The sequence below is a fragment of the Mytilus trossulus genome, chromosome 11 (genome assembly GCF_036588685.1).
Source record: "Mytilus trossulus isolate FHL-02 chromosome 11, PNRI_Mtr1.1.1.hap1, whole genome shotgun sequence".
NCBI lineage: Eukaryota > Metazoa > Mollusca > Bivalvia > Mytilida > Mytilidae > Mytilus > Mytilus trossulus.
This window is the reverse complement of record NC_086383.1, coordinates 64,043,352-64,187,530: the sequence shown is the minus strand read 5'-3', so window position 1 is coordinate 64,187,530 and position 144,179 is coordinate 64,043,352. Positions and strand designations below refer to the sequence as shown.

At 34.0% G+C, this 144,179-nt stretch overlaps 2 protein-coding genes and 1 long non-coding RNA gene across 4 annotated transcripts; all 3 read right to left on the bottom strand.

Moving 5' to 3' along the window:
- Positions 1-30,756: 30,756 nt before the first annotated feature.
- LOC134690237 (uncharacterized) lies at positions 30,757-37,305 on the bottom strand. Its single transcript, XM_063550214.1, has 6 exons — positions 37,231-37,305; positions 36,649-36,738; positions 34,620-35,594; positions 33,766-33,987; positions 32,932-33,080; positions 30,757-32,074 (listed from the first exon to the last, which is right to left on the bottom strand). The coding sequence occupies exons 1-6, from the start codon at positions 37,303-37,305 to the stop codon at positions 30,757-30,759; spliced, it is 2,829 nt and encodes a 942-aa protein (XP_063406284.1).
- Positions 37,306-52,337: 15,032 nt separating this feature from the next.
- On the bottom strand, positions 52,338-61,213 carry LOC134691408 (uncharacterized). 2 transcript variants are annotated; one of them, XR_010102124.1, is made up of 6 exons: positions 60,958-61,213; positions 58,508-58,596; positions 56,552-56,731; positions 55,893-55,951; positions 54,951-55,058; positions 52,338-52,548 (listed from the first exon to the last, which is right to left on the bottom strand). It is a non-coding gene; the product is annotated as an uncharacterized LOC134691408 (long non-coding RNA). The 2 variants fall into 2 exon arrangements; XR_010102123.1 differs by lacking the exon at positions 55,893-55,951.
- Positions 61,214-69,610: 8,397 nt separating this feature from the next.
- On the bottom strand, positions 69,611-105,008 carry LOC134691410 (uncharacterized). Its single transcript, XM_063551939.1, has 8 exons — positions 104,530-105,008; positions 101,839-101,945; positions 83,726-84,179; positions 82,760-83,535; positions 80,084-80,114; positions 71,624-71,889; positions 70,766-70,793; positions 69,611-70,394 (listed from the first exon to the last, which is right to left on the bottom strand). The coding sequence occupies exons 1-8, from the start codon at positions 104,978-104,980 to the stop codon at positions 69,862-69,864; spliced, it is 2,646 nt and encodes an 881-aa protein (XP_063408009.1). The 5' UTR covers positions 104,981-105,008; the 3' UTR covers positions 69,611-69,861.
- Positions 105,009-144,179: the final 39,171 nt, after the last annotated feature.

The window sequence follows — 144,179 nt, the reverse complement described above, 5'->3', positions numbered from 1 at the left end:
TAAGATTATATGATCTTTCGTTTGTATAAATTATGCTCACAAAAGTACATACATAGACCATATTAAAATCGATTTTTTTGCAGCACTCGCACCGCATATAAAAATGCAACGTAGCTATATACCTCTCCACATCACACTGTCGCAAAGCTTGTAAACATATGAGATGAATTATAATTAACTTTGTTTTTCTGACAACCGTTTCATTTCTTAATCTAATTCTACCGTTATTAAAGAAAGTAAAGTGAATTTTATAAGCAAGACCCGTTTAATTTGTAATTCCCGACAAACTTTTTATATTAAAGCAAAATATATATCTTTCTCCATTTTAGATTTAAATGGGGGAAACATTGCATTTATTACGTTTTATGTCAATTGGTCTCTGGTAGAGAGTTGTCTCATTGGCACTCAGCATACCGTATATATCTTCAACTATAGACCTATGCATTGCCCAAATACACTATATTTTGTTGTTTGTTACTTTCAGCGGGAAATATTCCATGCACAACCAAACATTAAGAAGTATCCATATTGATGTACAAAACAAAAATTGCCAGCGAAATAAAAAAAAATATTCCAAATTATCAATTATCGCCCTAAAACGTAAAAATTTGACGTTACCATTTGAGACACAATATCGTGCTGAACGTAAATATGATGTGGGTTTTTCTCATTGTTGAAGGCCGTATAGTGACCTATAGTTGTTTTAATTCTACGTCATTTTGTCTCTTATGGAGAGATGTATCATAGGCAATCATACCCCTCAGCATGCCACATCGCTTCATTTTTATATTTAGGTCAGGTTAACCCTGCCAGACTGACATATACATTGGAATCATTTCATACACCATTTTTATTGTTCATTGCTAAATGTGAAGTTTTGTAATTAGATCTTTTTCTCCGATACTGTAAGCTATTTATATACTTGTATGGCGTACGGTATGATTGAAAAACTGTCTATCTGGTGGGGTCAAGCAAATCTTGACCTCATTCGCATCGATCACTGATAATGTTAAGTTCATGTGATACGTGTGCTTGCAGTAAAACTTTCATGTTACAGACTTTTAACATAAATTCAATCACGATCAGAAAAAAACAATTCGGTGTGAGTACTCATGTTTAAGCAGTCGCTGAACCACGAAAAAGAGGCCAAGGACAATGGAAATATGACATACAGTTTGATACCAATTTTTAACTTTTAATTTTTCCTGTTAAACTGTAAGAGATGTTTTTATTTGTTTTTAAATAATACTGTCAGGACATTCGTATGACTATATTTCAGATATCAGGACATTCGTATGACTAAAGTTCAAATGCCCTCTTAAAAATTACTTTTTTCTTTTCTTTTTATATTTCCGAAAGAATTTCCGAAATATGTTTGGTGTTTAGTTCTGTTACCTCAGACATAAAAATCTACCAGTAAGAGTATGTATATGGTCGGCTATCCTACTCTGAATTAATTACTTATACCTATTAGGTCGAATTTTACTTTAAAAATTACTTATACCTATTAGGTCGAATTTTACTTAAGAAATAAACTACACTTATTAGGTCGAATTTTACTTAAGAAATTACCACCAGATTTTTACTTTTGTAATGTTTTGTTTACCTAAGATAGAAAACGGAGGATCTGCTCGAAATGAAGCAAATAAATCTTTTGTAGAATAGTTTTAACCATTAGTTCCGTAAATGATAAGTTTAAGAATATTTTGTTTGGTACAATTAAAAAGTGAGAAAACTTTCTGATAATTTATCTGTAGTCTAAAATTTACAAATGATACACAATACAAAAATAAAAACGATAATTATTGCTGTCACTGATCAATATTAACTATATGTGTTAATTTCATTCAGTATTGCAAGGTTATGTACGAATAAAGGTAGATGTGGTATTAACGTCAATGAGACAACAATCCAACAACACAAATAACCAATAGACATCTAGTGGACAAAACACAACGTACGAGTAAAAGGAGATGTGGGATATACGTCAATGAGACAACGATCCAACAACACAAATAACCAATAGACATCTAGTGGACAAAACACATCATACGAGTAAAAGGAGATGTGTGATATACGTCAATGAGACAACGATCCAACAACACAAGTAACCAAGGGACGTCTAGTGGACAACACACAACGTACGAGTAAAGGGAGATGTAGGATATACGTCAATGAGACAACAATCCAACAACACAAATAACCAATAGACATCTAGTGGACAACACACAACGTACGAGTAAAAGGAGGTGTGGTATAAACGTCAATGAGACAACAACCGAACAACACAAGTAACCAAGGGACGTCTAGTGGATAACACACAACATACGAGTAAAAGGAGGTGTGAGATATACGGCAATGAGACAACAACCTAACAACACAAATAACAAAGGGATGTCTAGTGGGCAACACACAACGTACGAGTAAAATGAGGTGTGGTATAAACGTCAATGAGACAACAACCGAACAACACAAATAACAAAGGGATGTCTAGTGGGCAACACACAACGTACGAGTAAAATGAGGTGTGGGATATACGGCAATGAGACAACAACCGAACAACACAAATAACAAAGGGATGTCTAGTGGGCAACACACAACGTACGAGTAAAATGAGGTGTGGGATATACGGCAATGAGACAACAACCGAACAACACAAATAACAAAGGGATGTCCAGTGGGCAACACACAACGTACGAGTAAAAGGAGGTGTGAGATATATGTCAATGAGACAACAATCCAACAACACAAATAACCAAAAGTGGTAAAAATACAGTGTTTAGCAATCCATCCTCTTGTTATTGAGCAACGTACAGTGTTAAGCAATCCTCCTGTTAGTTGGTAACATACGATGTCTAGCAATCCTCCTGTTAGTGGGCATAGTACAGTGTTTAGCAATACTCCTGTTAGTGGGCATAGTACAGTGTTTATCATTCATCCTTTTAGTGAGCAACGTGCAGTGTTTAGCAATCCTCCTGTTAGTGGGCATAGTACAGTGTTAAGCAATCCTCCTGTTAGTGGGCATAGTACAGTGTTAAGCAATCCTCCTGTTAGTGGGCATAGTACAGTGTTTAGCAATCCTCCTGTTAGTGGGCATAGTACAGTGTTAAGCAATCCTCCTGTTAGTGGGCATAGTACAGTGTTTAGCAATCCTCCTGTTAGTTGGCATAGTACAGTGTTAAGCAATCCTCCTGTTAGTGGGCATAGTACAGTGTTTAGCAATCCTCCTGTTAGTGGGCATAGTACAGTGTTTAGCAATCCTCCTGTTAGTGGGCATAGTACAGTGTTTAGCAATCCTCCTGTTAGTGGGCATAGTACAGTGTTAAGCAATCCTCCTGTTAGTGGGCATAGTACAGTGTTTAGCAATCCTCATGTAAGTGGACATGGTACAGTGTTTAGCGATTCTCCTGTTAGTGGGCATAGTACAGTGTTTGGCAATCCTCCTGTAAGTGGGCAACCTACAGTGTTTAGCAATCCTCCTGTTAGAGGGCATAGTACAGTGTCTAACATTTATCTTGTTAGCGAGCAACGTACAGTATTCAGCAATCATCCCTGGCCACAGACCGTGTTTAGCCTTCATCCCTGGCCACAGACCGTGTTTAGCCTTCATCCCTGGTCACATACACAGTGTTCTCGTCCTAAATCTGCATGAAATGTTTGTCACTGGACGTTATAAGAAATCAATCAATCAACCAATCCACAGAAGACGGGAAACTTAAACAATATTTCAAGCTCAATGCGGTTCAGTCTCAAAATCGGATTAAATTAAATTATTTTAAAACTAACAGCTCTTTAGACGATATTTGTTAGTATCACGGTAATTGTAAAATTATGTCAAGAGCTTATAAAAAGAAGATGTGGTATGATTGCCAATGAGACAGCTCTTCACAAGAGACCAACTGACACAGATATTAACAGCTTTAAGTCACCGTACGGCCTTCAACAATGAGCAAAGCTCATACCGCATAGCCAGCAAAAAAAGGCCCCGAAATAAAAAATGTAAAACAATTCAAACGAAACAACTAACGGCCTAATTAATGTACAAAAAATTAACGAAAAACAAATATGTAAGACAGCAACAAACGATGAACACTGAATTACAGGCTCCTGACTTGGGACAGGCACAAACATACAGAATGTGGCGGGGTTAATCATGTAAGCAGGATCCCAACACTCCTCCTAACCTGGGACAGTGGCCATATTGTAACAGTTCAACATAAGAACGAACTATAAAAATCAGTTGAAAAACTCATCAGATGCTTAGCCTTTTTTTAAATGTGCTTCGTTGGAAAAATAACTATAGTTTTATAAGCGAAGATAATACGCCAACGAGAAGCACCCAAACAACGTTCAATGAAAAGGCATTTAATCTGTGCAAGAAAGATATTTTCTCAAACAAAAACATAAGTCAACTTAAAATATCTGTCAAAAAATGACTTCTGTCCAAAAAGGACTTCTGCTTAGTAAAGATATATGTTCAACAAAGATAGCTGTCCAATAAAGACATGTACAACAAAAACACGTACAACAAAATAATATAGTCAGTCCATGCAACAAAGATATGTCCAACAAAGACATTCACAACAAAATAATATAGTCTGTCCAACAAAGATATGTCCAACAAAGACACGTACAACAAAATAATATAGTCAGTCCATGCAACAAAGATGTGTCCAACAAAGACATTCACAACAAAATAATATAGTCTGTCCAACAAAGATGTGTCCAACAAAGACATTCACAACAAAATAATATAGTCAGTCCAACAAAGATGTGTCCAACAAAGACACGTACAACAAAATAATATAGTCAGTCCATGCAACAAAGATGTGTCCAACAAAGACACGTACAACAAAATAATATAGTCAGTCCATGCAACAAAAATGTGTCCAACAAAGACATTCACAACAAAATAATATAGTCTGTCCAACAAAGATATGTCCAACAAAGACACGTACAACAAAATAATATAGTCAGTCCATGCAACAAAGATGTGTCCAACAAAGACATTCACAACAAAATAATATAGTCAGTCCAACAAAGATGTGTCCAACAAAGACACGTACAACAAAATAATATAGTCAGTCCATGCAACAAAGATGTGTCCAACAAAGACATTCACAACAAAATAATATAGTCAGTCCAACAAAGATGTGTCCAACAAAGACACGTACAACAAAATAATATAGTCAGTCCATGCAACAAAGATGTGTCCAACAAAGACATTCACAACAAAATAATATAGTCTGTCCAACAAAGATATGTCCAACAAAGACATTCACAACAAAATAATATAGTCTGTCCAACAAAGATATGTCCAACAAAGACACGTACAACAAAATAATATAGTCAGTCCATGCAACAAAGATGTGTCCAACAAAGACATTCACAACAAAATAATATAGTCTGTCCAACAAAGATATGTCCAACAAAGACATTCACAACAAAATAATATAGTCTGTCCAACAAAGATATGTCCAACAAAGACATTCACAACAAAATAATATAGTCTCTCCAACAAAGATATGTCCAACAAAGACACGTACAACAAAATAATATAGTCAGTCAATGCAACAAAGATGTGTCCAACAAAGACATTCACAACAAAATAATATAGTCAGTCCATGCAACAAAGATGTGTCCAACAAAGACACGTACAACAAAATAATATAGTCAGTCCATGCAACAAAGATGTGTCCAACAAAGACATTCACAACAAAATAATATAGTCTGTCCAACAAAGTTGTGTCCAACAAAGACATTCACATCAAAATAATATAGTCTGTCCAACAAAGATGTGTCCAACAAAGACATTCACAACAAAATAATATAGTCAGTCCAACAAAGATGTGTCCAATAAAGACACGTACAACAAAATAATATAGTCAGTCCATGCAACAAAGATGTGTCCAACAAAGACACGTACAAGAAAATAATATAGTCAGTCCATGCAACAAAAATGTGTCCAACAAAGACATTCACAACAAAATAATATAGTCTGTCCAACAAAGATATGTCCAACAAAGACACGTACAACAAAATAATATAGTCAGTCCAACAAAGATGTGTCCAACAAAGACATTCACAACAAAATAATATAGTCAGTCCAACAAAGATGTGTCCAACAAAGACACGTACAACAAAATAATATAGTCAGTCCATGCAACAAAGATGTGTCCAACAAAGACATTCACAACAAAATAATATAGTCAGTCCAACAAAGATGTGTCCAACAAAGACACGTACAACAAAATAATATAGTCAGTCCATGCAACAAAGATGTGTTCAACAAAGACATTCACAACAAAATAATATAGTCTGTCCAACAAAGATATGTCCAACAAAGACATTCACAACAAAATAATATAGTCTGTCCAACAAAGATATGTCCAACAAAGACACGTACAACAAAATAATATAGTCAGTCCATGCAACAAAGATGTGTCCAACAAAGACATTCACAACAAAATAATATAGTCTGTCCAACAAAGATATGTCCAACAAAGACATTCACAACAAAATAATACAGTCTGTCCAGCAAAGATATGTCCAACAAAGACATTCACAACAAAATAATATAGTCTCTCCAACAAAGATATGTCCAACAAAGACACGTACAACAAAATAATATAGTCAGTCCATGCAACAAAGATGTGTCCAACAAAGATATTCACAACAAAATAATATAGTCAGTCCATGCAACAAAGATGTGTCCAACAAAGACACGTACAACAAAATAATATAGTCAGTCCATGCAACAAAGATGTGTCCAACAAAGACATTCACAACAAAATAATATAGTCTGTCCAACAAAGATATGTCCAACAAAGACATTCACAACAAAATAATATAGTCAGTCCATGCAACAAAGATGTGTCCAACAAAGACACGTACAACAAAATAATATAGTCAGTCCATGCAACAAAGATGTGTCCAACAAAGACATTCACAACAAAATAATATAGTCAGTCCAACAAAGATGTGTCCAACAAATACACGTACAACAAAATAATATAGTCAGTCCATGCAACAAAGATGTGTCCAACAAAGACATTCACAACAAAATAATATAGTCTGTCCAACAAAGATATGTCCAACAAAGACATTTACAACAAAATAATATAGTCTGTCCAACAAAGATATGTCCAACAAAGACATTCACAACAAAATAATATAGTCTGTCCAACAAAGATATGTCCAACAAAGACACGTACAACAAAATAATATAGTCAGTCCATGCAACAAAGATGTGTCCAACAAAGACATTCACAACAAAATAATATAGTCTGTCCAACAAAGATGTGTCCAACAAAGACATTCACAACAAAATAATATAGTCAGTCCAACAAAGATGTGTCCAACAAAGACACGTACAACAAAATAATATAGTCAGTCCATGCAACAAAGATGTGTCCAACAAAGACACGTACAACAAAATAATATAGTCAGTCCATGCAACAAAAATGTGTCCAACAAAGACATTCACAACAAAATAATATAGTCTGTCCAACAAAGATATGTCCAACAAAGACACGTACAACAAAATAATATAGTCAGTCCATGCAACAAAGATGTGTCCAACAAAGACATTCACAACAAAATAATATAGTCAGTCCAACAAAGATGTGTCCAACAAAGACACGTACAACAAAATAATATAGTCAGTCCATGCAACAAAGATATGTCCAACAAAGACATTCACAAAAAAATAATATAGTCTGTCCAACAAAGATATGTCCAACAAAGACACGTACAACAAAATAATATAGTCAGTCCATGCAACAAAGATGTGTCCAACAAAGACATTCACAACAAAATAATATAGTCTGTCCAACAAAGATGTGTCCAACAAAGACATTCACAACAAAATAATATAGTCAGTCCAACAAAGATGTGTCCAACAAAGACACGTACAACAAAATAATATAGTCAGTCCATGCAACAAAGATGTGTCCAACAAAGACACGTACAACAAAATAATATAGTCAGTCCATGCAACAAAAATGTGTCCAACAAAGACATTCACAACAAAATAATATAGTCTGTTCAACAAAGATATGTCCAACAAAGACACGTACAACAAAATAATATAGTCAGTCCATGCAACAAAGATGTGTCCAACAAAGACATTCACAACAAAATAATATAGTCTGTCCAACAAAGATATGTCCAACAAAGACATTCACAACAAAATAATATAGTCTGTCCAACAAAGATATGTCCAACAAAGACATTCACAACAAAATAATATAGTCTCTCCAACAAAGATATGTCCAACAAAGACATTCACAACAAAATAATATAGTCAGTCCATGCAACAAAGATGTGTCCAACAAAGACACGTACAACAAAATAATATAGTCAGTCCATGCAACAAAGATGTGTCCAACAAAGACATTCACAACAAAATAATATAGTCAGTCCATGCAACAAAGATGTGTCCAACAAAGACACGTACAACAAAATAATATAGTCAGTCCATGCAACAAAGATGTGTCCAACAAAGACATTCACAACAAAATAATATAGTCTGTCCAACAAAGATATGTCCAACAAAGACATTCACAACAAAATAATATAGTCAGTCCATGCAACAAAGATGTGTCCAACAAAGACACGTACAACAAAATAATATAGTCAGTCCAAGCAACAAAGATGTGTCCAACAAAGACATTCACAACAAAATAATATAGTCAGTCCAACAAAGATGTGTCCAACAAATACACGTACAACAAAATAATATAGTCAGTCCATGCAACAAAGATGTGTCCAACAAAGACATTCACAACAAAATAATATAGTCTGTCCAACAAAGTTATGTCCAACAAAGACATTTACAGCAAAATAATATAGTCTGTCCAACAAAGATATGTCCAACAACGACATTCACAACAAAATAATATAGTCTGTCCAACAAAGATATGTCCAACAAAGACACGTACAACAAAATAATATAGTCAGTCCATGCAACAAAGATGTGTCCAACAAAGACATTCACAACAAAATAATATAGTCTGTCCAACAAAGATGTGTCCAACAAAGACATTCACAACAAAATAATATAGTCAGTCCAACAAAGATGTGTCCAACAAAGACACGTACAACAAAATAATATAGTCAGTCCATGCAACAAAAATGTGTCCAACAAAGACATTCACAACAAAATAATATAGTCTGTCCAACAAAGATATGTCCAACAAAGACACGTACAACAAAATAATATAGTCAGTCCATGCAACAAAGATGTGTCCAACAAAGACATTCACAACAAAATAATATAGTCAGTCCAACAAAGATGTGTCCAACAAAGACACGTACAACAAAATAATATAGTCAGTCCATGCAACAAAGATGTGTCCAACAAAGACATTCACAACAAAATAATATAGTCAGTCCAACAAAGATGTGTCCAACAAAGACACGTACAACAAAATAATATAGTCAGTCCATGCAACAAAGATGTGTCCAACAAAGACATTCACAACAAAATAATATAGTCTGTCCAACAAAGATATGTCCAACAAAGACATTCACAACAAAATAATATAGTCTGTCCAACAAAGATATGTCCAACAAAGACACGTACAACAAAATAATATAGTCAGTCCATGCAACAAAGATGTGTCCAACAAAGACATTCACAACAAAATAATATAGTCTGTCCAACAAAGATATGTCCAACAAAGACATTCACAACAAAATAATATAGTCTGTCCAACAAAGATATGTCCAACAAAGACATTCACAACAAAATAATATAGTCTCTCCAACAAAGATATGTCCAACAAAGACACGTACAACAAAATAATATAGTCAGTCCATGCAACAAAGATGTGTCCAACAAAGACATTCACAACAAAATAATATAGTCAGTCCATGCAACAAAGATGTGTCCAACAAAGACACGTACAACAAAATAATATAGTCAGTCCATGCAACAAAGATGTGTCCAACAAAGGCATTCACAACAAAATAATATAGTCTGTCCAACAAAGATGTGTCCAACAAAGACATTCACAACAAAATAATATAGTCTGTCCAACAAAGATGTGTCCAACAAAGATATTCACAACAAAATAATATAGTCAGTCCAACAAAGATGTGTCCAACAAAGACACGTACAACAAAATAATATAGTCAGTCCATGCAACAAAGATGTGTCCAACAAAGACACGTACAACAAAATAATATAGTCAGTCCATGCAACAAAAATGTGTACAACAAAGACATTCACAACAAAATAATATAGTCTGTCCAACAAAGATATGTCCAACAAAGACACGTACAACAAAATAATATAGTCAGTCCATGCAACAAAGATGTGTCCAACAAAGACATTCACAACAAAATAATATAGTCAGTCCAACAAAGATGTGTCCAACAAAGACACGTACAACAAAATAATATAGTCAGTCCATGCAACAAAGATGTGTCCAACAAAGACATTCACAACAAAATAATATAGTCAGTCCAACAAAGATGTGTCCAACAAAGACACGTACAACAAAATAATATAGTCAGTCCATGCAACAAAGATGTGTCCAACAAAGACATTCACAACAAAATAATATAGTCTGTCCAACAAAGATATGTCCAACAAAGACATTCACAACAAAATAATATAGTCTGTCCAACAAAGATATGTCCAACAAAGACACGTACAACAAAATAATATAGTCAGTCCATGCAACAAAGATGTGTCCAACAAAGACATTCACAACAAAATAATATAGTCTGTCCAACAAAGATATGTCCAACAAAGACATTCACAACAAAATAATATAGTCTGTCCAACAAAGATATGTCCAACAAAGAAATTCACAACAAAATAATATAGTCTCTCCAACAAAGATATGTCCAACAAAGACACGTACAACAAAATAATATAGTCAGTCCATGCAACAAAGATGTGTCCAACAAAGACATTCACAACAAAATAATATAGTCAGTCCATGCAACAAAGATGTGTCCAACAAAGACACGTACAACAAAATAATATAGTCAGTCCATGCAACAAAGATGTGTCCAACAAAGACATTCACAACAAAATAATATAGTCTGTCCAACAAAGATATGTCCAACAAAGACATTCACAACAAAATAATATAGTCAGTCCAACAAAGATATGTCCAACAAAGACATTCACAACAAAATAATATAGTCTGTCCAACAAAGATGTGTCCAACAAAGACACGTACAACAAAATAATATAGTCAGTCCATGCAACAAAGATGTGTCCAACAAAGACATTCACAACAAAATAATATAGTCAGTCCAACAAAGATGTGTCCAACAAAGACATTCACAACAAAATAATATAGTCTCTCCAACAACGATATGTCCAACAAAGACACGTACAACAAAATAATATAGTCAGTCCATGCAACAAAGATGTGTCCAACAAAGACATTCACAACAAAATAATATAGTCAGTCCATGCAACAAAGATGTGTCCAACAAAGACATTCACAACAAAATAATATAGTCAGTCCAACAAAGATGTGTCCAACAAAGACATTCACAACAAAATAATATAGTCTGTCCAACAAAGATGTGTCCAACAAAGACACGTACAACAAAATAATATAGTCAGTCCATGCAACAAAGATGTGTCCAACAAAGACATTCACAACAAAATAATATAGTCAGTCCATGCAACAAAGATGTGTCCAACAAAGACATTCACAACAAAATAATATAGTCAGTCCAACAAAGATGTGTCCAACAAAGACATTCACAACAAAATAATATAGTCTCTCCAACAAAGATGTGTCCAACAAAGACACGTACAACAAAATAATATAGTCAGTCCATGCAACAAAGATGTGTCCAACAAAGACATTCACAACAAAATAATATAGTCAGTCCAACAAAGATGTGTCCAACAAAGACATTCACAACAAAATAATATAGTCTCTCCAACAAAGATATGTCCAACAAAGACACGTACAACAAAATAATATAGTCAGTCCATGCAACAAAGATGTGTCCAACAAAGACATTCACAACAAAATAATATAGTCAGTCCATGCAACAAAGATGTGTCCAACAAAGACATTCACAACAAAATAATATAGTCAGTCCAACAAAGATGTGTCCAACAAAGACATTCACAACAAAATAATATAGTCTGTCCAACAAAGATGTGTCCAACAAAGACACGTACAACAAAATAATATAGTCAGTCCATGCAACAAAGATGTGTCCAACAAAGACATTCACAACAAAATAATATAGTCAGTCCAACAAAGATGTGTCCAACAAAGACATTCACAACAAAATAATATAGTCTGTCCAACAAAGATGTGTCCAACAAAGACACGTACAACAAAATAATATAGTCAGTCCATGCAACAAAGATGTGTCCAACAAAGACATTCACAACAAAATAATATAGTCAGTCCAACAAAGATGTGTCCAACAAAGACATTCACAACAAAATAATATAGTCTGTCCAACAAAGATATGTCCAACAAAGATATGTACAACAAAATAATATAGTCAGTCCATGCAACAAAGATGTGTCCAACAAAGACATTCACAACAAAATAATATAGTCTGTCCAACAAAGATATGTCCAACAAAGACATTCACAACAAAATAATATAGTCTGTCCAACAAAGATATGTCCAACAAAGACATTCACAACAAAATAATATAGTCTCTCCAACAAAGATATGTCCAACAAAGACACGTACAACAAAATAATATAGTCAGTCCATGCAACAAAGATGTGTCCAACAAAGACATTCACAACAAAATAATATAGTCAGTCCATGCAACAAAGATGTGTCCAACAAAGACACGTACAACAAAATAATATAGTCAGTCCATGCAACAAAGATGTGTCCCAAAATGACATTCACAACAAAATAATATAGTCTGTCCAACAAAGATATGTCCAACAAAGACATTCACAACAAAATAATATAGTCAGTCCAACAAAGATATGTCCAACAAAGACATTCACAACAAAATAATATAGTCAGTCCAACAAAGATGTGTCCAACAAAGACACGTACAACAAAATAATATAGTCAGTCCATGCAACAAAGATGTGTCCAACAAAGACATTTACAACAAAATAATATAGTCTGTCCAACAAAGATATGTCCAACAAAGACATTCACAACAAAATAATATAGTCAGTCCATGCAACAAAGATGTGTCCAACAAAGACATTTACAACAAAATAATATAGTCTGTCCAACAAAGATATGTCCAACAAAGACATTCACAACAAAATAATATAGTCTGTCCATGCAACAAAGATGTGTCCAACAAAGACACGTACAACAAAATAATATAGTCTGTCCAACAAAGATGTGTCCAACAAAGACATTCACAACAAAATAATATAGGCAGTCCAACAAAGATATGTCCAACAAAGACATTCACAACAAAATAATATAGTCTGTCCAACAAAGATGTGTCCAACAAAGACACGTACAACAAAATAATATAGTCAGTCCATGCAACAAAGATGTGTCCAACAAAGACATTTACAACAAAATAATATAGTCAGTCCAACAAAGATGTGTCCAACAAAGACATTCACAACAAAATAATATAGTCTGTCCAACAAAGATATGTCCAACAAAGATACGTACAACAAAATAATATAGTCAGTCCATGCAACAAAGATGTGTCCAACAAAGACATTCACAACAAAATAATATAGTCTGTCCAACAAAGATATGTCCAACAAAGACATTCACAACAAAATAATATAGTCTGTCCAACAAAGATATGTCCAACAAAGACATTCACAACAAAATAATATAGTCTCTCCAACAAAGATATGTCCAACAAAGACACGTACAACAAAATAATATAGTCAGTCCATGCAACAAAGATGTGTCCAACAAAGACATTCACAACAAAATAATATAGTCAGTCCATGCAACAAAGATGTGTCCAACAAAGACACGTACAACAAAATAATATAGTCAGTCCATGCAACAAAGATGTGTCCCAAAATGACATTCACAACAAAATAATATAGTCTGTCCAACAAAGATATGTCCAACAAAGACATTCACAACAAAATAATATAGTCAGTCCAACAAAGATATGTCCAACAAAGACATTCACAACAAAATAATATAGTCAGTCCAACAAAGATGTGTCCAACAAAGACACGTACAACAAAATAATATAGTCAGTCCATGCAACAAAGATGTGTCCAACAAAGACATTTACAACAAAATAATATAGTCTGTCCAACAAAGATATGTCCAACAAAGACATTCACAACAAAATAATATAGTCAGTCCATGCAACAAAGATGTGTCCAACAAAGACATTTACAACAAAATAATATAGTCTGTCCAACAAAGATATGTCCAACAAAGACATTCACAACAAAATAATATAGTCTGTCCATGCAACAAAGATGTGTCCAACAAAGACACGTACAACAAAATAATATAGTCTGTCCAACAAAGATGTGTCCAACAAAGACATTCACAACAAAATAATATAGTCAGTCCAACAAAGATATGTCCAACAAAGACATTCACAACAAAATAATATAGTCTGTCCAACAAAGATGTGTCCAACAAAGACACGTACAACAAAATAATATAGTCAGTCCATGCAACAAAGATGTGTCCAACAAAGACATTTACAACAAAATAATATAGTCTGTCCAACAAAGATATGTCCAACAAAGACATTTACAACAAAATAATATAGTCAGTCCAACAAAGATATGTCCAACAAAGACAAGTACAACAAAATAATATAGTCAGTCCATGCAACAAAGATGTGTCCAACAAAGACATTCACAACAAAATAATATAGTCTGTCCAACAAAGATGTGTCCAACAAAGACATTTACAACAAAATAATATAGTCTGTCCAACAAAGATATGTCCAACAAAGACACGTACAACAAAATAATATAGTCAGTCCATGCAACAAAGATGTGTCCAACAAAGACATTCACAACAAAATAATATAGTCTGTCCAACAAAGATATGTCCAACAAAGACATTTACAACAAAATAATATAGTCTGTCCAACAAAGATATGTCCAACAAAGACACGTACAACAAAATAATATAGTCAGTCCATGCAACAAAGATGTGTCCAACAAAGACATTCACAACAAAATAATATAGTCTGTCCAACAAAGATATGTCCAACAAAGACATTTACAACAAAATAATATAGTCTGTCCAACAAAGATATGTCCAACAAAGACACGTACAACAAAATAATATAGTCAGTCCATGCAACAAAGATGTGTCCAACAAAGACATTCACAGCAAAATAATATAGTCTGTCCAACAAAGATATGCCCAACAAAGACATCTGACCAACAAAGAGTAGACATCTGTCCAACAAAGATATCTTTTCACCAGTGACATCTGACCAACAAACATGACAAATACATCTGTCCAACAACATGAACAAATACATCTGACTAACAAAAACTGAGACATCTGTCCACCAAAGACATGTCCACCAAAGACATGTCCACCAAAAAATTCTTACAAAAACAGACAAATATTTAATATGACCAACAAAGACATAGGTCCAACAAAGACGACATCTGTTCAACAAAATTCTTTTTCTACCAAATACGTCTGTCAGGAGCAAAAATATCTAGTCTGTCCAACAATGACATCTCTTCAACGAAGATATCTGACCAACAAAGATCTGTCTTACAAAGGCAGCTTACCAACAAAAACTTGTAAATCGTAGGAGGAGTTAGCCGGACAAACCATATACTCTATGTGGGACGTACGTACTGGGTTATTGAAAAGATAGTTATTTATATATCAAAAAGATGTTCGTTGTTAAAATAAAGTACAAAGAACTTCTGAAGGATTTGCCTTTGACTGCAATTATATTGTCTGCTGACAGCCATACCCACTGCAGGTTTGTGCACCTGTCCTGATTGATTCAGGGGCCTGCCTTTCATCAGTTATCATTTGTTGATGTGGGTTATTGGTATTTTCCCGTTTGGAAATATAAATTAGATTGTTGGTTTTCCTGTTCGAATTGTGTACACTAATAATTCTGGGGTCCCTTATAGCTTGCTGTTTGGTCTGGATCAAAAGCCCTGTGCAAAAAGGCCGTACTTTGACCTACGTTTGTTATAATTATCAGGTTGGTAACAACCCTCCCTCAGACAAGGGGTCATTTTACTGTTGTAGAAATAAAAATGGAAATACTTAAAGAGTTTGTATAGTGCTACTATACAAAACCTTTGAAAACTTAAGATTTTTTTACTTTAAAAAAGGGAGAAATGCATTATATTACATTATATTTTAAACAACTATTCTAAAAGAGGGGTCCACTTATTTTGAATAATATTAAAATCCAGGTATATTACAAAATTCTTGGACATGTTTTGACCATTTACTACCATATAGATATTATAGTTCTTTTGGGAAAAATATGAGCCCTTTTGTACTAATAAGTGTTTTACAAAAAACATCTATTATAACTTATATTGACCCCTCACAAAAGGGATAATTATAACATTAAGGGGTTGTTCTGAACCAGATTATGACTTACTATTTTATGTTTAGAAAAAATATATAATCGCTCGCCTTTACTTTTTTAGCTTCGCCTCAAAAATTTGCAAATTAAATATTTGTTTATTATTAAAATTTTCAAATCGCTCGCTCGCCCCAATTTTGGAGTCCAAATATCCGTAGAACAAGAAATTAAATTGGTGTGGCCTTACAAGTAAATATTCTAGTTCAATGCATAAAAGATTGGAAACGAAAGTCAATACCCAGCCGATATACGTCATATATAACATAGAAAATGTGATATTTTAAGAAATTACTAAATTATGAAATATGTATTATGTACCCAAGCGCCTTTGGTGGAGATGTGTATTCCACATGTAAATATTGATGGGTGCTTTCGTCGAGGTCCGCGTTGTTAGCTTCCGTGTTGTGTATTCACAATGTACACAAGTTGCTTTCTTTAAAAAAAAAAAAGAAATGAAATCGTGAATATTAATGCCTGTTTTTTTTTATGAGATCCATGATTTCACCTGATTTTGTTTATATAAGATGTATAAAAACTGACGGATTCTTAATGAAACTGATGTCCATTGTTGGGCATAATTGTCTTGTTAAAGAATTCATTTCTGACTCTTCCGATAAATAACATTACTGCGCATGCATGCTAAATAGGAGGCAACCACGTACTGAAAACAGTCTTTGTTTTGAAGAAGATAACAAGCATTAGCCTTTCAAAAAGGGCTAAGTCGACTCTTAGCTGATGAAAATGGAAAGTGCTCTCGCTTTGTAGATTAATTCATTTACTAGAATAGCCACGTGCATCAATCAACAAATTTAACCACACACTTGAGGTCACACGTTATGAAATATTGTATATCGTTTAACGTTGTTGTTTACGAAACTCCAGAAGATTCGACTATTTATAGATATAAGTTACCTATGTAATGCATGATTAATGACCAGGCAAAATATAATTGCTAAAATAGAGAGGACTAATCCGATACTCTACGGGATTGAAGGACATTTACTAGGTTTGGATTGTCCTAACCAATCAATAAACTTTGATTATTCACGTCTCGTAATATCTTCCAATCAGGTAGCAAGAAAAATTCACGCACTGACTGTCCATCGTTTAATTCTTAATATCGACTTCTAGGAGTCGATAAATGAATCATGATTATTTGTTTTTGTAGCCAGTTTATAAATAGTTCAAAATCCTAAGCTTTATTCTATTTTGTTTATATAATCCTGAACTAAAACCGTTTTGGAAAACCAATTATACACTGGTTTACATGGTTTGGTCATTGACTACCATATCCAATATATATATATATGTTTGATCTCAATTTATTTATACCTAAGCTTACAAACTCCAATCAGGCTTTAACATGTTTAAGAGTAGAAACAGTTTGAAACCTACACTTAAATAAATTCGTTTTAACAAATCCCATTTTTTCATTCCATAACTTATTCTTTTGTTAATTAGCCAAAATATAATGACGTGTTGATTTGTTGATTTCTACGATTGTGTGACAGGGTGAGCAAGAATGACAGTGACAATTCAGTACAGCTCAGCTCATGTCCTTTTTTTTGCAATCGCATGTCCGTTGAATACGGATGTTTCCTGTTTGAATTGTTTTACACTAGTCATTGTGGGGCCCTTTATAGCTTGCTGCTCGGTGTGAACCAATGCTCCGTGTTGCAGGCTGTATACTTTGACCTATAATTGTTTCACTTTTTATACATTGTGACTTGGATGAAGAGTTGTCTCATTGGCACTCATACCACATCTTCTTATTTATGTTGATTTTAAGAAAAATAATGTGCTACTAAGTTGTGCTATTATTTGTTTTTTAATACAAACGTTTTTGTGTCGCCTAATTTGTAACGATATAGTCCTTTTTTGTCACCAAAACGCTATAGGTCTCTGTCAACGGGTGCATTGCATTTGCGCCAATTTTTGAAAAGTGCAATATATTTTTATCTGCATAATTGGCACGCATGAAATGTATCATTGTGGTGCAAATTAAATAATGGTTTATGGCACAAATAAAAGATTTTTTTGGTGCAAATGAAATGCCAATTGGCCCAAAAGCAAAGCACCGAGCAGGCTGTCAACTAGACCTTCTGAATTCGCTAATGAATTTCTCGAAAACAAAGTGACGTAATGTCCATAAACTAGCACTGATTCGTCTTTAGGGGGGACATGAAGTTGTGAACCTGCTACTTCAACTTTTAGTCTGATTGTGTGTGTGTGTGCGCGTTTGGGGAAAGAGGGAATGGGGTACACATACCGCTAAGAATAGCACTCAGTGTGTCTGTTTATCATTTCATATCTTTATAAAATTGAGAATGGAAATGGGGAATGTGTCAAAGAGACAACAACACGACCAAATAAAAAAAAACAACAGCAGAAGGTCACCAACAGGTCTTCAATGTAGCGAGAAATTCCCGCACCCGGAGGCGTCCTTCAGCTGGCCCCTAAACAAATATATACTAGTTCAGTGAAAATGAACGCCATACTAATTTCCAAATTGTACACAAGAAACTAAAATTAAATTAATACAAGACTAACAAAGGCCAGAGGCTCCTGACTTGGGAGAGGCGCAAAAATGCGGCGGGGTTAAACATGTTTGTGAGATCTCAACCCTCCCCCTATACCTCTAACCAATGTAGAAAAGTAAACGCATAACAATACGCACATTAAAATTCAGTTCAAGAGAAGTCCGAGTCTGATGTCAGAAGATGTAACCAAAGAAAATAAACAAAATGACAATAATACATAGATAACAACAGACTACTAGCAGTTAACTGACATGTCAGCTCCAGACTTCAATTAAACTGACTGAAAGATTATGATTTCATCATAAGAACATCAGGCACAATCCTTCCCGTTAGGGGTTTAGTATCATACCATCATGACATATATGAGAAGAACATAACCCGTGTCATGCCAACAACTGTTTTTAGAATAAATGTGTTTAGTTCCGACGCAAAGACCTTATTATATATTTTTTAATGTAAACTTTTTTGTACGTACGTACATGATTTTAGAACGCATCTACGCATGTGAGATTTCCGCGGGGTTTTGGTGAATGTAAACAGAAAGATACGAGGACCGAGGATACTGAACACAAACAGAGAAAACGTTATTTAAATGGTACATCACTTTTTTAAATATAATTGGAATATTCACAAAACAATTTGTAACTACGTCGGATATCTTTTTTAAAGATAGTTCTTGTTTCAATTATGGCCTTACAATCCCTACTTTTGTTTCCTTGATTTTATAACATATCGATAATAATTTGATAGCAGAACACGTGTGAAGATTTTGATAATATGAAGGATTTTCTAATATGGTTTACAGTCAAATCTGTGTATTCAAGTCAATAAGAAATAATCATTTTTTCTTTTAAATTTGAATTTTCATATATATGACTATAGTATCATAACGTTTTGTTTGTTCCAACGCGGGGACCTGTTGTTGTTGTGAAAGTGACGTGATAAACGTCAACGTCAAACTATTGTTTACAGTAAACATAATAAAACCGTTGAATTATTTAAATTTAACTGTCGTAGTTATCAAACCAACTTATTTTCAACATTTTTAAAAGACACAAAGCCATATTTGTTCTGAAAATATGAAAAATATTTTTACCAATTAAGGGCCAAAATATTGGCCATGTGGCATTTTTCAGATATAGCTTAGGCCAATTTATTGGCCCTATGGCACAGAACTCGTGATTAATGTAACGTTTTTTTCTGTCTATGAAGAAATAACATAAACAATTTGGTGTACACTGCATAACGAGCGTAGCGGGTTATTTAACAGTGTGCACCACATTTTTTATGTTATTTCGAATAGACAGAAAAAATATTACAGTCATTTCTTATAATTTAATTCTAAATTCCATTTTAAACCGTAGAAAACCATGAAAAAACGTTGATGACGTCACGGTCACGTGACTAAATTATGTCTACGGGCTGATAACAAAATAACGTCAGCAATTCAGCAGACATGTAACATCCAAAACTAAATTATACGTTAATCAAAATCAGTTAGGACTGAGAGCTGTAAGGCCATTTTAATGTAAGAACTGACCAGAGCTGATTTTTATGCACTTTTGTGTCGTATTCATATTTACTGGGATCTTCTGTAATATATCTTATAATTTATTAGTTTTAACTTTCAATCACATGCGCAGTTAGGTAATGCAATTATATATTTGTCGTCATCAATCACAATAATATTGGTTTGTAGTTTAACCCTATGGCTTAAAATAACCAAACTTTTCTTGTGCATCACTTTGATTGATCGTTGTTGGTTAACTGATGCAGTTTCGTTGATTAGGTGGTTCGCTACAAGACGTGAAAAAAATGGGGGTGGGGGTATGCACAATATTATTGCGAAAGTGATAGAAAGCAAATTAGGGACAAATCACAGCGACACCTACATGTGAAAAATCATACATTACTATTCACAGCGACACCTATCTAACCGTTTGTGTTGACGGCACTTACAATGATGTTTAAGTGATTTGTTTTTGCAGCAGTAGATAAATGACATCCATATTGTCTAAATGCGACACATTTGCAGGATTTTATGTTTCGCCTGAATAAAAAAATACTTTTCTGTATGCATTCAATTTTTACTAACAAATATAATTTTATAATTTCAGGATTTCGAATTGATAGATTCTTCTAAACTTGAGGCAGCTTTTCGCTCACCAGGATGAATTTTCGTCAAATAAGTTTCAAGTCGTTCCAGAAAACTAAAAGTTAAAAGAAAAAGACAAAGGAAGCTTCAATAGACCACTTTCGAGTTAATCCGTCACCGGCAAAAACTCGTCAATTATGCACGCCTTTATGACGTCATTTACCAGATAGAGGGGCTCGCCTGTATCCCTGCACTAGTTACGTTCATCAAGCGTCTAAGTGATCATTTTTGTGCAGGATAAACTAGAAATAATGGTTGCTCTGTAGGTACTTACTGACAATTCCCTAATGACAGCAGTGTTGATTGTCTATTTTCAGAATTCAATTTGCCGAAAAATTCGTACAATATAGAATTATAATTTTCCAACCACTCGCTCAACATTGTAAGGAAGTGACGACGCCCCTAAACGCACAGATGACGGTGATAAAGGCGCGTATAATTGACGAGTTTTTTCAGGTGACGGATGAACTCGAAAGTGGTCTATTGAGCAACAACCTACACCTGTCGACGACAATGACAACCTCGTAATAGCCGCCGACAGCTGCACATATTTCGACGTCGCCCAGGACGTATCTCTTCGCTGCTCTCCACGTAACAAATACATTATCACAAACCGGCGAACAGCCATTTCAGACGACGAGGAAGAAACCGAAAATGGTGTGCTATATGAACTCGACGTCACGATATAGACAAAGTTTTGAATTCAGTCCGTAAGGAGCGCACACGCATCAAAACAAATCCTTGGATCCCTCCGCGTAAATCTAGATCTCTGCACGATTAAGACTTGATTGGTCTTGTACCAGAAGGTGCCAACGCTCAGGATTATTTGAACGTTTGTATCCTTGCCGAAGAGGCGGGAAAATTTTATAATTCTACAGAATCTATCCTGACAGCAGCCGACAATCCAAGGATACCAAACGCGTGTAAAAAGACAACTAAGTTTAACTGATCTGAACATTAATCGATGGTCTATTATCTCTGAAGGTGATGTTGATATAGAACTCAATTCTCCTACAATTGAAGAACTGAATGAACGATTTGCAAACATAGATTACGCCATTGATTTCAAATACGAGGAAAATATTGACAATATTCTAGACGACGAAATGGCGGTAAAACTTGCTAAAAGACTTTCTGTCAATGATTTATTTGAGGACTATAGTGAGGTATCATCCGATACATTTAACAGTAGCATGGAAATCTCAGACAATACCAGCTCTACTGGCTCATACAGCAGTGAAGGTTCCATAGAAAACCAACTTCCGGTTTACTCGACAAAGTTTTCAGAACGACCTCACCGAATGGAAGAATCAATCGATGCTGGTTATTCAAGTCTTAGCCGCGACTCACGGTTCCCTTCAACATCTGATTCCGATAATGCTGAACATTCCGATAGCGACATTGAAGAAGAATCAAATATGACTCTTGTTGATAGCGCATGTGCAGAATGTGATTCCGCTAGAACGATTCCAGACATCAGAAACAGTCTACAAGACAAAGTGAGTCAACTTAGAGCTGAACAAATGATCGTTGAGGAAAAAATCCGCGAAGCACAAGGAGACGATATAATTCGTTTTAAAGAAACTCAGCGATTGCGACGACATCTACCTGGTTACAAGAAACGAATGTTGTGGAAAACATTGACCAGTCTGAAGGAAAGACTTGAAAATCAAAGCCAAAGATTACAGAAAAGTTATTCAACAGTATTATCAATGCAAAGAAGATTTGCTCAGAGACATAATCCGTTTTTCATTGTCCCAAACACAAACTTTAGTTGAGAAAAGTAGTACTATCGCGGATGAATAATTAGTGCTATGTATGATTGTGTAAATATGAGGAGATTTATTTATTTATAATGCTCTATAGATGAGGTATTCAAAATATAGAACAAAATGATCATAGACCTAGGAAAACAACTCGATGTTAACTTTTCATTTTCTATTAATCATGTGTCGTCTGCAAAGACTGACTGTTGTTAATTTGTTGTTACATTTGAACTTAAGAGCACATTCAGTTTTTTTTATGAACCTTACATAGCACTTCAGAGTATACCTAGCTTTGGTAAGCCTTAAGGGGCACGTTAGATTACACTTAGTTTTGTCGAACATTAGGGAGCATTTTAGAGTACACCAAGTGTTTTTGTACCTTACGGGGCACTTTAGAGCACCCCCTGTTCCAGTAAGCAGAGACAACTATAACACAGGTGATCGTTAGATAGGCACATTTAATAATGATCGTGAGGCGGTAAACAGTAAATGGAAATAATCCATCAATCATACATGTATAATCATGACACATGGAGTAAGGGAGATAATCCATCAATCATACATGTATAATCATGACACATGGAGTAAGGGAGATAATCCATCAATCATACATGTATAATCATGACATGGAGTAAGGGAGATAATCCATCAATCATACATGTATAATCATGACATGGAGTAAGGGAGATAATACAAATCAATACATGTGACAATTAATACAATACATTGGCGCTGTTTTGTTGTAACTTGAGGGACACTTTCGAATACACCCAGTTTTGATGAATCTTGAGACCACTTTAGAGCACACCCAGTTTTGGTGAACCTTAAGAAGCACTTTAATGAACACCCAGGTTTGGGGAACATTAAGGAGCACGTCCCTTTTTGGTGAAACTTATTGACCACTTTAGTGTACACCTATATAGCTAGTTTGGGTAAACCGTACGGGACACTTTAGAGGATACAAAGTTTTGATGAACATTTAAAACCACTTTAGAGCAAACCCAGTTTTGGTGAACCTTATGAAACATTTAGCGTACACACAGTGTTGGTGAACCATATGGAGCACTTTGAGGCATATCCAGGTTTGGCAGACATTACGGAGCACTAAAGAGTACGCCCAGTTTTGGTGAAACTTACGGAGCACTTTAGCATACACCGAGTTTTGTTAACCTAAACAAGTATACGTCCCTTAAAGAACACCCAGTTGTTGATGAACCTTACAGAGCACTTAAGAGTACACGTAGTTTTGGTGAAACTTACGGAGCACTTTAGTTAACACCCAGTTCTGGTAATCTTTAAGGAACACTTTAGATTACACTAAGTGTTGCCGAACATAAGGGGGCACTTTATAGTACACCAAGTGTTTTTGAACCTTACGGAGCACTTTAGAGAATACCCTGTTTTGTTGGAAATTGAGGGGCACTTTCGATTACACCCTGTTTTGATGAATTCTGAGACCACTTTAGAGCACACCCAGTTTTGTTGAACCTTTAGGATAACTTTAATGAACACCAAGGTTTGACGAACATTAGGGAGCACTTTCGAGCACGTCCCTTTTTGGTGAATCTTATGGACCACTTTAGTGTACACCTAGTATTGGTGAACCATCAGTGGCACCTTAGAGTACACCCAGTTTTAATGAACCTTATTGTACACTTAAGCGTAAACCAAGTTCTGGTTAAGGAGCATTATAGAGCACATATAAGTTTGGCGGACTTTAAGGAGCATTTAAGGGCACCCCCAGTGTTGGTGAACCTTAAGGAGCACTTTAGAGTACACTTTCCAATGATGAAGTTGAAATCATCCCTTCGTAAATTTTACGGACGCCATCACGAGTTGGTTGACCGTTATAGAATAACCGTTTCACAAATGATATCGGATATGTTCCTTACGTCGTAACTACAATCCCCTTCTTTTTCATGAATTTGACCTACCGAATTAGACTATTTTCCGGATTTGTAATCCCATAAGCAACACGACGGGTGCCGCATGTGGAGCAGGATCTGCTTACCCTTCCGGAGCACCTGAGATCACCCCTAGTTTTTGGTGGGGTTCGTGTTGTTTATTCTTTAGTTTTCTATGTTGTGTCATGTGTACTATTGTTTTCTGTTTGTCTTTTTCATTTTTAGCCATGGCGTTGTCAGTTTGTTTTAGATTTACGAGTTTGACTGTCCCCTTGGTATCTTTCGTCCCTCTTTTAGAACACACCCAGTTTTGGTGAACCTTGAGGAGCACTTTAGAGTACACTTTAGAACACACCCAGTTTTGGTGAACCTTGAGGAGCACTTAAGAGTACACTTTAGAACACACCCAGTTTTGATGGCCCTTAAGGAGCACTGTAGAGCATATCCAGGTTTGGTTGACCTAAGAAGCACTTTAGAGTACATTTGCACACCCATGTTTAGTGAGCATTAAGGACCACATTAGAAAACACCCAGTTTCGGTGAACCTTAAGGAACACTTTATACAATGTAGCACACCGAGTTTAGGCGAACATTAGGGAGCACTTGATACTACAGTAACACTTTGAGTTCCGATGTAAAAATGAAGTGACTAAGGGATGACAATATCTGTATACCATAGTAACTCCTTGATATCCGGTGTGGAAGAAGACGAAAACAAGGGATGACTTTATTTCTATACCCTTGTCACCCCTTGAGATCTGTTGTGAAAAGAGACGAGATGTCGCAATGTCGGGTAAAGCTCATAGAGCTTTTATCATATCCCCCTTTTAAATTATGCCTTAAGCTTATTTATTCAATAAATAAAGACAAATTATGAGCGCAAACGAATATTTTCTTTCTACAAACGGGGTAACAACCCGCATTGGCTTCTTAAAATAATGACGTGATAAAGGATTTATCACGTTCAGATTCAGGATTGATTTTGAAAAAGTGAGGGAGGGGGTCTGGCAAACCAAAGCTTGGATTGATACGTTGAAAAAGTCTATGCATTACTCATAAACATGTGTGAAGCTCCGATAGGAGAGTGGCACCGTGTCCCCCTAAAACCGCCTCTGTTTACATACTACATAATTCCATGATGTGGACAAATCGGACAACCAATCCATGCTTTTCATAGAAGAATCATTAAGGAAAGAAAGTGTCTTTGTAAGATATAAAGTTACTTAGAAATATTTTTAAATAGTTTTTGTCGAGCTGGCAACACCTGTCGCAGAAAGCTCGACATACATAGGGATAGTGATCTGGTGGCGGCGGCATTAGCTAACTTTTTAAAAGCTTTATATTTAAAAAAATTGGAAGACCTGAATGATTCATACTTGGTATACAAATGACTTATTTTACGAAGTTTCCGTCTGTCATAATTATGTCCATTGTCCTTGACCTTATTTTCATGTGTCAGTGACTACTTGAGAAACGTTAAGTGTTTTTGTAATGTTAATTTCTTTTTTATTATGAGTAATATGATAACTTTTTTTCAGTATGTGCGTACCTTGCAAAGTCCTCATACACGTCAGACAGTTTTCAATTGACCTCGATCTTATTTAATGGATCAGTGAAAAAGGTTGAGTTTTAGTCAATATATATAGGAAGATGTGGTGTGAGTGTCAATGAGACAACTCTCCATTCCAACAACAATTCAAAAAAATGAACCATTATAGGTCAATGTACGGCTTTCAACACATCTTTATCTCAGATATAATAAGCGACAGGTCTACTATATTTGGTGAATGGAATTATTGTGAGGTATACATGCCCAACTGTTAGGTGTCATCTGACCTTGACCTCATTGTCATGGTTCAGTGGTTATAGCTAAGTTTTTGTGTTATGGTCTATTTTTCTAATAGTGTATGCAATAGGTCAACTATATTTGGTGTATGGTATACTTGTAAGGTGTACATGTCCGACCGGCAGGTGTCGTCTGTCAGACATCGTCCTCATTTTCATGGTTCAGTGGACACAGTTAAGTTATTGTGTTTTGTTTATTTTTCTTATACTGTATGACATAAATCAGCTATATTTTGTGTACATGTCAGTCAGACATGTTGTATATGACCTTGACCTAATTTTTAATGTTTATTGCCCAGTGTAAAGTTTGTGTTTTTTGGTCTAATTCTGTTAGCAATAGGGCACCTTTATGTGGTGTATGAAATGATTGTAAGGTAACCATTTCTGTCTGGAAGGATATATCTAACCTTGACCTCATTGTCATGCATGGTTCATTAATCAATGTTAAGTTCTCCTGTTAAGTCTTTTTAGATATGCATGTTAATTTAAAGCCTGTTTTGTGTATGGTATGATTGTAGATGTACATGGATTTTCAGTTTGGTTTATCTGACCCTAGACCTCATTTTCTTTGATTATGTTTAGTTTATGTGATAGTTGCAGTAAAGTTTTATATTTAAAACTATCAACATAATTTCAATTGCGAGTAAATAAGGCAAAACATTTCAGCGTGTGCATTCTTGTTGAGTCTTAGTCTTTATCTTATACTATATGCAACAGGTGAACTATTTTTAATGTGTGGAAATATTTCAGGATGTTCATGTCAGTCTAACAGGTTTTATTTGACCTTGACCTCATTTTCATGGTTCATTGCAGTGTTAATTTTTAGTGTTTTGGTCTGTTTTTAGTAATCTTAAAGCTATATGTCGACTGTAGTTGTTGTGTGGAAGGAATGTAATGTGTATATCATAATGTCTGTCAGGCAAGTGTTATCTGACCTTGGCTTCATTTCGATGGTTCATTTGTCAAATTTTGTTTTCTTTGTTAATTGACGCCTGTTTCTTCGAAATATTATATAAAAGGTCAGTTATACTTAGTGTAATAAATTATTGTTTTATGTATTTCTCGTTTTGTTTATATGACCTTGACCTCATTTTCTTCGATCATGTTAAGTTTAAGTAATAGTTGAAGTAAAGCTTTCTATATTGGACTAACGACATAATATCAATAAAGGTGGGACATTTCAGGCTGTGAACTTTTGTGTGTAATATAACGGTTTTGTGTGTATTTGAGCCTGGTATAGTATAGCGGTTTATGCGAATTGCAGGAGAATGTCAAGTTCAGGAAATTTAGTTTTAATGGCATTAATGGCGAGGCTATATTAAAAAAAAAACACAGTATCACTTAAATTTTATATATAGAGATTCAATAAATAATTAATTTTGTACAAGCACCGCACAACATAAACAATGTTTGAACTGTAGTTTAAAGAGACAGTGTCAGTAACTATCAAGTATTGTCCATATTATGACCGGAAAGTGAAAAAAAATATTTCCTTTTGATGTTTTGATATATGGTAGCATATATGATTGGTAATTCATATACATGTTACTGAAGTTGTATATCCACTGTTTCCATGGTAACCGATAAACAATTTTGTTGAAAAATGTGAATTGTTACAGTATTGTGTTTTATTTTGATATAGATCACAAATAAAAAAAAATATTGCTCAGGCTGATTGTATGTGACATTTTCAAGTGTTCATAGTGATAAATAGCCCAAAAATATGTGTTAATTTGTTGTTTGTTAGATAAAATGGTCCTTTTTGATTCGAAATCAGAATTTTTCTTGACTTCTGTGAAATGATAAAACTCAAAAACGCAACACAGTTGTGGAAATATTCGATATGTACTCCAAAATGAATAATTTGGACTAATAAGTTCAAAAATAAAAATTGGTAGCCAGCAACTAGCACTTAGCTTCATAAGGAATGTGATTTTTTTTAATTCACATAAAAACTATGCTAAATCATAGGAAATATAACCTAAAAAACATTTTTTACCATATTTGTGCAAATATCGTACTTAAACTGTTTCCATAGTAACGAAGCTCATATAGCATGCTATATAGTCTATAATTTTGGGAAAATCATCAAAAATATGGCATTTTAGCATGTCAAAACAACAAAGAAACTGTAGATAATATTTATTTTCAATAATTCCCATAAGGATATGATCAATTATAACAAATAACAATATGTCAGTTGTAACTTTATATATTATTTTGTAGTTGCTATGGTAACTTGAAGAAAACATGTGTTTTCGGTTAAAAATCAAGAAAAATGCGTTACAATTGTTCAAGTCCCCTGCTTAAAAACGCAACAGAGCTGACTTTTCTAAATCACATTTTCTTGAAGCAAATTAGATGTACTATCAACTTATCGAATAAAATTTGGTAGCCCATGATCTAAAAGAAAAAAAAATTTAACAAAAAATTTCCATTTTTTGGGTAATTTCACAAATTGATCAGGAAATATTTGGATACAATGTGATGACCTACAATATTTTTTTTGTCATTTTAGTAAACATTTTAAATGGAAAACATAACAGGGTCAAAGAACAATATGATAACAGTCATTTTCACAAGTAAAAAAAGCCCATAGCAACCGGATTTACACCATAGCAACATTAAAAACTACCTTTGAACCAGGCCTATGTTGCTTAAATTTTAATTTCTGGTCATGTTCAAATGTTTTATCATGTATCTAGAAAGTATTTACAAGCAACATTGAATTACAACAATACTATAAAAAAAAAATATGACCCAACAGCCCTTTTAGCCATAACAAATATTCCATTTCAACATAATTGGTGTTCAGTAAAAGAAGTTTTTTAGTAAAATATCACATTTTTTTTTACATAGCAAGGTATGATAATTGTTTTAAAAAAAAATATATACATGCAATGTCAGAAGATAACATCTGCACTGAAAGCAGCAAAAATGAAATACTAAGCAACATTTAAATTACCTTAACAACAGGGTAAAGTGTTTGCTAAAATTTTCAATCTTTTAATGTCACTTTGGAATTGCACCATTTTTTTTTATAATATTATTAAACAAGGTGTTCACATTTAATCCTGTATTCCATTAACAGTAAACACAATCAATAACAACCTGCACATCTTTCTTCAACACGGTTAGCTGTGAAAGTTCATACTTTATCAATCATTGTCAGCACAGAAGGTACACATTATCTCAATTAACTTTTTTGATATTCACAAAACCATGCTAAAATTTACAAACACGAGATTGTACCACTTTCTTTCAAAAATCAAGACAAAATAAGCCATGGCATGTGTTCATTGCACAAAAATGTATTTGTTTTACCAAAACCAGCTTGATCACACATCAAATTACATAAATACCTTAAAATTGCATCATCAGATGATACTATATAATAGCATCAGTTTTACATCAATTGGGACTTAATGTTGTTTCTGCTTAGTTCATTCACAATTTATGTAAATGGTTTTGATCTTCATATATTTAGTAAACTCATGTCTATTGTCGAAGGCTGTATTATTCATTTTTGTATTCATAATAATAGTGGGAGTGAATTAGCTTTGTATTAAATATATTTAAGGGCAGGTAATTTTTTTACAGATAGTTGATCAGGTTTTTGGTCAATTCATCATCTACTAATTATTCAACTGAATATTTTCTAAAATTGCAATTTTAACCTCAGTGATAATTACATCAGCTATTTGTTAGATATCTTTCCATGAAGAAGTGAAATAATGCTATATAGGTCTATTGTTGGTTAAATATATATATATAAGGGTATGATTTTTTTAATATTCAAAATACATGTATGGGAAAAGGCTGTGGTACTGGATATTTTGATGTCAGATCTAGAGCTTTTCACAAAAAAGATGAAAGTTTCAAATCAGATATTTGCTACTTGATGTTAAACTTACATCAAACAAACTAAAGTATTATTATTTTAAGCATTTATAGAGAAGATTTTTTTTAATTTAAACTACATGTATCAATCAGATCAGAGGTATTGGAAAAAGACCAAAAATGTAAAATGTTTACTGTACAGTATTTGCTAATACAGTTAGCTGAGACATCTCAGTTCTTGATTCTTCTGCTATCATATCACAATCGTCATAAACAGTATTTGATGCTTGTCTTTTTTTTAGTGAAAGTCTGCTAAAAAAACTAGCAATTTGAGAAGGAGAAAGAAAGTGTTCAAGTTGAAATTTCCGGATGCCCTTACTGTTCTTTACATGTCTCATCTCTTTTGCCACATCATCTGGGTCACACTTATATCCAGTAGATTCACCAAACTGAAATTTCTCTGTCATATATTCTATTTGCTCTTTTGAAAATCTCTTCACCTCTCGCTTATTCTTTAATGCCCATCCTTTCTTTAATGTAGATTCTGCTTGTAATGCATGTGTTGTACCAGAATGAAGTACTTTTTCAGCAGAACTTTTGCTTTCCATTAAAGAAGCATGTGTGATTTGTGTACGCTCCTTTATATTCAAATTATTCTTAGGGAAGGTATGTTTACCTCTGTCGAGGTGGTTACATAATTGTCCATATTTCAAAAATGTTGCAATGCAACCGTCTTCAGGACATGTAAATACATTACTACAAATGTTGTCTTCTTCTTCGAGCTCTTCATTTCTAGTTACAGGTACTGGAATGCTTGTATTCAAGGATGATTGAGCAATGATTCTCCATATCACAGTACTTTCACATTTTTTAACAAGAGATGGAATTTCATTTAAAGATTTGGAAGAGAAAACTTTGCCAATGCCAATTTCGAATTGCTTCCAAGCTGTAATTTCATTGTTTGAAAAGAAAAAATTGTACAGAAAACTTATATTTTCAATCTTGGATGTTTTTGAACTTTTGATGGGACTAGGTGGCAATGCAACAACTACTTTAACATTTTTCATTGTTTTTTCTACAGCTGACTTGAATTCTATAGCTGTAATTACATTATTGCCTTCATTTACATATCTTCTTATGCATGCTTTGACATGGGCAGCCTTTCTGTCACAAATTGACTTTCCACCTTGTGGATCAGAAAAGTCCATCCTATTTACTTTTATATTGTACGGATTGTCATTCAGAGCAGTGACTGACAATATGCCATATGATGAATGGTAACATCCAGCATTGTCCGATCTTAAATACAGAGTGTCAACATTGTTGATAGTGGAATTGACATGGTGTAGTAGGTCTTTCAATATAGCATTGGAAGTGACAGCATCTTGCGTAGCAGTATCAAAGATGTGCAGAACTGTCAAACTGTTTTTTCCTTCTTTTTCTTGGAATGTTATGACACTGACATGCCAGGAAAGACCACGTTTGGCAAACCAATTAGACTGAGATTCTCTGAAAAATAAATTTACTTTGAAAAACAAAAAAAATAACACAAACACAGGTGTTCAAGTAAAATATGTATGTTAAGGTGCCTTTAACAATTTAAAAAAAAAAATTGTGCTAGCATAATTTATAGGTGGGGTTGAGCACACACAAAACTGTAAAACACATGTCCTGTCATATGTTTTTGTGCCTGTCCAAGAATGAGAACCTGTAATCCAGTGAACTAAGATTGGGTTGCTGTCTGCTATTGTTCTCTTTTATTATGTGTACATGTTAGTTTTCTCTGTTGCATTGTTTTGCATATTGTCATACCAGCCCTTTTCTAGCTTACAATACATTATAGATTATGTCCATTGTTGAAGGCTGTAACCTGTATCTGTAAGCATCTTTGTCCTTTTGATCTAATTTGGATAGTATTTAATCACATCTCCTTATTTTTAAACAGAATGTGTGAAAAGTATTGATGTTCAAATGCAGAAACTAAAAATATAGACATACACAAAGGCTAGTCATTTTCTATCTAGACAGAACACTATAAAATCTTTATGACCAACTCACATTTTTTGGTCAGATTGTAGATTGTATAATGAAACTATGTATGCATCTATAACTTGTTGGACTGATTATCTAAATATTGATGTAATTGTTACATAAAATATGGCAATTATAGTTGTAGAAGAAATGTGAAAATATATAGTCTATATCATGTGGCTAAAAAAGTAATTGCAAACAGGAAGTAGTTATATGGCAGTTCCACATTTACAACTCTTCATTGTCAAGTTGCAGACCAAATATGAATTCATTTAAAATACATTTACCTAATTTAATAAAACACACATATATATATATATAAAACATGTATATACCTATACTGTAATGGAAGAAATTTCATAGCCCAGTCTCTTTCAATTAAAGCTTCATTTGGTTGCAATGTGTCTAAAACTTTCCCCCTTGCCCTGTCTTGGTTGACAGATCTCACAATGTGTTTCTTCCACTCTATAATTGTTTTAATACCCTGTAATTAAATAAATAAAAATGTGTTAAAGTCTCAAAATAGCCAGGTTGCAAAATATATGACTTATCAATGTAGAATGTTTACTATGTAACTGCAATTACATCAAATATAAAAAAGAAGATGTGGTATGATTGCTCATGAGACAACAACTAACCACGAAAGATCAAAATGACACAAACATTAACAACTATAGGTCACAGTACGGCCTTCAACAATGAGCAAAGCCCATACCGCATAGTCAGCTATAAGTTTTACAATTTACTGAAAAGTTACCTCTCAAATCTGGACAAATAAGAAAAAAAACCTCAAACAATTCCTTAATATCAGGCAAACAATTTCATCATAAGTGCAGTCTTCCTTTTAAGTTTAAGGGATCTAGGTAGAAAACTCTAGTAGTTGGCTACACAAAAATACTCTCTTTCACAAATTTTGCTGAACAAGTTCCAAACTCTTAATGAATGAAAAATCATTTAATGCTGCTATTCGGGATTGTGATTATGATTAAAATTGTGTACATGATATGGGCATGTGCAAAAGTCTTTAGTAGTTGGGGCTAAATAATTTTGAACATTTATCATTTTTTTTTGCTACATTTTTAAATGTATCCTAGTGCATGTAGTGTGTAGACACTGTCCAATATAAAAAAACAAAACAAATAGTGCCCTATATAATGTTGAATAAATACCTGTACAATAATGTATTTTGTGTCATCTTGTTGTTCTTGGTTTGTATATGTTATGCTATCTGCAGCATCCTCTATCAATTTCAAAGTTGTGGTCAGAGCTTCACAGTCATTACAAGAAAGATGATGGGTATGTGTACATTTACTACAGAAACTGTTTTCTTCAGATGACAGGCCAAATCTGCCACAATGATCAGGAACTTCTGAGTCCAAACTAACATGTAACTGAAAAACAAAAAATATACTGTAAGCTATACCTTAAAGATAGTAAAGCAGTACGAGACTGAAAGTTTAAAAAAAGCCTCACTTTTGAAGGACGTACAGTGACATACACATGATACAGATGTAATTGTTTGTGTCAGTCTTCACTTGAGGAGAGTTGTCTCATTGGTAATCCTACCACATCTTCATTTTTTATATTTCGTATACACAAATACAACAATTTCTTATATTTTGGTATGCACAAAGAAATATGATAAAAATATCAACCAGATTCTCAAATTATTTACTAAATAATTACTGACAAATCATTAATTAGCTGAGTGTCATATAATTTGTTTTTATTGAAACACACATGTACCTGGCAGTCCTTTATTTATTGTAAAAGTTTGACTGCATTTAAAAATAAGTTACAATTATGACATATATACAACATTTGAACGAGATCCATCAAGAAATGAAGGTTATTAATACAAAAACCTATCTGGTCAAAACAAAATGGTTGAAGACAAGTGGTCTGACAGACAGGTCAAAATTATGTTGATGATGATCACTATTTGTAATTCACCAATCTTTTACCCTTTTCTGAAACAATAGTGTAACATTACAAATAGAAAGGGTTCATAATATAGAAATACCTTGTAGTGCAGTTTTAAATACTGCTTCCCTTCCATGAGCTGCTTGCTGATCTTTTCTGCCCATTCTTGTCCTTTACCTTCTTTTCCTAATGTCATTACCACACTTTTCAGGTTATCGAAAGCCTGGCTACCATCAGCAGCAAAATTGTCTAAACCTTTCATGGACTTTCTCACATTAGGCTCAATGGCTTCAAGCAGTCTCATGTAAGTCCTTTCAGATAGAATATCAGCGTTCTGGGTTTCTTCACAATACTTTAAATACAGTGTTACTGTTCTTGTACGTACACTATTTAGAATAATCTTAGGAACTTTGAGTGTAATACCAGATGAGATTTTATAAGTGCATTCTCCAAATGGTGAATCAGTCATTATAGCTGGTGAAAGTATGAACTCTAAAAAGTTTTCTATCTGTTGAATAGTAGCCTTTTCTCTAAATTGTTTTTTCTGTAAAACTGGCTTGCCAACACCAACAACCTCAGCATGTTTACGAGCAGATGAAAATTTGTATCTTGACAAATCTGGAATATAGTCTTTGAGTTGATTGTAACTGTAATCTTGTACTAGAAGAGAGAGAATTTGTCTCTGTGTTCCCCAACTTGACATACTGCTATATGCTTTTGAAAATGACTCAAGAGTCTGATCTTTGTATGCATTAGATTCATATAGAACCTCCTCAAATAGTGATTCCTGTTGTGGAACCAATATACCAAGTACACTGTGCATTATTCTTTTTGCTTTCCTGACATAATCATTTTTTGTCCTCTCAGATGCAAGATCAAAGTCAACAGTTAACGTTTTTTTCACAGGACTTATATCTACTGTTTCCAGAAAAGAATTCAGTGACATTTTCCTTTTTCTTGATGGACTTTCCTGTGAATCTTGCCACTCTGAATATTGAGATGACTGTGAATACACAGATTCTGATATGCAGTCGTCCATGCTGTCCATGCTAAGGCAGTTTGTTTGCAAATTTTCCTGAAACATAGATGTAAATTATTTAATTTCCAATTTCAAACGTATCAAATTCAAAAACAATTTAAGTCAATATATCTGATAGAATTGAATATTAAAAAACCCATACTCAGTGCCTTGCAAACCACTTTGATAATTGCATGTCCCATTAAAGATTAATCAAATTGTTTTGAAGCAGAAAATGTTATCACAACATACAATTTGCTTAAAATATGTGGTTTTGTTTCAAATATATATGATAAACATGATTTAATGGTTTCTTAGTTGAATAAACACTAGAAAACATTGAAAACGAAAATTTTCATTTCATATGGTTGAAGAGTAAGTAAATCAATATCAAAATATACATGTATAAAATTTGCATACCCTACAATTATAAGTACCCATTATGAATTTAAATATACAGTACTTTCATTACAGTCTGAACCAATGAGCATATTGTGTCATAAATGAAAAGACAAATGTCATTAATTATTGAAATTGAATTTTTAAAAAGTCAATCAATTAAGAGTTATCTCCCCTTGACTACAAATAAATTAGAGATTTTTTTTGGCATCGTCTTTTATTTGAAGCCTAGTTATAAATATGATTGTAATCATTAATTTGATTTCATCTGTTATAAAAATAGAGCCTCTAAAGAGCCTGCGTCACTCAAATAATTCTATGTGCATGATTAGTAATAGACTCTCTCTTACAAACATTGCAACTAGAATAGAATTAATGACATCCATCTTTTATAGTTAAAAATAATAAACAGAGGACAACAAAGAAAAACAAGTAAGGATAATGAAGGCCATAGACTAAATAAGCTTACTTGGCCTGTGGGTCAGGTGAGCGAAAAAAGTTATCGAATTATATAACCATGAACAATTTTTCAATAGCAATTTGTTACCAGCAAGACACAAGTCTAATATTTCAACTATTGCTGCTTTCTGTATAAATCTCAATCATTTAGGAGACAACCAGGTGTATACAGTTGCAAGCAGTCTACCATCAAATGGTTTATTATAAATAATTATATAGACTACCAAAATGTGATTGAATATGATGACTATACCTCATCAATCTGTAAAAATGCAGCTTTCTTTGCACCCTGTACTGTCTGTTTGCATTGTGTGACTTCACCATAACCATCAATTTGTGAAATCTGTAAACGAAAAATACCTTTACAACTATTTTATCATTTTTATTAGTCCCTACTGATGAAGAGTAGGCGACTTTAGGTTTGTCTGTCTATTTGTCTGACAAGTTTTTAACATTTTTTTTCTTCATGCTTGAAGATAATGATTTGATAATTGGTATATATTTGTTTATCATGAGATCAAGTTTGAAATTTTGTTCCTGTCTGATGATTTTGTACAGAGTTAAGTTCCTTTAACTTAGAAAATTTACTAAAATAATGAGTGTTCTGCCTTTTTTTTTTACCCGGTATGTGACTTTCTATTGCCATGCAATAGTCACAGCAATAGTCACATAATGCATGTTACCATATAATATGGTTATCATCAGTTTTACAGGACATAATGTGTGTACCATGTGGAATATAGACATAGAGTAACCTCTTTGGTTTTATGATTACAGGACTACAGAATGTATATATTATACTATTGTTCTTAAAACAATTGTATAAAAGACTTGCCTCTTCTTTTGTTTCTTCCATTATAAATTCAGCATTTGTAGACTCAGAAGCTTCAACATTGCAATTACTATTCATGCTACTTGAAGGCTGAAAAAAGATAACAGAGTGAAAAAGATGAACACACACATTTATCTCATCTTTACAACTTTAAACTGACCATTATTACTTATAGCTGACTAAACGTATAGGTTTTCTCCTTTTTATTACAAACTTGGTAAATGGTCTAATTTGGTAGGTCATATTCATGAAAAGGGAAGGGTATGGAAGTTACAATATAAGTTGCATATCTAATATCATCTGTGATACGGTTATTGAACTTTGGTGGATAGTTGTCTCATTGGCAAACATACTGCATATTTTTATTTTCATTATGCCATATGTTTATGTAGGTGACATAGAAGGATAATAGAGAAACCAAAGAAGGTCATTGACTGAAATGTCTTACAAAATGGTTTAATTATTATAATAATTGTAAATACTAGTATACAATAAGGGGTGGGTAGATGAATCATTGTCCATCTAATGTTCAAAGTCCATGGGAAAATATTACATGCATATCTAGATGAGAAGATGTTAGTGGATATTATTATGAATCCTGCTCTGAACTAAATCAACAAATGAAATTCAAATCTTAAGTAAATATAAATTTCAATACTTTAATAAATATTAGCTATCAGCTGAATTATAAATTACAGCTATTTTCCTAATACAAGTAGAGCAAAACTTTGGTTAGCTCGTTTGCTTTGTTTGTATATTGTGCAATCATATTAGAATATGATATTTACAGGTTAAACTTTGCCTATAAATTTATTGTTATAAGATGTCAATCTTGTCTACAAATCTTGTATAAACAATTATACAAACAAAGCAAGCAAGCCAACCAAAGTTTTACTTTGCAAGCATTAGGAAATCAGCTGTAAAGGTTTTATCTTAAGCCCTATTGCAATAATGAGTTAAATGAACCTGTCAGTATAGAAAGTTTAATGTGCTTCAGTCAGTATCCCATTGTGTCAAACAATTGAAATATGTTCCATTATCACACGTATCTAGTAGGAAATTATATGAAGGAGCAGACGTACAAATCTAATATAGGTGGCATAGTTACCAATGCAACCTGAATATCAATCTATTACTCCAGATAAACAGATCTATGTTGCTTCCAATAATCAAAAGTAGGCCAATATTTTTTGGGTGATAATTCTACATAACTAGAGGCTCTAAAGAGCCTGTGTCGCTCACCTTGGTCTATGTTAATATTAAACATTGTACACAGATAGATTCATGACAAAATTGTGTTTTGGTGATGGTGATGTGTTTGTAGATCTTACTTTACTAAACATTTTTGCTGCTTACAATTATCTCTATCTATAACAGTAGTTTCTGTGGAAAATGTTAGTGAAAATCTACAAATTTTGTGAAAATTATTAAAAATTGACTTTGAAGGGCAATAACTCCTTAGGGGGTCAATTGACTATTTTGGTCATGTTGACTTATTTTTAGTTCTTACTTTGCTGTACATTATTGCTGTTTACAGTTTATCCCTATCTATAATAATATTCAAGATAAAAACAAAAAACACAGCAAAATTTCCTTAAAATTACCAATTCAGGGGCAGCAACCTAACAACCGATGATCCAATTCATCTGAAAATTCCAGGGCAGATAGAGCTTGACCTGATCAACAATTTTACTTCGTGTCAGATTTACTCTTTATGCTTTGGTTTTTGAGTTATAAGCCAAAAACTGCATTTTACCCCTATGTTATAATTTTAGACGTGGCTGCCATCTTGGTTAGTTGGCCGGGTCATCGGACACAATTTTTAAACTAGATACCCCAATGATGATTGTGGCCAAGTTTCAATTAATTTGGCTGCGCAGTTTCAGAGGAGAAGATTTTTCTAAAAGATTACTAAGATTTACGAAAAATGGTTAAAAATTGACTATAAAGGGCAATAACTCCTAAAGTGGTCAACTGACCATTTTGGTCACGTTGACTTATTTGTAGATCTTACTTTGCTGAACATTATTGCTGTTTACAGTTTATCTCTGTCTGAAATAATATTCAAGATAATAACCAAAAACAACAAAATTTCCTTAAAATTACCAATTCAGGGGCAGCAACCTAACAACGGAATGTCAGATTCATCTGAAAATTTCAGGGCAGATAGATCTTAACCTGTTAAACAATTTTACCCCATGTCAGATTTGCTCTAAATGCTTTGGTTTTTGAGTTATAAGCCAAAAACTGCATTTTACCCCTATGTTCTATTTTTAGCCATGGCGGCCATCTTGGTTGGTTGGCGGGGTCACCGGACACAATGGGTGCAATCAACAGTTTTTTTCTATGACGTCACATTTTTAGGGACCATGCATAAGTGACCCTTAGTGGTGGACTGATTAATAAAGATACTTGTATAAAACTTGATATCACTGGAATCAGAATGTTCTCTAGTTTATAATGAAATAAAAATAATGTGTACTTTTAATATATTAAAAACATTCCATCCAATGAACATGGGGGAAAAAGGCTCTAATTTTGACAGAAAAAACTTGAAACCAGGTCATGTGCACAGACATGAAGACATGATCCATGCACATTTTTCATAATCAAAACTGTATGAAATTTGTAGGTTTTTACCTGGCCTTTCAAAAAAATCTTGTTTCAGGGTACGGTTTCCTGCTCCGAAAAGAGCTACAGTGGCTGCAAATAAGTTTTCAATTTTCACTGCCAAAAAAACAGGATGTTTACAAAGTTGTCTCCCCTCAAAACATGTAAAGTTAATTGAATTTTTAAAAATATTTCAATCATTCAACCTGTTTTAATTGAAAGCTAATTAACTATTTTTTACAATCAAACACAAAAAACATGATACTTTTGCACCAATTGAGTTAATAAACAGGGGTTTCCCTCCATGGTTATTTTTAGTCAGGGAATAACCCCTAGTTTTTTATACGAAACTGTTTATAGCACCCTTAAGGCAAAACTTTATATTCAATATATTAAAATTTCTTAGCTTTTCTGAATCTGTACACTATACCGATTAAAATGATGTCTTACTTTAAGGATTGTGACCACGAATAGTGATAATACAGCTCTTTTCTCATGTCGCGTAGTACTGACATATTGGCCAGTGGCAAACAGTTAAACCAGCTAATTCCAAACATTTCCTGTATCTCATTTTCATCAGTTTTACAAAGAAAATAATTCATAAAATAGAATAAAAACTATGAAATAAGCATGACTAAAGTTACTTGAAATATATTTTGTCCCTAGTATTATGTGAACTAAGTTATAGCTGAGTTGAGAAAAATATGGAAAAAGTTTTTTTTTTAGGAATGGCACATGTACCTTCAAGACTATAAAAAGTACCAAATATATAATATAATGAATTAAGATTTATGTCACACTGATCAGTAGTAAAGGTCAAAGTAGAAAATATCTACACTTTAAATGTGCAACCTATGGTTTCAAATATATGAGAGATTAAATAAAATATCATGACGTCGCAAAAAGATGCAAAAAACTTCAATATTCGCGCAGAGTCTGGTTTTCTTATTTCTGGTTGCTATGTACAAATCTGTAATATTTGCATTAAATATACCAAACTGATGCTTTTAAATTAAAGTATACATGCCGTACAATATTTTTCAGAATTATTTTACTCCATTCGCATGCACTTTTCTATGCTAAAACATCACTATAATATATATTTGTCCCTTTAAGGGTGCAATCAACAGTTTTTTTCTATGACGTCACATTTTTAGGGACCATGCATAAGTGACCCTTAGTGGTGGACTGATTAATAAAGATACTTGTATAAAACTTGATATCACTGGAATCAGAATGTTCTCTAGTTTATAATGAAATAAAAATAATGTGTACTTTTAATATATTAAAAACATTCCATCCAATGAACATGGGGGAAAAAGGCTCTAATTTTGACAGAAAAAACTTGAAACCAGGTCATGTGCACAGACATGAAGACATGATCCATGCACATTTTTCATAATCAAAACTGTATGAAATTTGTAGGTTTTTACCTGGCCTTTCAAAAAAATCTTGTTTCAGGGTACGGTTTCCTGCTCCGAAAAGAGCTACAGTGGCTGCAAATAAGTTTTCAATTTTCACTGCCAAAAAAACAGGATGTTTACAAAGTTGTCTCCCCTCAAAACATGTAAAGTTAATTGAATTTTTAAAAATATTTCAATCATTCAACCTGTTTTAATTGAAAGCTAATTAACTATTTTTTACAATCAAACACAAAAAACATGATACTTTTGCACCAATTGAGTTAATAAACAGGGGTTTCCCTCCATGGTTATTTTTAGTCAGGGAATAACCCCTAGTTTTTTATACGAAACTGTTTATAGCACCCAATGATGATTATGGCCAAGTTTGGTTAAATTTGGCCCAGTAGTTTCAGAGGAGAAGATTTTTGTAAAAGTTAACGCCGGACGCCGGACGACGACGACGGACGCCAAGTGATGAGAAAAGCTCACTTGGCCCTGTGGGCCAGGTGAGCTAAAAAGCAATAATGACTTAACAGGAACTGATTTAAAGCAAAAGAGCACAGAACGTTAAATTATTGTGCTCTTTCCAATAAAATATTGAATTGAATTGAATTATGAATGATAAATTTACAAAATATATTTGTTTGTTGTTTGAGATTTCAAAATCACCCCCCCCCCCCCCCCCCCCCCCCCCAAAGTTTACTAACATCCATAATCTGATGGACATATTATCTAAAACTTACCATTGGCAGATCAATAGGTGGGTCAGGGGTTTGGAACCCTCTTTTTTTTTATATGACAACCAATGGTGAATGCATTTGAATGGGAGCATATAGTTGGACACCCCTTTTACTCTGGGTTGGGCCCCCCTTTTTTAAATGGTTGGATCCTCCCCTGTTTACACTGAAGGAACAGTTATCACCTTCATTATGACATCATGATTATATTCAGAGACAAAGTCAGTCATTAGTTTAGAACTATCTTTTGAGAAACTTTTTTATTACCAATACCATGTTATAGTATACATGTTATACAGACATGACAGAATTTTAATGTTATACAGAATTTTAATGTAAATACGAATTTTAAAGAAACTTACAGGCATTGTTTTCTGTCATGTTTAATAACAATTCCTCCTCCTGTTCCACATTATCATTGCTTCAGAGTGTGAAAAACAAAACCGTCTGCTTGCCTGCTTGTTGACAATGACAATCTTGTCAACTTCCTGTGCATTTAGTTTATCTCTAGGCGAAGAGTTCAATCAGGGGAGATAATCATCTTCAATACAAGCACTTTTAGTACTATGTTCTGAAGCAAATTTTGTCTTTTCTAGTTGCTGGCTACCAATTTTTATTTTTGAACTTATTAGTCCAAATTATTCATTTTGGAGTACATATCGAATATTTCCACAACTGTGTTGCGTTTTTGAGTTTTATCATTTCACAGAAGTCAAGAAAAATTCTGATTTCGAATCAAAAAGGACCATTTTATCTAACAAACAACAAATTAACACATATTTTTGGGCTATTTATCACTATGAACACTTGAAAATGTCACATACAATCAGCCTGAGCAATATTTTTTTTTATTTGTGATCTATATCAAAATAAAACACAATACTGTAACAATTCACATTTTTCAACAAAATTGTTTATCCGTTACCATGGAAACAGTGGATATACAACTTCAGTAACATGTATATGAATTACCAATCATATATGCTACCATATATCAAAACATCAAAAGGAAATATTTTTTTTCACTTTCCGGTCATAATATGGACAATACTTGATAGTTACTGACACTGTCTCTTTAAACTACAGTTCAAACATTGTTTATGTTGTGCGGTGCTTGTACAAAATTAATTATTTATTGAATCTCTATATATAAAATTTAAGTGATACTGTGTTTTTTTTTTAATATAGCCTCGCCATTAATGCCATTAAAACTAAATTTCCTGAACTTGACATTCTCCTGCAATTCGCATAAACCGCTATACTATACCAGGCTCAAATACACACAAAACCGTTATATTACACACAAAAGTTCACAGCCTGAAATGTCCCACCTTTATTGATATTATGTCGTTAGTCCAATATAGAAAGCTTTACTTCAACTATTACTTAAACTTAACATGATCGAAGAAAATGAGGTCAAGGTCATATAAACAAAACGAGAAATACATAAAACAATAATTTATTACACTAAGTATAACTGACCTTTTATATAATATTTCGAAGAAACAGGCGTCAATTAACAAAGAAAACAAAATTTGACAAATGAACCATCGAAATGAAGCCAAGGTCAGATAACACTTGCCTGACAGACATTATGATATACACATTACATTCCTTCCACACAACAACTACAGTCGACATATAGCTTAAAGATTACTAAAAACAGACCAAAACACTAAAAATTAACACTGCAATGAACCATGAAAATGAGGTCAAGGTCAAATAAAACCTGTTAGACTGACATGAACATCCTGAAATATTTCCACACATTAAAAATAGTTCACCTGTTGCATATAGTATAAGATAAAGACTAAGACTCAACAAGAATGCACACGCTGAAATGTTTTGCCTTATTTACTCGCAATTGAAATTATGTTGATAGTTTTAAATATAAAACTTTACTGCAACTATCACATAAACTAAACATAATCAAAGAAAATGAGGTCTAGGGTCAGATAAACCAAACTGAAAATCCATGTACATCTACAATCATACCATACACAAAACAGGCTTTAAATTAACATGCATATCTAAAAAGACTTAACAGGAGAACTTAACATTGATTAATGAACCATGCATGACAATGAGGTCAAGGTTAGATATATCCTTCCAGACAGAAATGGTTACCTTACAATCATTTCATACACCACATAAAGGTGCCCTATTGCTAACAGAATTAGACCAAAAAACACAAACTTTACACTGGGCAATAAACATTAAAAATTAGGTCAAGGTCATATACAACATGTCTGACTGACATGTACACAAAATATAGCTGATTTATGTCATACAGTATAAGAAAAATAAACAAAACACAATAACTTAACTGTGTCCACTGAACCATGAAAATGAGGACGATGTCTGACAGACGACACCTGCCGGTCGGACATGTACACCTTACAAGTATACCATACACCAAATATAGTTGACCTATTGCATACACTATTAGAAAAATAGACCATAACACAAAAACTTAGCTATAACCACTGAACCATGACAATGAGGTCAAGGTCAGATGACACCTAACAGTTGGGCATGTATACCTCACAATAATTCCATTCACCAAATATAGTAGACCTGTCGCTTATTATATCTGAGATAAAGATGTGTTGAAAGCCGTACATTGACCTATAATGGTTCATTTTTTTGAATTGTTGTTGGAATGGAGAGTTGTCTCATTGACACTCACACCACATCTTCCTATATATATTGACTAAAACTCAACCTTTTTCACTGATCCATTAAATAAGATCGAGGTCAATTGAAAACTGTCTGACGTGTATGAGGACTTTGCAAGGTACGCACATACTGAAAAAAAGTTATCATATTACTCATAATAAAAAAGAAATTAACATTACAAAAACACTTAACGTTTCTCAAGTAGTCACTGACACATGAAAATAAGGTCAAGGACAATGGACATAATTATGACAGACGGAAACTTCGTAAAATAAGTCATTTGTATACCAAGTATGAATCATTCAGGTCTTCCAATTTTTTTAAATATAAAGCTTTTAAAAAGTTAGCTAATGCCGCCGCCACCAGATCACTATCCCTATGTATGTCGAGCTTTCTGCGACAGGTGTTGCCAGCTCGACAAAAACTATTTAAAAATATTTCTAAGTAACTTTATATCTTACAAAGACACTTTCTTTCCTTAATGATTATTCTATGAAAAGCATGGATTGGTTGTCCGATTTGTCCACATCATGGAATTATGTAGTATGTAAACAGAGGCGGTTTTAGGGGGACACGGTGCCACTCTCCTATCGGAGCTTCACACATGTTTATGAGTAATGCATAGACTTTTTCAACGTATCAATCCAAGCTTTGGTTTGCCAGACCCCCTCCCTCACTTTTTCAAAATCAATCCTGAATCTGAACGTGATAAATCCTTTATCACGTCATTATTTTAAGAAGCCAATGCGGGTTGTTACCCCGTTTGTAGAAAGAAAATATTCGTTTGCGCTCATAATTTGTCTTTATTTATTGAATAAATAAGCTTAAGGCATAATTTAAAAGGGGGATATGATAAAAGCTCTATGAGCTTTACCCGACATTGCGACATCTCGTCTCTTTTCACAACAGATCTCAAGGGGTGACAAGGGTATAGAAATAAAGTCATCCCTTGTTTTCGTCTTCTTCCACACCGGATATCAAGGAGTTACTATGGTATACAGATATTGTCATCCCTTAGTCACTTCATTTTTACATCGGAACTCAAAGTGTTACTGTAGTATCAAGTGCTCCCTAATGTTCGCCTAAACTCGGTGTGCTACATTGTATAAAGTGTTCCTTAAGGTTCACCGAAACTGGGTGTTTTCTAATGTGGTCCTTAATGCTCACTAAACATGGGTGTGCAAATGTACTCTAAAGTGCTTCTTAGGTCAACCAAACCTGGATATGCTCTACAGTGCTCCTTAAGGGCCATCAAAACTGGGTGTGTTCTAAAGTGTACTCTTAAGTGCTCCTCAAGGTTCACCAAAACTGGGTGTGTTCTAAAGTGTACTCTAAAGTGCTCCTCAAGGTTCACCAAAACTGGGTGTGTTCTAAAAGAGGGACGAAAGATACCAAGGGGACAGTCAAACTCGTAAATCTAAAACAAACTGACAACGCCATGGCTAAAAATGAAAAAGACAAACAGAAAACAATAGTACACATGACACAACATAGAAAACTAAAGAATAAACAACACGAACCCCACCAAAAACTAGGGGTGATCTCAGGTGCTCCGGAAGGGTAAGCAGATCCTGCTCCACATGCGGCACCCGTCGTGTTGCTTATGGGATTACAAATCCGGAAAATAGTCTAATTCGGTAGGTCAAATTCATGAAAAAGAAGGGGATTGTAGTTACGACGTAAGGAACATATCCGATATCATTTGTGAAACGGTTATTCTATAACGGTCAACCAACTCGTGATGGCGTCCGTAAAATTTACGAAGGGATGATTTCAACTTCATCATTGGAAAGTGTACTCTAAAGTGCTCCTTAAGGTTCACCAACACTGGGGGTGCCCTTAAATGCTCCTTAAAGTCCGCCAAACTTATATGTGCTCTATAATGCTCCTTAACCAGAACTTGGTTTACGCTTAAGTGTACAATAAGGTTCATTAAAACTGGGTGTACTCTAAGGTGCCACTGATGGTTCACCAATACTAGGTGTACACTAAAGTGGTCCATAAGATTCACCAAAAAGGGACGTGCTCGAAAGTGCTCCCTAATGTTCGTCAAACCTTGGTGTTCATTAAAGTTATCCTAAAGGTTCAACAAAACTGGGTGTGCTCTAAAGTGGTCTCAGAATTCATCAAAACAGGGTGTAATCGAAAGTGCCCCTCAATTTCCAACAAAACAGGGTATTCTCTAAAGTGCTCCGTAAGGTTCAAAAACACTTGGTGTACTATAAAGTGCCCCCTTATGTTCGGCAACACTTAGTGTAATCTAAAGTGTTCCTTAAAGATTACCAGAACTGGGTGTTAACTAAAGTGCTCCGTAAGTTTCACCAAAACTACGTGTACTCTTAAGTGCTCTGTAAGGTTCATCAACAACTGGGTGTTCTTTAAGGGACGTATACTTGTTTAGGTTAACAAAACTCGGTGTATGCTAAAGTGCTCCGTAAGTTTCACCAAAACTGGGCGTACTCTTTAGTGCTCCGTAATGTCTGCCAAACCTGGATATGCCTCAAAGTGCTCCATATGGTTCACCAACACTGTGTGTACGCTAAATGTTTCATAAGGTTCACCAAAACTGGGTTTGCTCTAAAGTGGTTTTAAATGTTCATCAAAACTTTGTATCCTCTAAAGTGTCCCGTACGGTTTACCCAAACTAGCTATATAGGTGTACACTAAAGTGGTCAATAAGTTTCACCAAAAAGGGACGTGCTCCTTAATGTTCCCCAAACCTGGGTGTTCATTAAAGTGCTTCTTAAGGTTCACCAAAACTGGGTGTGCTCTAAAGTGGTCTCAAGATTCATCAAAACTGGGTGTATTCGAAAGTGTCCCTCAAGTTACAACAAAACAGCGCCAATGTATTGTATTAATTGTCACATGTATTGATTTGTATTATCTCCCTTACTCCATGTCATGATTATACATGTATGATTGATGGATTATCTCCCTTACTCCATGTCATGATTATACATGTATGATTGATGGATTATCTCCCTTACTCCATGTGTCATGATTATACATGTATGATTGATGGATTATCTCCCTTACTCCATGTGTCATGATTATACATGTATGATTGATGGATTATTTCCATTTACTGTTTACCGCCTCACGATCATTATTAAATGTGCCTATCTAACGATCACCTGTGTTATAGTTGTCTCTGCTTACTGGAACAGGGGGTGCTCTAAAGTGCCCCGTAAGGTACAAAAACACTTGGTGTACTCTAAAATGCTCCCTAATGTTCGACAAAACTAAGTGTAATCTAACGTGCCCCTTAAGGCTTACCAAAGCTAGGTATACTCTGAAGTGCTATGTAAGGTTCATAAAAAAAACTGAATGTGCTCTTAAGTACGTATTATCGTTCAAGTTCACAAAACTGGTTGTATGCTAATGTGCTCCGTAAGTTTTATCAAAACTGGTTGTGCTCTAAAGTGTTCTTTAAGGTTAACAAAAACTGGATGTATTCTGAAGTGCTCTGTAAGGTTAACCAAAACTAACTAAACTAATTATAACGTGCTCCTTATGGTTCACAAACAAGGGTGTAATAAATGATCGTCAAAACTTATTGCACTCTACAATGCCCCGTAAGGTTCACTCAAACTGGGTTTGCTTTAAAGCTGTCCTTTAGGTTCATCAAAACTGGATGTACTCTAAAGTGTCCCTTACAGGTAGCCAAAAAGGGGGTACCCTAAGGTGCTCTTCAAATTCCGACAAACCTTGATGTACTCTTCAGTGCTCCTTAAGGTTCACCAGAACTGGGTATACGCGTAAGTGTTCCATAAGGTTCATCAAAACTTGGTGTACTTAAAGGTAATCCTTATTGTTCACCAAAACCGGGCGTGCTTTATAGTGCTCCTTAAGCTTTAATAAAACTGGATGTACTAGTACTCTAAAGTGCTCAGTAAGGTTCATCAAAACTCGGTGTATTCTAACGTACTCCTTATGGTTCACAAACAACGGTGCAGTCTTCAAAACTAATTGTACTGTAAAGTGCTCCGTAAGGTTCACAAAAACTGGGTTTGCTCTAAAGTGATCATTAAGGTTCATCGAAACTGGGTGTACTCGAAAGTGGGCCACCAGGTTCATTTAAACTGGATGTGTTTTCTAAATTGCTCTTTAAGGTTCACCAAAACTAGTTATGCTCTAAAGTGCTCCTTAAGGTTTACAAAAACTGGGTGTGCTCTAAAGTGTCCCATAAGGATCACCAAAACTGGGTATGCTCTAAAGTGTCACATAAGGATCACCAAAACTGGGTATGCTCTAAAGTGTCACATAAGGATCACCAAAACTGGGTATGCTCTAAAGTGGTTTAGGTCCTACAAAACTCGGTGTACTCTAAGGTGCTCCTTAATGTTCACCAAAACCGGGCGTGCTTTATAGTGCTCCTTAAGGTTCATCAACACTGGGTGTGCTCTTAAATGCTCCTTAAAGTTCATCAAAACCGGGTGTGCTTTAAAATGCTTGTTAAGATTCATCCAAACTGGGTGTACTCTAAAGTGCTCCTTAATGATCGTCAAAACTATAGTGTGCTCTGAAGTGCTCCTTAAGGTTCACCAACACTGGGTGTACTCTTATGTGCTCCGTAAGTTTTATCAAAACTACTTCTACTCTAAAGTGCTCTGTAAGGTTCACCAAGAATTGGTGTATGCTCAAGAGATCCTGATGATTTTACTAAAAATGGGTGTACTCTACGTAAGTGTTCCTTAAGGTTCACAGAAAATGGATGTGCTCTAAAGTGATCCTTATGATTCACCAAAATTGGGTGTGCTTGTAAGTGGTCCTTAAGGTTACAATGTAACAAAACTGGGAGTGCTCTAAAGTGGTCCATAAGGTTAACCAAATCTGGGTGTGCCCTCCAGTGCTCCTTAAGGTTCATCAAATCTGGAAGTGCCCTAAGTGCTGATGAAGGTCCTACAAAACTGGGTATACTCTAAGGTGCTCCATAATGTCCACCAAATCTCGGTGTGCTTTAAAGTGCTCCGTAAGGTTAGAAAAATGTGGGTGTACTCTAAAGTGTTCTTTAACATGTTTAAGATTCACCAAAACTGGGTGTTTACTAAAGTGCTCTGTTAGGATCACCAAAACTACATGTATTCTCAAATGCTCTGTAAAGTTCACCAGATGTGGGTTTGCACTAAAGTACGTATACTCGTTAATTTTCACAACACTGTGTGTATGTTTAAGTGCTCCGTGAGTTTCATCAAAACTACGTGTACTTTAAAGTGCTCTGCAAGTTTCACGAAAATTGTGTGTGCTCCTAAATACTCGTTAAGGCTTGCCAAAAACTTGGTGTATGCTAAAGTGCTCTTGAAGATTTTGCTAACACTCGGTGTACTGTTATGTGTTTCTTAAGGTTTACAAACTAGAGGTTCTCAAGAGCCTGTCTCGTTCACCTGTTAATGTGTTTACTGATGTCGGCCATCTTCGTTGGTAGACCGGTCATTAGACACTTTTAAAAAAAATAGATACCCTAGTATTATGATTGTGGCCAAGTTTGGTTAAATTTGGACAAGTAGTTTTAGAAAAGATTTTTATACAAGTTACAAAAATGACGAAAAGTTGTTCAATATAGACTATAAAGGACAATAACTCCTTAAGGGGTCCTCTAACAATTTTGATCATCTGACTTATTTGTAGATCTTACTTTGCTGAACATTATTGCTGTTTACAGTTTATCTCTAACTATAATAGTATTCAAGATGATAACCAAAAACGTCAAAATTTCCTTAAAATCACCAATTTTAGGGTAGCAACCCAACAGGTTGTCCGATTCAACTGAAAATTTGTGAGGGAATATATCTTATTCTGATGGACATTTCAATCTTGAAAGATTTTCCCTAAATGTCTTAGTTTCAAAGATATAAAGCAAAAAATGCATTCTACCACTATGTTCTAATTTTAGCCATGTAGACCATTTTGTTTGGTAGGCTGGGTCATCGGACACATTTTTAAAACTATAAACCACAATGATAATTGTGGCCAAGTTTGGTTAAATTTGGCAAAGTAGTTTTAGAGAAGAAGATTTTTAGAAAAGTTACAAAAAATGATGAAAAGTTGTTAAAAATTTACTATAAAGGGCAATAACTCCTTAAGGGGTCGACTGACAATTTTGATCATTTGACTTATTTGTAGGTCTTACTTTTCTAAACATTTTTGCTGTTTACAGTTTATCTCTATCTATAATAGTATTCAAGATAACAACCAAAAACTGCAAAATTTTCTTATTATATTTTCTTTTAATGCTTTGGTTTTTGAGTTATAAGCCAAAAACTGCATTTTACCCCTATGTTCTATTTATAGCCATGGCGGCCATCTTGGTTGGTTTGACGGGTCACGCCACACATTTTTGAAACTAGATACCCCAAAGATGATTGTGGCCAAGTTTGGTAGAATTTGGTCCAGTAGTTTCAGAGGAGAAGATTTTTGTAAAAGTTTACGGACGACGGACGACAAGTGATGAGAAAAGCTCACTTGACCTTTCAGGTCAGGTGAGCTAAAAATGGACGTGCTCTAAAGTGTTCCTTAATGTGTTTGCCAAATGTGGATGTGCATGAAAGTGTGCATTAAGATTCACCAAAACTGGGTGTACTCTAAAGTAGCCCTTAAGGGTCAGTAAAACTGGGTTTCCTTTTAAAGTGCTTATTTTAAGGCTTAACAAAATTTGGTGTGGTTCAAAGTGCTCATTTAGGTTTATCACATCTGGGTGTACCCTAAATAGTTATCAAAGGTACCAGGATTATAATTTAGTACGCCAGATGCGCGTTTAGTCTACATATATCACAGGTAAAATAGCTACGGATGTTTTACGTCCGTAAAAAATCCGTAATACGTCCGTATTATACGGCACGTCTACGGACGAATAGTACCACGGACGTAAAACGTCCGTTGCTTTTCATCCGTAAAACGTCTGTTAAACGTCCGTAATACGGATATTTAGTACCACGACCGTAATACGGATGTTTTGTACCACGGACGTATAACGTCTATTATTATTATGCATTATAATATATTATAGTATATAGTATAGTTTGATTTGTATGTAACAGTTGCATTGTATTGCTGAGACTTTTGATGGAACTGTCAATGACAAAATGCTTTTCTTTATTTTAAGGGGATGATACTTTTTATCTACATTTCCTTATATAGTATCCTAGTGTTCTATCTACAATTTGTTTCTGGTGCAATACAAATACAAGGATTTTGACATAGAACTTTCTGTCATACAGTACACCACTTGTTGTTTAACAAGTTGAATATTGATGATAACTCTGATTTAAAATCTTTTTAAACATTCTACATGAATATTCAAGAGTAAATCAACAATAATCAGAAGTATTTCAGTGCTGGTCTTTGGTTCATACTTTGCTTTCATGTATTAACTTGATAAAATAAGGCTCTTAGTTTCTCAATTTGTCATGTCCAAACCTTTTTACAACACACTTTATAGTTGGGTTTTTTCATTGTTGGAGGACATATGGTGACCTATAATTGCTCACATCATGTGAACTCTGTTTGATATTTTTCTCATTGGCAATTCAACCAAATTTCCTTACTTTTATAGGATCTTTTTTAAATTCTATATCAAGAGTAATTGATCTCCAGAGTATAAATTGAGAATACTGAAATGTTTCCTTTTTACAGTTTTGAATGTATCCTTTTTCTTCAAACTTTCTTAAAACAAACATCAATCTTCTTCAAAGTTCAAAATTTTATTTCCAAGGATTTTTATTCACATTCTAATTTCTTTACTTTCCAAGTCTATGAATGTCAAAATAAATGTCTTCTTTGTAAATTTAAATGTTCTATTTTTTGTAAAACTCCCAAGTTTGTGAGGTCTTCCATGTCCTGTATTCATGGTACATGTATTGGTTATTCTTCACCATATTCACTGTGGATGGTATCTGAAATTAAATATTCATAAAAAAATATAAAATCTAACTTCCATGAAGTAATGTTATAATAATTAATAGTGTAATACACTTAAGAGGTCCCAAACAGCCTACAACATATATGCCTATTGCAAAATGTTAGTTTAGCATGTTAAAATAAGTTGTTTTGCCAAGTGCAGAGATGGGAGTGCTGAGGTCAAACCCTGAACAGTTGGGGTAAAAATGGACAAATTATTAGCACCTGATACAGGTCAGAATTTTGATTGTAACTAAATATTTGACAAATAATAGGTTTCTCTGACAAAGAATAAATATGATAAATGGAGTCAAAGAACTTTAATTAGATATCTGATTTGAATTTATATCCATTTTTTGCTTTTGTGCACTACACTATGCTGTTGCAAATTGACCTCCCCCCTAATAATATTGGAACATTTTTTTAATTTTATTTTCAATATCGTACGATGATGTGATTTTTGGGGGTTGTGTAAAAACTGCTGTCATGTCCATGTTTATTGTACTTTTTGTTGTAAGGTTGCTGTCAAACTAATGTAAGCCTTTCCTTTTAAGAAATCTTAAAAGAAAGTTGTGTGTGTATTCACTGTCTCATATACCAATGTGCAGAAACATTATCAATAGATTACTCAAACAATGGGCAAATGATGGAGGAATTATGATTAAACTACCATAACCCTAACTAGGAAGAGCTTTTATTAAATACAAGCTGTAGGTTGAACAAGTATTTACAAAATTGTGAAAGCATGTTAAGCATACATCTCATAGGTAACCTGTGCCTCAATAAGACCTAAGAGTGCACATGCTGACCATGTATTTTATGTTTAAAATCTTTAAAATAAAGGTATTAAAGTTACTAAAAGTATTACAAAAATGCTTGTTATCACTGAATGGTAAAGATTGTTTTAATTTATCAGTTGGTAGTAAAAAGTGAATATACATTGTATAATTGTATAAAACACGGATTTAAGTTGATTCAACTACTATTCTGGACGAAGAAAGATAACACCAATTAAAAAATGTCTTGCTATTGCACAATATTGTGCAATTAGATATTTCTTGCTTACTATTCTAGACAAAGAAAGATAACTCAAATTTAAAAAAAAATTGCTATTGCACAATATTGTAACACAATATTGTGCAATTAGATATTTCTTGCTATTGTGCAATACTGTGCAATTGAAAAGACTTGCAGTATTGTGCAATAGAAGATTTCTTGCTATTGCACAATACTGTGCAATGGAAAATTTCTTGCTATTGCACAATACTTCATATTATAATTTTAGATCCTGATTTGGATCAACTTGAAAACTGGGCCTATAATCAACAAGAGTGCACACACTGAAATGTCTCGCCTTCTTTACTAATCATTGATATTATGTTGATAGTCCTAATAATAAAGCTTTATTACAACTGACTCATAAACTTTACATAAACCAAGAAAACTAAACATTGACCTTTGAACCATGAAAATGAAGGTCAAGGTCAGATGAACCATGCCAGGTAGGCATGTACAGCTAACAAATCTTCCATACAACAAATAAAATTGACTTATTGCTTATAGTTTAAGAAAAACAGACCAAAACACAAAAGTTTAACACTCAGACTGAGCAATGAACCGTAAAAAATGAGGTCAAGGTCAAATAAAACCTGCGCGACTGACATGTAGATCATGAAATATTTCAATACACCAAATATAGTTGACCTGATGCATATAGTATTAGAAAAAAAGGCCAAAACTCAAAAACTTAACTTTGACCACTGAACCATGAAAATGAGTTCAAGGTCAAATGACACCTGCCAGGCAGACACGTACACCTTACAACCATTCCATACACAAAATATAGAAGATCTATTGCATGCAGTATAAGAAAAACAGACCAAAACACAAAAAATTAACTATAACCACTGAACCATGAAAATGAGGTCAAGGTCAGATGACACCTGCCAGTTGGACATGTACACCTTACAATGCTTCCATACACCGAATATACTAGACCTATTGCTTATAGTATCTCAGATATGGACTTGACAACCAAAACTTAACCTTGTTCACTGATCCATGAAATGAGGTCGAGGTCAAGTGTAAACTGTCTGACGGGCAAGAGGACCTTGCAAGGTACACACATACCAAATATAGTTATCCTATTACTTATAATAAGAGAGAATTTAACATTACAAAAAATCTTTCCCCTTTTACAAGTAGTCAAATGCTATGATAGTCTGAATTTCTGACATCTCAAGTGTGTGTGTATGGAGCAGTAGGAGGGGGGCAGAGTAAGGCTTGATGCATGCATTGAATCAGAAAGTGAGAAAAATAATTAACAGTGTACATGTACAGTTTTAGGTAGATAACATCAAAGTATCTAAATTAACTGCAATTCTACAGATGAACTTACTTTGATATCAGTTCTGTTTTGCAGGACTTTCACACCTAAATGACATACATGTTCACCAGTGATATCAATCCTTGTCAATACTGTCCTTTCCTTTCATTTGGTAACAAGCTAAAATTGTATATATATATATAAATTAATCAAGAAGTCCAGACAAAAACTACATGTAGTATGAACCGATGCTCTGACTTAATTACAGAGAGATCCATACACTTAAACACAAGTAGTTGTCATGATTGTTTGGAAACTAGAAACATGCTTCTTTTTGGCCCTTTTTTGAAACCTAATTCCTACATATTATAGGCAATAAATCAAAACTTAATCCCAGCCTCCCGTTTGTTATATGGTACATTGTGGTACAATTTCAGAGAGATCCATACAATTACACATAAGTTATTGTATTGAAACTAGAGAAATGCTTGTTTTGACCCCTTTTTGGCCCTCAATTCCTAAACTTTGGTCCCATTACCCCTTAAATGAGTCCAAACCTTCTACTTGTGGTTTTAAACATTGCGGTATGATTTCAGAGCAATTGAAATACTTCTACATAAGTTATTATAGTATACTGAAAGTAGAAAATGCTTAATTGGGCCCCTTTTGAGCCCCTAATTCCTAATCGGTTGGGATCATCATCTCCAAAATCAATCCCAACCTTCCTTTTGTGGTATTGAACCTTCTGAAAAAGTTTCATGAAGATCCTTAAACTAAAGTTATTATCCGTAAACATGTGTGTCTTCAGACAATGATGACGCAGATGACATCATACCATTATATGATCCCAAAAATATTTTGGGGTCCTATAAATAAGTACTGTAGAACTTAATTTTCAATTACAAATCAAGTACTGTAAAATAAAGGAACTTAATATTATGATAATTTTAAAGTAACAAAATGGTACTAAATATTTCCAGTACTATATATTTTTGGTTCAGATATAGTACGTACCAATGCAAAAGTAGCTGTGTAACCAATTTCAAGTTCTTTGACTACATTTATTCAGAAACCTATAATATGTCAAATATTTATTTACAATCCAAATTCAGACCTGTATCAAGAAATTAGAAACTTGTCAACATTATAGGTTAAGCACTAAGGAGGATTATTGCATAGAAATATAATATGTCCAACAGAAAGTAACCAATAGTTCTAATATTTCACTGACCCAGTGCAATAAATCTTCAAAATTATTGCATGAATATTGGGAAATATTGTCCCTTGTAGAACATAAATCATTTTTTTTGGCACTTGCAAGCTCGTGCAATATAAAATCCTAATCAGGACAATTTCATGCAATAACCCTATTTTATTATTACAATTGCACAATATTAATTACTTTACCATAACTTATTTCTTGTTTTCCTTAAACTGACCTCATCATCAATCTCAACAAATTGTTTATGGTTTTGTAAAAAAAATAATTTCTCACTTCTAACTGTTAACATGGATAATTTTCAAACTTGCCCACAACAAGAATCAAAACTTGGAACTCTATGACTTAAAAATTTTAAAACAATTCTTGGTAACTACATGTACATGATTTACCGCATTTGAAAAGAGAACAAAATTTATATCAAATAAAGTCGTCATTTTTAATATAGACATACCTCTTGTTACAAACTTATTCATTGACTACTGCTCCTCTGTGCTCATATGTACATAAATCAATTCTATAATCTATGAATCCACTATATAATCTAGACAGCAATGACCCAAATGAATTCTGTCCTGTTGATTAGCTTCTCCTACTTCTAAAAGTACTTGTACTTGTACATCCATTGAAAATGCTAAAAGAAATAATGTTTAATGAAATAAAGACTTTATAATATCTGCCAAAATTGCATTTAATATTTGATCTAGCAAAATTGGCTGATATTAGTTTTGATCTTTAAACCCTTTCCTCCATAATGACGCCTTTTGACGCCACCCCCCTTACTCCATAATGACGCCTTTTGACACCTGTGTAGTACCTCAGTTGAAACACTTTGACGACAAAGTGTCTGCAGTTGACTTAATAAAATTTGTATCCAATATTAAAAGGAATATCATAGGAATATCTGACTTAAGTTTATTTGATGAAATAGTTGTTTTTTGCAATCCCTTAATACTTTTAAAGTCTATGTTCAGCATTTTATTAAAAAAATCCTATGCGAATCAAGTATGCAAAAAAAAAAATTCAATGGAGGAAAGGGTTAAGCTAGACCAACAAACTTTCCCTGAAAAAAATGATAGATCTTCTTAACCTGGTGAACATTTTAACCTCAGGTCAGATTTGCTCTGAATGCAATTGTTTCAGTGATACATGTATTTATATAAGCCAACCAGATGCTCCGCAGGGTAAGCTTTATACAACCGCAGAGGTTGAACCCTGAATGGCTAGGGCAAGTATGGACACACCATTCAAGCTGGATTCAGCTCTAAATTTAGATTGTGACTAAATAGTTGACGACACAGCATACAATGTAGGTTTCTGAAACAGAATGAATGTGGTCTAATGAACTTAATAAAAAAATTTGCCTTTGGGCAATTCACTATGCTGTTGAATATTATAATCCTCTTAAAAAAAATGTTTGAAGAAATTTTCTTTTTTTTTTATTAAATCTGAAATGAGAAAAATTGACCCGCCCCCAATTAAAGGATGTGGGTTTGACACCACAAACTACTAGTCTAGCTGCACCACCTTTTGAATGGGTCTGTCCCATGTTCAGAAGCCTTTTAGTGTAATTCAGTGGTGCCATTTGTCTTTAGTTGCTGTTTATCATATTTTGTTTTTTTGTTCTGCATTTTTTATATTTTGCATTGTATAAATCATGATCAGTCTTTTAGTTTGTATCAATTGTTTGAATTGATTAACAAATTTGTGATTCTCAAATAGGGTCTTTAAAACCTGAATATGCAGTATTGGTTCATTGTTGAAGGATGTAAAGTGACCTATTGTTGTTAACAGTTAACCTCAATGTCAACTGATATCTGGTGGAGAGTTTTCTTTTCTCGTTAAACAATATTTTATTTTGAAAATAGTAAGTTATGTAATTAAAATATTATTATCATTACAATATGACAGATTTATTAGGAGTGGAACAAGAGGCTCTCAAGAGCCTGAATCGCTCACCTTAATTGTTTTGGTTAAATCTCTCATTAATGATTTTTTTGGCTTTTCAATTTATTTAAATGTTCTTTGAATCATCCTATTTTCTTCAAAAGCAAAAAAAAATCATTTCTCCGAAAATGTATGTTCTATTTTAGCCATAGGAGCTATGTTTCTTGACATACAAGAAAATGAAATATAAAATTTATACTAGATGCTCTAAAACTTTTAGCAATGGCGACCATGTTTGTTGAATATTCAGTTAAAGTTTGGAAGTATTTGGCCTAGTAGTTTCAGAGGAGAAGATTCTTGTAATAGTTTACAACGACGACAGACGACGACGGACGCCAAGTGATGGCATAAGCTCACTTAAGGGCCAGGTGAGCTAAAAAAGTGAATTTACACTTTTAAAAATTCTTCTATTTTCTCATTCACTATCACCACATTTTTGTATTTTTATATAAACATTACGTACATGTAAAGCAGACCTTTCACCTTCTCAAGGAGTCCACTTCCTATGTACATTGTACAAGAGGGGGCCCAAACAGCATGATTTCGAGTCAGCTAAAAAAAAGTCCAAATAGATTACATTGGATTATGATACAGTAAATAAATACATAAATTACATAATAATTTAATAATAAATATGAATCTCCAATCATGGTTTAAGAAATAACACATCATTTTAAATCAATAGATATGATTCATGTATATATATTAAATTTTTATTTTTTATTTTTGTATCAGTGTTTTCTAATTTCTGGGTAGTATATACATTTTTTGTAGGTGTCCAAATAAGTGTGACGTCTTGAAAGACTATTATTTTTTTCTTTGACGCTTTTAATAGAGTAAGCATATTGAAGAACCCCAATTTTTGTTGAAATCAAACAAAGTTTAATTTTTTACACTTTGGACCTTAATGTAGACCAATTTAAAAACATGACAATACTGTGCAATTGAATATTTCTTGCTATTGCGCAATACTGTGCAATTGAAAATTTCTTATTATTGTGCAATACTGTGCAATTGAAGATTTCTTGATATTGCGCACTACTGTGCAATTGAAAATTTCTTGCTATTGCACAATACTGTGCAATTAAAGATTTATTGCTATTGCACAATACTGAATATAATAATTTTGGACCCTGATTTGAACCAATTTTTGTGAAAATCAAGCTAAAGTTTAATTTTGGACCCTTTCAATAGGACCAAAAATTAAGAATCTGTATACACGGTTAGATTTGGTATATATATCAAAGAACCCTTATAATTCATTTTTTAATGAAATCAAACAAAGTTTAATTTTGGACCCTTTTGGCCCCTAATTAATTGGGAACAAAACTCTCAAAATCAATCCAAATCTTCCTTTTGTGGTCATAAACCTTTTTTTTTAATTTCATAGATTTCTATTAACTTATACATGTTATACTAAAGTTTATATTGTGCAAACACCAAGGAAATGCTTATTTGGGACCTGGTTTTTTTGCCCCTAGTTCCTAAACTGTTGGGACTAAAGCTCCCAAAATCCATCCCAACCTTCTTTTGTGGTCATAGACCGCATGTTAAAATTTCATAGATTTCTGTTTACTTGTACTTTAGTTACTGTGGGAAAACATAGGAAAATGCTTATTTGGGCCTTTTGGGCCCCTAATTCCTAAACTGTCGAGACCAAAACACCCAAAAACAATCCCAACCTTCCTTTTATGGTCATGAACCTTGTGTTTATATTTCAAAGATTTCTATTTACTTTTACTTAAGTTAGAGTGTGAAAACCAAATGTCTTTGGACGACAACGACCACGCCAACGTAATACCAATATCTGATAAATAAATTTGAAGTATTCACTGTCTTCTGATTGGTTTAATAAAAGTATAAGTTATATTTTCAATGTTGTCAATTTTTATGGCGACACCCCTACTCCTACGTTGTGTATTCATACACCAACATGTGTGTGTGTGTTGCTCTTGTTAATATAAATAATATAAAAAGTTCAATGAGCCAATATCTGAAGGTGTTTAGAAAAAAAAACTTGGTATAATGGTTTGTTGCGGAATGACGGAATTTTGAACAAGGGTAAAACTAAATATGCTTTATGCCCCCCCAACTAAGTTGCGGGGGCCATAAAAATACTGATATATTGGGACTGTGTAAAAGCCTTTCAAGAAGTCGTAATTATTTGGACTACGTAGTCTACATAGGTACAAATTTATGTAAATAAGGGCAAGTTTGCAGACCTTTATTCTTTTATATATTATATCAAGGATTTGTATAGTATACTATACAAATCCTTGATTATATTCATTTTGATTTTACCCAAGTTGGGTGACTGGCCATTCTTAGAAGGAGTATATTTTTACAGATTTAACCCTTTTTTATAAGTTGAGCAATTTAAAAGCAGGGCGTGTTGGTAATAAGGAAGCCACCACTTGACTTTTATGGGGTGGGGCTACAATAAAAATGTTATAATCCTGTGGTTTTTTTTAAATTGAAATATCTGTCCTGTCAGTTAATTTTTCAATATTTTCGTTCCTGGTTTATTATACAAGTAAGTCTTTACATTAATTCTAGTTTTTTTATAACTTGTACAGAAATCCAGTTCCGCATATTTTTCAAATAACATCTAAGCACCCCCCTTTCCAATAAAACTAACTTGCATGATAGCTTAAACCAACAAGTGTGGGAACATTTATAGAAAGGGTTGCTAAAAAAAAGTAGGCCCTTTTGGCAGTGGGTCAGGTTAGACGAAATCACCAATTGTTTTCCATGGCCTATTAAAGAAGAGCTACGTTTCCGCAGCTACATGTATGTCAGCTGACTTTGACCGATTTTCGGGTTTGCATGCGATGAAATTTATAAAGTCAAATGTTTTTTTCGTGAATAGTACACCACTAGCATCTTCTTAAATATGTGCATGATAATATTTACCTTTCGTTGTGCTTTCCAAGTACAAAATAGTGGGTATGTATTACATCAAAAAGAAACACATTTCTTGTTTGTGTGCGTTTCGTTTACCGCTTTCTTCCAGTTAATCGACAAGCAATCCATTTCAATTTATCTGTTTAAAATAACTATTTGACCCAACAGTTTTGAAAAACAAGAGGTCCTCGTATTATCTATCGGACTACTATATTTCTTTCCATTCTTTTCAACTGTAAAACATGAATTCAGCAGCAGACGAGCGTCCATGTCCCAATCTCCGTACAGCGCTCGTTTCCTTTCCGTATACTTAGTACACTACAATACAATGACTATTTAGTGTAGTGATACGTAGTAAGTACGGAACGGATATGAGCTCTGCGCCGGAGATTGTCCATGTCCATGGATGAGTTGCGTCATAGTGTAAAAAACGGCAACGGTGATATTTCCGGGTTTTCGTATTCCACTTGCCAAGCTTTCATTATTCATACATCTATACTATTAAACGAGAAGACCTCATTTTGGGTGTCGCTTCTCTTCTTTCCCCAATAAATTGATCAACACGCCTCTGTGTCCTATAGGTACAGTGCGTAGTGCCATTTGTCATCCATTCATATGATTATTCAGATTGAGTTATTTTTGGAGAAAAACGAGAAAAAAGGCATCCGGAAATTGTCCCGTCATTGGACGAAATTATAAGTCAGATTAGACTTCCGGTTTGCGTTTTTCTGTAAACTTTGAACATACATATACAAAGAATAAAGTGTATTTTTAGAATTCTATCTATCATTTTCAAGTTTACTATCCAAGGCAGTCACAGAGTTTATTAAATAGAGAGGGTCTGTATACTATATCAAAACTTAGAATTGAAAGTAAATACACTATATTTATAAAGTAATGAATGTTCATAATATACAGATACGCGCTAAAAATATTCATGTGAACTTTTGATACCTTTTCTGAAATTCTCCAGTCATTAAATCTTTCACAAAATTCATTGATTACAAAAAAAAGAAGATGTGGTATGATTGCCATGTTGAGACAACTCTCCGCAAGAGACCAATTTGACACAGATATTAACAACTATAGGTTACCGTACGACCTTCAACAACGAGCAAAGCCCATACCGCATACTCAGCTTTAAAAGGCCCCGAACTGACAATGTAAACAATTCAAACCATAAAACTAGAGCCATATTTATGTACAAAAAAATGAACAAAAAACAAATATGTAACACATAAACAAACAACAATCACTGAATTACAGGCTCCTTACTTGAATGTTCATAACATACTAAATGTATGTTCATATTGAAGTTGATAGAAAACCAAATAAACATCTGCGCCATGAGTGCATGATACGCCCGACATCTTATGTGGAAGTTATATGCAATAATCATAAATAGTATTTGAGACAAGACGGGAAACCCCCCACCCTGGTTTTTTTTTACAAAAAACTAAATATCACTAAAATAAAACTTTGAATCAAAACCAAGAAGTATACAGATCTTTAGATTAATATAACAAAGAAGTGTGTAAAGTTTTAAGCAATAATCATAAATTATTTTCGAGATACGGCGCGACATGTAAAAAAGACTCCCCTGTTTAACAAAATACTCAATAACTCAAAAATAAAATTTTGAATCATCACCAAAAAGTATACAGATCTTTAGATCAATATAACAAAGAAGTGTGTAAAGTTTTAAGCAATAATAAAAAATTGTTATAGAGATACGGCACAACATGTAAAAAACCCTCCCCCTTTTTTACAAAATACTCAATCACTCAAAAATGAAATTTTGAATCATCATCAAAAAGTATACAGATCTTAAGATTAATATAACAAAGACATGTGTAAAATTTGTAGCAATAATCATAAATCGATTTTGAGACATGGCGTGACATGTAAAAAAAACCTCCCCCTTTTTTACAAAATACTCAATAACTCAAAAATGAAATTTTGAATCATCATCAAAAAGTATACAGATATTAAGATTAATATAATTAAGAAGTGTTTAAAGTTTTAAGCCATAATCAAGAATTGTTTTTGAGATACAGTGCGACATGTGAAAAAAACACCCCCCTGTTTTAGTTACAAAGTGCCGTAAATCAAAAAGTTTAAATCTAATTTTCACCAAAAAGTATACAGATCATTTTAGCATCATAAGAAACAACTATATAAAGTTTCATGAAATTTGGATAAGTCGTTCTCAAGTTACGTCGCGACATGTTTACGCCGGACAGACGGACGGACGGACACCGGACATGTGTATACCATAATACGTCCCGTCAAAATTTTGACGGGCGTATAAAAATGGAAATATTGGAAATAAAGGAGGAGGGATAAAAAAAGCATTTTCCTGTCCCCAATAACCTATGACTTATGATACTTTTGCTGAAATTCTCCAGTCATTCAATATATTACAAAATTCTTCCAACAACACTTTACATACTTTAAACTGCGCTCTGAATGCCCGCGATTTCGCGGGTGTGTTCTAGTATATATTAAATTACGATCATTTACGATCAATATTTTTTACACATGGAAATAAGTATTTCACACACTTCAGGAGACAACATGTCAAGAAGAACTTGCAACAGTCAAATCGAAATATATGTTTAGCACATGCTATTCATATTACAGTAATGAGTTAAGTAAGACATGACACAATACTGTGAATAATTTGGTGATGTAGGTGCTTCATAATCCAAATATTTCAGTCATTATACATGACAAACATGTATTTCATTCACTTTGATCACTAAATTAACAAGTTTTGTTTTAATCAGCTTAGTAGTTTGAGAGAAATTAAGTATAAATTAAAGCAAAATCTAGAGCGATTTTTGCAAAATTTTGTCAAAAATAAAACCAAAGCATGCCGTATCATGAAAGAATATAGTGTAGAGTACTGATAAATTCTCGAATAAATGATTATTATATTCATCTTAGAATCTGCATACAAACAGTTGAATATTGAATACAAAATGATTTTTGATCATTTTTATATGATGAACACCACTAAAGTAACTTTTTGTTTTCATTACAAGATCTCTTTGGGCCACGGTCCTTTATACCTCTAACTCCTGCAATTTTTTACTTTTAGGCTAATAAATCAAATTTTTGAGGCTACATGTTCACTTATCATTCAAGTGCAATTGAAAGTTTACCAATCGGACAGACCTTCTTTTGTAATCATCATTTTTAGGAAACATCGAAGTTTTCTTCTGTCTCCTTGATTTACTCTATATACAATTAAGGTTTTACAACAAATATTTGAATAGCCAGTGCTACATTATCACCCTAATAGATCCTTGAAATTGCTAAATTTTGGACTTGATCATCAATTGTTCAAAAGTTAAACAATATATTTTGTTTTATAATTCTCCTCCTATATTCAACGGAAAGCTCACCAGATCTTGTGTACGACATCAAAAGTTCAATGTTGAATAAACAAAACTTAATTGAGTTTACCTAGTTTTTTCACTGCCTCTCCCCTTCTTCACTTAATTTTGGAAAAAATGATTGAATATACATGTAAATTTGATGTGGGATAATCAAAACTTGCAGCAATGTTTACCCATCCACCACCCTCCCAAACTATTTGATTTTTTTTTTATCCTACATCAAACTTTTGATGTCGTCAGTGTATCCCTTGTGTTATCATGTTTGTCAATATGTCGAATCAAATCAAAAGTGTACTTACTAAATTTTCAATTGAGACGTAGGTTGCCAAATTTTGAGCAACCCCGGGAAGTTCCGAACTGTTCACTATTTACAATCAGTACTTGAGTTAACTCTTTTATTTTGTATGTTCATGTTGCACACATTCAGATGCGAATAAAGGGCACCCTCAGGCCTGCCCCTCCCCATTTTGTTGGAAATATTTGATTGATAGTGCATGTATATGGACTATCACTTATAAGTTAAGCATGCAGAGGTGAATTTTGAGGGGCCAGGACATTAAGTTGATTACATAGGAAATCACTGAAGCATCACCGGAGCAGACCCCTCAGTTAGGAAGTCAGTGGGCCCCACTTATGAAAATTTCAGGATTCGCCGCTGGCAATGCATGACAGTTGTTTTAACAGTCAGTGCCCCCAATCCCCTTTATAAAAAATTCTGGATCAGTCAGTTTATGTTTAATGGTAAGTTTAAATATTGATGTTTTTATCTTTTATTCTCTGTCTTTAATATCTCGTTTGATTTGATTTTTGGTTATAAATCAATTTAATTGGTACCCCCTTTCCAATCTCATCGTTAACAATAGACCTATATCAAAAGGCCCTTTACTGTAATTTTCTATCTTGCCAAAAAATACTTTAAATAGTAACCCCTTTCTTCCCATAACTACTGGTTTCAAAAATGCTTGCTTGAATCACAAATAAAATAGAAGCAGGTAATTTGTTTTTATTCCACACCGAAGGAGGATAAATGTATGATAAAGGTTAATTTCAGCGGCATTATTCTACATACATTGATTCTGAGACTACTTTAACATATTCTAAGGGCGGGTTTAGGGACGAAGTAACACCATGTGACTATTGCAATTGGTTGTGATTAAAACACGATAAGAGTGTTTCCTTCCCCCTGCATCTTATGATCCTCATGGAACAGTAGAACTACTTCAGACATTAAACAATCTGAAACTTTTCAGGTACTTTCTATATGCTCATGTGCAATATCTTGTTAGCATAGTTTTGTACTTGGACAGATAATCAGAATAATCAACAATCATATATATTAGACAAGTGCAACAGTCAGATCTATTGCCATTGGTCTCATGTGTAGAAACCTGGTTTGAGGTAATTTTAATATTCAGCCTTGTACAATATATATATACATACAGTCATTTTTGCTAAAGCATTACAAATAAGGTTATATGCTAGATGTTTTAATTTATATTCTTTAACTGCATCAATGGCAATTATTTAACCATGTATCCATTATTAGTTGGTTGTTGGAAAGACACCAAGCACTCTTTGTATTTATAATTCAACTCAGGAGCCTGTAATTCAGTGGTTGTGGTTTGTTTTTGTGTTACATATTTGTTTTTCGTTAATTTATTTATTTAAAATGAGGCCACTTGTTTTCTCGTTTGAATTGTTTTACATTGTTTTATCTGGGATTTTTATAGCTGACTAGGCGTATTGGCTGTGCACATTGTTGAAGGCCGTATGGTGACTTATAGTTGTTGATGTCTGTGTCATTTTGGTCTCTTGTGGACAGTTATCTTATTGGCAATCATACCACATCTTCTTTTTTTATATTAATTGTAATATTAAAACAACCTTTAAAAAAATTTAAAATGGACAGATTTTTTTTAATTTTTTTTTTTTCCAATTAGATCAAATAAAATAATATATGTGTCACCTATAACCTCTTTGAAAAAATAGGATAGGTATGGATTTTTTTTTATTTTACATTAATTCTTATCATTGACCCTTCATGCTCTTTGGGCTGATGGGAGAGAAATTCATTGCTTATTTATAATAAAAAAAAAATTACAGTACACTATTTCTAGGCTTAAAATATAGGGTAAAATGTAGTTGCCAATGGATGTTCTTAAGGAACAAAAGTTTATTATTTTAATAATAAAAAATCACTTCATACATGCATGTACATATGTACTCATATTATGCTAATATTTAAAGTTATAGCCTTGAAGCAGAGATTTAATATACATATGTATGTCTGGCATGCAGAATGTTGAAAGCAAGTTAAGAACTTTACTTTATACGTGTATTTGCAGTCGTGCATATATCATGCATGGTACTTTTACATCTTTGAATATGAAACGGACGTAATACGGATATTGCAGAAACGTCCGTAATACGTATGTTTAAGATACGTATGTGAAACGGACAATCCGTTTTACGTCAGTTTTTACACGTACGTTTTACGGATGTATATTTACAGACGTTCTACGGACGTAACCGTTTCATCCGTAATACATCCGTTTTACGGATGTTTTACGGACGTTTATTACCACGTCCGTGAAACGTCCGTAGCTATTTTACCTGTACTTATAAGACTCATCAGTGACGTTCATATCAAAATATTTATAAAGCCAAACAAGTACAAAGTTGAAGAGCATTGAGGACCCAAAATTCCAAAAAGTGGTGCCAAATACGGCTAAGGTAATCTATGCCTGGGATAAGAAAATCCTTAGTTTTAAAAATTAAAAGCAAACTAAAAATAACTAATAAGTTATATAATCCTGAACAAACACTAAAACTTTGAAGAAAATGATATCAAAGCAATGACAATTTTAAATAAATGAGAAATACATTCATTCATTTTATACTTAAATGGCTACAAAATGCTTCATAAACACCATATAATGGCCACCAATTGTGTTAATGAACATGTAAATGTATGGAAATATAACTAGAGGCTCTAAAGAGCCTGTGTCGCTCACCTTGGTCTATGTGCATATTAAACAAAGGACACAAATGGATTCATGACAAAATTGTATTTTGGTGATGGTGATGTGTTTGAAGTTCTTACTTTACTGAACGATTTTGCTTCTTACAATTATATCTATCATGAACTTTGCCCATTAGTAACAGAGAACTATATTTGGTTAAAATTTACATAAATTTACCAAATTAATGAAAATTGTTAAAAATTGACTATAAAGGGCAATAACTCCTTAAGGGGTCAATTGACCATTTAGGTCATGTTGACTTATTTGTAGATCTTACTTTGCTGAACATTATTGCTGTTTACAGTTTATCGCTATCTATAATAGTATTCAAGATAACCAAAAACGGCAAAATTTCTTTAAAAATTACCAATTGGAGGGCAGCAACCCAACAACCAGTTGTCCAATTCATCTGAAAAATTCAGGGCAGATAGATATTGACTTGATTAACAATTTAACTTCTTGTCAGATTTGCTCTAGATGCTTTGGTTTCATAGTTATAAGCAAAAAACTGCATTTTACCCCTATGTTCTATTTTTAGCCGTGGCGGCCATCTTGGTTGAATGGCCAGGTCATCGGACACATTTTTCAAACTAGATACCCCAAAGATGATTGTGGCCTAGTAGTTTCAGTGGAGATTTTGTAAAAGATTACTTAGATTTATGAAAAATGGTTAAAGATTGACTATAAAGGGCAATAACTCCTAAAGGGGTCAACTGACCATTTTGGTCATGTTGACTTATTTGTAGATCTTACTTTGCTGAACATTATTGCTGTTTACAATTTATCTCTATCTATAATAATATTCAAGATAATAACCAAAAACAGCAAAATTTCCTCAAAATTACCAATTCAGGGGCAGCAACCCAACAACCGATTGACCGATTCATCTGAAAATTTCAGGGCAGATAGTTCTTGACCTGATAAACATTTTTATCCATGTCAGATTTCCTCAAAATGCTTTGGTTTTTGAGTTATAAGCCAAAAACTGCATTTTACCCCTATGTTCTATTTTTAGCAGTGGCGGCCATCTTGGTTGGTTGACTAGGTCACGCCACACATTTTTTAAACTAGATACCCCAAAGATGATTGTGGCCATGTTTGGATTGATTTGGCCAAGTAGTTTCAGAGGAGAAGATTTTTGTAAAAGATTACTTTAATTAACGAAAAATGGTTAAAAATTTACTATAAAGGGCAATAACTCCTAAACGGGTCAACTGACCATTTTGGTCATGTTGACTTATTTGTAGATCTTACTTTGCTGAACATTATTGCTATTTACAGTTTATCTTTAACTATAATAATATTCAAGATAATAACCAAAAACAGCAAAATTTCTTCAAAATTACCAATTCAGGGGCAGCAACCCAACAACCAATTGACCGATTCATCTGAAAATTTAAGGGCAGATAGATCTTGACCTGATAAACATTTTTATCCCCATGTCAGATTTCCTCAAAATGCTTTGGTTTTTGAGTTATAAGCCAAAAACTGCATTTTACCCCTTTGTTCTATTTTTAGCCGTGGCGGCCATCTTGGTTGGTTGACCAGGTCACGCCACACATTTTTTAAACTAGATACCCCAAAGATGATTGTGGCCAAGTTTGGATTAATTTGGCCAAGTAGTTTCAGAGGAGAAGATTTTTGTAAAAGATTACTTTAATTAATGAAAAATGGTTAAAAATTGACTATAAAGGGCAATAACTCCTAAACGGGTCAACTGACCATTTTGGTCATGTTGACTTATTTTTAGATCTTACTTTGCTGAACATTATTGCTGTTTACAGTTTATCTCTAACTATAATAATATTCAAGATAATAACCAAAAACAGCAAAATTTCTTCAAAATTACCAATAGAGGGGCAGCAACCCAACAACCGATTGACCGATTCATCTGAAAATTTCAGGGCAGATAGATCTTGACCTGATAAACATTTTTACGCCATGTCAGATTTGCTCTAAATGCTTTGGTTTTTGAGTTATAAGCCAAAAACTGCATTTTACCCCTATGTTCTATTTTTAGCCGTGGCGGCCATCTTGGTTGGTTGACCGGGTCACGCAACACATTTTCTAAACTAGATACCCCAATGATGATTGTGGCCAAGTTTGGTTCGATTTGGCCCAGTAGTTTCAGAGGAGAAGATTTTTGTAAAAGTTAACGACGACGGACGACGGACGCCAAGTGATGAGAAAAGCTCACTTGGCCCTTCGGGCCAGGTGAGCTAAAAAGTACAATGAAAAAGAAAATGATAATACAAAAGTTATCAAAAGTTTGTGCTAACTGTGTGATTAATTTTGATATTCTATCAACTCCCTTAATAGTGGTCATCCCCAAAAATCTTTAAAAATGTAATGATTTGTTTGACTTTGTTTACATCGGTTGATTATTTTTAAAGATTACATTTTGTGTTTATACTAGGTAAATATATAAAATAATTTCAAAAATATGTTGCCATTTACAATTTTTGATGCAATGACACTTGAAAGAGTTACGATTTGTCACTTCTCTTTCCTTTCGGTGGCAGATTAGTTTGTCTTAGCTTTCTCTGTGTAGTTGGTGTCACTTTCTTTACTGCTACAGGTATCCTAGATGGCCTAATAATGTTTCCCTGACGTGGTGTCTGTTTATCAAATTTTGATGTTGCAGGAACATGTTTTACTGTTATTTGCTTTGGAATTGCTCCTTTACTTTTATGTCCGGTTTCTTCTGAAGCTTTAAGTGTGTTTATATCTACATTTCGCATGATTTCCTCCAAACATGTGGTCCCTCTTCCAATATTGAATAAAGCTTGAACAAGCACTTGTAATGAAGGTTTGACTGTTTTCTCCTCTTTCCAAGTAAATAGTACTTCCCTGTTCTGTGCTGCTAAGTCTCTGGGATTATTGCTCTGTATATTTTCCAAATTGGCAATGGATAGCCCAATTGCTGTGCCAAGTTGGAAAAATACCTGACCAATCTGTGGAGCTAATGTATCTAGTATTTCTTCTGTTGGAATTAAGTCCAAGTAATCAACAGGAATATCTGAAAACGAATTAGTAATTATTTAACATATATTCTCTTTTTTTTTATATATAGACTAGACCGTTGGTTTTCCCGTTTGAATCTTTTTACACTTGTAATTTCCTTCCCTTTATAGTTTGTTGTTCCGTGTGAGCCACGGCTCTGTGTTGAAGGCCGTACCTAGACGTATAATGGTTTACTATAAATTATTATTTGGATGGAGAGTTGTCTCATTGGCACTCATACCGCATCTTCCTATATCTATATACGATTATTTTGAAATATATACTGTTATACGTATATTCATTGATCTGAGAAAATATGATAAATGCGACATCCTATTATATAATTTATGTATGTTGTACTAATACTTCCCATTAAAGTTAACATACCCGTTTCTGCTTTTCTGACTCTTCTTACCTGCAAATAAAAATTAAATGTTCACACAAAGATATGTGTTCCCTTTGTGTAATTTGGAAAGTATAAGATAATAAATATTGAAATTAAAATGGTAATATTCATCCATGTTCGCTTTGCGGAAGAACATCGACGGCCCTGCTCTTTACTGGTGTTCAAAATTTAAGTTCTGCACCAAACACAGAATTACCAGCGTTTGAACTCAAACCACTATTATATATTGGTTCTTGCAATTTATGAGTTTTTAAAACCCTTTCAACTTAACACAAGAAGGTGCAAGGCCAAATAAAATAACATTGGTATATTTGCATATTCAACAAAGAAGAGAATAGTACTCATGACGAGAAATTCGTTTTGTTGATCTGTATCTGGCAAAATTTGAAAGGTAAATATAACTTGCCTTGCTGATCATTGTTTGTGCTATAGAATGTCTTTTGTTTAATAGAATTGTTGTCATAAATGACAGAACGCAAAAAACAATGCTCACCAAATAGCCAACAGAATCTTTTTTCTTTAAAGTTTTTATGTATATGGATGATTGGTGGAGACTTGTTTGCTCTAGTTTGTTTTGTATTGAGACTGGACTTTTAACTCTATTTTCTACTTTAGCCATGTAAGCTAATTAGACAAGCAAGTGATGTCATTTAACATATTTTGTAAACGAGATACTTTAATGATGATTGTGGATCAGTGTGTGGTTTAATTTGGTGTAGAGGTTAAAAAGGAGAATACATTTGTTTTCATAAATGTTGGGAAGAGCTCACTTGACCCTTTGGGACAGGTGAGCTTAGAAAGTATAAATGATATGCAAATGTTTAATTGCGAAATCTTACTTGACATAACACATGTGTTGATATATCCATTTTGGTCAGAGCTTCTTTCAACGCTTTGAATTTTCTTTTCTTTTCTTTCATGTTTGATAATACCAGAAACTTTGCTAGTTTTATATCGTTTGGATAATTGTGTGAGGTATCATCCCATTCCTCAGACATTTCAAGATATGTAACTAATTCAAACATTTGGCTTGATGGACATTTCATTGAAAAACGCAACAATTCAAGATCACTTGGTATCTGGTTTAAAGCATCTTCACTTAAACCTGAAAATAAAAATATGGTTATTGGTATCACAAATTCATTTGCCTTACTATTTATATATTTAACACTCCGAAACGATTCACAACATAGGACGGATCATATATAACGAAGGACGCTTGAAAAACTCTTGTATGATCTCTAGATTCGTCGCCACTGGATTATGGTAATGCGTTGATGAATGGTGTGAATGCCTCCAGTCTATCCAAACGTAAGCGTGTTCAGAACACTGCTGCCAGGCTATTAACCCGCAAAAACGTTTGAACATATAACTTCAACACTTATGACTCTTCATTGGCTGACATTTAAATTCCGATTCCAGTACAAACTGTTGTTCGAGGCATTCAAAGCCTTGCATGGACTTGCACCTTTGTATCTGAGGGAAATCATACATAATAACAAACCAGCATGATCGTTTCGATCTAAAAATGATGCTTAAATCGATATGTCAAAAAAAAACACGGACCAAAATGTATGGTGAACAGAGGTTTGATTTGGCGACCGGGACTCAGCGGAATAGCTTTCCAAAAAATCTTCGAAATGATCAATCGCTAGAACTATTTAAGAAAGAACTAAAGATGCACGTATTCAAATTGCATTTGTAATCGCTTATAGTTAAGACATGGAACTGTGATTGATGGTATTTGACTGATGTTGATTTTTAATATTTTGTACATTTTACTCCGATTTGATGTCTTTCTGTATAAAAGAAGGATGACAGATACCAGAGGAACAGTCAAACTCATAAATTGAAAATAAACTGACAACGCCATAGCTAAAATAAAACAGACAAACAGACAAATTTTAGTACAAAAAAAACCATAGAAAACTAAAGACTGGGCAACACGAAACCCACCAAAAACTTAGGGCGATTTTAGGTGCTCAGGAAGGGTAAGCCTTTTACACATGTGGCACCCGTTGTGTTCCTCATGTTGTTACAAACCCGGTCAATAGTCTTATTCGGTAAGTCACCTTCATGAAAAGGGAAGGGGGTTGTAGTTACGACGTAAGAAACATGTCCAAAATTATATGTGAAACAGTCAACCAACTCGTTATTGTGTTCGTAAAATAGGCGAAGGGGTGATTTCAACATTACCATTTGAAACAATTGGTTTAATAGCTTCCTTGTGAGCAGTAATACTAATTTGATATCCCATTTTATAATCAGCCGATGTCTTTTAGTAATTGTTTTTAAGTTCAAAACAGTAGTAGCATTCAAAATTTTAGAAATATTTGGTTTGAATAACAAGTTTTGGAATTTTACGTATTCATTTATAGTTTTTTATAATTCATATTTTACCAAGTTCATTAGTTGATAAAGTTATGAGAGTCTTAACTCAATTTAACTTTTAAAGTTGATTTGGTGTTGTATGTTGTTAACATATATGTTGGTCTATTTTAGACTTTGTTGTTTCATATATATATATATGTATGAATTTGTGTATATTTGTTTTTATCATGTAAAGCCCCTAGAGTTATTGTAGTGTTATATAATGCGCTATAAAAATGTCTTGTAATAATAATAATAATAATAATAATAATAATAATAATAATAATAATTATTATAATAATAATAATAATAATAATAATAATAATAATAATAATAATAATAATAATAATAATAATAATAATAATATTAACAATAATAATTCATAATAATGATAATAATGATAAATCCATTGAAAGAAAACAACATTCAAGATACAGCAAACAATTGCAGTGGAGATCTTTAAACATTCACAGCTAAAGAGAAACATATAATTTTTGGAACCGTTGTTAAAAGGAAAATCTCACGTCATTACGAAAGTTTCGTCGGACTACAGGAAACAATGAGGGAGAAATCAGCACTGATGATGTCGTACATATTCATGAACACATGTTACCAAGAAGCAAATGAATTTGACTTTGTACTTTCTAACGATTCTATCAATCACATTTAATCGGACAAAAACATGTCAAAGTTATTAAGCATATTATCTAAAACTAAAATTGTTATTAATTCCCAATTATAGTCGTCCACTTTAAAAAAATATTTCTGGTATGCCTCTAAATCCTGAGCAATTCGCAACATCCAGGGCCACAACATAAAATAGAAGGTTGAATATTTCAAAAGAACATGATATGGTATAGCAAATGATACAAATGTCTACAAGAGATCACTTGACAAAGATGTACGCAAATAAAGATGACTTCATAGCATTCAACAATGATAAAAATCTATTCAGTTTTGTCAGCTACAAGCAAAACCACATAATAAAAGAATAGAGTTATGATGCCCCCCGCCTTGCACTTATTTTATATTACTAATCCATCATTGTATATACTTTTTCTGAGATATTGCTGATTTCAATGGTATAAGTTTTATATAAATCTGGCAAGAATTGAAGCAATGAGAGTGAAAGTGAAAAAAATTTGAAACCATACCATCTAAATAGACCAAACATATTGAAATTTCAAGATTTGATGAATACTAGAAACATCAGTATGCCGAATCATTTGTGCAAATTTATCAGACTGATTTATAAACAGCTGGACTCTTCGGGAAAACATTGTGTAATAACTATTATATTATATTGTATGCATGCATGTTTTTATATTAGATGTAGCTGGAAATATTTGTCAAGTTGTAGATCATACAAATGTATTAATTCTGACTATATTTTACATAATTAATGTTCATAATATCTCTTTACCATGGATTTTGGTTTATGAGAATAAAGATATATATAACTCGTTTTTAAAAGAGTGATAGTCTGCTAACTATATAGGCTATATTTGATTTTTATTTGATCTTGTCTTGCTGATCGTTTTTGTGATTAACAGTTTATATTTATCTCATATAATTTCATGATATAAAGCAAAACACCTTATAAAATATTAAGAAACTCGTCTTAAAAGGACTCCATTAGCAGAAGTCGGATAAATTCATCTATATTGTCTAAATTGAAGATCTTGTTTTTCTATCTTTCTATCATATTTTTTTAAGAATATCAGCAAAAACTTGAGTATTTGGTAAAAATCGTAGTATGAGGATAATAACTCTAACTAGATTTGCGATTGCAAGCAATAGCGGATGGCACCCTTCCCCTATTGCCAGGTGAGCGGTAGCCATGGTAACGGCGGCCATTTTGGAAATTCCAAACTCAAAACCAAGTCTACATTAGCTGAGCAACATTTGTTATAAGTTTCAATAAATTTGAAGCATTTTGAAGTTTTTCGTATTTTTGCTGTTTCCATGGTAAAGGCGGCCATTTTGAATATTCCAATGTCTAACCCCCGCTGCAATTTTTTCCCTCCACAATCATATACCATTTAATGTCTCAAGAATAAATTAAACATTGATGTTCTAGAATGTTCTGTGAAAATTCAAAGTTTTGACCTTTTTGCATTGTTTCCATGGTAACAACAGCGATTTTGGAAATTCCAACGCCAAATTCCACATCTTCCAATGTTGCTCATCGTTACTGTGAAGTTTCATTAAGTTTGGAACATTTTGAGATTTTTGAATTTTTTGGAGTAGTTTCCATGGCAACATAGTAGTTCCAATGAGTGCCAAAATCATCCAACACCTGTATATAGTGGGCACCTACATTGTATTAAAATATAATGATTCTGAGTTAAATAGTATCCAAAAAGTTCACCAAAACAAAAAACTGGATTTTTTCACATTTGTTCCGTTTCCATGGTAACGGCAGCCATCTTGAAAGTGCCACCCCCAAAAAGCAAATCTTCATTTTGTGGTTAACAATATGGTATAGTTCCATCTTCTTGGGGCCATTCATATGAGAGTTCCAGACTGGACAAAAATGTGTGGAAGAAAAATAAAAATAAACTAGATTTGTAATTGCTAGCAATAACGGATGGCACCCTTCCCCTCATTGCCAGGTGAGCGGCAGCCATTTTGAAAAATCCAAAGTCGAAGAATGCATTTACAGATGTCCAGTAACATTTTTGCAAAGTTTCATTAAGTTTGAAGCATTTAGAAATGTTTGCTGTTTCCATGGTTACGGCGGCCATTTTGAAAATTCCAACTACAAAATGCAACTCCGCACATGTCAGTCACTATTCCTATTAAGTTTCATCCAGTTTGCAGCACTTTATTTTTTTTGGAAATTTTTAACATTTGTGCTGCAACCATGGTTACAGTAGATAATTCCAAAATTCTAAAAGCGTACATCTCATTGCCACATGTCATGTTATATATCAATACAGTTTCATTTACTTTGGTTCAATACTCTCTGAGAAAATGCGGATTTTATGCATTTTTCCATAGGGTCAATGCAAAACTTGCCCCCAGTTTCCATGACAACGGCGGCCATTTTGGATTATCCAAATATTGTTTTGACATCTTAGCATACCGGGTAACATTTTTATAAAGTTTCATCCAGCTGAGGGTTATAACGAAAGAGTTACAATTTTTGACATTTTAGCTGTTTCCATGGTAACGGCAGCCATTTTGAAAATTCCAAAGTCAAACTGGAAATCAGCACATGCCAGTTAACATTCCTGTGGAGTTTCTTCCAGTTTGGAACACTTTGATTTTTTTCGCATTTTTGCTGTTTCCATGGAAACGGCGGCCATCTTTTACCATTCCATACCAAGGTGCACAACTTCAAATGGGGTTCCTCATTATAGTTGAGTTCCATAAACATTGGTCCGTTCAATTCTGAGAACTAACGCAGACAAAATGTGTGGAAGAAAAATAAAAATAACTAGAATTGCCATTGCAAGCAATAGCGGATGTCACCCTTCCCCCATTGCCACTAAGCGGTAGCCATATCAAAATAATAAAACAGTGAATACAGATCTATGAATTGCGATATATCTTTTTGTAAATTTTGAGTTCTTTTAGAGGATTGTCAAAAGTTTCACATTTCTTCTGTTTCCATGGCAACGGCAGCCATTTTGGAAATTTCAAAGTCAAAAGTCTCATCTGTACATGCCAGTTAACAATAATACTAAATTTCATTAAGTTTTGAGCATTTTGAAAATATTTGACATTTCTGCAGTTTCCATGGCAACGGTAGCCATTTTGGAAATTCCAACTTCAAAAATCTCATGCAGACCTGACAGTCAACAATCATATTAGGTTTCATCAATTTTGGAGCATTTTGAAATTTTGGAAATTTTTGACATTTTGGTTGGTTACTATGGTAACAAACTTTTCCAAAATTTTAGTGGCAGATACCACATTGGTTCATGGGAGGGACTATACCATCAGAGTTTCAATGGATTTGACCTACCATTTTAAGAGAGTAAATGCCACTTTTTAAGGTTTTTGAAGCATTTTTACCATTTTTGCATTGTTTCCATGGTAACGGTAGACATTTTCGAAATTCCAACGCCAAATTTCACATCTTCCCATGTTGCTCATCATTACTGTGAAGTTTCATAAAATTTGGAGCATTTTGATATTTTGGAAATTTTTGGTGTGGTTTCCATGGCAACATAGTAGTTCCAATGAGTGCCAAAAATCATCCAAAAGAAGTATATAGTGGGCACCTACAATGTATCAAAATATAATGATTCTAAGTATAAGCATCTCCAAATAATTAACCAAAACCAAAAAGTGGAATTATTCACATTTGTTCCGTTTCCATGGTAACGGCAGCCATTTTTAATGGTCTTCAGACCCACTGCAACCCGAAATTTTTTGTTCCTCATTATAGTTTACTATAATCAAGAGTCAGGTTTGATTGTCTCCAAAAAAGCTGCCGGACAAAAATCATTGGAAGAATAAGAATAATAATAACAAAGAAACGGAGGAATAACAATATGTCACCCGACATTGTCGATCGGGTGACATAACTAGAATTGCCATTGCAAGCAATAGCGGATGTCACCCTTCCCCCAATTGCCCCTAAGCAGCAGCCATTCCAAAATAGTTGAACAGTGAATGCACATATATTCATTTTTTTGAAAATTTTCAGAACATTCAGAGCGTTTTGAAAAATTTCACATTTCTGCTGTTTCCATGGCAACGGCAGCCATTTTTAAAATTTCAAAAGTCAAAAGTCTGATCTTTACTTGCCAGTTAACAATAATATCAAGTTTCATCAAGTTCAAAGCATTTTGAGAATTTTTGACTTTTTTGCAGTTTCTATGGCAACGGTGGCCATTTTGGAAATTCCAAAGTCAAAAGTCTCATCCAGACTTGCCAGTCTACAATCAAATAAAGTTTCATCAATTTTGGAGCATTTTGAAATTTTTGAAATATTTGATCCTGTATCCATGGTAACAGAGTAGTTCCAATGATTGTCAAAATCATACAAAACCTGTATATAGTGGACAACTATATTGCATAGAAATTTGATGATTCTAAGTTCAAGCATACCAAAGTTATTCACCAAAGCCGGGTGTTTTAGGAGCATTTTGACGTTTTTTCATTGTTTCCATGGAAACGGCAGACATTTTGGAAATTCCAATGCCAAATTCCACATCTACCAAAGTTGCTCATCGTTATGTTAAAGTTTCCAAAAATTTGGAGCATTTTCATATTTTTGAAATTTTTGGGGTAGTATCCATGGCAACGTACTGGTTCCAATGATTGCCAAAATCATCCAAAACCAATGTATGGCTGGCACCTACATTGTATTAAAATATGATGATTCTGAGTTCAAGCATCTCCAAATTATTCACAATAACCAAAAACTGGAATTTTTCACAATTGTTCTGTTACCATGGAAACGGCAGCCATTTTTTATGGTCTTAGACCCACCTGCAACCCGAAATTTTTAGTTCCTCCCTATGGTGAACTATCATTAAGATTGGTTCCATTTTACTCCAAAAAAGCTGACGGACAAAAAAAGGTGGAAGAATAATAATAACTAGAATTGCCATTGCAAGCAATAGCGGATGTCACCCTTCCCCCATTGCCACTAAGCGGTAGCCATTTCAAAATAATAAAACAGTGAATACAGATCTATGAATTGCGATATATCTTTTTGTAAATTTTGAGTTCATTTAGAGGATTGTCAAAAGTTTCACATTTCTTCTGTTTCCATGGCAACGGCAGCCATTTTGGAAATTCCAAAGTCAATAGTCTCATATGTACATGCCAGTTAACAATAATACTAAATTTCATTAAGTTTTGAGCATTTTGAAAATATTTGACATTTCTGCAGTTTCCATGGCAACGGTAGCCATTTTGGAAATTCCAACTTCAAAAATCTCATGCAGACCTGACAGTCAACAATCGTATTAGGTTTCATCAATTTTGGAGCATTTTGAAATTTTGGAAATTTTTGACATTTTGGTTGGTTACTATGGTAACAAAGACTTTTCCAAAATTTTAATGGCAGATACCACATTGGTTCATGGGAGGGAACATACCATCAGAGTTTCAATGGATTTGACCTACCATTTTAAGAGAGTAAATGCCACTTTTTAAGGTTTTTGAAGCATTTTTACCGTTTTTGCATTGTTTCCATGGTAACGGTAGACATTTTCGAAATTCCAATGCCAAATTTCACATCTTCCCATGTTGCTCATCATTACTGTGAAGTTTCATAAAATTTGGAGCATTTTGATATTTTGGAAATTTTTGGTGTGGTTTCCATGGCAACATTGTAGTTCCAATGAGTGCCAAAAATCATCCAAAAGAAGTATATAGTGGGCACCTACAATGTATCAAAATATAATGATTCTAAGTATAAGCATCTCCAAATAATAAACCAAAACCAAAAAGTGGAATTTTTCACATTTGTTCTGTTTCCATGGTAACGGCAGCCATTTTTAATGGTCTTCAGACCCACTGCAACCCGAAATTTTTTGTTCCTCATTATAGTTTACTATAATCAAGAGTCAGGTTTCATTGTCTCCAAAAAAGCTGCCGGACAAAAATCATTGGAAGAATAAGAATAATAATAACAAAGAAACGGAGGAATAACAATATGTCACCCGACATTGTCGATCGGGTGACATAATAACAAAGAAACATAAGAAAAGCAATATGTCACCCGACATTGTCGATCGGGTGACATAATAAGAAAAAAAAGAAACGTAGAATAACAATATGTCACCCAAACTCCGTTTAGGGTGCCATAAAAAAATAAAAAGAAACGTAGAATAACAATACGACACCCCAACCTCGTTGAGGGTGCCATAATAAAGAGTTTACTGACAATTTCGACTGTATTGTCCCTATGTTCTATTTATAGCCATGTAGGTTGACAGATTATGAACGAACAGAATACTAACCTGGACAGTTCTGCTCACACTGTTCTTTCTTCTGTAACAATAAGATATCAAGATATAATTATCTTTAATATATTGAACAATAATCTATGATGCATTTCAGTGACGGCTAATACATACAAAGACTATTGACAACCGTTGTGTTACTCTTTAACTAGAGGCTCTAAAGAGCCTGTGTCGCTCACCTTGGTCTATGTGAATATTTAACAAAGAAAGCAGATGGATTCATGACAAAATTATGTTTTGGTGATGGTGATGTGTTTGTACATCTTACTTTACTGAAAATTCTTGCTGCTTACAATTATCACTATATCTATAATGAATTTGGCCCAGTAGTGTCTGTGGATAATGTTTCCGGTAGTAAAAATTTACAATTTTTATGAAAATTGTTTAAAATTTACTATAAAGGACAATAACTCCTTAGGGTGTCAAATTACCATTTTGATCATGTTGACTTATTTGTAAATCTTACTTTGCTGAACATTATTGCTGTTTACAGTTTATCTCTATCTATAATAATACTCAAGATAATAACCAAAAAACAGCAAAATTTCCTTAAAATTACAAATTCAGGGGCAGCAGCCCAACAACAGGTTCTCTAATTCATCTGAAAATGTCAGGGCAGATAGATCTTGACCTGATAAATAATTTTACAATGTCAGATGTGCTCTAAATGCTTTGGTTTTTGAGTTATAAGCCAAAAGCTGCATTTCACCCCTATGTTCTATTTTTAGCCATGGCGGCCATCTTGGTTGGTTTAGCGGGTCACGCCACAAATTTTTTAAACAAGATACCCCAGAGATGATTGTGGCCAGGTTTGGATTATATTGGCCCTGCAGTTTCAGAGGAGAAGATTTTTGTAAAGGATATATAGAATTTAAGAAAAATGGTTAAAAATTGACTTTAAAGGACAATAACTCCTAAAGGAGTCAACTGACCATTTTGGTCATGTTGTCTTTTTTGTAAATCTTACTTTGCTGTACATTACTGCTGTTTACAGTTTATCTCAATCTATAATAATATTCAAGATAATAATCAAAAACAGCAAAATTTCCTTAAAATTACCAATTCAAGGTCAGCAACCAAACAAATGGTTCTCGGATTCATCTGAAAATTTCAGCGCAGATAAATCTTGACCTGAAAAACAATTTTAATCAATCATATTTGCTCTAAATGCTCTTGTTTTTGAGTTATAAGCTAAAAACTGCGTTTTACCCCTTTTAGCCATGGCGGCAATCTTGGTTGATTTGGTGAGTCACGCCACACATTTTTTAAACTAGATACATCAAAGATGGTTTAGGCCAAGTTTGGATTAATTTGGCCTGGCAGTTTCAAAGGAGAAGATTTTTATAAAAGATATATAAAATTTACGGAAAATGGTTAAACATTTACTTTAAAGGGCTATAACTCCTAAAGGAGTCAACTGACCATTTTGGTCATGTTACTTATTTGTAAATCTTACTTTGCTGAACATTATTGCTGTTTACAGTTTACCTCTATCTATGATAGTATTGAAGATAATAACCAAAAACAGCAAAATTTCCCTAAAATTACCAATTCAGGGGCAGCAACCCAACAACGGGTTGTTAGATCCATCTAAAAATTTCAGGGCAGATAGATCTTGACCTGATAAACAATTTTACCCCATGTTAGATATGCTCTAAATGCTTTGGTTTTGAGTTAAAATCTAAAAACTGCATTTTACCCTTATGTTCTTTTTTTAGCCATGGCGGCCATCTTGGTTGGTTTTGCGGGTCAAGCCACACATTTTTTAAACAAGATACCCCAATGATGATTGTGGCCATGTTTGGTTTAATTGGGCCCAGTAGTTTCAAAGGAGAAGATTTTTGTAAAAGTTAACGACGACAGACGACGAAGACGGACGACAGACGACGGACGCCAAGTGTTGAGAAAAGCTCACTTTGCCTTTCGGCAAGGTAAGCTAAAAAACAAATTTGTTTCTATAAATGTTGCAAAACAACAATAATTTCTATGACATTCTTAATTCATTGCAGTCAACATCATTACATTCATGGGATGCCTTATTACTTTTCGGGAATGGAGAAACCTATGTGTTAGCAAACAATTTGTATCAAGGAAATTTTATAAAGAAACAGAAACTCTATTCTATTCTAGGTGCTGGTAGAATGTTGGTAAATGCAATTTGAAGTTCACCTTTAGGAATAAATGAAGTTATGCTTGAATATAATGTTAACTTAATTCTAAGACACTTAAAACATAAACGCTTCTTTTCAATACGTAACCATGTAAAATACACAACATGTTTCTATACATGCACCACATCAGTCACAGCATAAATGTTAAAAATGTTTGCTATTAAGATGACCCAGTCAACCTTTATATCCTCATGATCCTTATTAGGTTTTTATTCAAACAGGGGTATGCACAAATATAAAAGTTAAAAAACAGTAACTCTGGAGCCGCCCATTGGTTGAAGACCTTATATTGACTGACCTCTATATATCGTTATTGTCTTTAAATATCTTAAATTCATTTGTGTCATTGTCTGCCTGATCATTAACCCACATAAATTAAGTTTGGTCTTATTATACGTTTTTACATTTTCAGAATAGGAACCAAATTTCTGACTTTGTAATATTTTGTTTTGTTATGCCTTCAAATTTTTGAATTTGCTTTATACTTATAGATAGTGCATACCTTATCTTGATTCCAAACAAGCCAGTTTCCATCTCTGTGTGTTAGTTTATGTTCGTCACAAACCCATTCACTTGTCTGCAAAGCTTCCTTCTCACTGATGAAAGAATGCAATTTTGAACATGAGTATTCAATTTGGAAAATTGATTGTTTGCTGCGTTTTGCATGGATTGTAGACTGATAGAAATCTGAAATTCTTTCCATTGTTGTAACCAAGCATTCCTTAACACCTGTAGCTATATCAGGTACGATTAACCCGGAGGAGGTTCTGTGAACGATGTAAAGGAGAATCTTGTTGCCTTCAACGCATACAACTATATCATGTGACTTGTCAAAGGATAAACCAATAAATCCTGAGAACAGGAGTTGTCTCCCTTCATACTGCTTCACGGTCCACATGCTCAGACAAGCACTGATCAGACGATTTGGTAGGGCTGGTGGTATAATAGTGCCTTTAAATAAAAAAGCTAAACATATAGCTCTCTCTGCAGTACATTCTTTGTCCATGAAGCTGGTGTTATTTCTTTCTGTAACCATACAGGGAACAAAAAAGTTTTCCACTGGTAACCGAATTCCTGTAACTGTATCATATCTCCGTTGCTCTGCTAGGATATCTAGATATATCAGGATGTTAAATATAAACTCTTTGTATGGTAAAATTACACTGAAATCTTTTTGCTCCCAAATTAGGTAGAGGTCTTCCCGTCTTATGGTCCCAGATTTTGACATTCTTTTGAAAGTTTCCTGAATTCTCTTTTCCTCTGGCCAAAATACTTTATCTGCAAAATATAAAAAAACATAAAAAACGCTTTAAAAAGAGGATGATGTCATAAAGGCCCCTAACCTTCATAATAAGTATTGACATAAATACCTATTACAGAGGACTTCATAACCTTCATACTAAATAGTGATATTAATACCTATCACAAAGGACTTCATAACCTTCATACTAAGTAGTGATATACATACCTGTCACAAAAGACCTCATAACCTCCACCATGAGTAAGGGGTTGATGATTACGAAATCTTTAAGGTGTGGAGTATCAAAGTAAACAATTTTCCCCAAGGAGTGGTGGAAATTTAGGAAATCTTTGAGTTGGTCTTGGGACAGTACAGACACCTTGCTTATAGCATTCAATTCTTCTACATCCTTCAATGATAAGATTTGTTTTCCTTCTGCCACCAGCTCTGCAATCTCCAGTTCAAGGGGGACACAAGCGTTGGGCATCTTCTCCCCCCAACAAGGATGTTCAAACGTAAGTTCTGTGATGGCTTTCTTCAGGACTTCAATTTCTGTATCTGTGTTATCCCTTGCATTGACAAATATCCGTTGTGTTAGGACAAGATGGTTTCGTCCTTCGTGGTCCTTGAACAATTCCTCTACTCCATTGTACAACTCCTTACGCCTGGACTCCACATCCTCCTTCAAAATGATAATTTACGATATGACATTATCAATTTTTAAATTTATATATTTTCGATGATAGTCGATGATAGTTATAAAGTAAAAAGAGTAAAAAATAGTAAAAGAATTTTACAAACAATGCATGTTTTTTTTTTTTTTATATAATACAGTGGTTTACAAGATAAAAGACAAAACTTGCATTTTACTCCTATGTTCTATTTTAAGCCATGTCGGCAATCTTTTTAAACTAATTACCGTAATGATGGTTGCGGCCAAGTTTGATAAATGTGACCCAGAAGTATTGACTGTTTTGTATATCTGGCCATATTGATCAGTTTTGCTCATTAAAGTTTCTCTTGATCTGTTACTGTTAATTGATAAAAGGCAAAAATGAGAGAAATGTGAAAAAAAACCTCATCATTAAGGGGGATTTTTCCAATAAGGAGTCCACTGTCGTTTCTGGCCATAGTACCTTATTTGTAGATATAAAAAAGAAGATGTGGTATGATTACTAATGAGACAACTCTCTACTAGAGACCAAATGATACAGAAATTAACAACTATAGGTCACCGTACGGCCTTAAAAAATGAGCAAAGCCCATACCACATAGTCAGCTATAGTAGATATCAAAGGTACCAGGATTATAATTTAGTACGCCAGACGGATAAAAGGCCCCAAAATGGCAACGTAAAACAATTCAAACAAGAAAACTAACGGCCTTATTTATGTATAAAAAATGAACGAAAAACAAATATGTAACACATAAACAAACGACAACCACTGAATAACAGGCACCTGACTTGGGATAGGCACATATATACAGAATGTGGCGGGGTTAAACATGATAGTGGGATCCCAACCCTCCCCTAACATGGGACAGTGGTGTAACAGGACAACATAGAGACGAACTATAAAAGTCAGTTGAAAAAGGCTTAACCCATCAGATAATACAAATACTATAAATACAAGTGGACGTAGCCGGATACTTGTACATCCCAACAACATAGAGACACCAAGTACAGATCTGAGAGTACTCAAAGCCACTAACAACTAATAAACCAGATGCTCCGCAGGGCGCAGCTTTATACGACCGCAGAGGTTGAACCCTGAACGGTTGGGGCAAGTATGGACACAACATTCAAGCTGGATTCAGCTATAAATTTTGATTGTGATTAAATAGTTGACACAGCATAGGTTTCTGACACAGAATGAATGTGGTCTAATGAACTTAAAATTATTTTTTTTCCCTTTGAGCAATTCACTATGCTGTTGAATATTAATCCTCTCAAAAAATTGTTTGAAGAAATTTTCTTTTTATTTATGAAATCTGAAATGAGAAAATTTGAACCCCCCAATTTTTTTTTCACATCTCCCTTTCCCTTATTCCAAAACTGATCTCAATTCAAATTTTTTATGGAGTTTGCAACAATAACTGCATATTTAAATACATCATAAAATATTAAAATGTAAAAAAAGTGCTTGTTAATATCACCAAGGAAAAATGAGGTATTTTTCCTTGGCAATATTTTTGAATAGTTTTGTATAAATAAATCGTCCTGAATATGCATGAAATAATTGCCACTGGACGTTAAGCAACCAACAATCAATCTATAAATAAATCTATATTTTCTTTATTTCTTTAAGGATGAATTAAAGTGTTAGAATGTCAACATGTCAAAACTAAGTAAAGGCTAAATGCAAATAATTCACATTTCAAAGAGAATATAATTAGACTGTCTTTCTTAATTCTGGATTAGGGATTAAGGTATACTTGAGGTAAAGCTATTTAATATAGCACCTTCAAAATCTTACAATAAGACTATAATTAGCTATTTCCTATTTAAGATAAAATACAATAGAAGTGTTATATTTTTGTTACATAATTTTATACTTTAACTATACATTGTAGTTGATAAAAAGGTATCTAAGGGACCACATTTTAATAGCAAGGTTTTAAATAATTACCCTCCCCTTTTCGGGAGTTAGGTATTTTGATTGGTCAATTTACTATGATATACATGAAATGATTATTGAAATTTGGGAGATGTGTTTTAGAAAGAGACTTGGATAGATAAACTTTATGAAATTTAGAGATTGGATAATTTTAGGTTTTGTCACATCATGGTGACTTAATTAGTTGCATATTCGTATAACTTGTGTTGTAAATATGAATGCTTATCTTTTCGAGAATAATTAATATACCATCATTGAACTTAGTGTTTTATTGTGTTGTAAATATGAATGCTTATCTTTTCGAGAATAATTAATATACCATCATTGAACTTAGTGTTTTATTGACTTCTTGTGCGTTATATGAAGAAAACCAGACAATGCGTTACCTATGCTCTACCATCATTATTTAGAGTTAGTTCCCCTACAAAATAATATGATCAGAACTGGGTCGCAGAATGTCAGCTAGTTCCCCCACTTATTGACATGCGATCCGGTCCGGTCATAGAGTGGTTCGAGGACCCGGCTTCGTTTCTCGTGAAGAAGATGCTTGCTGAACTTTAAGGACTAGTGCCATAATATAGAAGACCTCCAGGACAGGAAACCGTATAGGAATTTAGCTATTTACTTATTCCTTGGTAACTGCAGAGGGTGAGTACAGCCTACTATTAAATCACCTGTGACACTTTTATATATAATAATTATTTATTTTATTCAACATATAATTAGGTCAAATAAGTGATAAGGCTTATATTTCTCATCCCTCCTGAAGTCTAATATTATATTATTAAAATGGCAAAGTCTTTTGAGTTCAAAAACAACTTCATGGCTAATATAGAAACAGCTATTGTAAATTATTCTAACAGGTTCAGATTAAAATTAATTGAAAATTATGCAAGGGTTAATGGCAATGATCCAAGTCTGTACTAGTACCTTACCAAAACTGGGTAGGTTATAGGTTCTGCTTTAATCGAGCTTTTGTTCTTAAAAAGACATGCTTGTATAAGTTTTTAAGAATCTATTTACTTATCTCAGCACTGTTCATGCTCTTGTCCTAGACAAAGACCAAGAAATTCATTTTTTTTTATCCCCATAGTATTGCAATTTTGTTGTTGTTGTTGTTGTTCATATCATTCAACACTAAGATACAAGTAATAAGAAATAAATTAGGATTGACAATGATTGTTTAATGTGATAACAAATATTTTAGGAACAAATTTTATACTGTAGAGTAAGGGTTGATCTCGTCAACCAAACCTTACTTCTTACAGGCAGTTTAGTATGGAAGTGACGACTCCATGCTGAATTATTATCAAATTCAGGAAATTTATTTTCATTGATTTCTTAAGATTAGGATACATCATTGTTGTTTTTGGTTTTTGAAGTATTATAATATACCAGTATATTTAATCAGTCAGTTATTAAAGTTGAACAATTAGTTTTAACCCTATATTACTTAAGTAAGGTGTTAGTTACCCTCAAGGGTTTGTACTTTATAGTTTTTAATAAATTCAAAGATCAACTAAAGAATAATATTAATGCTATGTACATGTAGATACTAAACGTTACTTCATTAATGAAAACTCTGTTCATTGCTGTTCAAAGAGCTAAGAATATAAATAGTATTTCCAGTTTAAGATTATATTAATATTTCAAGTACTTAAGGCCAAAAAAATATTGTCACAAGGTGATTTAAGTAAGCTGTGTCTCATAATACTCAGTAGTATGGAAGAAGTTTCATAACATTTGTACACTAATACAGTTAAGACTATTTCAGAGGATTCTAGTACAGAAAAGAACCAGAATACAAGATATTTCCAAAGTTAATTGCAGATCAGCAATCAAGTTTCTGTGCTTTGCTCGTGGGAAAAAGATTATATTGAGCCTCATTCTAGTGTCGGTTCATTAGGCTTGTCAAATATTATATAAAAGAAAAATCCATTAGGTTATGGATTTCATGTTACATTTCGGAATATGTAACATTTCATTGTGTGTCTTTTTTGAAATTTCCATGTGGATATGGATTTCAAAAGTTTTACATTCGTTGATGTAAAACATCAGTGGATCAGGTGAATCTCCATTTGGATATGGAATTCACAGTTTACATCCGTCATATGTAAACTTCTTTAGTTTCATGCGGATTGAAACTACAAAGGTCAGGAAAACCATATATTAGCTATGAATCGCCATGCAAATATGGGATCCCAATTTACATACATCTAGCCTATGTAAAATCAGTTTCATGCAGATTGAAACTTCAAACCAGGCGACTGGTTGGTGTGGAGCAAAAATTTTCGGATATGAATCGCCATGCAGAAATGGGATTCAGAAGTTTCATGTGGATTGAGACTTCAAACCAGGCCACTAGTTTATGCCTATAAAACATCCTGCAGGTACCACTCTCTTCTGAGAGGAAGGTTTGTTTATGTTTCCAGAAGATTTTGTCGTGTTCGCGCAACAGAGTAGATATGTACCAAAAGAAATCAGACCAATAGACAATTGCCAAAAGATTCGTATCAATAGATTCATATCAAAAGATTCATATCAAAAGAAGCAAATCATAAGACTGTGTAAAAATAACTATTCATTTCATTAATAATGTGATTTATGTCAAAGGATTCATATCAATAGAAGCCAAAACCAAAAGATTTGTATCAATAGAAGCCAAAACCAAAAGATTTGTATCAATAGAAGCCAAAACCAAAAGACTGTGTTCGGATTACTATACATTTTTTGTACAATGACTTTAATAATGATATTCATGTGCATAATTCAGAATGTGTTTACTTTCAATTATAATATATTTTCAACTATTGTAAAACAATTTGCTTTGCCATGCAATGATATAATTTTAAGTTAAATAAGGTGTGTTGCCATGTAGTCTATATATTATGTACATATATATATGAAAAAAAAATTTTTTATTGTTATTTCTTCTTTCTTTAAGAAAAAAATAAATCTTTTTTTGGAAGAAGGGAGAGTATATCACCAAGGAAAAATGAGGTATTTTTCCTTGGCAATATTTTTGAATAGTTTTGTATAAATAAATCTATATTTTCTTTATTTCTTTAAGGATGATAATGTCAACATGTCAAAACTAAGTAAAGGCTAAATGCAAATAATTCACATTTCAAAGAGAATATAATTAGACTGTCTTTCTTAATTCTGGATTAGGGATTAAGGTAAACTTGAGGTAAAGCTATTAGCACCTTCAAAATGTTACAATAAGACTATAATTAGCTATTTCCTATTTAAAATAAAATACAATAGAAGTGTTATATTTTTGTTACATAATTTTATACTTTAACTATACATTGTAATTGATAAAAAGGTATCTAAGGGACCATATTTTTAATAGCAAGGTTTTAAAAAATTACCCTCCCCTTTTTGGGAGTTAGGTATTTTGATTGGTCAATTTACGATGATATACATGAAATGATTATTGAAATTTGGGAGATGTGGATAGATTAACTTTATGTAATTTAGAGATTGGATAATTTTAGGTTTTGTCACATCATGGTGACTTAGTTGCATATTCGTATAACTTGTGTTGTAAATATGAATGCTTATCTTTTAGAGAATAATTAATATACCATCATTGAACTTAGTGTTTTATTGACTTCTTGTGCGTTATATGAGAACCAGACAATGCGTTACCTATGCTCTACCATCATTATTTAGAGTTAGTTCCCCTACAAAATAATATGATCAGAACTGGGTCGCAGAATGTCAGCTAGTTCCCCCACTTATTGACATGCGATCCAGTCCAGTCATATTATCACTGAATGGTAAAGATTATTTTAATTTATCAGTTGGTAGTAAAAGTGAAAATACATTGTATATTGTATAAAACAATGATTTAAGTTGATTCAACTACTATTCTGGACAAAGAAAGATAACTCCAATCGAAAATTTCTTGCTGTTGCACAATATTGTGCAATTAAATATTTCTTGCTATTGCACAATACTGTGCAATTGAAAATACTTGCTATTGCACAATACTGTGCAATTTGAAGATTTCTTGCTATTGCACAATACTGTACAATTGAATATTTCTTGCTATTGCTGAATACTTTGCAATTGAAAATTTCTTGCTATTGCACAATACTTAATATAATAATTTTTAATCCTGATTTGGATCCAACTTGAAAACTGGGCCCATAATCAAAATCTAAGTACATGTTTAGATTCAGCATATCAAAGAAGCCCAAGAATTTAATTTTTGTTAAAATCAAACTTAGTTTAATTTTGGACCCTATCGACCTTAATGTTGACCAATTTGAAAACAAACCAAAAATTAAGAATCTACAATCACAGTTAGATTTGGCATATCAAAGAACCCCAATTATTCAATTTTTGATGAAATCAAACAAAGTTTAATTATGCCATATGGACACCGATTTGGACCAACTTGAAAACTGGGTCAATAATAAAAAATCTAAGTACATTTTTAGATATAGCATATCAAAGAACCCCTGCAAGATTTAATCTATTTTTTGTTAAAATCAAACTAAGTTTAATTTTGGACCCTTTGGACCTCAATGTAGACCAATTTGAAAACGGGACCAAAAATTAAGAATCTACATACACAGTTAGATTCGGCATATCAAAGAACCCCAATTATTCAATTTTTGATGAAATCTAGCAAAGTTTAGTTTTGGACCCTTTGGGCCCCTTATTCCCAAACTGTTTGGACCAAAATTCCCAAAATCAATCCCAACCTTCCTTTTATGGTCATAAACCTTGTGTTTAAATTTCATAGATTTCTATTTACTTATACTAAAGTTATGGTGCGAAAACCAAGAAAAATACTTATTTGGGCCCCTTTTTGGACCCTAATTCCTAAACTGTTGGGATCTCAACTCCCAAAATCAATCCCAACCTTTCTTTTGTGTTCATAAACCTTGTGTTTAAATTTCATTGATTTCTATTCACCTATACTAAAGTTATTGTGCAAAAACTAAGAATAATGCTTATTTGGGCCCTTTTTTGGCCCCTTATTCCTAAACAGTTTAAACCAAAACTCCAAAAATCAATCCCAAACTGCCTTTTATTGTCATAAACCTTGTGTTTAAATTTCATAGATTTCTATTTACTTATACTAAAGTTATGGTGCGAAAACCAAGAAAAATGCTTATTTGGGCCCCTTTTTGGCCCCTAATTCCTAAACTGTTGGGATCTCAACTCTTAAAATCAATCCCAACCTTTCTTTTGTGTTCATAAACCTTGTATTTAAATTTCATTGATTTCTATTCACTTACACTAAAGTTATTGTGCAAAAACCAAGAATAATGCTTATTTGGGCCCTTTTTTGGCCCCTAATTCCTAAACAGTTAGAACCAAAACTCCCAAAATCAACCCCAAACTGCCTTTTATAGTCATATACCTTGTGTCAAAATTTCATAGATTTCTATTTACTTAAACTAAAGTTATAGTGCGAAAACCAAGAAAATGCTTATTTGGGCCCTTTTTGGCCCCTAATTCCTAAACTGGTGGGACCAAAACTTACAAAATCAATCCCAACCTTCCTTTTAAGGTCATAAACATTGTGTTTAAATTTCATACATTTCTATTCACTTAAACTAAAGTTATAGTGCGAAAACCAAAAGTATTCGGACGACGACGACGACGCCAACGTGATACCAATATACGACCAAAAAATTAAAATGTTTGCGGTCGTATAAAGATCATGCATCTAAGACTAAATTATCAATCAATACACATCCAACATCCAATGGATTTAGTTTGAAGACGTCATAAACAGTCAGAGAAAAACAGGACCTTGTGCAATGCCAAGATACAGGCATCGACAGACTGTAGATCCATGAATGTGCATATGTATATAAAATAATATTTAGTTTGCTTTTAATTTACTGATAAAAAAATCAATATTAATACCAATAAAAACAATATTCAATGATCTAATTACGGTGTTGAATTGGTAACCTTTTAGAATAAGTTTATTCAAAAGGATCGATAAGTTTACCAGGATCGTTTCTATATTTCCGGGCACAGTAAACAACATTTCAGTAAAAATGAGGATGTGCTATCCCGTTTGAAATAAGTTTTCTACAGGTTCAACCAAACTTTAGAACCAAATCTTTATATCTTTGGAAGAATGTAGTTAAGGTTTTAAGTAATTTGTGGTAACAAAATCCCCGACTTGATAATTTACCAGAAAAACATTGATTACGTTCGTTAAAATAAACAAGAGGCTCTCAAGAGCCTGAAACGCTCACCTAAATTCTTTTGGTTAAATCTCTCATCAATGATTATTTTGGCTTTTCAATTTATTTAAATGTTTTTCGGAATGTCCTATTTTCTTCAAAAGCAAAAAAAAAATCATTTTCTCCTATAGTTCTATTTTAGCCATAGAAGCTATGTTTCTTGACATACAAGAAAATGAAATATAAAATTTATACTAGATACTATGAAACTTATTTAGCCTAAGTTTGGCTGAAATTGATACAGCAGTTTCGAAGGAGAAGATTTTTTAAAGTAAGTCAACATGATGAACAAATTGTGAAAAAAGTCTTTAAAGGGCAATAACTACTTAAGGGGTCAATTGACAATTCTGGTCAGATAGACTTATCTGTAGATCTTACTTTGCTGAACAGTATTGCTCACTTTACAACTTATCTCTATCTATAATAATATTCAAGATAATAACCAAAAACAGCAAAATTTCCTTATAATTATCAATTCAGGGGCAGCAACCCAACAACAGGTTGTCTGATTCATCTGAAAATTTCAGGGCAGATAGATCTTGACATGAAAAACAATGTAACCCCATTTCAGATTTTCTCTAAATGCTTTGGTTTTTGAGTTATAAGCCAAAAACTGCATTTGACCCCTATGTTCTATTTTAGCAATGGCGACCATGTTTGTTGATAGATCAAAACTTCGGATACAATTTATAAACTAGATACCCTAAGGAACATTCAGTTAAAGTTTGGAAGTATTTGGCCCAGTAGTTTCAGGAGAAGATTTTTGTAACAGATTACTAAGATTTACGAAAAATGGTTAAAAATTGACTATAAAGGGCAATAACTCCTAAAGGGGTCAACTGACCATTTCGGTCATGTTGACTTATTTGTAAATCTTACTTTGCTGAACATTATTGCTATTTACAGTTTATCTCTATCTATAATAATATTCAAGATAATATCCAAAAACAGCAAAATGTTGTCGGCTATGTTTGACATGGGGTGGCAATTTTGAAGCGACAAAAAAGTAACAAGGTAAGTTCAAGCAGCAAAATTTCTAATTTTAAGAACTCTCTGTACCATATAATGTATTGCACGGAAGAAACCGCAACGTAATCCATTTCCTGAAAACAGAAGCAGTCGTTTTCAGTGCTCAGTTATCTCAAACACCTTGCCCTAGTTTTCCGTGTTGCAGATTTTGAGGCTTTATATGCGAATTTCGGTATAGAAAACTACTTTACACAACTACCCTCCGTATTTTTTATATAGAATTGTATTCCTCTCATGGACTTCTATCAAATACCAGTTTCTTAGTTAAATTAATTTGTTTTAAAATTATTATTCATCAAAATATAAAGTGTCGCTCGGGGTGTCAGATTTTGCATGTCAAGAGGTAAAGGCTTGTCATAAAAAAGGATACATTTTCTTATAAATCGGTCTCTGTCTGATACTTTTTAATTCAAACACACCTACACTGTTATGATAAATTACAAACCTAAGGTATGTCATTTGGTCCATATTTTTATATATTTGGCACAACTTTTTGGAATTTTGGATCCTCAATGCTCTTCAACTTTTTGCTTGTTTGGCTTAACAAATATTTTGATATGAGCGTCACTGATGAGTCTTATGTAGACGAAACGCGCGTCTGGCGTACTAAATTATAATCCTGGTACCTTTGATAACTATTTACACCACTGGGTCAATGCCACTGCTGGTGGACGTTTCGTCCCTGAGGGTATCACCAGCCCAGTAGTCAACACTTCGGTGTTGACATGAATATCAATAATATGGTCATTTTTACAAATTTCCTGTTAACAAAACTTTGAATTTTTGGAAAAACTAAGGATTTTCTTATTCCAGGCATAGATTACCTTAGCCGTATTTGGCACAACTTTTTGGAATTTTGGATCCTCAATGCTCTTCAACTTTTTACTTGTTTGGCTTAACAAATATTTTGATATGAGCGTCACTGATGAGTCTTATGTAGACGAAACGCGCGTCTGGCGTACTAAATTATAATCCTGGTACCTTTGATAACTATTTACACCACTGGGTCGATGCCACTGCTGGTGGACATTTCGTCCCCGAGGGTATCACCAGCCCAGTAGTCAACACTTCGGTGTTGACATGAATATCAATAATATGGTCATTTTTACAAATTTCCTGTTAACAAAACTTTGAATTTTTCGAAAAACTAAGGATTTTCTTATTCCAGGCATAGATTACCTTAGCCGTATTTGGCACAACTTTTTGGAATTTTGGATCCTCAATGCTCTTCAACTTTTTACTTGTTTGGCTTAACAAATATTTTGATATGAGCGTCACTGATGAGTCTTATGTAGACGAAACGCGCGTCTGGCGTACTAAATTATAATCCTGGTACCTTTGATAACTATTTGTCTTTTAAGTAATGTGCATTTTTTTTTATAAATATAGCAAAAAGAGCCTCAAAGTAGAAAAAATAATTGTAGATGAATAGAAGTGAAATGGTATTTGTTTAATATTATACCTTTAGATAACAAAAATATTGACAAATGCACGTAAGAATATGAAAATTATACGTATGAATGAAGAAGGGTGTACCCGATTTATTATCAAATCATTGATGACTTAAGTTAAGTTGCATAGGAATACAAATGCTTTGAACAGACCTATCTGATGTTATTCTATTTAACATGAATCTGACTGTTTCCAGGAAAAATTAAGCGAAATATTGTCTAGAGGAAATGTATTTTCTTTTAGCATTGGAATAAATGATAGAAATGCAGCAGCCAAATGAACTTTTTTTAAATTTTTAATCGCTGTTTTGAAATTGTAGTATCATTGTCTTCAGGATTACTTGAAGTTGTGTTGTCATTCGATGAAAAAGCGGTGAGAGTTTCTTTGGAGAGAGTATTCTAATTCTTTTTGGAGTGATGCATTTTTGCAGCGTGCAGGAGTGTTTTTGTGTTTTTGCGATGAACCTGGTGATGAAGTGTGATGCAGTTTGGTTGGTGGAAGTTTCGGGCAGATCTTATATTGAGAACTATTTTGTGATTTTCCACCCGGTTTGGGTTTATTGAGCCATAGCCTTGACTTTTGTATGACCATGGTAAACTGAAAAGGAAAAGAAATCAATTACCGGCTTTAAAACTAAATATTTCGAGCCATTTTGTACTATGAATGAAATCAAAAGCATATTTATTTAAGACTAAAACAGGCAAAATGAAGTACCCTTATTTTGTCATAGCATAGAAGTTCTGTTTGAAATAAAATGTATCATATGAAGACTAATTTACATGCAAATATATCTTTTTTTTATGGCAAGCCTCTACCCCTTGACATGCAAAATCTGACACCCCGAGCGACACTTTATATTTTGATGAATAATAATTTTAAAACAAATTAATTTTAACTAAGAAACTGGAATTTGGTAGAAGTCCATGAGAGGAATACAATCCTATATAAATAATACGGAGGGTAGTTGTGTGAAGTAATTTTTATACCGAAATTTGCATATAAAGCCTCAAAATCTGCAACACGGAAAACTAGGGCGAGGTGTTTGAGAAAACTGAGCACTGAAAACGACTGCTTCTGCTTTCAGGAAATAGATTACGTTGCAGTTCATTCTGTGCAATACATTTTATGGTACTGGTAGTTCTTAAAATAAGAAATTTTGCTGCTTGACCTTACCTTGTTACTTTTTTGTCGCTTCAAAATTGCCACCCCATGTCAAACATAGCCGACAACCCGCATGTGGCGTTCTACACGGTGAGATAGATCTTGACCTGATTAACAGTGTAACCCCATGTCAGATTTGCTCTAAATGCTTTGGTTTTTGAGTTATAAGCCAAAAACTGCATTTGACCCCTATGTTCTATTTTTAGTAATGGCGACCATGTTTGTTGATAGATCAAAACTTCAGATACAATTTATAAATTAGATACCCTAAGGAACATTCAGTTAAAGTTTGGAAGTATTTGGCCCAGTAGTTTCAGAGGAGAAGATTTTTGTAAAAGATAACTAAGATTTACGAAAAATGGTTAAAAATTGACTATAAAGGGCAATAACTCCTAAAGGGGTCAACTTACCATTTCGGTCATGTTGACTTATAGTGCGGTGACAGAAGTGTAAAAAGTCGTCTATATCGCGAGTTTAATCTCCCCAAATAACACACGACTAAAAATGGTCTTAACCTAAAGACAAATATGTCTTCTTAAGTTTTTGCCCTGTCGTCAGAATTTCGTACGGTCACATTTTTCTAAAAAGTCGTTTTAATGACTAGTAGTATATTGGAGAGTTTCAACCCCCCTTTTTCAAAATGAAAAATTGTGTATGTTCACTTACATTTAACTGAATTAGGTTTTCCTGAAGCTATTTTCATATATCGAAATATTCTATTTAGTATTTCATTTTCTAATACTCTATAAAATTTGCAAAGTTAAGACTGTTAAAAATTGAGGTATTTTTAATTGCAGATTCAGACACAAACTTTAGTTTCTTCTTCATAGTAGCAATAAAAATTATTCCATAATATTTTTAGCATATAGTATTTCATAAAACTAATCAGTGATAAAAATTGAGAAACCAAAATAGGAAAAAAAACTTAAGAAATGAATGGAAAAAGAATGGAATAAAAAACTTCAATTTCAACACGGAACTTAAACACTTGCCTTCCGTCACATTTTGTATATTAGTCAATAATTTGCTCTCAACTGATATATGATATTACTACATCTTCGCTAGTATATACACATATTTGCACTGATATATGCTTCATTCTTTGTTTGTATGTGTTTATATTCTCTGTTTTTTTGTTATAAAACATTAAATATACTTTGTCAGAAAAGTCTAAGTGTAAAATCAAAATAATTGACGGATAGTTTCAGTAAATATTCCGTGATATGTCAAGTATGTTTCAACTTGCTCCATTAAGTCCAAAGAAAAGACAAAAGTTGTTAAATTGAAAAAATGGACTGAAATTTTGAGTCAATTTCCCAGTATAGGAAAGTCGATTTTTGTATCTGTATTGAATAAAAGATTAGATGAGGTGAACATCAAACTGTTTCATGCGAAAGCTGTTAATTTACAGAACTCCGTGCAGGCTGTGTATCATTGTTCATGCTTCAAAAGTTACACAAGTAAACATATTTGTCCCCCCTTTTAGAGCGAGGAAGCTTCTAATCTGATATTTAATGACGACATAGAATTATCGGACTGTTGTCCCTCAGTTTCGGGTATGTGTACGCGTTCTAGAATGCAGTCGTTCAACTGGAGCGCTTGTATATTTTGTTGCAACAAAACATTTTAGAAAGATAAAAAACTACTCAAGTTTGAATCAGATGAGCGTATTAAGAATGTTTTAACCGTGTCAGATAAAGTTAAAGTTGAAATAGTTTCCCGTCCATCTTTTAAACTTCTTGAGCACTCTGTCATTTTGGTTGCATTACAAATTATTTGCTAAAAACGAAAAAGCAGATATATCAGATCACGATACTGCTTTTACTAATTTTATTTTGGCAATTGACAACGATGTAATGGTCATTCCTCATGACACCGTTACCAGATAAATATACTACTTAGTAGTAGATCTTTTCTTCCAGCTGATTCAAATTTAAAATATTCTACTTAAAATGCAGTCTTAACTCATTGATTTCTATAAAAATTCAGTTGTCAAACAACTTCAACGTTTTCAAGGCAAATATAACAATATTTCGTAGCAAAATAACTATTTGAGATGCCATATCAGCTGTTAGTCGATTGAAAACTGAACTCAAAATTTTTATGTCAAATGTAATAGACACAAATAACGGACAGATATGTCATTCCACTGCAAGTATACAATAGAAAAGACAGCTCTACAAACTCTACAGAAGTATTCCCAACTTCGGATAAATTGTCTCTTTCTTCTTCAATTCAGTCAATGCCTTCGTCTTTATTGAAATTCATTTTATGGTAACTCGATGAAACTGCATAGCCAAGACTATTCTCAGGAAATGGCATCACAGAAATTGCGTAATTGCTTAAGCAATTGTTGGGTCAACCGTTTGTGTGACCATTTTTTTTTTAATCCTTTTCACTTAGGATTGGCTTTACAAATGTACCACTAGTTTGGTTCGAAACACCTTGTTGAAATATTGAATGCCAATGGATTTTATGCTTCTTAAAGAAGAGTGCGACGCTACATCTAATGTGTTGCCAACCATGAAATTGAGCAAAATTAAGATAGTGTGTATGTCTCATGCATAATGTTTCCCCATCATCTTTGCAGACAAGCGTATGGATGTCATCTTAACCCCATTTTAGATCTCTGTTAAATCTTCAAAGTTGGATGAATTGAAAGGGATGGTTTGAAGCTGGTATTTCTTTGGGAACAAATGTCTTCGGACTTCCTACAATACCTTGTCTGTACTTTTAAAGAAAAACTCAAAATAACGTGTTTGCTTTGAACAGAACCTTTCATGTGCATACCTGTGGCCATGAGTGAAATGTATAGAAATATTAAAAACATGTCTTTTGACGTTTGGTGAAAATGAAGATGATGGAGATAACGGTTGATTAGGTACAGAGCTTGTTGAACTTAAACACACGGTCCCAGCCCCCGGGTTTGGGGAGTGTTGGCGTGCCCTTAAAAAAGTCAAAACCTGCCACATTCTGTTTGTGTCTGTTTCAAGTCACGAGACGGTAATGCAGTGTTTGTCGTATGTTTCTATATACTATATTTTTTGTTTTTCTATTCATTTTGTACATCAATCAGGTCGAGAGATTTTTCGTTTGTTTTACAATATTCATTTCGTGAATTGAAGACTATGCAGTATAAATTTTACTCATTGTTGAAGCCCGTACTGGACGTAGTGGTAATTTATGTCTCATTTGGAGGGTTACCTCATTTGCAATCATATCACATCTTCTTTTTTTATATGGAATACTTTTGAAGTTTGTGGTACGTTGCAAGGAAAAAAAGGGGGGATATAGGTACAAAACTTATAATGTAATATATATTAACCAGAGTTAAATACGCAACAACAGATAAAACTATATGGAAGCAGTAATAATAGTGAAAAAAAACCAAAAGCTACGAATAGTCTATTATAAAACCTGACGTATCCGCAATTCAATTTGAGGTCATATTTGACTGTAGTGTTCTATTGCTTTGATTTGATACCTCACCCAATATGATAGTTTAAAAAATAATTTTAAAGTATTGTCCTGCATGACACTTGATTTTTACCTGAAATTGAAATTTTTCAAAAGGTTAAGGTGCTCTAAACATTTTATAGGTTGAAAACTTAATTTTTTTTAAGTTTTGTTTATAAAACGTCGTTTTAGGATTTTTTTGATAAAATAAATCTTAATGATTAAGGTTAATGTATAATAACAAACATTAATAAAGCCAAAACAGTATCGTTTGTATTTATGTAGAGTTTAGAAATAGAAAAAAATGTCAAAATTGAAACCCTCCAAAATTTTCACAGATTTTCACATATGACCTTTGACCTCAATTTAAAAAAATTGTGACCATACCAAGTCCTGACGACAGGCATATTATTATAGTAAACGATTTCCTCTTTCCAATGATATATTATATAGGTGTGTGTTCGGTGGGGAGATTAAATTCAAAAAAAATCTACCTTCAGTCACTGCACTATTATTTGTAAATCTTACTTTGCTGAACATTATTGCTGTTTACAGTTTATCTCTATCTATAATAATATTCAAGATAATAACCAAAAACAGCAAAATTTCCTTAAAATTACCAATTTAGGGGCAGCAACCCAACAACGGGATGTCTGATTCATCTGAAAATTTCAGGGCAGATAGATCTTGACCTGATAAACAATAATACCCCAGTCAGATTTTCTCTAAATGCTTTGGTTTTTGAGTTATAAGCTAAAAACTGCATTTGACCCCTATGTTCTATTTTTAGCAATGGCGACCATGTTTGTTGATAGATCAAAAACTCATATACAATTTATAAACTAGATACCCTAAGGAACATTCAGTTAAAGTTTGGAAGTATTTGGCCCAGTAGTTTCAGGAGAAGATTCTTGAAATAGTTTACGACAGACGACGGACGACGACGGACGCCAAGTGATGGCATAAGCTCACTTGGCCCTTCGGGCCAGGTGAGCTAAAAATGTCACAACAGATACGGGCATAGCGAGCGAGTTGTGAAATATAAACACCGTAAGATGGTGCCAAAGGAACATCACCATCCAAAAAAGGGAAAATAAACAATAGGGAACGATATGTCCCTTTTGACGTAAATTTTAGTGTGGAGTTTCCCGTTTAAAACAGAAATACCTATCTAGGAAAAGACAGTTATTACTGTTTAAATTTTTACCTTTTTTGTTTTAATGATCATTTTACCTTGTTTAAGTATATTTCTATCTATTATACTTTTTTAAGATATAAGGCAATAATACAAAAAATAAAGGCAAATCATCCTTAAAGGGCAACACTCCATTAATATGGAGTCATCTTATAATTGAAATTGAAATGGTTACAATTAATTAAGAACTATTAATATAACTGGACACGAAAAAAGATTGACTTGATCAGCCTCCTGTTATATCTAAATTAGATTACTTGATCAGCCTCCTGTTATATCTAAATTATATTACTTGATCAGCCTCCTGTTATATCTAAATTATATTACTTGATCAGCCTCCTGTTATATCTAAATTATATTACTTGATCAGCCTCCTGTTATATCTAAATTATATCACTTGATCAGCCTCCTGTTATATCTAAATTATATCACTTGATCAGTCTCCTGTTATATCTAAATTATATCACTTGATCAGCCTCCTGTTATATCTAAATTATATTACTTGATCAGCCTCCTGTTATATCTAAATTATATTACTTGATCAGTCTCCTGTTATATCTAAATTATATTACTTGATCAGCCTCCTGTTATATCTAAATTATATTACTTGATCAGCCTCCTGTTATATCTAAATTATATTACTTGATCAGCCTCCTGTTATATCTAAATTATATTACTTGATCAGCCTCCTGTTATATCTAAATTATATTACTTGATCAGTCTCCTGTTATATCTAAATTATATTACTTGATCAGCCTCCGGTTATATCTAAATTATATTACTTGATCAGTCTCCTGTTATATCTAAATTATATTACTTGATCAGCCTCCTGTTATATCTAAATTATATTACTTGATCAGCCTCCTGTTATATCTAAATTATATTACTTGATCAGTCTCCTGTTATATCTAAATTATATTACTTGATCAGCCTCCTGTTATATCTAAATTATATTACTTGATCAGCCTCCTGTTATATCTAAATTATATTACTTGATCAGCCTCCTGTTATATCTAAATTATATAACTTGATCAGCCTCCTGTTATATCTAAATTATATTACTTGATCAGCCTCCTGTTATATCTAAATTATATTACTTGATCAGCCTCCTGTTATATCTAAATTATATTACTTGATCAGCGTCCTGTTATATCTAAATTATATTACTTGATCAGCCTCCTGTTATATCTAAATTATATTACTTACCACTGGTATTTGGTCTTTGTGAGTGGCAACAAATAAGATCTTCGGAATGCCTACATATACCACCTTACAATATGTTAGAATAGAGTTAACCCAATGTTGAAGGAATACTGAAATATAAAAACCAACACGAAAAAATTAAATAAAAGTTTAATGAAATTAGAAACTGGTATGTCATAATTGATAGTGATAAAAACCAAAAAAATACATTTTATTAGGGAGCAAATTGACATAATTTATTTTTGATGAAGGAAATCCATTTGAAATGAAAGACACTGACTGTCCCCTGCATAGCACATATTTCACCACGGCAAGGTCCAGTGGCAGTTTCTTAAACAAATAACCTTTTTTTTGTTCTTTTTACTCTACAAAAAAATTAAGAAAACACAGACTTGACTGCAAATGTTAAGCTTTTTAGATAAATTTATTATTTCAAATGGGCATGAATGCTTGAAAATAATTAATCTGCATTGATTTTGGAAATTATCTACTATACTACTGAGATATATACTTAATATAAATTTCATAAAAAATCAGGCAAGAATTGAACACATGAGATAACTAACAATACCTGTTTTGAAAATAACTAGTCGGCACTCATTTCTAGTCTATTATTAATATAATTTTGTAATATATGTCATTTATTCAGTTTTGATGATTTTTTGTATCACTAGTATTGTTTTTGTATACATGTACAGCCCTATTTTTTATAATCAATGAATGATTTTTTTCATGAAAATCCGAAATTCCAAGTTTCCTTTGAACAACATAAACATGAACAACCCAGATAACAAGCTATGGTAATTATTCAATGGGACAACATAAACATGATCAACACAGATATCAAAGCTATGGTAACTATTCAATGGGACAACATAAACACAAACAACACAGATAACAAAGCTATGGTAATTATTCAATGGGACAACATAAACATGAACAACACAGATAACAAAGCTATGGTACCTATTCAATGGAACAACATAAACACGAACAACACAGATAACAAAGCTATGGTAACTATTCAATGGAACAACATAAACACGAACAACACAGATAACAAAGCTATGGTAACTATTCAATGGAACAACATAAACACGAACAACACAGATAACAAAGCTATGGTAACTATTCAATGGAACAACATAAACACAAACAACACAGATAACAAAGCTATGGTAACTATTCAATGGAACATCATGAACAACACAGATAACAAAGATATGGTAACTATTCAATGGGACAATAAAAACATGAACAACACAGATAACAAAGCTATGGTAATTATTCAATGGGACAACATAAACATGAACAACACAGATAACAAATCTATGGTAACTATTCAATGGAACAACATAAACATGAACAACACAGATAGCAAAGCTATGGTAATTATTCAATGGGACAACATAAACATGAACAACACAGATAACAAATCTATGGTAACTATTCAATGGAACAACATAAACACGAACAACACAGATAATAAAGCTATGGTAACTATTCAATGGAACAACATAAACATGAACAACACAGATAACAAAGCTATGGTTACTATTCAATGGAACAACATAAACACGAACAACACAGATAACAAAGCTATGGTAACTATTCAATGGAACAACATAAACATGAACAAATTAGATAACAAAGCTATGGTAACTATTCAATGGGACAACATAAACATGAACAACACAGATAACAAAGCTATGGTAACTATTCAATGGAACAACATAAACACGAACAACACAGATAACAAAGCTCGGGTAATTATTCAATGGTTCAACATAAACATGAACAACACAGATAACAAAGCTATGGTAACTATTCAATGGAACAACATAAACATGAACAACACAGATAACAAAGCTCGGGTAATTATTCAATGGTTCAACATAAACATAAACAACACAGATAACAAAGCTATGGTAACTATTCAATGGAACAACATAAACCTGAACACCACAGATAACAAATCTATGGTAACTATTCAATGGAACAACATAAACCTGAACACCACAGATATCAAATCTATGGTAACTATTCAATGGAACAACATAAACATGAACAACACAGATAACAAAGCTATGATAAATATTCAATGGAACAACATAAACCTGAACACCACAGATAACAAATCTACGGTAACTATTCAATGGAACAACATAAACCTGAACACCACCGATAACAAATCTATGGTAACTATTCAATGGAACAACATAAACACGAACACCACAGATAACAAATCTATTGTAACTATTCAATGGAACAACATAAACATGAACAACACAGATAACAAAGCTCGGGTAATTATTCAATGGTTCAACATAAACATAAACAACACAGATAACAAAGCTATGGTAACTATTCAATGGAACAACATAAACCTGAACACCACAGATAACAAATCCATGGTAACTATTCAATGGAACAACATAAACATGAACAACACAGATAACAAAGCTATGATAACTATTCAATGGAACAGTTCACTTTGCAAACAATTAAATCACAGGTAAATTCCAACTGATTATTGGGAAAACTATCATTTTCTTCTCAATATTAAAGTAAGTATTGGCACAGTAACCTGGAAGCCTTGTTTTTACTTATGATAAAGTAGCTGCTTTTTTTTAACATAATACACAACATAAGAAGTTCAATATGAGTCTTTGTATTGTAACTAACATACAATACCTGCTGGGGTTGGTGTCATGTGCTGCCCTGGAAAACACAGAACATCTGGGACCAGTTCATGTAATCCTTTGCTTCCGTCGAATACCACAAGAAACAAAGCTCTGAACGTCATGAAGGTTTGGTGTGTCGTATAATAAACATACTGTCCACCAAAGTCCCAAAAAATCAGTCTTCCAACTTTCATCTTGTAGTTTCCACTTTTGAGGACTTTTTCCATTCTCTTTCTTATTTCTTCTTTTGTCATTTTCGATTTCATGTGTGTTTTTACCTCTGGTATTCTCTTGGAGACACTGTCAGATTTTTGAGGTGACAAAGGTTTGGCTGCTAGAGACTGTTGGGAGGGACCAGCGGTCATCACTTTACCATCACTTCTAACAAGGTTTGAATCTGGTAAATGTGGTTTCTTTGGTGTTTTTTCTTCTTTTCTTTCATCCTCTTCTACTGAAGTCATCAAAACCTTATTGTAAACAACATCTAAAGCGTCAAACGTTTCTGTAAAATAATATATATCACTTGAATAGATAATATTAAAAAAAAAAATATTTTGGTTTAATAATGTGCTGTTGTTATACTGATACCATCTTTTTAAATAATCATAAAAAGACATGCTCAAGGCCAAAAGCATTGAATGGTTGTTAACAAAACCGTAAGATATGCCTCGACAGAATAAATAAGGTCCCTATATGTATATGTCGTACTGTCTTTTTAGCAAAGACAAAAACTACCATTTTGTCTGTTTTCTTCCTGTGTTTTAACTTTAAGTAGGAAATTCAGGAATTAATTAGAAGCTAGAAGCCTCAGGTATGATTTAAGTTCAGTTTAAGAAGAAGAAATATTTAAAAAAATGAACAGACAGAACGGCAGTAGATAAACAGACGATAAACTCCAAGTTAATAGCTAACAACCATTCTGTGAGTATTGCATGTCAATACATAGTCCCCTACCAGTTTAAAATTTATTGGTATTAGAACAAAATTCTAATTTGATCTATAACTTGTCATAATGTAGACTATTTAACAAATATCAAGTCAATATCTTCAAAGTGTTTTAGTGATTTTTGTAAGTCCAAGGACCATAAATCTGCACTCGATATGACATGAAAACAAATTAAAACTTGATCTGTAACTTGTCATGATAAAACTATATACCAATTAACAAATCAATACCTTCAAGCATGACAAAAAATCGTACGGAAACTGATTATTTGAGTGAATTTTCTAAGTTCAAGGACCATAACTCTGTACAAAATCATCTGACCGGAACAAATTCAAACTTGAACTGTAACTTGTCATGATAAAACTATATACCAATTGTTAAATCAATATCTTTATCAATAACAAAAAAAGTGCGGAAAACTGATTATTTTACTGAATTTTGAAAGTTAAAGGACCATAACTCTGCAAAAAATCTTCAGACCAGAACAAAATTCAAACTTGATCTGTAACTTGTCATGATAAACCTATACACCAAATAGCAAATCAATATATTCAAGCATGGAGAAGATAAATGGGGAATGTGTCCATGGTACACAGATGATGCCCCTGCTTGCATATAACGTTAGAAAGGGATATTACTCAAGAACTGTAAAAGTGACGCTACCCAAATTTGTACTTGATCTGAGTTTTATGGTAAAAAGCATTGTGCATAAGTTTCATAACATTTGGTTGAGGCAAACTAAAGTTTAATTGAGAACAGAAACATATATTTCAGGAACTTTTCTAATTGTAAAAGGGTCATAACTCTAGAACGGTAAAAGTGACGCCACCAAAATTAAAACTTGATCTGTGTTTTGTGGTACTAAGCATTGTGTATATAAAGTTTCATAACATTTGGTTGAGGCAAACTAAAGTTAGAGAACGGAAACGAAAAATTCAGCAATTATTCCAAATGTAAAGGGCATAACTCTAGAACGGTAAAAGTGAGGCCACCAAAATTCAAACTTGATCTATGTTTTGTGGTAATAGGCATTCTGTATAAGTTTCATAGCATTTGGTTAAGGCCAGCTTAGTTAGAGAACAGAAATCAATTTTGGGACGTACGGACGTACAGACGGACAAGGGTAAAACTTAACGGCTGGGGCATAAAAAGTGTGGAAAACTGATTTGCGATTGAAAGATGGACAGACAGAGAAACAGAGTGCAATCTGAAGTTCCCTTCGACTCCGTTTTTTTTTAATCAGAAGTCAGTATAATGGCCGTGAAGAAAAAAAAAATGCACAACAATATCTTAAGCCGGTTAAGGCATATAAAAATTGCCAAAAATATGACCGTTAACATGATTAAAGGACAATATTTCTGAATATCACACTAGAATTTTGTTTAAATCATAAGAGAAACTACATTCATCAATCCCAACAAGTTAAGTTCGTATAACGTTTAATTTGTTCAATAAGCCACAGGTTTTTTCTATGTCTTTCTCTTTTCAAGTTATAAAGATTCTGAAGCTAATAGAGAGGTGGAAGAGGTATTTAAAGTCATAAGAAACCTCAAATTTAAAAAAATGATGCATATGTTTTTTTATAACTCAATGGATAGTTTTCATTATAAAACTTATGTACATATACTTTTTTCTGAAGAAAATTCTTTAATTTATTCATATTTAGAAGAAGTTTACTTTTTTTTTTTTGCTTTCTTCCAGGAAGCCATTGCCCCGACATATTTTCCGTATGCAAAGTGACCTCAGTGTGACCCATCTGGTAAAAATCCGGTGATCACAATACGCATGGATGTCCTTAAAATAAACTATTATCTGAATTTACATGTTAAACACGTGCTCAATTACCATGCTGTTGTCGATTGTTGACAAACAGGTGACAACCGTTAAACTTCGGCTTCAAAACTCGAACTTTAATTACCTGCCATATTTTCACAACATCACTGACCGATTGAAAAAAAAATGACGATTATACGAAATTTACACGAAAAAAATGATAAATTCGTGCACAGAAGACTAAGTTAATGATGTTTGTAACCATTGGTTCAAGAATTGGAAGAACATTATTTTTCACCGGTCACTCGTTTCTTATGACTTAAAATATAATAGAAAAGTTTTAATGGTGTACATATTCCTACCTGGATCAATATAAATCCAGCTTCTAGTCTCTACATCAAGGCCACAGCGACCTTCCAGTAGGGAAATCCCATCGGTAGGATGTCTTCCTTCTGGGACGACATCACCAGCTAAGAGCTTGACAAGACTAGATTTTCCGACCGCGAACTGGCCTGTTACCATACAGCGCATGTCATAGGAAACATACGTTCCACTGCCAAGTAACCTGTTTAACATAGCAGACTTTGTCTGTGTGTGGATTGGATCTGTAATTATAACTTTTTCTATAAAAATATCATTAAGTCTAAGTTTAATATAGATTTGTTAACCAATTTAAAAGTTTGTTTTCAATATTTTTCATTAACAAATCATTACAAGAGGCTGTCACAAGGACAGCAAACCGGATTTATTAGCATTTATTTGTGTCCTGGCAATATCACAATAACCATTACTGATGATTGGTGAAAGTTAAAATTGTCAATATCAAATTTGACCTCTATTTTGTCATCAGTATCAACATATTAAAATTTGAAAAGCTTAGATTGAATGGTTTGTGAGTAAATGCAACAACGTGAATGGAAACACCATTTTACGATCTTTCAAGAACCATAACTCCTGAACGGTAAAAGTCAAAATCGTCATTATTGAACTTGACCTCTATTTTGTCATCAGTATCAACATATTAAAATTTGAAAAGCTTTGGTTAAATGGTTCATGAGAAAATGCACGGACACGACTGGAAACACCATTTTTCAATCTTTCAAGAACCATAACTCCTGAACGGTAAAAGTCAAAATCGTCATTATTGAACTTGACCTCTATTTTGTCATCAGTATCAACATATTAAAATTTGAAAAGCTTTGGTTGAATGGTTCATGAGAAAATGCACGGACACGACTGGAAACACCATTTTTCAATCTTTCAAGAACCATAACTCCTGAACGGTAAAAGTCAAAATCGTCATTATTGAACTTGACCTCCGTTTTGTCACCAGTAACAACATATTAAAATTTGCAAAGCTTTGGTAGAACAGCTCATGCGTAAATGCACAGACACGACTGGAAACACCATTTTTCAATCTTTCAAGAACCATAACTCCTGAACGGTAAAAGTCAAAATCGTCATTATTGAACTTGAACTCCATTTTGTCACCAGTAACAACATATTAAAATTTGGGAAGCTTTGGTAGAACTGTTCATGCGTAAATGCACGGACACGACTGGAAACGCCATTTTTCAATCTTTCAAGAACCATAACTCCTGAACGGTAAAAGTCAAAATGACCATTATTGAACTTGACTTTCATTTAGTTGTCAGTAACAACATATTAAAATTTTAAAAGCTTTGGTTGAACGGTTCTTGAGTTAATGCACGGACAACATTTGATTGCCGCCCGCCCGACCGCCCACCCACCCGCCGAGCATCCCCAATTTAATAACCGACATTTTTGTCACAAAAATCCGGTTAAAAAGTCTATGTCAAACATGGATTGATTGTTGTGTGTGTAATGTCCAGTTATCTACAAGGTCACATGAATGAATAATCATTGGTGAAAATCCAAAGTGTCTACGACATAAGGTTTCTGATTTAGAGTGGCCAAATGACTTTGTTTAATTTTCAAAGGGGCATAACCCAACCAAGGAGTCTTTGAATCTTTTTCGGTTTAAATAAATCAAAGTCACAGGGTGAGTTCTTGAACAAATTCCACTCATCGGTTTTGGTCTTCCTATGACAGTTAAGGCATTTATTTACTAACAAGATTTTTTGTTTGGGTTTTGGGCAGATAACTCTGGACTGACAAAATTTTGAGACTCACAGGGTGAGATCCAGACAGCTATTTGTGATAACATTATTAAGTGTGAACCTGATTGTGATGTCTTACGGTTAAGGAGGGAAATTGTGTCAAAGTTTGGCAGCAGAATAATAACAATAAGAAGAAATACAGTAAGGTATTTTCTTTTTGGAAAAGCATAGACCTTATCAATATTAAATTGTATAGTCAATTCTAATAATCAATGTTAATATATACTGGAATTATTCGGTGAAAACTCTTCAAACTATTGACAATTGACTTGTATTAACCTGACTTTGTATATCCACAATTGAATACAAAAAGTGGAGGGAACCAGGTGTCAAGTCTCAAACTTGTATGACAGTAATCACAATTGAATACAAGAAGTGGAGGGAACCAGGTGTCAAGTGTGTCAAGCCTCAAACTTGTATGACAGTAATCACAATTGAATACAAGAAGTGGAGGGAACCAGGTGTCAAGTGTGTCACGCCTCAAACTTGTATGACAGTAATCACAATTGAATACAAGAAGTGGAGGGAACCAGGTGTCAAGTGTGTCACGCCTCAAACTTGTATGACAGTAATCACAATTGAATACAAGAAGTAGAGGGAACTATAGTGTCTGTCACAAAGAACACTCGGATTAAACCTGATACTGGCACACAAACAAACACCATTGAAGGTACATCATTTATTACATAACAGGAAACTCTGCATAGTGTATATAAACAGTACAAAGGGAGATAATCAGTTTACATAAATTGTTCCAACATATAACAGAGTTATCCCTCTTTCAATACTGATATACAAATACATATATAGCAAACACTACATGAACCAGGTGTCAAGTGTGTCAAGCCTCAAACTTGTATGACAGTAATCACAATTGAATACAAGAAGTGGAGAGAACCTGGTGTCAAGTGTGTCAAGCCTCAAACTTGTATGACAGTAATCACGATTGAATACAAGAAGTGGAGGGAACCAGGTGTCAAGTGTGTCAAGCCTCAAACTTGTATGACAGTAATCACAATTGAATACAAGAAGTGGAGGGAACCAGGTGTCAAGTGTGTCAAGCCTCACACTTCTATGACAGTAATCACAATTGAATACAAGAAGTGGATGGAACCAGGTGTCAAGTGTGTCAAGCCTCAAACTTCTATGACAGTAATCACAATTGAATACAAGAAGTAGAGGGAATCAGGTGTCAAGTGTGTCAAGCCTCAAACTTGTATGACAGTAATCACAATTGAATACAAGAAGTGGAAGGAACCAGGTGTCAAGTGTGTCAAGCTTCAAACTTGTATGACATTAATCACAATTGAATAGAAGAAGTGGAGGGAACCAGGTGTCAAGTGTGTCAAGTTTCAAAACATTAGATCCAAATGGAGCTTTTGTTAGTAGAAGCCATATTAACGGTGTATCAGTGAGAAAAATGTTAAAGCATAAAAATATAGTATATATACCAATACACATAATTAACAGCGCCTGGTGATGTTTTATAGCCTGACCATTCTGCCTCTGATGAAGGTCCTTTTTAGACCGAAACCGGTCAGTCTATAAAACATCAGCAGGCGATGTTAATTATGTGTATTGGTATGTTTACTATATTTTTATGCTTTTACATTTTTCTCACTGATACACATAGTTAATTTGGCTTCTACTAACGAAAGCTCCATTTGGAGTTATGTGTTTAGAGACTTCTTATGTCAGTACACCTTTCCTATATTTTGCTGTTGATTTTTTCACTGACATAGGAGCTCTAAGCGTAAGCCTAGCGATTACCTGAAATTGATGTATATATGTTATACCTACATTACAAAATTAAGGTGTTGAAAACTTTTTAACACTGAGGATTAATATTCGTCTACCTTTGATCTTAAAAGGAGTACTAAAGGCTTAAATGAAGCATTTTCAATAAGACCCCCCCCCCCCTTAACCAAATTTTGTTTGGTTTAGAGGGGGGGGGCAATAGTTTTGACTTGATGTTTTGGCGTATCACAAGCTAAAACGTCAAGACTGCATGACTACCATGAAATACTATTATTAGACTTGATATTTAGGTGTATCATAAGCCAAAGATCAAGACAGCATGACAACCATAAATTACTGTTTCAGGACTTGATATTCAGGTGCATCATAAGCCTGAGATCAAGGCTGCACAACTACTAAGAAGTACTATTTCAAGACTTGATATTTAGGTGTATCATAAGCCAAATATCAAGATCACATGACAACCTTGACATACTATTCCAAGACTTGATATTTAGGTGTATCATAAGCCAAATATCAAGATCACATGACAACCTTGACATACTATTCCAAGACTTGATATTTAGGTGTATCATAAGCCAAAGATCAAGACTAAATGATTATCATGTACTTCTTAAATTATTAAAGCACCCTTTACCCAATGCTAAAGCCCAAATATGGTTATATCATCAGGTCACATGATTACCGTATAATGTCGAAAAGTTTACGGTAACATGTAAAGAAAGTTTACTGTAACATGTACATTAGCTAAATATAGATAACTGTAACCATGGAAAATCCCACTGAAAGGATAATTGAACCTTTTTAGATATCAACAAAATACATAGTTATCCACTGGATAACTTTGATCCGCCGGTTAAATCTCAACCGCTGGTTAACTCAACCGCCGGTTAAACCAACCGCCGGTTAAATCTGAACCGCAGGTTACCTCAACTGCCAGTTAAATCTGAACTGCTGGTTGACTCAGACGCCGGTTAACTCAGCTGCCGGTTACCATATCTATATAAATAGGGTGCAAACATTAATCCGCCATTCTGCCTCTGATGAAGGTCCTTTTTGGACCGAAACTGGTCAGGCTATAAAACATCACCAGGCGCTGTTAATTATGTGTATTGGCATATATACTATATTGTTATGTGTCAAGTTTCAAACTTGAATGACAGTAATCACAATTAAATACAAGAAGTGGAGGGAACCAGGTGTCAAGTGTGTCAAGCCACAAACTTGTATGACAGTAATCACAATTCCATTTAATGATGTATCTATGGAGTCAATGACTCCAAACTTATATCATGTACATAGCTGTGTATTAATAACTCCTGTACAAACAAACACATTTGTTTGTTTATTTATACATATATGTGGTCGACAAAAAAGATGCTTCTCTAATTAATTTTGACTTTTACTTTCAATTCTGACATTTTGGACTAAAATTCATTGTGTTGTTTAATTATTTATTCTATATTTTGGTTTCTATTTACATGTCTTATTCAAAACTTTTAATCAACCTGCTTTGATGTGTTAATTTGAAATCCTCAGATTGAGTGACATAATAATAATAACATTAACGGTACCAATTTTCCTGCACCAGATGCGCATTTCGACAATACATGTCTCTTCAGTTATGCTCGTGGCCAAAATATTTGAATTCAAAAGCTTATATAAAAGATGAAGAGCTTTCATCCAAAAGGTTCAAAAAAGTAAAGCCAAATCCACGAAAGGAAGAGCTATGAATGAGGGAGATACATTCCTTAATTTATAATAATTTCTAACATTTTGTAACAGCAAATTTTGATAACACAAAAAAATCCCTATTTTCATACCAGTACCGAAGTACAGTCCACCAGCAGAGGCATATAACATGTATAAAGTCTGCCATACTCCAGGACTTGTATTTAATTGAAAATCTTTTTTAATCAGATTTTATCTTCAGTTAATTCTTTGAAAAAAATACATCTTATAACTTAATCATTCACTTTTGCCACATAATTTAATTTAGAGAATGATTGTATGTAGCATAGATCAAACATAACTGACTTTAGTTAAAGAATTAAATGAAATCCTTTTAAAATCCACCATTTATTATCAAATTATCTAGCAAAAAGATGTTAGGAATAGAATATCCATTAAAAAGACTAAGACTAAGTGTACACTAATTAACAATTTACAGTACAGCAACTTGCTTTTGTGAAAATAGGACAACTTGATACTTGTATAACATCTTGTATGATGTCCTTTTCAAGAAACAATGCTTTCAGTCTGAATACCTCACAAAATATGTAGTAATATCAAATTGCAATTTGCATGACAGTGGTGTCGAGACATAAAAAGCTGTATAGTTCTATTAGTTATGTAGCAATGTAATAAAAAGAATTGAGTTCCATTAATGTTCACCACGTAGCACATCTAGTAAAAGAAGTAGAAAAGTAGGCTTGAAGACACTGATAATGTAATTTGAAATCAAATTAGAATTAAAAAGAATCATCTAGTGTTGCGTTTCTAAAGTCGATAAGTATAGTTCCTATCTTACTTACTTTAGCAGAAAACTGAATAATTATTGACGCTGGAGCCAGAAATGTTGCCGGAAAAGCAATCCCTACGTCTTGCTTTTTGTGACTTTCATTGCAGGTGAGACAAAAGCTCTTTAGATATTTATTTAACTTTAGTGTGTATTTCCTTTTTTTTTAGCATATGATATAACACAAGTAACTTATACTTGTCCTTGGTAGAACATAAAGATTAAATACAAATTTTTAATATTCTGAGGACAAAAGGAGAAGGTTCACGAAGGGTTAAAATTGGCCCTAAATTTTTTACGATTTTTTAAGTCCAGCCCAAAAATGACAAATTTTGCGTTGAAATACTTGTGATAATACTATTAAGACAAATTGCATTTTTTTGGCACCTTTCTTTTAAATTTATGAAGCTATGATCACTGAAATAAACATTATTTGTATTTTAGGTCAATTTTGGTAAACTTTTTCCATAGTTTTATTCTTTTTTGGCATAATTAACCTCGGACTCCATCCATGATCCACAAAGTTTTTATATTGATGAATTCTACATCAAAATTGGAATCTTTTTATTACAAAACATTTTGAATTTTTGGTGGCGGCCAAAGTTTTCCTAAAGCTTTTAGGTCTAAATATTGCACAAAGTCGCCATATTTTAACAAAATGTCCACAATTGGCCTACTTTGGAGAATATTATGTACTTTTATGAAAAGAACTGATTTATTAGGCATTAAGTCTTTTGCAATAGACCTATTTACAAATCAAATCATAATCTTTTTGGTGTTTGATGATAAAGTTGATATTTTAGGCCATTTTGTGCCATAAGTGAACCTTGTCCTTTGTTTTCCTTAAATTCCGGTTCAATACAAAATTGTACTGATGGCAAAAAAGTCATTTTTTTCATTCATTTTTTGGTACCTAAATTGGGTTGTTAGTTTTCTCGTTTGAATTGTTTTACATTTGTCATTTCGGGGCATTTTATAGCTGACTATGCAGTATGGGTTTGCTCATTGTTGAAGACTGTACAGTAACCTACAGTTGTTAATTTCTGTGTCATTTGGTATCTTGTCAAGAGTTGTCTCATTGGCAATCATACAACATATTTTTTATTGATACAAATAACTCTACAGAATTTCACATATAAATACTAAATATTATCTTGAGATTTTATTTATGGCTGTAATACGGTCAAAAGAATAACCCTTATATAAATTAAAAGGGTTAAAATTACAATAAACTTAATTGAAACTCTTTTAATTCTTATCTTTAATGCCACAAATAAGAATATTTTGGTTTGCCCAAAACCTACCCAAAGGTTGAGACAGTGGGTAGGTAGGTAGGCATTTTCTTTTTTCTTTTAAAAAAAAAAAGATATTGAAGTATTGGGTGTTTATTAGTCTTCATGCCTATCTGATTAAAAAAAACTTCTTCAAATCAGGACAATAAAAGAATTTGAGTAGGCAGCTTTTTTTGGGTAGGTAGGGTTTGGGCAAACAAACCTATTCTTTTTGATGGCCTTAATAAAACTTGAGAAGAAAATTTGACTAAACATTATCAATTACTACTTCTAAATGATATGCAAAGAATAACAATAGCATTTTTTTCACTTACCCCAAAATCTTATTTTGAAAATAATCATGAAGATGAAATTTCCAATTAAATTTTTACCATCAAGTTGTGTTTTAGTTTAAACCATGATTCTAAATTTAGATTTTACACTCCCACAATATTGTGAAAGGAATAGAAGAAAAGTTTTCAAATGATTTTTATAGTTTGTTGTTATGTTGTGCTGTTTCACCAGGGTTGAGCGCTCACAAACATGTTTAACCGCGTCACATTCTTTATGTGCCTGTCCCAAGTCAGTCCTATAGAGGACCATATATTTGATGTTATCCCGATTTAGAGTAATTTCTCGCAGTTTGATTGGCTGATATTGTCCCAATAAATTTCAGTACAATTATTTATTACATCAACAGGAATTATCTCCCTTATTTATTACGTCAATTGGGATTATCTCCTTTCTACCATTGACCTAATTAATTTTTTTTTAAATGAATTGCTCCATAGTCCTAATATTTTAATTTTTCACAGTTTTAGATTAAATATCTAAAATATATTTGGTTGATGTTGTCATTATGTTGAATTTAAAGATATCAATATGTAATATAGCAAAATCAGGATAAATTCGTTACACAGTGTTCAATTGTCCTAAAACAGAATTTATCGCCTCACCCGATATGAATTTTATTGACCCCATAAATTATCGTATTAGGACAATTAAACACTGTGTAACTAATAGTAATTACTATGTCATGTATTTCATCTATTGGAAAGCTGCTAACGCTACAGCTCCATAGTTTGTTATTATCATTTACAGTGACTAATCTCATCAATACATTGCAGTTAATTGCAGGACATAGTACAACACACATGTATACTGCAATTCCTGGAGTTGGAGTATAAAATATAAATTACCTTCTCTCCCTTGTCCAGCAGTCACACCTGAAGATTTCTCTGACATGACAGTCTAAAAAATGAGGAATATGCAATGTCAATATATCGTCACTCATGTCACTCGTAAAACTATTAAATCTCTAAAGTATCTATCCCCCCAAAATAATATGCAATAAAAATGTGTCACATTTTATACAGTCGAACCCTGTTATGTCGAAGTCGAAGGTAATGGACCAAGGTATTCGACTTATCCGAGGTTCAACTCATCCGAGGTACTAGAGTAGATTGTGTTGTCATAAATTTGGAATGCATGAAATAAGTTATAAGAATTGTGTAAAATAGATACTTTGATCAGTGTGCCTTATAGATATGACACTTGATGATTGTGTATGCAATCTCCATGTTTTTTGGTCCTTCATCATAATTAAACACACAAGTATAGATACCAATCATGTACAAATAAAATCAATAGTCTAAACCAATATTTACAAACGAATTTCCTAAGTCCAAGGACTAGAACTCTGCACAAAATCAACAGACCAGAACAAACTCTGAACTTGATCTGTAACTTGTCATGGTACAACTATATACCAAATATCAAATCAATATGATCTTAAAGCAAGATAAGATAAAATGCTTCGCTGAGCGCAGCCTGATATGACCGCAGAGGTCGAACAGTTTGGTTACATTTGGACACACTAATCAAGGTTGATACTGTCTGAATTCGGATTGTCATGATTGTGATCAAATTGTTGACATAACATAGGTTTCTGACACAAATAAATGTGGTTAAAGATCTTAAAAATTTGAAATGGGACATTTAATTTTCCTAGAAAGGTCTGATATCCAAAATCTAACAACATGGTTAGATTCAGCATATAAAAAAACACCAAAAATTTAATTTTAGTTGAAATCAAACTCTGTTTAATTTTGGACCCTTCAAACCTTAAAATGGACTAATTTAATCAAAGAGCTGAATAGCTCTGAGGGGAAAGACGGCCCTTGTTTCTATTTAATTATGTTTTTGGAAAGGGGGGTATCTTTTGATAGTTTTCATATGAAGAATGAAAAAGAGAACAGCTAGAACATGTAGAAAGGTTGACAATATTGAAATCAATTGTTGTTTATGTAATTTCATTTCCTTAGTTTAGGATTCAATTTGGACCGATGGAAGAGATCTGCATCTTCTAAATCTAAACATTTGATTAAAGTTGATAGCTAATTAACAACTGAATTCTGTCATTTCACAACAACTACAATATTTTTTTGAAATCTTGATTGTGTACCACTGAACTGCAGGCTAGGGCCATTTTCCATTTTTTGTGACAGTACTCTTGATTTTTAAATTTTTTCTTTAGAAAGTGTGGACTGAAAAATCTATTGAGTTTAAAATTTCTGAGTTACAACTCTCATCACAGGGAAACAGGTACTAATAAAAAAAACAATATGAGTGATGCAAACTGTGTGAAGCTTGTTTCCAAATCTTAATTTTGAAATATATTTAAATAATAAATATGTTTAAACTACAAAATGCAAAGTTTTTTTGTTTTTTTTTTAACCATTACAATGATTATGTAGGTACACAAAAATTAAGTTTTAATAGAAGACTACTAATCCAATGAAATGTCACATTTGAAGTGTTTAAAAACATTAACTTTTATTTTAGTGGATAATTACTCATCAATTGAGGTGCTCCTGAATTGGAGGAAGATTCTCAGAATTTTTACAGAAAAATGGTCTCACTAATTAGCGACAAAAAGAATTTTAGCGACAAGAATAATATTTTTTTCTTGTCGCCAAATAGTCTTCTTGGCGCTTCTTGTCGCTTTTTTACGCTTTTTGTCTCTAATTAGGGAGACCCGAAAAAGTAATAAAATCGTTTCTTTCCCCTGTCTCATGTAACCCCACGATCTTTGTTTATTTTGAAAGTTATTGACCTACAAATTAAAGTATTGCATGTTGATGTTTAAATCATTTACAGTAAACAATATTATGTTTAGATTTAACAAATACACATTTGTAATTAGTGCACGATCTCTAAGAATGATTTAAATAACCAGTGAACTAGTGAAGGATATCCCTGCTTCTTCCAAGAATGACATCACTATAAAATACAATGTAGGTTGGATATATTTAGAATATCTCGTCATACTAATTTTTCCGGATTGTAAAATAAACGTAAATAGTGTAAAGGAGAGTTCAAGATACGATAATTTCGTGAGAAACAGAAGGGAAATGTGTAAAAAAATTGTGTTTAAAGTCAAACTATTCATTTCTGGGTCTCCTTCTCTTCAATCTAAGTAAGATTTGTTGGGGGGTTTTCCACACTATAACATGTATAAAAACAAAATGAATGATGTGAGGGAGTGTCACTCTGGTCAACCCCATAGGGGATTGACGGCTTGAAGCCGTCTTTCCCCAAAAACAGGTCCCAAAATACAAATGCACAATAAGATTCAGCATATCATACAGCCGCAATAACTCAAGTTTTTGATGAAATCAAATTAATATTAATTTCGGACCCTTTTGACCTCAATGTAGACCAATTTAAAAATGGGGCCCAATATACAAAATAGTATTACAAGGTTAGAACCCCAAATTATTGAAGACTTTAAATTAATCCCATTGGAATTGGTTAAAAGATTAACAAAAAATACTGTGCAATTGAAGATTTCTTGCTATTGTGCAATACTGTGCTATTTTGCAATTAATTTATCCCATTGAAATTGGTTAAAAGATTTGTCTTTATGTTCAATTGAAAATTTTCTGCTATTGCGCAATACTGTGCAATTGAAGATTTCTTGCTATTGTGCAATACTGTGCTCTTGCGCAATTGAAGATTTCTTGCAATTGCACAATACTGTGCTATTGTGCAATACTGTGCTTTTGCTCAATACTGTGCTATTGTGCAATACTGTGCTTTTGCTCAATACTGTGCTATTATGCAATACTGTGCTTTTGCTCAATACTGTGCAATTGAAGATTTCTTGCTATTGTGCAATTAGGCAATAATGTGCTTTTGAGCAATACTGCGCTTTTGTTCAATACTGTGCTGTTGCGCAATTAAAGATTTCTTGCTATTTCCCAAATACTGTGCTTTGTACAATACTGTGCTATTGTGCAATACTGTGCAATTGAATTCTTTTTGAAACTTTTCAAAAACTTTGAAGAAAATAATATGAACCCCCCCCCCAAAAAAAATGGAAAAAATCCCCCCAATTTTTTTTGACACCCCTCCCCCTGTGCTATTGTGCAATAATGTGCTTTTGCTCAATACTGTGCAATTGAAGATTTCTTGCTATTGTGCAGTACTGTGCTATAAGCAATAATGTGCTATTGAGCAATACTGCGCTTTTGTGCAATACTGTGCTGTTGCGCAATACTGTGCAATTAAAGATTTCTTGCTATTTCCAAAATACTGTGCTTTGTACAATACTGTGCTATTGTCCAATACTGTGCAATTGAATTCTTCTTGAAACTTTTCAAAAACTTTGAAGAAAAAACAAGTAAACTGCGAGCTACTGCTCACTGATGATACCCCTGCCGCAATTGGATAATATTAATAATGTAAAATTATGCAAGTGTCTAGCTGACTTAGATATACCCTGAAACCAAATTTCAGAAATCCTTGTATTGTAGTTCTGAGAAAAATGTGACGAAAATTTTCAACTTGGCTATCATGTGTAAAATCGTACAAGTGTTCGGTAAACAGGAAGTTGTCTAGTGGTCAATCTGAAAACGCATTACACTGTATAGCTGACTTAGATAAACCCTGAAACCAAATTTCAGAAATCCTTGTATTGTAGTTCCTGAGAAAAATGTGACAAAAATTTTCAACTTGGCTATCATGTGTAATATCATACAAGTGTTCGGTAAACAGGAAGTTGTCAAGTGATCAATCTGAAAACGCATCACACGGTATAGCTGAATTAGATAAACCCTGAAACCAAATTTCAGAAATCCTTGTATTGTAGTTCCTGAGAAAATGTGACGAAATTGTTCAACTTGGCTATCATGTGTAAAATCATACAAGTGTTCGGTAAACAGGAAGTTGTCAAGTGATCAATCTGAAAACGCATCACACGGTATAGCTGACTTAGATAAACCCTGAAACCAAATTTCAGAAATCCTTGTATTGTAGTTCCTGAGAAAAATGTGACGAAAGTTTCATGGGACGGTTTCAACTTGGCTATCATGTGTAAAATCATACAAGTGTTCGGTAAACAGGAAGTTGTCAAGTGATCAATCTGAAAACGCATCACACGGTATAGCTGACTTAGATAAACCCTGAAACCAAATTTCAGAAATCCTTGTATTGTAGTTCCTGAGAAAAATGTGACGAAAGTTTCATGGGACGGTTTCAACTTGGCTATCATGTGTAAAATCATACAAGTGTTCGGTAAACAGGAAGTTGTCAAGTGATCAATCTGAAAACGCATCACATGGTATAGCTGACTTAGATAAACCCTGAAACCAAATTTCAGAAATCCTTGTATTGTAGTTCCTGAGAAAAATGTGACGAAAAGTTTCATGGGACGGACTGACTGATAGACGGACTGACGGACGGACTGACGGATGGAAGGACAGACAGAGGTAAAACAGTATACCCCCCCTTTTTTAAAGCGGGGGTATAATAAAGCGGGGGTATAAATATGAACCCCCCCAAAAAAAAAAAATTTGAAAAAAATCCCCCCAATTTTTTTTGAAACCCCTCCCCCCATATGATTTTTTACCCCCAAACTCAATCCCAGCCTTCCCTTTGTGGTATGGAACCTTGTTGTACAATTTAAGAGAGATCCATAAATGTAAACACAAGTTATTGTCTGGAAACTAGAAAAATGCTTGTTTTTGGGCCCTTTGTCTGTCCCGAATTCCTGAACGTTTAGGGCAATTACTCATTCAATCAATCCCACCCTTCCCTTTGTGATATTGAACCTTGTGGTTCAATTTCAGAGGGATCCATACACTTACACACAAGTTATTCTGGAAACTACAAAAATGCTGTAATTATGCTGTTGGTACCATAACCCCAAAAGTCAATCCCAACCTTTCTTTTGTGGTAAAATTTCATAGAGAGCCATTCACTGAAACCTAAGTTATTGTCTGGAAACCAAATGCGTCTTCTGACAATGACGCCAAGGCCGACATCATCATAAGCATTAAGAGTAATGCTATAAACGCAAAAAAAATATTTTGCGGTCGTATAAAAATTGGGAATACAATATGGCTGCTTTCCCTGGAAAAGGACTGGTAGAGCGTGGAATCTACCCCCTCAAAATATTTGTAAACGTACAATGAAAATTCTCGTTTTGAATGAATTACTCAAGAATAAATATTTGTTACACAGAATGAATGACAGAATGAATAAAAATTCAAAAATTGACATTTACCTATTATGGTTCTATATCCACAATTCAAGTATATCAAGAACCTCAAGAATTCAAATTTTGATGATAACAAACAGGAGTTTAATTTTGGAACACAAAATGGACCAGCTTTGAAAACATGCCCAAAATCTGAAATTCAAAACACTGTTTAATTGGGCATATACTAATTCAATTTTAACCAACTTGAATACTGTGCCCAAAATCTAAAATCTTAATACACCCTTAGATTCAGCATATTTAAGAACCACTAGAATTCATTTCTTTTTTGAAATTAAAATTAAAGTTTAATTTGGGACCCTTTGGACCGTAATATGGACCAATTTGAAGACAGCTGGCCCAAAAATTAAAAATCTAAATGCACATGTACAGTTAGTCTGCATATGAAAGAAAAGCAATAATACAAATTTTGATGATATCAAAGTTTAATTTTGGATCCTTTTTCAATGTAGATCAATTTAAAAATGGGGCTCATTATCCAAAATAGTAGTACAAGGTTAGAACCCCAAAAATTAAAGACTTTTAATTAATCCAATTGAAATTGGTTAAAAGTATGTCTTTATTTTCAATTGAAGATTTCCTGCTATTGTGCAATATTGTGATATCATATTGTGCAATACTGTGCTATTGTGCAATACTGTACATGTGCAATTGAAGATTTCTTGCTACTGCGCAATACTGTGCTTTTGCGCAAAACTGTGCAATCAAAGATTTCTTGCTACTGCACAATACTGTGCTTTTGCGCAAAACTGTGCAATCAAAGATTTCTTGCTATTGCCCAATACTGTGCTATTGTACAATACTGTGCAATTGAAGATTTCTTGTTATTGCGCAATACTGTGATATTGCTCAATACAATGCTATTGCGCAATACTGTGCTGTTGGGCAATAATGTGCTTTTTTGCAATACTGTGCAATTGAAGATTTTCTCCTTGAAAAAAATTAGACTTCAAATTAATCCCATTAAAATTGGTTAAAAGTATTGTTGCGCAATACTGTGCTACTGCGCAATGGAAGATTTCTTGCTATTGCGCAATACTGTGCTATTTTGCAATACAGTGCTATTGAAGATTTCTTGCTATTGCGCAATACTTCTTGAAACTTTTCAAAAAAATTTCAAAAATTTTGAAGAAAAAAATATGAACCCCCCCAAAACAATTTGAAAAAAAATTCCCCCAAACTCATTCCCAGCCTTCTCTTTGCGGTATGGAAACTTGTAGTACAAATTTATAGAAAGATCCATACACTAAAACACAAGTTATTGTCCAGAAACTACAAACATGCTTACTTTTGACCCCTAATTCTTTAACTGTTGGTACCATAACCCCGATAATCAATCCCAACCTTTCTTTTTGTGATATTCAAACTTCTGGTAAAATTTCATAGAGACATCAATTAAACTAAATTTATTGTCAGGAAACCAAATGTGTCTTCGGACGATGACGCTGCTGACGACAACACCTACGACATCATAGCATTATATGAACGTGTGAAAATGCTGAAAACTGATTACTTTCCTTTGATGTTTAAGTCAAAGGACCATAACTCTGTACAAAACTTCAGACTGAAACAAACTCCTAAATTGTTCTATAATTTGTCACGGTAAACCTAAAACTGTATATCAACATCTGTAAGCATGACGACAAAAAGTGTGGAAAACTAATTACTTGCATGAATTTAAGAAGTCAAAGGACCTGCCATGTGAGGGACTTAAACTCATAACCTGAGTGTAAAAAGGCTAGCGATATATTTGTTTATCTACTACACAGTGTTTAGTACCACTACCCGTAAGAAACCCCATTTATCCAGTAGACAGTGTTTAGTACCACTACCCGTAAGAAACCCCATTAATCCAGTAAAAACTGTACCATTACCCGTAAGAAACCCCATTTATCCAGTACACAGTGTTTAGTACCACTACTAGTAATAAACCCCATTTATCCAGTACACAGTGTTTGGTAACACTACCCGTAAGAAACCCCATTTATCCAGTAGACAGTGTACCATTACCCGTAAGAAACCCCAATTATCCAGTACACAGTGTTTAGTAACACTGCCCGTAAGAAACCCAATTTATCCAGTAGACAGTGTTTAGTACCACTACCTGTAAGAAACCCCATTTATCCAGTACAGAGTGTTAAGTATCACTACCGTAAGAAACTCCATTTATCCAGTACACAGTGTTTAGTTAACACGTAAGAAACCCCATTTATCCAGTGCACAGTGTTTAGTTAACACGTAAGAAACCCCATTTATCCAGTACACAGTGTTAAGTACCACTACCTGGAAGAAACCCCATTTATCCAGTAGACAGTGTACCATTATCTGTAAGAAACCCCAATTATCCAGTACACAGTGTTTAGTAACACTGCCCGTAAGAAACCCCATTTATCCAGTAGACAGTGTTTAGTACCACTACCTGTCAGAAACCCCATTTATCCAATACACAGTGTTTAGTACCACTGCACGTAAGAAACCCCATTTATCAAGTACACAGTGTTTGGTACCACTACCTGTAAGAAACCCCATTTATCCAGTACACAGCGTTTAGTAACACTATTTGTAACAAGAGGCTCTCAAGAGCCTGAATCGCTCACCTTAATTCTTTTGGTTAAATCTCTCATCAATGATTATTTTGGCTTTACAATTTATTTAAATGTTTTTTGGATCGTCCTATTTTCTTCAAAAGCCCCAAAAAATAATCATTTTCTCCTATGTTCTATTTTAGCCATAGAAGCTATGTTTCTTGACATACAAGGAAATAAAATATAAAATTTATACTAAATACTCTGAAACTCATTTAGCCTAAGTTTGGCTGAAATTGATACAGCAGTTTCAAAGGAGAAGATTTTTTAAAGTAAGTCAACATGATGAACAAATTGTGAAAAAAGTCCTTAAAGGGCAATAACTCCTTAAGGGGTCAATTGACAATTTTGGTCAAATTGACTTAATTGAAGATCTTACTTTGCTGAACATCATTGCTGTTTACAGTTTATTTCTATCTATAAATATATTCAAGATAATAAACAAAAACAGCAAAATTTCCTTAAAATTATCAATTCAGGGGCAGCAACCCAACAACAGGTTGTCTGATTCATCTGAAAATTTCAGGGCAGATACATTGTAGATCTTGACCTGATAAACAATATAGCCCCAGGTCAGATTTGCTCTAAATGCTTTGGTTTTTGAGTTATAAGCCAAAAACTGCATTTGACCCCTATGTTCTATTTTTAGCAATGGCGACCATGTTTGTTGATAGATCATAACTTCGGATACAATTTACAAACTAAATACCCTAATGAACATTCAGTTAAAGTTTGAAAGTATTTTGCCCAGTAGTTTCAGAGGAGAAGATTTTTATAAAAGATTACTAAGATTTACGAAAAATGGTTAAAAATTGACTATAAAGGGCAATAACTCCTAAAGGGGTCAATTGACCATTTCCGTCATGTTGACTTATTTGTAAATCTTACTTTGCTGAACATTATTCCTGTTTACAGTTTATCTCTATCTATAATAATATTCAAGATAATAACCAAAAACAGCAAAATTTCCTTAAAATTACCAATTCAGGTGCAGCAACCCAACAACAGGTTGTCTGATTCATCTGAAAATTTCAGGGCAGATAGATCTTGACCTGATAAACAATATAGCCCCAGGTCAGATTTGCTCTAAATGCTTTGGTTTTTGAGTTATAAGCCAAAAACTGCATTTGACCCCTATGTTCTATTTTAGCAATGGCGACCATGTTTGTTGATAGTTCAAAACTTCAGATACAATTTATAAATAAGATACCCTAAGGAACATTCAGTTAAAGTTTGAAAGTATTTGGCCCAGTAGTTTCAGAGGAGACAGGTGAGCTAAAAACCCCATTTATCCAGTAGACAGTGTTTAGTACCACTACCCGTAAGAAACCCCATTTAAATAGTACACAGTGTTTTGTAACACTACTTGTAAAAACACCATTTATCCAGTACACAGTGTTTAGTACCACTACCCGTAATAAACCCCATTTATCCAGTACAGAGTGTTAAGTATCACTACCCGTAAGAAACCCCTTTAATCCAGTACAAAGTGTTTAGTACCACTACCCGTAAGAAACCCCATTTATCCAGTACACAGTGTTTAGTACCACTACACTTAAGAAACCCCATTTATCCAGTACACAGTGTACCACTACACTTAAGAAACCCCATTTATCCAGTACACAGTGTTTAGTACCACTACCTGGAAGAAACCCCATTTATCCAGTAGACAGTGTACCATTATCTGTAAGAAACCCCATTTATCCAGTACACAGTGTTTAGTAACACTGCCCGTAAGAAACCTCATTTAACCAGTAGACAGTGTTTAATACCACTACCCATCAGAAAACCCATTTATCCAGTACACAGTATTTAGTACCACTGCACATAAGAAACCCCATTTATCAAGTACACAGTGTTTAGTACCACTACCTGTAAGAAACCCCATTTATCCAGTACACAGTGTTTAGTACCACTACCTGTAAGAAACCCCATTTATCCAGTACAAAGTGTACCGTTACCCGTAAGAAACCCCATTTATCCAGGACACAGTGTTTAGTACCACTACCTGTAAGAAACCCCATTTATCCAGTACACAGTGTTTAGTACCACTACACTTAAGAAACCCCATTTATCCAGTACACAGTGTACCACTACACTTAAGAAACCCCATTTATCCAGTACACAGTGTACCACTACCTGTAAGAAACCCCATTTATCCAGGACACAGTGTTTAGTACCACTACCTGTAAGAAACACCATTTATGCAGTACACAGTGTTTAGTACCACTAACCGTAAGAAAACCCCATTTGTCCAGTAGACAGTGTACTATTATCCGTAAGAAACCCCATTTATCCAGTACAAAGTGTTTAGTAACACTATTTGTAAAAACCCCATTTATCCAGTAGACAGTGTTTAGTACCACTACCCGTAAGAAACCCTATTTATATAGTACACAGTGTTTAGTAACCCTACTTGTAAAAACACCATTTATCCAGTACACAGTGTTTAGTACCACTACCCGTAAGAAACCCCATTTATCCAGTTCACAGTGTTTAGTAACACTACTTGTAAAAACCCTATTTATCCAGTAGACAGTGTTTAGTACCACTACCAGTAAGAAACCCCTTTTATCAAGTACACAGTGTTTAGTACCACTATCCGAAAGAAACCCCATTTATCCAGTACAAAGTGTTTAGTAACACTTTTTGTAAAAAACCCGTTTATCCAGTAGACAGTGTTTAGTACCACTTCCCGTAAGAAACCTCATTTATATAGTACAGTGTTTAGTAACACTACTTGTAAAAACACCATTTATCCAGTTGACAGTGTTTATTATCACTACCCATAAGAAACCCAATTTATCCAGTACACAGTGTTTAGTACCATTACCCGTAAGAAACCCCATTTATCCAGTAGACAGTGTACCATAATCCGTAAGAAACCCCATTTATCCAGTACACAGTGTTAAGTAACACTGCCCGTAAGAAACCCCATTGATCAAGTACACAGTGTTTAGTACCACTACCCGTAAGAAACCCCATTTATCCAGTAGAAAGTGTACCATTATCTGTACGAAATTCCATTTATCCAGTACACAGTGTTTAATACCACTACTCGTAAGAAACCCCATTTATCCAGTACACAGTGTTTAGTAACACTATTTGTAAAAAAACCATTTATTCAGTAGACGGTGTTTAGTACCACTACCCTTAAGAAACCCCATTTAAATAGTACACAGTGTTTTGTAACACTACTTGTAAAAACACCATTTATCCAGTACACAGTGTTTAGTACCACTACCCGTAAGAAACCCCATTTATCCAGTACACAGTGTACCATTATCCGTAAGAAACGTCATTTATCCAGTACACAGTGTTTAGTACCACTACCCGTCAGAAACCCCATTTATCCAGTACAAAGTGTACCGTTACCCGTAAGAAACCCCAATTACACAGTACACAGTGTTTAGTACCACTAGCTGTAAGAAACCCCATTTATCCAGTACACAGTGTTTAGTACCACTACCCGTAAGAAACCCCATTTATCCAGTAGACAGTGTACCATTATCCGTAAGAAACCGCAATTATCCTGTACACAGTGTTTAGTAACACTGCCAGTAAGAAACCCCATTTATCCAGTACACAGTGTTTAGTTACACTGCCCGCAAGAAACCCCATTTATCCAGTAGACAGTGTTTAGTACCACTACCTGTAAGAAACCCCTTTTATATAGAACACAGTGTTTAGTAACACTACTTGTAAAAACACCATTTATCCAGTACACAGTGTTTAGTACCACTACCTGTAAGAAACCCCATTTATCCAGTACACAGTGTTTAGAACCACTACCAGTAAGAAACCCCATTGATCCAGTACACAGTGTTTAGTAACACTACTTGTAAAAAAACCATTTATCCAGTAGTCAGTGTTTAGTACCACTACCCGTAAGAAAATCCCCATTTATCCAGTACACAGTGTTTAGTACCACTACCCGAAAGAAACCCCATTTATCCAGTACAAAGTGTTTAGTAACACTATTTGTAAAAACCCCATTTATCCAGTACACAGTGTTTAGTACCACTTCCCGTAAGAAACCCCATTTATCCAGTACAAAGTGTTTAGTAACACTATTTGTAAAAACCCCATTTATCCAGTAGACAGTGTTTAGTACCACTACCCGTAAGAAACCCCATTTATATAGTACACAGTGTTTAGTAACACTACTTGTAAAAACACCATTTTTCCAGTACACAGTGTTTAGTACCACTACCCGTAAGAAACCCCATTTATCCAGTACACAGTGTTTAATACCACTACCCGTAAGATACCCTATTGATCCAGTACAGAGTGTTTAGTACCACTACCCGTAAGAAACCCCATCTATCCAGTACAAAGTGTACCGTTACCCGTAAGAAACCCCATTTACCCAGTACACAGTGTTTAGTACCACTACCTGTAAGAAACCCCATTTATCCAGTACACAGTGTTTAGTACCACTACCCGTAAGAAACCCCATTTATTCAGTAGACAGTGTACCATTATCAGTAAGAAACCCCAATTATCCAGTACACAGTGTTTAGTAACACTGCCCAAAAGAAACCCCATTTATCCAGTAGACAGTGTTTAGTACCACTACCCGTAAGAATCCCCATTTATTGAGTACAAAGTGTTTAGTAACACTATTTGTAAAAACACCATTTATCCAGTACACAGTGTTTAGTACCAATACCCGTAAGAAACCCCATTTATCCAGTACACAGTGTTTAGTACCACTACTTGTAAGAAACCCCATTTATCCAGTATACAGTGTACCATTATCCGTAAGAAACCCCATTTATCCAGTACACAGTGTTTAGTACCACTACCCGTCAGAAACCCCATTTATCCAGTAGACAGTGTACCATTATCAGTAAGAAACCCCAATTATCCAGTACACAGTGTTTAGTAACACTGCCCGTAAGAAACTCCATTTATCCAGTAGACAGTGTTTAGTACCACTACCTGTAAGTAACCCTATTTATCCAGTACAAAGTGTACCGTTACCCGTAAGAAACCCCATTTATCCAGGACACAGTGTTTAGTACCACTACCTGTAAGAAACAACATTTATCCAGTACACAGTGTTTAGTACCACTACCCGTAAGAAACCCCATTTATTCAGTAGACAGTGTACCATTATCAGTAAGAAACCCCAATTATCCAGTACACAGTGTTTAGTAACACTGCCCGTAAGAAACTCCATTTATCCAGTAGACAGTGTTTAGTACCACTACCTGTAAGTAACCCTATTTATCCAGTACAAAGTGTACCGTTACCCGTAAGAAACCCCATTTATCCAGGACACAGTGTTTAGTACCACTACCTGTAAGAAACAACATTTATCCAGTACACAGTGTTTAGTACCACTACCCGTAAGAAACCCCATTTATTCAGTAGACAGTGTACCATTATCAGTAAGAAACCCCAATTATCCAGTACACAGTGTTTAGTACCACTACCTGTAAGAAACCCCATTTATTCAGTAGACAGTGTACCATTATCAGTAAGAAACCCCAATTATCCAGTACACAGTGTTTAGTAACACTGCCCGTAAGAAACCCCATTTATCCAGTACACAGTGTTTAGTTACACTGCCCGCAAGAAACCCCATTTATCCAGTAGACAGTGTTTAGTACCACTACCTGTAAGAAACCCCTTTTATATAGAACACAGTGTTTAGTAACACTACTTGTAAAAACACCATTTATCCAGTACACAGTGTTTAGTACCACTACCTGTAAGAAACCCCATTTATCCAGTACACAGTGTTTAGAACCACTACCAGTAAGAAACCCCATTGATCCAGTACACAGTGTTTAGTAACACTACTTGTAAAAAAACCATTTATCCAGTAGTCAGTGTTTAGTACCACTACCCGTAAGAAAATCCCCATTTATCCAGTACACAGTGTTTAGTACCACTACCCGAAAGAAACCCCATTTATCCAGTACAAAGTGTTTAGTAACACTATTTGTAAAAACCCCATTTATCCAGTACACAGTGTTTAGTACCACTTCCCGTAAGAAACCCCATTTATCCAGTACAAAGTGTTTAGTAACACTATTTGTAAAAACCCCATTTATCCAGTAGACAGTGTTTAGTACCACTACCCGTAAGAAACCCCATTTATATAGTACACAGTGTTTAGTAACACTACTTGTAAAAACACCATTTTTCCAGTACACAGTGTTTAGTACCACTACCCGTAAGAAACCCCATTTATCCAGTACACAGTGTTTAATACCACTACCCGTAAGATACCCTATTGATCCAGTACAGAGTGTTTAGTACCACTACCCGTAAGAAACCCCATCTATCCAGTACAAAGTGTACCGTTACCCGTAAGAAACCCCATTTACCCAGTACACAGTGTTTAGTACCACTACCTGTAAGAAACCCCATTTATCCAGTACACAGTGTTTAGTACCACTACCCGTAAGAAACCCCATTTATTCAGTAGACAGTGTACCATTATCAGTAAGAAACCCCAATTATCCAGTACACAGTGTTTAGTAACACTGCCCAAAAGAAACCCCATTTATCCAGTAGACAGTGTTTAGTACCACTACCCGTAAGAATCCCCATTTATTGAGTACAAAGTGTTTAGTAACACTATTTGTAAAAACACCATTTATCCAGTACACAGTGTTTAGTACCAATACCCGTAAGAAACCCCATTTATCCAGTACACAGTGTTTAGTACCACTACTTGTAAGAAACCCCATTTATCCAGTATACAGTGTACCATTATCCGTAAGAAACCCCATTTATCCAGTACACAGTGTTTAGTACCACTACCCGTCAGAAACCCCATTTATCCAGTAGACAGTGTACCATTATCAGTAAGAAACCCCAATTATCCAGTACACAGTGTTTAGTAACACTGCCCGTAAGAAACTCCATTTATCCAGTAGACAGTGTTTAGTACCACTACCTGTAAGTAACCCTATTTATCCAGTACAAAGTGTACCGTTACCCGTAAGAAACCCCATTTATCCAGGACACAGTGTTTAGTACCACTACCTGTAAGAAACAACATTTATCCAGTACACAGTGTTTAGTACCACTACCCGTAAGAAACCCCATTTATTCAGTAGACAGTGTACCATTATCAGTAAGAAACCCCAATTATCCAGTACACAGTGTTTAGTAACACTGCCCGTAAGAAACTCCATTTATCCAGTAGACAGTGTTTAGTACCACTACCTGTAAGTAACCCTATTTATCCAGTACAAAGTGTACCGTTACCCGTAAGAAACCCCATTTATCCAGGACACAGTGTTTAGTACCACTACCTGTAAGAAACAACATTTATCCAGTACACAGTGTTTAGTACCACTACCCGTAAGAAACCCCATTTATTCAGTAGACAGTGTACCATTATCAGTAAGAAACCCCAATTATCCAGTACACAGTGTTTAGTACCACTACCTGTAAGAAACCCCATTTATTCAGTAGACAGTGTACCATTATCAGTAAGAAACCCCAATTATCCAGTACACAGTGTTTAGTAACACTGCCCGTAAGAAACCCCATTTATCCAGTACACAGTGTTTAGTACCACTACCCGTAAGAAACCCCATTTATCCAGTACACAATGTTTAGTACCACTACTTGTAAGAAACCCCATTTATCCAGTATACAGTGTACCATTATCCGTAAGAAACCCCATTTATCCAGTACACAGTGTTTAGTACCACTACCCGTCAGAAACCCCATTTATCCAGTACAAAGTGTACCGTTACCCGTAAAAAACCCCAATTACACAGTACACAGTGTTTAGTACCACTAGCTGTAAGAAACCCCATTTATCCAGTACACAGTGTTTAGTACCACTACCCGTAAGAAACCCCATTTATCCAGTAGACAGTGTACCATTATCAGTAAGAAACCCCAATTATCCAGTACACAGTGTTTAGTAACACTGCCCAAAGAAACCCCATTTATCCAGTAGACAGTGTTTAGTACCACTACCCGTAAGAAACCCCATTTATCCAGTACAAAGTGTTTAGTAACACTATTTGTATAAACCCCATTTATCCAGTAGACAGTGTTTAGTACCACTACCCGTAAGAAACCCCATTTATATAGTACACAGTGTTGCGTAACACTACTTGTAAAAACCCCATTTATCCAGTACACAGTGTTTAGTACCACTACCCGTAAGAAACCCCATTTATCCAGTACACAGTGTTTAGTACCACTACCCGTAAGATACCCTATTGATCCAGTACACAGTGTTTAGTACCACTACCCGTAAGAAACCCCATCTATCCAGTACAAAGTGTACCGTTACCCGTAAGAAACTCCATTTATCCAGTAGACAGTGTTTAGTAACACTATTTGTAAAAAAAACCATTTATCCAGTAGACAGTGTTTAGTACCACTACCCGTAAGAAACCCCATTTATATAGTACACAGTGTTTAGTAACACTACTTGTAAAAACACCATTTATCCAGTACACAGTGTTTAGTACCACTACCTGTAAGAAACCCCATTTATCCAGTACACAGTGTTTAGTACCACTACCCGTAAGATACCCTATTGATCCAGTACACAGTGTTTAGTACCACTACCCGTAAGAAACCCCATCTATCCAGTACAAAGTGTACCGTTACCTGTAAGAAACCCTATTTACACAGTACACAGTGTTTAGTACCACTAGCTGTAAGAAACCCCATTTATCCAGTACACAGTGTTTAGTACCACTACCCGTAAGAAACCCCATTTATCCAGTAGACAGTGTACCATTATCCGTAAGAAACCGCAATTATCCTGTACACAGTGTTTAGTAACACTGCCAGTAAGAAACCCCATTTATTCAGTACACAGTGTTTAGTTACACTGCCCGCAAGAAACCCCATTTATCCAGTAGACAGTGTTTAGTACCACTACCTGTAAGAAACCCCATTTATATAGAACACAGTGTTTAGTAACACTACTTGTAAAAACACCATTTATCCAGTACACAGTGTTTAGTACCACTACCTGTAAGAAACCCCATTTATCCAGTACACAGTGTTTAGAACCACTACCGGTAAGAAACCCCATTGATCCAGTACACAGTGTTTAGTAACACTTCTTGTAAAAAACCAATTTATCCAGTAGTCAGTGTTTAGTACATCTACCTGTAATAAACCCCATTTATCCAGTACAAAGTGTTTAGTAACACTATTTGTAAAAACCCCATTTATCCAGTACACAGTGTTTAGTACCACTTCCCGTAAGAAACCCCATTTATCCAGTACAAAGTGTTTAGTAACACTATTTGTAAAAAACCCATTTATCCAGTAGACAGTGTTTAGTACCACTACCCGTAAGAAACCCCATTTATATAGTACACAGTGTTTAGTACCACTACCTGTAAGAAACCCCATTTATCCAGTACACAGTGTTTAGAACCACTACCGGTAAGAAACCCCATTGATCCAGTACACAGTGTTTAGTAACACTTCTTGTAAAAAACCAATTTATCCAGTAGTCAGTGTTTAGTACCACTACCTGTAATAAACCCCATTTATCCAGTACAAAGTGTTTAGTAACACTATTTGTAAAAACCCCATTTATCCAGTACACAGTGTTTAGTACCACTTCCCGTAAGAAACCCCATTTATCCAGTACAAAGTGTTTAGTAACACTATTTGTAAAAAACCCATTTATCCAGTAGACAGTGTTTAGTACCACTACCCGTAAGAAACCCCATTTATATAGTACACAGTGTTTAGTAACACTACTTGTAAAAACACCATTTTTCCAGTACACAGTGTTTAGTACCACTACCCGTAAGAAACCCCATTTATCCAGTACACAGTGTTTAATACCACTACCCGTAAGATACCCTATTGATCCAGTACACAGTGTTTAGTACCACTACCTGTAAGAAACCCCATCTATCCAGTACAAAGTGTACTGTTACCCGTAAGAAACCCCATTTACCCAGTACACAGTGTTTAGTACCACTACCTGTAAGAAACCCCATTTATCCAGTACACAGTGTTTAGTACCACTACCCGTAAGAAACCCCATTTATCCAGTAGACAGTGTACCATTATCCGTAAGAAACCGCAATTATCCAGTACACAGTGTTTAGTAACACTGCCCGTAAGAAACCCAATTATCCAGAAGACAGTGTTTAGTACCACTGCACGTAAGAAACCCCATTTATCAAGTACACAGTGTTTAGTACCACTACCTGTAAGAAACCCCATTTATCCAGTACAAAGTGTACCGTTACCCGTAAGAAACACCATTTATCCAGGACACAGTGTTTAGTACCACTACCTGTAAGAAACACCATTTATCCAGGACACAGTGTTTAGTACCACTACCTGTAAGAAACCCCATTTATCCAGGACACAGTGTTTAGTACCACTACCTGTAAGAAACCCCATTTATCCAGTAGACAGTGTTTAGTACCACTACCCGTAAGAAACCCCATTTATTCAGTAGACAGTGTACCATTATCAGTAAGAAACCCCAATTATCCAGTACACAGTGTTTAGTAACACTGCCCGTAAGAAACCCCATTTATCCAGTAGACAGTGGTTAGTACCACTACCCGTAAGAAACCCCATTTATCCAGTACAAAGTGTTCAGTAACACTATTTGTAAAAACACCATTTATCAAGTACACAGTGTTTAGTACCACTACCCGTAAGAAACCCCATTTATCCAGTACACAGTGTTTAGTACCACTACTTGTAAGAAACCCCATTTATCCAGTAGACAGTGTACCATTATCCGTAAGAAACCCCATTTATCCAGTACACAGTTTTTAGTACCACTACCCGTAAGAAACCCCATTCATCCAGTAGACAGTGTACCATTATCAGTAAGAAATCCCAATTATCCAGTACACAGTGTTTAGTAACACTGCCCGTAAGAAACTCCATTTATCCAGTAGACAGTGTTTAGTACCACTACCCGTAAGAAACCCCATTTATCCAGTACAAAGTGTTTAGTAACACTATTTGTAAGAACCCCATTTATCCAGTAGACAGTGTTTAGTACCACTACCCGTAAGAAACCCCATTTATATAGTACACAGTGTTTAGTAACACTACTTGTAAAAAACCCATTTATCCAGTACACAGTGTTTAGTACCACTACCCGTAAGAAACCCCATTTATCCAGTACACAGTGTTTAGTACCACTACCTGTAAGATACCCTATTGATCCAGTACACAGTGTTTAGTACCACTACCCGTAAGAAACCCCATCTATCCAGTACAAAGTGTACCGTTACCCGTAAGAAACTCCATTTATCCAGTAGACAGTGTTTAGTACCCCTACCCGTAAGAAACCCCATTTATCCAGTACAAAGTGTTTAGTAACACTATTTGTAAAAACCCCATTTATCCAGAAGACAGTGTTTTTTTTTTTTTTTATTTTTTTTTTTTTTATCCAACATATATAATATACAACAGTACAGTTATCAAACAATAAGTTCATATATATATAAATGTAATATAATACAACCTATTAGAAAATGTATAGAACTTGAAAAATAACATTTTGTTTGGATTTTATAATTGTATCTTATTAAAAAGGACATACAAAAAAAATATAGAGAATTAATAAATAAAAGAATTAAAAGATGATTAAAGAAAAAGAAAAAAAACAAAAAAAGCAACAAAAAAAAAAAAAAAGAAACAATATAAAAAAAACAAAAATCATTTTGATGTCTGCCAATTTTTTCATAGTTGCTAATCCACCAAAGTATCCTGTAAAGCCTCTTGGTAAATGCACCAAGCTTGATTAAAACTTTTCAAAACATTTATTTTTAACTGATATCTTCTTCTCCAAAATATAATGATGCTTTATTTTTTCAATCAATGCTGTTAAACTTAATTTTCCTTTAAAATATTGTGTATTATATATATATTGTTTAATCCAGAGAAAAATATTGTTTTGAGGGTCACCTTTGTACATTCGTGTTAAATTTCCAAACAAAAAAATATCCTGTGTAAATGGTATACTAATACCGTTATGGAGAAACCACATTTCAGTTTGCTCAATAAATTTTTGTACATAATAACAATCCCACAGTATATGTTCAATTGATTCAAGTTCAGCAAGGCCGTAACTACCCTTGAGGCAAGTGAGGCAATTGCCTCACTCAAATTTCGCTACTGATTATTTTTTTTATACATATATATAAAAATAATAGTCATTTGTTGTTTTGTCTCAACCTTTATTTCTATAACGTGTCATCCTTTTTTTAAACTATTCTTTTTGGATATAACTCAGCATCTCAAAGGTTGATGTTTCTCGATAACATTAACCTAGTAACGATAATCATCATGGATCTTTAGTTAAAAACAGGCTCTTGCAGAAAAAGGAAAAAGGACTGAATGTAAAGAAGGAATAATTCTAGTATACTAGTTTTTTATGAACAGTGTGAGTATTACACATAACTTCATTAGGATAAGTAGACTGACAAATCAAGTACTAGTCTTCGGAAGGGGGCATTCCTGTCTGCGTATCCATTTCACGAACTTTAATCTTTCTCTTTACAGATAAATAAGATATAAATAATATGAAACATGAATGCATGGATTAGCTTTTATCCATGATGATATTTCTTTAACCATAAAAATTGAAAGAATATTCCATATTCCAGTTTGATATTATGCGGAATGCTAGAACCTTTAACACAGGATTTTGTCTTTACTTATTCGGGACTACGGAATTTCGTTTCTTTATATTCTGATTTCGGAATCGGACACCCCAATCCCTAACCCTTAAATATAGATTCTGGAACTAAATTACCACCAACTATTTCCAGAAATAATTTGAAATTACGGAACTACATGTAAACGTCAAAACCTCCATTCCAATTCCCCTGTACCCATTTCATATAAAGAATCATATACATGTATCTTATCTCGGTCTATCCCTATAGTTTGTCTACTCTTTGTCAGCATAAAAGCGAGTTTAATATTTTGTAACTGCGACTGTATGATTGTGCTTACAGGAAAGCTTAATTCCCTTTTGCAAACAAAACTGTTACTACCGATGCTGCTACCGAATTGCTGAGGGAGAAGGAATTGGAAGAAGAAATTGATCATTGTGTTGATGATAATGTGCTACCTTTAGAAACACAGACTGACAATGAAACGACTGAAAACTTGGAAAAGAGCATGTATGAGTGGCGAGAGATTGTGCTGTCTTGCCATGCTCCATGTTCATCACGATAAGGATATCAGCAGACCAAATTATGATTCTGAAACGATCTGACTGAAACGGCCATAGAAAAATTTGGCAAATTCTACTGAATCGATGTTTGTTCTGTGATCTAGCAGCAGACTCAAATCAGTGATACCAGATGATTATCTTACATATATAAATGTAAATAAAGTTGTTAAAAATTTGGTGTTAGTAATTAAAAGTCTTAGAATATGAAAAAATTATATAAAAAGTGTCCAAATTCAAAAAATTATGAAACTCTCTAAAAATGCCTAGAATGCAGGATTTTGCACCATTCATTTTATACCCTCCAAAAAAAAATTTCGCCTCGCTTCGCTCGGCTCAATAATTTTGCCTCACTAAAATTAGATGCCTAGTTACGGCCTTGTTCAGTCTTACAAAAAGTACAATATGGGTTTTGCACAATCCCAATTTTGTTTAAAAACGTATTTGTTGCCAGAATTTTATGATTAATTCTATACTGAAGCCATTGTAGCTTAGTATATTTTGTAATAGCAAATGGTAGTTGAAAAATCTTTTTCCAGTTTTGATTTTCTAAAACTAAAATTGCTTCCCATCTTTTTACTCCTGTAGGAACAGTGTTGTTTTTGTTTAGCACCAAATACATATCTTTTGATCCCTTTTTGTTTTTGAGAATGGTCTTTATAACTGATGGTATGAAAGGAGATACTAATTTATAATCTCCCCTTTTAATTTTTTTGGAAGTCTTAGTTAGCATAGAAATTATGCTATTATATTTCATGATGTCTATATCCATCTGAAAACACTCCTGAAATTGATAAAAATTTAGAAAGGTACCATTCTCCCCCACAATATCATTTACATATAAAATACCCTTACTATACCAGTCTTTGAAAAAAACTGGTTTGTTATCAATTTGGAATAGGTTATTCATCCAAATTGGACTGGAAAGAAAATATTCCCAGTCATGCAAATTCATTTCTTTTTCAATTACCATTTGCCAAGCACCCAGTACATCTTTCCAAAATTTATTCTTAATACTTTGCTGTAGTTGCTTTACATAGCTATTACCACAACTAAATAATCTTTCTTTATCAACATATGACAAAAATATATTTCGCCATTTACAATCATTTCTACAAATTCTTCTAATCCAAGTACATTTCAAAGCATTTATAAAAGCATGTAAATTAATCATTTTTAAGCCTCCATCACAATAATCTTTTTGTATTACATCTTTTTTCACTCTATGAACTGGTGAGTTCCAAATAAACTTATACATCAGTTCATTTATCTGTTTAATAATATCTTCACTTGGATTAGGTAGTGACAATATTAAATGATTTAAAATTGGCAACAAAAGTGTCTTTACAACAGTAATTCGACCAATAACAGTAATGTTACGTCTAGACCATTGTTTGACTAGTCTTTTTACTTTTACAATATTTTCATCATAATTGATTTTAACTAGTTTTTCTAAATCAACATCAAAATTAACACCCAATAATTTAAAGGATGTGCTTCCCCAAGTAAGATTTTGATTTGTACAAAGTGTCTCTGTGCTGTACTTTTTACTTCCAATCCAAATGACATGAGTTTTGGAAAAATTTATATTCAAACCAGAAATTTTAGAAAACCAATCTAGTTCCAATAATGCCTCATTTAAAGATTCTTCACTACCATCTAAAAGTAGTGATGTATCGTCAGCAAACTGCGAGAGTTTGTGTTCAACATCAAGAACTTTGATTCCATTTATATTTTTGTTATCTCTTATTTTTAACGCTAAAATTTCAGCACAAAGAATGAAAAGATAAGGCGATAATGGATCACCTTGCCTACAACCCCGTTCAACAGTGAAAAAGTCTGAAAGATTCCCTCCCTGAATGACTGCTGAATTAATGTTTTGATAGAGCACTTTCACCCAATTTGAACAGAAGACAGTGTTTAGTACCACTGCACGTAAGAAACCCCATTTATCAAGTACACAGTGTTTAGTACCACTACCTGTAAGAAACCCCATTTATCCAGTACACAGTGTTTAGCACCACTACCTGTAAGAAACCCCATTGATCCAGTACAAAGTGTACCGTTACCCGTAAGAAACACCATTTATCCAGGACACAGTGTTTAGTACCACTACCTGTAAGAAACCCCATTTATCCAGGACACAGTGTTTAGTACCACTACCTGTAAGAAACCCCATTTATCCAGTACACAGTGTTTAGTACCACTACCCGTAGGAAACCCCATTTATTCAGTAGACAGTGTACCATTATCAGTAAGAAACCCCAATTATCCAGTACACAGTGTTTAGTAACACTGCCCGTAAGAAACCCCATTTATCCAGTAGACAGTGTTTAGTACCACTACCCGTAAGAAACCCCATTTATCCAGTACAAAGTGTTTAGTAACACTATTTGTAAAAACACCATTTATCCAGTACACAGTGTTTAGTACCACTACCCGTAAGAAACCCCATTTATCCAGTACACAGTGTTTAGTACCACTACTTGTAAGAAACCCCATTTATCCAGTAGACAGTGTACCATTATCCGTAAGAAACCCCATTTATCCAGTACACAGTGTTTAGTACCACTACCCATAAGAAACCCCATTCATCCAGTAGACAGTGCACCATTATCAGTGAGAAACCCCAATTATCCAGTACACAGTGTTTAGTAACACTGCCCGTAAGAAACTCCATTTATCCAGTAGACAGTGTTTAGTACCACTACCTGTAAGAAACCCCATTTATCCAGTACAAAGTGTTTAGTAACACTATTTGTAAAAACCCCATTTATCCAGTAGACAGTGTTTAGTACCACTACCCGTAAGAAACCCCATTTATATAGTACACAGTGTTTAGTAACACTACTTGTAAAAACCCCATTTATCCAGTACACAGTGTTTAGTACCACTACCCGTAAGAAACCCAATTTATCCAGTACACAGTGTTTAGTACCACTACCCGTAAGATACCCTATTGATCCAGTACACAGTGTTTAGTAACACTATTTGTAAAAACCCCATTTATCCAGTAGACAGTGTTTAGTACCACTACCCGTAAGAAACCCCATTTATATAGTACACAGTGTTTAGTAACACTACTTGTAAAAACACCATTTATCCAGTACACAGTGTTTAGTACCACTACCCGTAAGAAACCCCATTTATCCAGAACAAAGTGTTTAGTACCACTACCCGTAAGATACCCTATTGATCCAGTACACAGTGTTAAGTACCACTACCCGTAAGAAACCCCATCTATCCAGTACAAAGTGTACTGTTACCCGTAAGAAACCCCATTTACACAGTACACAGTGTTTAGTACCTCTACCTGTAAGAAACCCCATTTATCCAGTACACAGTGTTTAGTACCACTACCCGTAAGAAACCCCATTTATCCAGTAGACAGTATACCACTATCCGTAAGAAACCGCAATTATCCTGTACACAGTGTTTAGTAACACTGCCAGTTAGAAACCCCATTTATCCAGTACACAGTGTTTAGTTACACTGCCCGCAAGAAACCCCATTTATCCAGTAGACAGTGTTTAGTACCACTACCTCTAAGAAACCCCATTTATATAGAACACAGTGTTTAGTAACACTACTTGTAAAAACACCATTTATCCAGTACACAGTGTTTAGTACCACTACCCGTAATAAACCCCATTTATACAGTACAGAGTGTTAAGTATCACTACCCGTAAGAAACCCCATTAATCCAGTACAAAGTGTTTAGTACCACTACCCGTAAGAAACCCCATTTATCCAGTACACAGTGTTTAGTACCACTACACGTAAGAAACCCCATTTATCCAGTACACAGTGTTTAGTACTACTACCTGGAAGAAACCCCATTTATCCAGTAGACAGTGTACCATTATCTGTAAGAAACCCCAATTATCCAGTACACAGTGTTTAGTAACACTGCCCGTAAGAAACCCCATTTATCCAGAAGACAGTGTTTAGTACCACTGCACGTAAGAAACCCCATTTATCAAGTACACAGTGTTTAGTACCACTACCTGTAAGAAACCCCATTTATCCAGTACACAGTGTTTAGTACCACTACCTGTAAGAAACCCTATTTATCCAGTACAGAGTGTACCGTTACCCGTGAGAAACCCCATTTAACCAGGACACAGTGTTTAGTACCACTACCTGTAAGAAACCCCATTTATCCAGGACACAGTGTTTAGTACCACTACCTGTAAGAAACCCCATTTATCCAGTACACAGTGTTTAGTACCACTACCCGTAAGAAACCCCATTTATCCAGTAGACAGTGTACCATTATCAGTAAGAAACCCCAATTATCCAGTACACAGTGTTTAGTAACACTGCCCGTAAGAAACTCCATTTATCCAGTAGACAGTGTTTAGTACCACTACCCGTAAGAAACTCCATTTATCCAGTACACAGTGTTTAGTACCACTACCCGTAAGATACCCTATTGATCCAGTACACAGTGTTTAGTACCACTACCCGTAAGAAACCCCATCTATCCAGTACAAAGTGTAACGTTACCCGTAAGAAACCCCATTTACCCAGTACACAGTGTTTAGTACCAATACCTGTAAGAAACCCCATTTATCCAGTACAAAGTGTTTAGTAACACTATTTGTAAAAACCCCATTTATCCAGTAGACAGTGTTTAGTACCACTACCCGTAAGAAACCCCATTTATATAGTACACAGTGTTTAGTAACACTACTTGTAAAAACCCCATTTATCCAGTACACAGTGTTTAGTACCACTACCCGTAAGAAACCCAATTTATCCAGTACACAGTGTTTAGTACCACTACCCGTAAGATACCCTATTGATCAAGTACACAGTGTTTAGTACCACTACCCGTAAGAAACCCCATCTATCCAGTACAAAGTGTACCGTTACCCGTAAGAAACTCCATTTATCCAGTAGACAGTGTTTAGTACCACTACCCGTAAGAAACCCCATTTATCCAGTACAAAGTGTTTAGTAACACTATTTGTAAAAACCCCATTTATCCAGTAGACAGTGTTTAGTACCACTACCCGTCAGAAACCCCATTTATATAGTACACAGTGTTTAGTAACACTACTTGTAAAAACAACATTTATCCAGTACACAGTGTTTAGTACCACTACCCGTAAGAAACCCCATTTATCCAGTACACAGTGTTTAGTACCACTACCCGTAAGATACCCTATTGATCCAGTACACAGTGTTTAGTACCACTACCCGTAAGAAACCCCATCTATCCAGTACAAAGTGTACCGTTACCCATAGGAAACCCCATTTACCCAGTACACAGTGTTTAGTACCACTACCTGTAAGAAACCCCATTTATCCAGTACACAGTGTTTAGAACCACTACCCGTAAGAAACCCCATTTATCCAGTAGACAGTGTACCATTATCTGTAAGAAACCGGAATTATCCAGTACACAGTGTTTAGTAACACTGCCCATAAGAAACCCCATTTATCCACTAGACAGTGTTTAGTACCCTACCCGTAAGAAACCCCATTTATCCAGTACACAGTGTTTAGTACCACTACACGTTAGAAACCCCATTGATCCAGTACACAGTGTTTAGTACCACTACCTGGAAGAAACCCCACTTATCCAGTAAACACTGTACCATTATCTGTAAGAAACCCCAATTATCCAGTACACAGTGTTTAGTAACACTGCCCGTAAGAAACCCCATTTATCCAGAAGACAGTGTTAAGTACCACTGCACGTAAGAAACCCCATTTATCAAGTACACAGTGTTTAGTACCACTACCTGTAAGAAACCCCATTTATCCAGTACACAGTGTTTAGTACCACTACCTGTAAGTAACCCCATTTATCCAGTACAAAGTGTACCATTACCCGTAAGAAACACCATTTATCCAGGACACAGTGTTTAGTACCACTACCTGTAAGAAACCCCATTTATCCAGGACACAGTGTTTAGTACCACTACCTGTATGAAACCCCAGTTATCCAGTACACAGTGTTTAGTACCACTACCCGTAAGAAACCCCATTTATTCAGTAGACAGTGTACCATTATCAGTAAGAAACCCCAATTATCCAGTACACAGTGTTTAGTAACACTGCCCGTAAGAAACCCCATTTATCCAGTAGACAGTGTTTAGTACCACTACCCGTAAGAAACCCCATTTATCCAGTACAAAGTGTTTAGTACCACTACCCGTAAGAAACCCCATTTATCCAGTAGACAGTGTACCATTATCCGTAATAAACCCCATTTATCCAGTACACAGTGTTTAGTACCACTACCCGTAAGAAACCCCATTTATCCAGTAGACAGTGTACCATTATCAGTAAGAAACCCCAATTATCCAGTACACAGTGTTTAGTAACACTGCCCGTAAGAAACTCCATTTATCCAGTAGACAGTGTTTAGTACCACTACCTGTAAGAAACCCCATTTATATAGAACACAGTGTTTAGTAACACTACTTGTAAAAACACCATTTATCCAGTACACAGTGTTTAGTACCACTACCTGTAAGAAACCCCATTTATCCAGTACACAGTGTTTAGAACCACTACCGGTAAGAAACCCCATTGATACAGTACACAGTGTTTAGTAACACTACTTGTAAAAAAAACATTTATCCAGTAGTCAGTGTTTAGTACCACTACCCGTAAGAAAATCCCCATTTATCCAGTACACAGTGTTTAGTACCACTACCCAAAAGAAACCCCATTTATCCAGTACAAAGTGTTTAGTAACACTATTTGTAAAAACCCCATTTATCCAGTACACAGTGTTTAGTACCACTTCCCGTAAGAAACCCCATTTATCCAGTACAAAGTGTTTAGTAACACTATTTGTAAAAACCCCATTTATCCAGTAGACAGTGTTTAGTACCACTACCCGTAAGAAACCCCATTTATATAGTACACAGTGTTTAGTAACACTACTTGTAAAAACACCATTTTTCCAG

Excerpts from the sequence above, each read along its gene's own strand:
- LOC134691410 (XM_063551939.1), bottom strand. The coding sequence starts at position 104,980 with ATGACTTCAGTAGAAGAGGATGAAAGAAAAGAAGAAAAAACACCAAAG. Across the intron at positions 83,536-83,725 it reads TATGAGGTCTTTTGTGACAG|ATAAAGTATTTTGGCCAGAG; the intron begins GTATGTATATCA and ends TATATTTTGCAG. Across the intron at positions 70,395-70,765 it reads AGTCAGAAAAGCAGAAACGG|ATATTCCTGTTGATTACTTG; the intron begins GTATGTTAACTT and ends ATTCGTTTTCAG.
- LOC134690237 (XM_063550214.1), bottom strand. The coding sequence starts at position 37,305 with ATGAATAGTAATTGCAATGTTGAAGCTTCTGAGTCTACAAATGCTGAA. Across the intron at positions 36,739-37,230 it reads TGGAAGAAACAAAAGAAGAG|ATTTCACAAATTGATGGTTA; the intron begins GCAAGTCTTTTA and ends TTTCGTTTACAG. Across the intron at positions 32,075-32,931 it reads TTTCTTCCATTACAGTATAG|AGAATCTCAGTCTAATTGGT; the intron begins GTATATACATGT and ends TTTATTTTTCAG.